This window comes from Cornus florida, unplaced genomic scaffold (assembly GCF_030987335.1).
Source record: "Cornus florida cultivar Cherokee Brave unplaced genomic scaffold, ASM3098733v1 CherokeeBrave_3.0.0_Hap2_Chr06, whole genome shotgun sequence".
Lineage (NCBI taxonomy): Eukaryota > Viridiplantae > Streptophyta > Magnoliopsida > Cornales > Cornaceae > Cornus > Cornus florida.
Window position 1 is genome coordinate 3,703,705 of NW_026775576.1, and position 144,179 is coordinate 3,847,883.

Consider the following 144,179-nt stretch of genomic DNA (forward strand, 5'->3'; position numbering starts at 1 on the left):
CTAAGATTTATATCGAGTGAATCTACAAATTGATGTAAAATATACGTACTGAATTCTGGGTTTGATGGAAAACTTTTAGGTTTACAGGATTTAGAATTTTATGTTTAGTTTTTATACTAAGAGTAGGGGTGTCTTCAGAGAAAAGGAAGGCATGAATTTAATCCTTGAAGATGAGAGAGAAAATGAGATAGAGGTAAATGCTGGAGTAAACGAATAGGAAAAGTCTAGGGTTTGGGATCCAATTACCCAACTAGAATGGGTTAAACCCCGTTGCCTTTTTAATTTTTATTATTTTAATTTTAAAATTAATGAGACATTTGTCATGTTCTCCTTGTGCCACAACAGTGGTAAGTATGAGATTCCTATGATAGGGTGGGGGTAACGGAAGAGGAGGATGAAGTGAGGTTTTTGGACAAAAGTTGGGTATGGAGATTTGATGTGAAGAGAGTGAAAAAGAGTCATGGGAGAGAGAGAGAGAGAGAATCATGGATGAACAGTGGAACGACAAGAGTTGAAGCAGCTGGATGAACAGCGAGGCTCATGGCTCAAGTCCCCGAAGAAGTTGACCTAGGGGAAGAGTAATGTTGAAGTTTCTTCGTTCTTTGATCCTCGGTCTCGCTTGATGATCTCCTCCCCTAGCCCAAGAAGAAGCATTAGCCATGGATGGATTTTTTTAGAGAAAAATGAAAGTGTACAAATAAGGTAAAAGAAGAAGAGAAGTTATCTATATTGTTCTAAAATAAAATATTTCGCTTACACACCTGGTTATTTATAGACCAACATTAAAATAGTTGAACAACCTAAGGGATAATATGTTGGGAAACCAAGCATGAAATATCCAAAGACGCATGTTTACCTGTAACTATATATATATATATATATATATATAGAAGGATTTCAGAGCCTTATACCTTATGGATTTGATAAAATCTCAAATGTCAGTCTTTAATGATAGAGATACAGAGACTCTGAATGCAAAGCTCTATATTGTTCATTTTCCTTTGTGTCATTTCTTTGCCTTCTGGAATAAATCTTATATCCCTCTGTGAAAACTGTTTTTAGCTTAGTGATAAGTGCTGAAATATGCACATTTTAGCCCTAATCTCAGGTATTTTATCTATTTTTATTTTTCCATTTTAGTCCTAATTTGTGTTTTTATCAATTTCAGTTCAATAAGGTTCAAACGGGCTAAAATCGGTTCATTAAAGTCTTTTTGGAGTCAAACAAATGCATCAAAAAAGTTCAGAAAATGTTTAGAAAAATTACCAAAAAGGGGCTTGTGATCGATCGTAAGTTAGTTGCGATCGATCGTAAGTACACGTCATCATTCAAGCAAATGCATTGGAAAAAGTTCAGAAAAATTGCCAAAAAGGGGCTTGTGATCGATCACAGGTTAGTTACGATCAATTGCAAGTACACGTCATCGTTCGCAAGCCATGTCATCGTTTGCAGCCACGTAAACGGATAAGCTCAAATAAAGCTAGCTATGTGCGAACGATCGCAGCAGAGTTGCGATTGATCGCAACACCGTGCGATCGATCGCAACTTGCCCTGACAACTTATTTTGATGCTCGGTTTTTGCCCAAACTTCACCTACCAAGGGGCTGCAAGATTACATCATTTTTGGGCATATTTCTAACCTGTTTTGCGCTCCTAGGGTCTTGTGTAAAAGGGGAATTGAACCATTTGTAAAGGTTAAGTTTTATTTTGTTAAATAGTTTTATTTTTAGAGTGAGAAAGTGAAAGATAGAGAATTACAGGGTTTGTGAGTTGAGAGGAGTGAAGGCATAAGGAAAATATCTCTAGATCTACACACTCTCTCTAGGGTTTCAGAACAAAGAAGAAGAAGATGATGATGAAACTAGGTTTGGGATTGCTCTTGAGGGCTTCTTGACCACACCTACCTCCTCCATGATTAGCTAGACTTCTCCTTAGGGCTTAGATGAGTCCTAAGCTTGTAATTTAAACCCTTGTCTTTCAATTTTTTGGGATTTATGTATTGTAACTTGTGCTATAGTCTTGTGTAATGAAACTTGGTTGTACCAATGATTTCTATGGTTAATTCTTCCTATTGATTCTCTATGTTGGTTGTATGTTGTTTTATGTGTGATTAATTTAGAATTAATCTTTACATTAGATGTTTTTTTGTAATTGTGTTTAGTAATGGCTATGGATGGTATTTATTGGATACATTTGTCAATTAGTTTGATGGATTATACTTAAACTTGATGGGTTACACTACACCTTAGTTTACTTGTTATTAGGTAGACAATTCATGCTTGAGCTTAATAGTCCAAGCTTATTATTGCAATTTGTATTATTCTCTTGATTAATGTGTGCTACAATTGTTAATTAGTTTGATGGATTATGCTTAGGCTTGATGGGTTGTACTACACTTTAGCGTAATTGTAGTTAAGTAGACAATTCGTGCTTAAATTTGAAAGTCCATGCTTATTATTGTAATTTGTAGTCGTATTTAGATTATAACAATATTTTCCCTATTAACTGAAGGCAAATGGTTTAGTGCATGAGCTTAGTGGTGATTCCTATGCCCTAAGACTCCTCTTCCTATCATTCAAAACCTATCCATTTAGTTTAATTTCTATTGCATTTAAATTAATTGAATTGTAGTTTAATCACCAAACCAAACCTCTTTTCAATCTCATTAGCACTAAAGTCAAGTTAGATTCTAGCACGTGTTCAATTGTTGAGGACAATTTCTTTTCACTATACTCAATTGTATAAGTGTTAAGTGACTTGTATAAATTTTAAAAGTTGATGCCCATTTAGCATATTTCTAAATATAAAAAAAGTACACAATTTTGTGGCAACACACGAAGGTCGCATCAAGTTTTTAGCCCTGTTTCCTAGGATTGACGGTTTTATTGGAATCGAATTAGGCATTAGTATTCATTTAATTGCATTAAATTTTTTTTTACTCTTTTTCTCATTCTCTCTTCTATATTTAATTAGGTACTTGACTACAAGGAAAATGAGCTTCAGATCACGACGTTGTTGCTTAGGACCGTTGTGAGCGTTTCTTGAAATTCTTGCACCTTAATTGTTCATTTATATATGCTTGCGAGATAGCCCTTGCCGAGGCTATCACATTGTTTATATTCTTGCCCAAGCATAGGCCCTTATCGACGCCATTACTTTAATTGCAATATCATAGGTCCTTGTCGAGGCCATTTATTTTCTTGCATTGGGATATTGAACGTGAATGGAGGAATGTTTAGATCCGAGTTATGGGGACCACTACATCCCCTCACCTTATAACCCTCCGTCATATTTTGATCCTTATGAAATTGATTCCAATGCGCTACAAAAATCATCATCTTCCTATGAACTTGATTACTCTTTTTATCCTCCTTATGATTACTATCTTCCCCACCAATTCTATAATGAACCAACTGCATTACCTTCTAAGTACTCGTCCGAATTTGAAGATAAAGTGTTAGCTCTACTTGATGTACTTAATGCGCAAACCCAACTTCTTGATTCTCAATCTCAAACCATAGCCAAGCTAGAGGCTCAAGTTGGGCAAATGACAAGTACTCTATCTTGTATAAAGGAAGAAGAGGCAAGTGAGCTAATGGCTAATCCAATAGAGCATAACATGATTCATGAGGATATTCCTTGCTTTGACCATGAATTTATTCTAGCCACCAATGCCTTAGAGAGTGAAGAGATGATGATCAAAGTAGAGTAAGAGAAAAGGGATGAGAGAGTGCGTTTCCTAATAGTCCAATTAAGTTTTTGACAGATCCCGTCTTGCTAAATAACAAAGGAAGTGATGTTTTGAATGTACTTCAAGATCAAAACAAGGATGCAAGGCCTACCATTATTTGTTTTGTTTTCAAGACCGTGAATGAAAGGAATGAAATCACATCTTCCATTTATTTTCAAGTTATTCCTTTGGGAGATGATTTCATTGTTGTGAGAGAGGAGGTAATGGGGAAAATCGATAAGAGGATAAATGCAGATGTTTTATATCCGATTTTTTATAGTTTTGACTAGAGAGTCGACCCCATGTCTTGTTAAAGATGTTAAACACTAGTTTCGTAGAGTTTCTCAGCCTTATTTCCTCCTCATTACTTTTTAGTTTTCCTTCTTGCATCGACTAGATAGTTCCATTGAGCCCTAAAATTTTCAAAGTTGCAAAATTTTTAAGTTACAAAATTTTCAAAATTTCAAAATTTCAAAGTTGGTGCCTTTTTCAAGCCTCTAGCATCATGCCCTGTGCCTTACAAAAATTTGAAAAGAGGCCCAAAAAAAGTGGCCTCAACCTATCGCAGGTTTCTTGCGATCGTTCGCAACACTGTGCGAACGATCGCACCTGCGCACCACAAAATTTGCACTGAAAGTTAGCCTCTGTTAATCGATCATAACTGAGTTGCAATCGATTGTGATTCTGTGCCTTAGAATTTTTTTTGAAAGGCCTAAAAATGAGCCTCGACTCATCATTCGTAATCAACACGATCGATCGCACTTAAAGTGCGAATGATCGTACCTGTGCATCAAATTCTGGCAAAAAATTCCACCCTTTGTTGATCGATCGCAACCTTGGTTACGATCAACCGTGATACTGTTCATAATCTTTAAAATAATAATAATAAAAAAAAAACATTTTTTTTGCATTTTTACTTACATTTTTGTTTCCTATTTGTTTCTTGCACTTTACATTTTATTTTTCTTGCATATTATTTTACCTTGCATACTTTTTTTTTTTTCATTTTATTTTATTTTAATTTATTTTTGTTTTTTGTATTCATGTTTTCATTCAAAAAAAAAATAAAATAATGTAAGCTTGTTCTCATATCTCACTTTCATATTGTTTTATATTACTTAGAGTGTATGATTTGCTTATCCTTATCCCATTGTTATATTTTATTTGAGTTTCTTAGTGTGGTTATTTCAAATAGGTTTTTGATTCCAAGTTTGGGAGAGACATCATTTAAATTAAATTATTGCCGGGCTTCATAGGCTTTGCCACTATAGTATATTTTTTCCATCTTTTCCATTGTTCTCATTGCGCATTGAGGACAATGTGCGGTTTAAGTTTGAGGGTAAGATGGTTTTGTTGCATTCTACTTAAAGTTTTGAGCTTTAATTGCATGATTGAGATTTGAGATCCATTTAGCTATAATTTTGATCTTTCGAGGCTTATGTTCCATTGAATTGAAAATTTTCATGCCTTAAGAGTTCAACACTCCTTGTATGCCTTTGGATGCCATTTAGGGGCAAATTTTTTGAATATTTTATATCATGTTTGCTTTTGTGGTCCACATCATCTTGTTTGTGAGAATGCTTTAAGAATTGATTCTAGAGTACTACATTTGCACATGCACACACTAGCATTCAAATTGTGGGGTACATGCTTAGTTGATTATTATTTTGGTTATATCCCAATTGAGCTAGTAGGCTTTGAAAGCTTTCATTTTGACAAAATGAGCTTGCATGCTAAATAAAAAACCCTTTTCATCGAGTAACCGGGATTTGTGCCTCATTACGCATTGATTCTCGTGTAAAAAGACGAAGGGCCCAAACAATCAAACATAAAAAATAAAAAAAAAGAACGCTCTCACCAAAAGAAGTGAAAAGTCGGGAGATGAAAATTGAGAGTTGTTTTGATTTATAACTTAGTTTATTTGAGCTTTTAAGTCTTTAGGGGTATTTTCACACCTAATGCCCTAAAACCGTCCGGTTTGGGAGTCATTGACCTAAAGTTTGTTACATGAATCTTCTAGAGAGCTTAAGAAATCTTTACAGTACACCATACTCTTATCTTTGATCCCATTGAGAAAAAAAAAAAAAAAAGAAAAGAAAGAAAGTTGAAAAAGATTGAATAAAAGGTTCATTTTTAGTCTTGATGATTGGTACTTGATTTGTGTGCTAGTTTGAGGCCGGTTGGGTTCATTTCATTGATTTGCCAATATAGCAACATATTTGGTGCCAGTTCACTCAAAAGGATGCTAGAATTGATTTGATTTGCATGATTATCTTACTTGATATGCGGAGGACCATATTTGCATGCTTGATGTTGGAATTTTGGAAATTGCTTAGAAATGATTGAAAATGGCATACTTGAGGTAGTTTTCTTTCAATACTTGTTTGGAAAGTGTTTGGTGCCTTTTAAGTGAGAAAGAGCTTGATGTTTGTGGGTATCATTTCTGGAAACCCTCACGAGACTTCACTCGTCCACTAGGGGTAATCTAGGGGTTCAAAAGGCTTGTTGCATATGCTAAATGGAAACCGTGATCCCTACGAAAACGGTATTATCCCTTTATCGCTTTATAGTTCGTAGTTGTATAGATGTTTCTTTCCTTTTTACTTTGTAGTTCATTGCTAAGGGACTAGCGATATCTAAGTTTGGGGGTGTGATAAGTGCTGAAGTATGCACATTTCAGCCCTAATCTTGGGTATTTTAGACCTTTCATCTATCTTTACTTTCCTGTTTTAGCCCTAATTTGTGTTTTTGTCACTTTCAGGTTAATAAGGTTCAAACAGGCTACAATTGGTTCATTAAAGTCTTTTTAGAGTTTAGCAAATCCATCGAAAAAAGTTCAGAAAAATTACCAGAAAGGGGCTTGCGATCGATCGCAGGTTAGTTATGACCGATCGCAAGTACACGTCATCGTTCGCAAGCCACATCATCGTTTGCAAGCCACGTCATCATTCGCAGCCACATCAGCGAATAAGCTCGAATAAAGCTAGCTATGTGCGAAATGATCGTAGCAGAGTTGCGATCGATCGCAACACTGTGCGATCAATCGCAACTTGTCCTGACAGCCTGTTTTAATGCTCGATTTTTACCAAAACTTCACCTACCAAGGGGCTACGTGATTGCATCATTTTTGGGCATATTTTTGACCTGTTTTGGGCTCCTAAGGTCTTGTATAAAAGGGGAATTGAACCATTTGTAAATGTTAAGTTTTATTTTGCTAGAAATGTTTTAAGGTAGCTTAGGATGCTCCTTGGGTCGTACTTTTGACATAGACGTTAGGTGGAATGAACCACAAGGATTAATTTATACAAACTTGTAAAACTTTAGGTCTATACATGTTCATTCCCTATAAGTAATACAGGTTACTCACCCCTTGCTGAATGCAACTTGTTTCAGGCAAGAAGACTTGGTTTCAGGATGCACAATATCCCCAGGTCGGTTTTGATGATTTGAAGTTCTTTTAAATGTATTCTTGTTCACATGCAAGTGTTAGTATGTTTAAGTTTTGCTTATAAAGTTGTAATACTTAGTTAGCTTCAATATGCCGTTTTTGCCTTATAATATGTAAAGTGTACTTAGATACACTATTTGGAACCTATATGATATGTATGATTTGTGGCCAAGGGCCAATTATCCTTAGTTTACATTTAAGTTCATTTAGTATTATGTTTTTGCCTTATAATGTAATTTTGTAAACCTTGAGGGTTGACATGCCTAATTTTATAAATGAATTGTAATAGGGTCATAGGCCATTGTAGCGTGTTTAAAATGCCATATTACACTTGCATGTATGTTCATATCGTCACATAGTAGAATTTAATTTAGATTGATCATGTCATGGGGGATTCAAGTAAGGCTTATGAAGTCCTTCTTCATTTTTAGGTTCTGTAGAACTTTCTGCAGAATTTCGAGTTGTTTCAGTCGACCGAAGCATCATTTCAGCCGACCGATGGCTATTGGAATAGTTGCATTTCAAATTTCAGTAGCCAAAGTTCATTTCGAGCCACAACCGGTCGACCAATTTGTCATTTCGGCCGACCGAAATGAAGGCTCATTCCTTGGCTCATTCCTTGGCTCATTTTGGCCGACTTAAGCTCCATTTCGGCCAACCGAAATGGAACTGCCTTATAGGTTTTGTTTGGTTGTTGTTTCTTCAGGCTTATACCAATTGGTTTGTTTCCACTCGACTTCGTTGATCTTATTTGAGCCATTTAATGGCATACGTGGTCTAGTTTGAACTAGATCTTGTTCCTTAATTGGTTGTCATTGGTGCCATAGGGTACCATTTGACCTTTTTATTCTAGCTTCTGCTTCTAGTTATTTCTTTGAGTTCCGTGACTTCATGGAATGTCATATTGGTGTCTTAGGAATGATTTATATTTCTAGAGACTTTGGTTCTATCTTTCGCTTCCGCATCTCAGATCTGTTACCAGGTCAACTTTTGGGTCATCACTAATGCACCGGGTTGCAAAACTTGGGCCGTCACAAGAAGAAAATTACAAAAAAAGTCTGAAAATTTTCCTTAGAGCAATCTCGATCGATCGAAGATTCATCCACAATCGATCGAAGGTTGGTGATCCTTTGAAATCACGTCAACAAAAGGATAAAACTGCCACCTCATTGTTTGAACCAATTGGCGATTGATCGCAGTGCCACGTCAATGCCAGCTAAGCAGATAAGGTTGCCAGTTGTCAAGATAAGCATGCCACGTCATTCACGATCGATCAAAGATTTTCTCGATCCATCGAAGACCCTTTCGATTGGATCAAAATCCTACTGGCAGTGAGCTGTTTAATTCCCCGAGCGCGCCCAAATTCCACTTAACTTTTGGCTGCAGGATTAGACCAATGAAATGGCTATTTTATGACTTATTGCCTACATAAAGGGGCTTGATTAGACATAGTTTCTCTCTCTAGAGATTAGGGTTTTTGGAGCAAGAAAAGAGGTAATAAAGGAACAAGAAGATGAAATCAACCATGAAGATAGCCCTTGAGGGTTACAAGACAACATCTATGAGTGGCTAGATACTCCTCTTGGGGCTTGGAAGAGCCTTAGGCTTGCCTTCTAAACTTTAGTTCTTTGACCTATTTGGGGATTTTTGTTGTAAATAATGTATTGACTTTGTGATTTAATAAATCTTGTGATTTTCATGATTCAATTCTTCTAATTAATCTTCTAATTTTATTTACATGTCTATGTGTGATGAAATGGATGGTTGTGTCTCTACATTAGATTCTATAAATTTGATGCATGTCTATGTGTGTTTGAATTGTGAATCTAGTGATGGTCATGCATAGTGCTTATTAGTTACACTTGTGATTGATTTGATGGGTTATACTTATGCTTGATGGATTGTTCTACAACCTTAATTGATTAGCTTAATTTCCTTGTCATTAGTGTAATTGTAGTGTAATTGCATTTAAATTCCTAGATAGGTAGACAATACATGCTTGTAGTTGATGATTCATGCTTATTATCACATGATGTACATTTCTCTAGATTGATGTATGCTACAATTATGGGTTTATTGAATGGTTAATGTCTTCACTTGATGGGTTATGATACACACTAGCCTAAGTAGACAATTCACACTTTTTTAGTCATCCATGCTTATTGTTTCAATTGTTAGCAGACACTTGGTTTGCAACATTTAATTTCCCCTAAATTTGTCAAAGACTAGTGGTTTAGAAGAAGAGCTTAGCGGTAATTCCAATGCCCTAAGACCTCTCTTCTATTCTTTCACCTTAGTCATAATTTAGCTTGTTTACATTGCATGTTTTCAATCCAATTGTAGTTTAATTAAACCACCCTCTCTTTGATCATTTGACCTACTAATCCGAATTTGATTCCAAAATACGCTTGCAGTATCTTGGGTTTGGAATTTAAATAGGAATTAGTACTCTTTTGATCCTTATCTTTATTTTTCTTTTTGTTTTCTGTAATATCTTAATTTTAAAAGGATAGTCTCAATATTTTATTAATTATTTTAATTGTGTTTTTAATTCTTTATTTGATTTTTTTAGCTATTTGTTTAATTGTTTATATGAATTAATTGATATGTATTTAATTGAAATACTTGTTTAGTTGATTATGTGTTTATTTGAAATACTTGTTTAGTTGAATTATATGTTAGAGGATGTGTATTTGTTTACTTAAATGTTAGGTGTTTTCTTGTAATTAATGGTTAGGAATTAAATGTTTTAATTGGTTGTTTTATTTCATTTCATTTCATTTTATTTTAATGGTTATGGATAGTAGTCATGGGCCAACCAATTGGATTCCATGGACTACTTGAATAAGGGGTTTAATAGGCCATGGATAGTGTATGTGTATATATATATATAAATAAATATACATATGTATATAAGGAAAGTCTTTTAGTGAGAATCTGATGTATTTATTTTATTTGTATAAAAAGAGTATACATAGATTATACGTAATATATATTTTAGTTACCTTTTTAGTATTTTATTTTTATTATTTTCTTTATTAATTTGAGGTGGATTGGGAAAAGGAGTAGAGTTATTTATTTAGCCTATAAATATTTAATTATAGGGTTGGAATTTATATCTCTAGTATAATCTTAGGATTATTTAAAGAACAATTAAAACTGAAATTTATAATTTAATTGATTTAGATCATAGGTTTTATAAATTATATTTTTCATAGTTGTTCTTGTTATTAGAATTGATAAATTCATGGATTGATTTGATTTCTTTATGAGTTTATACATATTTTAAATGATGTATTTTTCATATCTGAGTATTGATGGAACTTAGAAACAGTCCTTAGAATCCTTAAATAATAAAGATTGGGTTTACAGTAGAATTCTGGGATTGAATCGCGTAAACAGGGTTTGAGTTGTTGATACAGTGCTCGAGCCTTGGGGGCAAAACTCGAGCCATGGATGAAAAGCTCGAGCTTGAAAAGAAAAGTTCGAGCAATTAGGTGAAAAGCTCGAGCCTAAAGCAGGAAGCTCGAGCCTGAAACAGGATGCTCAAGCAATTAGGACAAAAGCTCGAGCCTTACCTGGGGAAGTTTCATAAACAGCGTTAAATTACTTTTAATTGAATTTGAGGAGTCCTAAATATCAAATAAGGACTAGGAATGAGTTTAAATAAATTTTAAACAAACTTAAATATATCAATACATGTTATTTGAATTCTTTGAGAAATGAATGGATTTAATCTTTATTTTGTTCTAAGAATTAAGATTAAATGTGTAGCATGAATTGTATTTGAAGAATACTTACTTGACTGAATAGTAAAATATCAGCATATTTAATATTCAATTTGTGTAGGATATGTGATGTAGGAAGTTTAAATAAAATTATAAGTCGTTCCTATTTTGTGATAACATGATATTATATTATTGTGTTTATTTATGAATTATTTGATGTATTTCTTTAATAGTTACATCAACTATTGGATTGTGTGGATGCAGTGCACCAGTATGGGATGGTGGCACTCTAGGGAAGGATTAACTTATCAGTTAAAGTCTTACCTACTTTATAAAGGAACGGATTAACTAAAATGTTAAATCTTACTTATATTTGTGTCAGGTTAACTGAACAAGTTGGATGATACATGGTGGATTACTTTAAATTGAATAGAATATTTTATATATATATATATATATATATATATATATATATATAGACATATGCCATGATATGAGTTTGAGTCTCAAGATCAGTGGATAAGGTGCGTATATTGTCAGGGATGTGTAGTTAGATATAGTGTGGTTGTGTGCCCTGGTAGGTCTAGGTACTCATGCCCACTATATATGCGTTTTGCATGTTACTTACTATTCAGGTTGAGGCAACCCTATAGTCTAGTGAGGTTCTTTTAATGTGTATATGTATTATGGACTATATAGTTATTGCATGGGTTAGTTATAGATATATAGTTTCTCTGGTCTCTGTTTGGGTTGTCGTAGAAAGAACTTGTTCATGAGCCTGACCCACTATTATTATTTTTCAGGTGTTCGTCAATTTCAGACATAGAGCTTGTTCGTGCTGAGCAGAAACAGTTCATGTCACTCTTCCGATTCTACGTAGGATTCTCTTTATGTTTTAGTTTCGGATTATGTTTAATTTCAGTTGTTTCAGTTAGGTTATCATTAGGGGTCTACTAGATGGATTCCCGAGTTGTAATGATATTAAAGGTTTTTGATATTTCATTTGGAGAATTAATTATTTATTAAGTTAAGGATTTATTATTTAGTTTCTTTTCTGTTATTTATTTATTCTTAGTTATTTCTTTTGTAATCAAGTGCTTGTTTATATTAATTGTTTGGTATCCCTCGGATCTGTGCTCAGACTTGATCATCCGTGGCTCTAGAATCAAAGGGTATCATATTTTCTTACTTGTTACTTGTTACTTGTTAATTAGGTACTTAGAGCCAAGGAAAGCGCACATTGGACCTTGAAACAAATCTTGAATCTTGAAATTGGTAGCGTTGCTTGGGAACTTTGTGAGTATATCTTGAACTCTTTTACTTAATTGAACATCGGCTCGTGTGGAGGCCAATAATTTCTTATATTGGTCAAAGCATGGGAGTATAAGAACAATGTATGTGGAGGCTTGTTGATGATTGATTGCTTGTTATAGAGGAGAAGTGTTGATAGTTGTTGATATTTGTTTTTGTTGTTGTGCATGCTTGGTAGACGATCACTTAATCCATCTCTTGTTCCGTTGAATCCTAATCTTGAGTCCGTTGTTCGTAATCCAAGGGGTACAGGTACTTCTAGTGCTATTTTTTCCATTTTTGATCCCCCTATTACATTAATGGATGATCATGTTGAGGATCTCAGTCATGTTGACAAACAAGGAATATACCACCCTAACATGGTGCAACAACCCAATGTGCAACAACATGATAATGTGCACGTTCCTTTGGGAATGCCTAGACCACCACTTATTCTTTAACCACCAATTGGGCAAGTTCCACTTAGAATGCCAAGGCCACTTTTTATGCCACCACCTCTCATAGGTCAAGTTAATCTTAGAGCTCAAGTAGAGCAATAAGCTCAAATGCTCCCATGGTTTTGAAAGATCACTATGTGCCGAATGAATATAATACGCCTACATGCATCGGGCTTCCAAATTTTAGAGCACACCATTATAAGATCAAACCTCAAACCATTCAAATGTGTTTAAATTTCTATGGGTTAAGTAATGAAGAACCCTACAAACACTTGGATGAGTTTCTTGAAATGTGTTCCACCGTGAAATACATAGACATGCTGGAAGAGGTTCTAAGGTTGAAACTCTTCCCATTCACTCTTAAAGATAAAGTCAAGTATTGGTTTGCCAACTTGAGGCCTCTTACCATAACCTCTTGGGCTGAGATGCAACAAGAGTTCTTAAAGGAGTATTACCCAACCTCTAGAACCAATGCCATGAGAACCTTAATTCGTAAATTTTCACAAGGGAATGGGGAGCTTCTACATGAAGATTGGGAAAGATTGAATGATTTGCTTAGGAAGTGTCCACACTATGACATTCCTAAATGGAAATTGGTGCAATACTTCTATGAAAGCCTATCAAAAACCTATAAGGGAATGGTAGATGCTTCAATGGTAGGGTCATACTTAGACAAGCATGGGGATGACATATGGCGATTATTTGAGAGTATGAGTGAAAATTCTATGCATAGATTGTTGTCATCTTGCAATGCCACTTTTGCAAATCAAGGGAACAATCTGTTTTCAAATAAATATAATCCGGGTTGGAGAAATCACCCGAACTTCTCTTAGAAGAACCAAGGAGATGGTGCAAACCCTCCTCAAAATCAAAGTGGTTTCTAAGTGAAGTATGTTCCCCCTCCTTTCCAAAGTCAAAATGCTCAAGGTTATCGTCCATCTTATCCATCTCAAAATATGAATCAATATTCTCATCATCAAAGTTCCAATCCTCAATGTTATTCTCAAGGTTCATCTAGAAGTTCCGCCTTTAAGGAAAAAGTTTTGTCGGCTTTGGGAAGCTTGGAGGCCAATACTTAATTGCTTCATTCCCATTCTTAATCCATTGTAAAAATAAAAACCCAAGTAAGACAAATAGCTAGCCCATTGAATGCTAAAGAGAAGGAAAAATTGCCTCTTAATTGATCGGTTGAGTCGATTACAATAATAAATCAACATTCGCAATAGCACGAATTATTGTAAAATAGGGCTATTGGTCGGGTAAGTCGAACCACTGGGACTGTGCTAATATATGGCAACCTAAGTTTCTAGAGTCTTTTTAGAATGATACGGGGTGTTCATAGAGGATTTGTTGGTTGTCACTTAAGTTATGAAATTAAGGTGCATAAATTAAAAGCTTGCAAGAATTTAAAGGAGATGAAATACAAGTAAAGAGGACTAGGGAAGTGAATCCGCCTCCATCCCTATACACATGCTAGATAAGAGCTAAATTGGGGGAAAAACAATATATACTATAGTCATGATACATAGCAACACTTGGTTGCTATAATATCCTCAAGAAGTTCATTAAATCTGAAGCAAGTATGATCCATCAAAGGTTAACATGTTTAGACTACCTAACTAAGGTGTAGCTTAACCACATTTACTTAAATGAAAGACTATCAAGCCCTAGATAAAATGATGAAGCACATGAAGGTAAGAAATAAGCATAAATCATCAAAGGTTTCACCTAAGCAATGATCTATCAAAGTCCTTATCAATATGCCATTAAACCATTTCATAACCTTACTTCCATTCTCACCATGAAAACTTAAGCAATATGATTAATATAAGACATCATCTAAAACAAGATAATCAACTTAAAGAAATCATCCATACATATATCAACATTCATTACAAGAAATGAAGTGCTCTTGGTTATGAAAAGACCACAACATTTTAATCCCCAAAATATAGCTATACTAGGACATGCTTACAAGGGAGGGGCTTCATCACCTCCCTAGAAGAAGGTTTAATTACCCATGGGAGCCTTAGAAGAAGGAAGAAGCTTGGTCTCCATCCCCATTTTCGAGCTCCTTTGTTGTAGCTTCAAGAACTCAATCTTCTCCTCCTCCTTCTCTCTCTAAAAATTTTGCCAAAAAAATGAGATATTATATATGTTATGTGGTTCCCCTCACCTTCTTGTAGACATTATCCTACCAAACCCTCACCAAACAAGGCTCAACTCCCCCCAAAAGACATCTCCAACCAACCCATAAAGATGGAAATCAGAAATGAGGGAATCAAGGTGCAAGTGGGCTGAAGTGATGGTTCCCGGAGAGCATTCCCAAAGTTCAAGCGCTCGAAATAAGCCCTTCGAGCGCTCGAAGTCAACTTGCTCAACTTTGAGATACTTTGGTAAAATGGCCATAATTTTCTGCTCCAAACTCCAAATGACGAAATGTTTGAATATTTGGAAAGCTAATTCAAAGATCTAAGTACGCTATGTTTTAATAGAAGTCCAGTTCTCAAGTTTGGTAGGTCTAAAATGAAGAGCAAAGTCAAACTTCACTGCTGCCATGCTGTTCTGCGCACCTTTGGTAAAAATGGCATAACTCTTTGTTCCGAACTCCAAATGAGGAAAACTTTATGTCTATGGAAAGCTGACTCATAGCCCTTCGTATTTCATATTTTACTAAAGACCAAATTTGCATATACAAAGGGTCATAATTAGAGGCCAAAGTATGATGGAAAATGAACAGGCGCCCGCGCTGTTACAGCCTTGCACCAATTTGCTACTTGCAACCTGAAATGATTTGGCTCGGCCCGAAGACGTGGCAATTCTTCCTAGAACTTTTTGCATAGAGCGTCATGAGTCCCATGGATCATTAATCTTGGCCAAAATGAATGTCCTTGGCAACGGAGTGCTTTAATTCTTTAAGAACTCGTCAAAGTATCTCTTTTAACTCTCTTTGGGGAACCAACCTGAAAATAAACAAAAGCATGCAAATAAAGCTAGAATATGCAATATGGTAAACTAATGGACTTAACTAATGCAAATAAGGGCATTTGAATATGCAATATTCGGCGCTTATCATTAATCCCGCGCCTAAACCACAATTTATGGTGAAGACAACTCCCTCATTGGGATGTCCCTAACATGAGCAAGTTAATGCGGTTACTTCCTTGAGGAGTAAGAGAGTGATTGACAATCAAGTTGAAGTTCCTAGTGAAGAGAGTGAATCGGTGCAACCAAGTGTTGATACCCATCCCATTTCTGATCCTATTCCTCCTTCACCTAGGCAAAATGTTCACATTAAAGAACCATCATCATCTAGTAATCTTGAAAATCCCTATGAGCCAAAGGCTCCATTCCCGGATGCTTTGAAAGCTTCCTCATTTTTGGAAAAAACAACAAGGGAAAGTTAATAAAATGATTGAAGTGTTTAGACAAGTTAAAATCAATCTTCTTCTACTTGATGCTATCCATCAAATACCAGCTTATGCAAAGTTCTTGAAGGAATTGTGCACACAAAAAAGGAAAAACAAAAGCCAAGCACACAGAAAAGTTTTGCTAACCGAGCAAGTTATTTCCATTTTGCAACACAATACTCTCCCCAAGTTCAAAGATCTCGGTTCACCTACCACTTCCTGCACCATTGGTGACCATGTCATCAATATGACTCTTTTGGATCTAGGGGCAAGTGTGAACCTTCTTCCATATTCGGTATATGTTTAATTGGGTTTAGGTGATTTAAAGCCTACGTCGGTAGTTTTGCAACTAGCCGACCGCAACATTAAAAAACCCCAGGGTATTATTGAGGATGTATTGATAAAAATTGATAAATTCTTCTTCCCGGTTGATGTCGTTGTCATAGACATGAAACCTGATAAGTGCTCAAATGTAATGTATTTTAGCACCTAAGTTAGGATATTTTAGTCCATTCATCTATCTTACTTTCCCGTTTTAGTTCTAATTTATGTTTTTATCTATTTCAAGTCAATAAGGCTCAAACAGGCTAAAATGAGCCTTTTAGCTTAGTTTTGGAGTTAAGGAGAAAATTCAGAAAAAGTCAGAAAATCTGCATTGTTGAAGTTTCGATCGATTGAAGGAAGTCCCGATCGATCGAAAGAAGTTACAATCGATCGAAAAGAAGGCGGTGCTAGCTCAATGGATAAGGTTGCCAACTGTCCAAAATATCTTGCCCCGTTAGCTTCAATCGATCGAAGCCCTGTTCGATCGATCAAACCTATTGCAGTGAGCTGTTTCAATTCCCGAGCGCGCCCGAACTACACCAACTTTTGTAGCTGCGAGTTTACACCAATCAAAGGCTTTATTTTTGACTTGTTGCCTACTCAAAGAGGCTTGTATTTAAATCAAAATTAGCCAATTTATAGAGGGTTGTTGAATTTCATATTTTACCAATTATAGAAATAGCTCTTAGATAGTTTCTCTCTATAGAACTAGGGTTTTGGAGCAAAGCAAAGAGGAAGAAGATGGTGCCTACATTGAAGAAAACCCTTGAGGGTTCCATGATGACTACTATAAGTGGCTAGATCCTTCTCTTGGGGCTAGAAATAACCCATAGGCTTGTTTCCTAAACTTAGTATTTTGTGATTTTTGGGGATTTTAGTTGTAAATGATATTTTGACCATGAATAAATATAGATCTTGTGTTTTTACCTGATTTGTATGAATTAATACTTCCAATTGATCTTTTAATTCTATTCACATGTCTATGTATGTTAGAATGAATGGTCATGTACTCATCACTAGGTTTTATGAGTTTGATGCATGTCTACGTGTGTTGGAATTATAAATCTAGTGATGGTCAAGGCATGGTGCTTAATTGATTACTCTTGTGGTTTGTTTAATGGATCATGCTTATTTCTTGATGGACTCTGATATCTCCTTAGCTTAATTAGTTTAATTTTTATGTCATTAGCATAGTTATAGTGTAATTGCTTTAATTTCCTAGATAGGTAGACAATCAATTCTTATTGTTTGTTGATCCATGCTTATGAGTGCAAGTAGTACATTTCTCTAGATTTTTTTGTGTGTATTAATTATGGTTTCATTGAATGGTTACTAGCTTGTTTGATAGGTTATGCTACTCACTCGATTGACTAGACAATTTATACTTATTTGCCATCTATGCTTAGTTTTCAATTAATGGCACACACACATTTGATTTATAATATAAAACTCCCCTTAAATTGACAATTGCTAATGTTTAGTGAAGTGAAGCTTAGCGGTGAACTCTATGCCCTAAGACCTTTCTCTAATTCTCTTTACCTTAATCTCTAGATTGATTTTAGTTTGCATCTTTTTAATTGAATCATTAGTTAATTCAACCAACCAAACCCCTATTTGATCATTCGACTTACTAATCCAACATTGATTCTGGAGTACCTTGCAAATCCCTTAGGACGATCCCTACTCACTCTTGCTACGTTAGTAGTTAGTAGTGATAGTGGCTTTTGTAAATTCAAACTTAACCACAATGACGCATCAATTTTAGCATAAGTGACGGCAATCACCAAGTTTTGGTGCCGTTGCTGGGGATTAGCAATGTCGTTGTAATGACCCGAGTTTTTATTCAACCCGGTGCGTCAATGATGACCCGAAAGTTAACTCGGTAACGGATCTGAAATACGGAAGTAAAAGATAAACCAAGGTCTCTGGGGATACAACACGTCCCTAGGACACCAATGTGACCCTTAATGAGGTCACGGAACCCAAAGAAAATGAATGCGGAAGCGACGTTTCAAAAACGGAAAAGAATGAACCTAGGGGAAAAATGGTCATTTCAAAAATGAGAGTGGGTACTACCGAGTACACTATTGGAAAGATCACAAAAAAAATAATAAACTTTGACTCAAGAATCACTTAATTCGGAATCCGGACGTAGGAGATATGGCTAACGGAAAAAAAAGGGGTCAAAAAGGTCAAAATAGTCAACCCAAGAACATCTAACTGGTTAGGAGGCAAAAATAGAGGTCACACATTCTGCCCAAGCACACGTAACCGGTTACGAGATATCCACTACTCGCACATTTGTACTAAAAATCAACAAAAACCTGGCAGCAGGGGTTTTTCGGTAAAAATTGGGTTTTTGAGGACCAAGATGACATTTTCTAGAGACACACACAGAAGAAACCCCCCTCAAAATCGAGTTTTCTATCTGGCAGCGTGGACGAAAATAAAAAAAAACATGCTATGAAATACCCAAAATTCCCCTTGATCAGAAAAGGGTAAAAACTCAAGAATATGTAACTTTAAGTTTTAATTCCATCAAGAATGGTATTGTGTACCAAAGTGAACATGTACGCATGCTTAATACGATAAAGTAGATGCGCTACAATGGCGGGAATCCATCCAGTGGACCCCTTATTAAAACCTAATAGAATCTAAAGCTAAACATAGAAAAGATTCCTACGTAGTCGGAGGAATGAATATCTGTATCTGCTCTGCACGTCCAAGCTCTAACCCTGGAATTGAAGGACACCTGGAAAATAAAGAGTGGGTCAGGCCCACATGCAAGTCATATTCTACTACGATCCAAGTAGTAATCCGATACGCAGATACATCCTAGATAGCTCAACAATGTCTATCTAGTCCATACATATATATATCCACACTAAGGGACATTCACTGGATTACAGTAGGGGTCTCAACCTGAATAGAAGGCAACATACGAAAACGCACCCAAAGGTGGGCATGAGTACCTAGACCTAACAGGGTACACCTCAACCTACTTTAACCAGCTACACATCCACTGCATATACACACCCTAACCAACAAGTCTGAGACTCAAGCTCATCTCGTGGTACCATAAACATATATATAAAGTCCATCCAAACCAGGGTATGTCATTCAAATACTTATTGAGATGACATACAATATACAAACTAGTTAGTCACTCAACTTATTCAGTTAATTTGACTTAACTACCTTCCATTAATCCAGGAAGCCATTCAACTTAGTCGCAGTTGATCTGACTCAATCACAATTTGGATTCAATATTTTTCAATCCATCATTTAATCAATTAGGGTAGGTTTAAGCATTTTGAGCTAAACCGTCCCTAGTATGTCACCGTCCCATACTGGTGCATACAATCCTCCATATCCATGTAAATTACAAAACATTATAATAAGCTAGTAATTTACAATCCAAACCATTATCCATATCATTGCAGAAAGGTATTTAAAATTTCAGTAATTTAAATCCCAGCATTAATTCATGTAATTGCACTAGAGAATTTGACATTCCAACAATTAACATCCAGAGCATGCATAGTTCAAATGTTAAAAATAAAATGATCTATCATGCATCCAATATAAGATTTATAATCTTATTATAATCCATTTTGTTGCCCAAAATTAAGCTAAGCAATTTGGTTCTTTCCATCCATTCACTACAAGAAAAGTGTGTTTTTACGACCAGTATTTACGAGGCTTACTTATTTGCCTAGTCTAAACTGCATTTGACGAGGTTCATAAGGAGTTGCTTGTAATTGTCACACGCTTTCACGAGGTTAGAAGTAGAGTCCTTATAAAACAATGCTTTCACGAGGTGTTAAAGGTGCTCGTTAATATATGCATATATTAACAAGGCATTTGTCAACTTTTACGGGATATTAGTGACTCGTTAGTGAAGGTCAACTTTAACGGGATGGAAGCGCCTCGTGAATGAAGGTTAACTTTAACGGGATGGAAGCGCCTCGTGGATGAAGGTCAACCTTAACGGGATGGAAGCGCCTCGTTAATGAAGGTCAACTTTAACGGGATATAAGCGCCTCGTTAATGAAGGAGGCTAAATAAAATTTCTCTTCCCTCCACTTTTTTCCTTTCCTCCTTTTTTTTTTTTTTTTCCCTTCCCTCCATTTTTTCCCTCCACTCATTTTTTCCCTTCCCCCTATTTTATCCCCCATTTTTGGCCCTAAACTACGTCACTTTCTTTTGGGCCAATTAATTCATTTCCCATTTCCTTTAGCCCTAATTATCTCTCTCTCCTTCAGCCGCTCTCCCTTATTTTCTTCTTTTTATTATTAGTGTTGCCCGATCTTGAATTCGTTTGGTTTTCCATCGCAGCTCTCACCTTCCATCACCGGTCATCGCAGCTCTCACCTTCCATCACCGGTCATCGCAGCTCACACCTTCCCTCACCGGTGATCGCAGCTCTCACCTTCGATCACTGGTCATCGCAGCTCTCACCTTCCATCACCGGTCATTGCTGCTCTCACCTTCCATCGCCGGTCATTGCAGCTCTCTCTCCTTCCATCAATTTTGTTGTATTCAGCTTTCTCATTCGGAATATGGATATGTAGGCGATTGTTGGCGATGACAATTTTCCCGTGGCAGGTAATAACTCTAATTATCCCTCTCTGGCCCTTTCACTATTTCAATCTAGTATTTCTCTTATCTAGTTGCAAGACTTAATCTCGGTCTAATCTATCAGACGTACCAAGCCCTAACCTCTCTCTTTCCCTTTCTCTGATTCAAGAAAACCCTAACTTGCCTCTTTCTTTCCGTTTCTCCCTCTTGCCTATACTATATTTATTAGGAGGCTCGTTGTTCTTTCTTAACAAACATTGGAGATCTTAGATGCAGCTTTGCAGCAAAAACTAGTTTACATTTATGAACTTACAAATTATAGTTCTTGTCAATTTTGATTCTAGCTGTTGTTTGTTTGCTTTTGCATAGCTATTATGTTGCGAATGGACTAGTGTCGGCAATATTTGTACGTTTGCAAGCTAAAAATAAACCAACAAAGAGGGAGAGACACAAAAAATAATAATTTTTACAATCATTTTTTTTTTTTTTCGGTCAGAGACAATTAGTAATTTAGGATTCATTTTATGAGGATGCATTAAGTCAATTTACAATTAGTGTAACATTTTTATTAAACCTTCCTTTAAGTCAAGCATAATGTTAACTTCCCAATGCTTCAAGAAATAGACAACGGATGTTACAAACTTACATCGGTAGTGAACATGCTGAAATAGTAAATGACGTTTTTTTTTTTTTTTTTTGCACTATTTAACGGAGTACAGTGTGCATGTTAGATAAAGTAAAGACCGTCTCATGAGTTATTTATTTTTTATCTGTCATCATGTACAAATATTGATGTATGAATCTAAACACTTGAAAGAGATTGTACTAGAATTATATTTGAATTAATTTACTTTTTAAAAAAATATTAGTATACAAGAAACTTATTGGACTTCAACTTTCAACTAATTCACTTCGAAATTTTTGACTTGACATAAAGAGGTGAAGGGAAGTGGACGGAGATGATAGAGATTATTACTTCTCTTGGGGTGCTTGGTGATCAGCCAACTACATTATTAAATAATGCCACCACACTAAGAATAATGTTAGGAGAAAACCTAAAATTTAAATTCATAGTTGATTTGATCATTTTGTGCATTATTTTATTTGAAGTTATACCCTTAATTAGAACAAAATGAGAAAAAATAATATAATCCCAAATAGTTAGGAACTTAGGATAAGGCTTTATTTAGTATGTGTGTACATATATATATATATATATATATGCATATATAGTTACAAATTTTTTTTTTGGGGGGTAAATAATACAGATAGATATATGGATATATAGAAAGAAAACTAACACACTCTTCTCTCCTTTAAGAACTTGAACTTTTTGCTCCTACTAAGAACTTGAACGTTGATCTCGCTACATTCTTTAATAGCGAAACAAAATTTATCTACTCTTTTGGAGATAAATCGGTACGGGGAGTAGAGCCACTACGGCAACTCCTTGTGTCGATAATACCAATATATGGGATAATTAAAATTGTACTCCTTCACTATTATTTATGAATAACATAATAATGGACTACTAGAGCGAGGTTACAGTAATCCTGCTAGCTTCATTAGAATTCTTCCCTATAATTTTTTTAATGACATTCTATATTGGGAGAGAAAGAATGAAGAACTAATTAAATTATGCCACTCAATCAAATTAAAATCCAAATCAAAACTAGCTAAATTAATAAAAACTTGTCCAGAATAACTAATATCCCATATGTAAACAGTTCCCAGGTATGATAAAAATCAATTCCTGCAACATCTGTTTTATTTTTATGCCAACGTCCTCTTCATTTACAGAAAAGAATAATGATCAAGAAAGTTGAGAGTTGGCAAGGGCTCCTGCCAAATTATTGCATCATGTGATATATATATAATATGTATTCAATTTTTAATAAAGATTTCTATGAGAAGATATGAAAGCAAGTATATGAAGCATTAAGATCAAGTTGTCTTCAGTGGTATAAAATTTTATTTATATTAATATATTAAGCTAATTGAATGGTTATGTGCTCCACCTTTTCAAATGAGAAGTTCAAGCCCGATTTCTGCCATTGTAAGGGTGATGGAACTGCCACTGGTTATAACTAATAACACTAAGGCCATTCAATATCAGTAAGAATAAACTGGTTTCTCATAAAGAAGCTTGTTGCTGCCTACACTGTTAAAATAGAATGGTCCTAATAGAGAAGCAAAAAACAGAAGGTTGGACGATTGCCTTTTCATTTGGAAATAGAAGCTTCTTCTAAACCACATCTAGAATATAATATATCTACAAATTTCCCAACAAGCAACATCCATCAAATTTTAAAGAGCTATGACAAAAACACCACTTTGTCCCAACAAATATTATAAGAAGTTCTATTCCTCTACCTACTTTAGAAAACTAAAAGACAATCACTAATCCCAACAAGATTATAGAAATTAGAAATCTCAGTTTTCAATTTGTCAGAATTAGTCGACCTCCTCCATGTTGCTCCCCTCAGCATCAGCATCAGCTTCCTCAAGAGGAGGCATATCGGTGTCGGCTTCAGCACCATCATCATCAATGCTCAACCCCAGCTTCAACATCCTTTGGATCCAATTCCCGAAGGTGTTGGGGTCATCCAAGCTGAAGCCAGAGGTAAGCATGGCAGTCTCGAAGAGCAGGAGGACCAAATCCTTGACTGACTTGTCGTTCTTATCTGCATCAGTTCTCTTCCTCAGCTCCTCCATGATGGCAATATCAGGGTTGATCTCCATCGTCTTTTTACTGGACATGTGACCAGCCATACTTGAATCTCTCAGTGCTTGAGCCTTCATGATCCTCTCCATATTGGCAGTCCATCCATACTCACCAGTAACCAAACAGCAGGGAGAATCCACCACACGATCAGAAACCACAACCTTGTCGACCTTTTCTCCTAGCACGTCCTTGATTACCTTGCACAGACCCTCAAATTTCTCTTTCAATTCTTCTTGCTTCTTCTTCTCATCTTCACTCTCATCAAGTTTCAAACCTTCCTTAGTTTCAAAAACAAGCTTCTTACCCTCAAACTCTTTCAGCTGACCAACTGCATATTCATCAATTGCGTCAACCATGTAAAGAGCCTCATAACCCTTCTTCTTCAGCTTCTCAAGGAAGGGGAAGTTCTCAACTGCCTTCTTGCTCTCTCCAGTGATATAATAGATATCACTGGCCTTCCTTCATCCTTGTGACATAATCCTTCAGGCTGGTCAGCTCATCTCCGCTCTTAGTGGAGTGGTAGCGGAGCAATTCAGCAATCTTAGTTCGGTTCTGGGAATCCTCATGAATACCAAGCTTGAGGTTCTTTGAGAATGCTTCATAGAACTTGTTGTAGTCCTCTTTGTTCTCAGCAATCTCAAAGAAGAGTTCAATGCATTTCTTGACCAGGTTTTTGCGGATAACCTTGAGAATCTTGTTCTTCTGTAGCATTTCTCTGGATATGTTTAGGGGAAGATCCTCAGAATCCACAATGCCCTTCACAAAGCCAAGGAATTCAGGGATCAACTCAAATTGAATGATTCTGCAGGTAACATTGTCACTTAAATAATATATATATATATATATATATATATATATATATATTAGATGTTATATTATACCGAAATGGTTTTTTATTAGATCGGGTCCACTATAGTCCATATTTGATTTATTTAACTAATAGATTATCATATTTGGATCATTCATGGATGATCAAATTGAATGTTCTAATGCATATCTAGTTATCGTTTATGACTTAAAATCCTATGAATTGATAGATCTAGCAAAACTAAGATCAAAACGACCCCCAAAACATGTCAAAATGGTTAAGTGCGAAAAATACCCTTAAAATATATTTCATATTCCACTTTCACTTCCTATCTTTAAAAAGTGTGTTGAAACAACTCTCAAATTAATTTTTGCAAGCCTCTAACATAAAGTAATCTTATAATGCATGTGTTGCCCTTTTAACCTTTTGAAATGTTCAAGGGCGTGTGTACTATATATATTCTCATAGTGTATTTAATCAATTTTTGAAGTTTTTCTCAGTATATATAATGTTTGTTTCTTGTGCTGAAACATTTTGGTTAGATCCTAATTACAAATAAGATAGACTTTAATAATTTTTGTTATGATATGAAATGGGATACCACTACATAATACTTTCTATAAGCATTCAAAAAAATAATTATTTTTGCCAAACACATAACAGTCCATACAAGAAAATAAGATAGATTTAACTTTTCTACTAAACCAATTCAAGTAGACATCCAAATGCTACATACAATGTACTGAACTAAGTGGCATGTAATAGAGTATGAGATGCAAATGATTTTTATCCATTCTTTCTTTCTTTCTTTTTTATTTTATTTTATTTTATTTTTCTAACAATTAAAAACACATCATGTTTAGCATTTTGTAATTGATATTTCTTTATTTATCCTGTTTCACAATGACCAAAAAAAATCAGGGAATATCAAAATTTACTTGAGAAACTAACAAAGAAATGAAAAATTATCCTGTTACCAATGAGCATAAGTTTCAACTTGTGCACAAGTATTCTGTACTCTATCATGCATTATGAATATTTAATTGATTTTTTTTTTTTCAATTGATTTTTTTTTTCTTTTCATTTCAAATACTTAAAACTTAGCATACTGATATTAAGACTTGTGTGATGCAGCTACCTGCTTGGATTTTGTACCATAGACAACGAGGTGGAGGATGTGTCTGAAAAATTGAAAGTTAAGTTGTGTCGATGATTGAAGAACAATGTGAAGATTTACTTGTTGATATGTTTTTGACAAACATTGGAATTTCTTTTGCAATTTGGCACATAGAACCATGACGAATTGTCTTTTGATATGTTTAATAGTGTATGAATTGTGAAATCTTTTGATATGTTTAATGGTATATGTTGAATTGTAAAATTGTCTTTTAATATGTTTAATGGTATATGTTGAATTGTAAAATTGTCTTTTGATATGTTTAATGATGATTAGGTAGCATTAATTGAATGTTAAATATAAATAAATAAATATGTTATTTACGTGGCTTGTGAAAAAAGCCTTTACATTATTTACATGGAGAGAATCACCCCGTAGAAAAGTTTTTTACAGTTAGCAATATGTATTAACGAGCGGCTAGCGGCACCGTAAATAAATTTTTAACGAGCGGCTAGCTGCACCGTAAATAAATTATTAACGAGCGGCTAGAGGCACCGTAAATAATTATTAACGAGCGACTAGCGGCACCGTAAATAAATTATTAACGAGCAGCTATAGGCACCGTAAATAAATTATTAACGAGCGGCTAGCGGCACCGTAAATAAATTATTAACGAGCGGCTTCTTCCAATGTAAATTATTTATTAACGAGTGGCTGGTGTCTCGTACTTTACTGTTTTACGAGCACTGCTACCCCCCGTAAAAAGTTAAGAGCATTTACAAGGGCATAATTGCGTTTTCACGAGGTGTTTGGGCGCTCGTAAAAGACATTTTTTCTTGTAGTGATTATCAATATGCTAAGTTGTATGCTTTTATACTGATTCATCCTTTAAATAATTTATAAAAATTTATTTACATATTCGTATTGTCAAATTTCCTAAGTATAAGAAGTGTATTATGCATTTTAGAACCACCCAAAGTCCATTTAACCCATTTAGATTACTTAAAATAGATTCCAAAACAATTCTGGTTAATTAAAACTAAGTTCCAGGTCGCGGCCCAACTTAGTCAGCTCCATTGCCTACTAAGCAAGCTAAGTTCCTAACTTAGTCGACTCAGTTTCCAACTGAATCGGCTAAGTTGCCAACTTAGTCGGCTCAGTCTCCAACTGAGTCGGCTAAGTTGGTGCTGATGCCGTCTTCTTCGTCCGTTCAACCTTTGTAAACCCTAAAACTCTATTGCTAAGGCCTCTAAGCTTCAACCTACGTCCCATACGTCCACACTAAATTATTTTAAGTGTTTTAACATGCAAAGATTCAATTTAAACAACAGTTCATGCATAAAGATCACAAAACTAAAGAAAACACGAACAGGTATGTATAACTCTGCAACCCTCTATTTTATTTTCATTAAGCATGCATAATTAATTTTTTTTAGCATTAATTAAACTCCTGGAATCTAGCTAGGCATGCGCAGAACATGAATTAAAGGGAAAGACCAAGAACAGAAACTTGCCTTCGAGACTTTGGTTTTAAATCTCTAACTGTCGTCTATGAATTTCCAATTTTGTTCCACGCCTCTGTTACTCTTGGCTAACCAAGAAGCAACCCCGTTCCTTCCTCCTTGAACTTCTCTGTAAGCTCTCAAGTTTTCACTATCTGTTTTCTCAAAATCTCACAACTCTCTGTATCTCTCTACTACGTGAAAAGGATTAACAAAACCATTGGCAGACATATAGTTATGTATTTATAGGTTTTATTTGAAACCCTAAATTAAATCCTAAACCAACTACAAGTCGGCTCAACGTGAAACCTAAAAGACTAAACCCTAATACTAATATACATGGAAACCAAAACACGGACCACAGTTAAATTAAAAACTATATATTTAAATAGCCTTTAAGCACATAATTAAACCAGCACTAACTAAACAAATGTCAGTTAAATAAAATTAAAAAAGAAAAAAACAAATAAATCACATAACTCCATTAAATTAACAAATAAACAATTAAACAAAAATAAATGCAATTTAAACAATTTATTAAATACAAATAAACAATTAAATAAATATTAATGCAATTTAAACAATTTATAAAATATCAAGACTATCCTTTTGAAATTAGGGGTATTGCACAATACAATACATACATAATCCTAAAACATCCCCTACCTCAATTTGAGATGAAAATCTCAAAAGCCACTAAAATGAAACCACTCCGAATTCGATGAAACTTCGGGGTTTTGTCGGGGACAACGCCGTGAAAATAACCCCCAAGGAAGCCCCATCAAAATCACAACTTGACTTCAGACCCGAACTCATGAAATGGCCAAAACGAGATTCCAATCGATAAAATCAACCAAGATGAACATAAAACACTAAGGCACTACGGCGTTTCCCTAAGGGGAAAAAGCTCAAAAGAGGAGAGAGAATGTGGCAGCCCTTGACTGCCATGGAATCCAGCTAAGAGAGGGGAGAGAGAGAGTGAAATCTGATTTTTCAATTTAAGACCCCCTATTTATACAAAAACTCAAAAAGTGTCCCGAACGGGCCCCACCGGGTCCTGAAAAGTGAAATTTGAGCAGAAGCGCTAAAATAGCAAAACTCCATGAACAAAAAAGAACCAAAATGAGAAAAGATGAACAACGGAAGAAACAGCGTAAAAAACTGAGTCCCGAGCAGAGAGATATACCCCGAACAAGTTTGACGACAACCGAGGCCAAAAACCCTGAAACTAGAGAAAAACAACCAGAAGGAAATTCTATGAGTTCACGACTCAACAAAAAGTGAAAATGAATCCCGTACGACGATCCAGGCTCAAAATAAGGCATCTACCAATAACTTTCATTAATTACAGAATGACCCCTCCAAAAAGTGAAAACTGCACTAATGGCCTAGAATGAAAATATCTTCCAAAAATATTTTCTTAAAACACCTGAAATAAAATATATTCAAAAGATATTTATGAAAAACACACTAAGAAAAGAAAATGTTCCTGAAGAACTGTGTATCCCTGCCGCTATGGACACTGGGAGTAACCAGAGTACTTTTCTGCAAAAGTGAAGATACGCATTTCGTGGAAACCACTTAGAATGAAGACACGTGAAGTCAAAGACCAACTCTGAACACAAAAGGTGTGGTTATGCCAACAAAGTGACAAACGAGGAAATGAAAAAATAGGGAAAATGACGAAAAAGTGAATAGTGTCTGAAAATTGAAAATATGGAATTGACTCGGTCTTTAAAGGAAGTGGTCAATCCAAGGAAAAGAGTCTCGGAAATCATTCTAGAGCATTAGAGATGACACTAAGTGACGAGAAATTGAACTCAGAAAGGAAAAAGAACAACGGGAAAAAAAAAAAAAAAAAAAAAATCTGTGAAAATCTGAAAAAAGGAAAGGAAGGAAAATGACCGGGTCATTACAACCTTCCCACTTTAAAGGGATTTCGTCCCCAAAATCCAGCCCCAACAAAACAAAAGGCGAAACCAGGATAATGACAGAGTACATCTCAGAATATCCCACACAACATGCTACAAAAGCAATCCCAAAACTGAAAGACATCGTTCAAACCAATGTCATTTGCACCCACGTGCTCAAGACAAGACAACCTCCCAAAAGAAAAGTGACCACAAGGCCACACGACAAGTCGAAACTCACACACAGAACCCAAGGTCAAATAAAGGAACGAAAGACGACAACCATAAACGTCCCTCCTGACAAACCATCATAAGGAACCAAAAATAACCACTAAAAGATCTCCAAAATAACCACATATCAAATTAGGGTACCGGACCAAGACAACATGGCAGTATAAATAGCGACCAGAACTCGCCCACGACGTATACAAATGTGTGGTAGCAATGACAGTGCCTAGCGCCCGCCCACACTTACTTGTCAGTGTGGAAGCATCGACGGCAACTAGCACTCGCCCATAACACACAACTTTGTACGGTAGCATGACAGTATAAGGCACTAATTCATAACCTGCCCCCTACTAGGTTTACCCATGAAACCTCTCGAAATAAATGACATCAATGTCGCAAAACGATCATGGCCAAAAACAATATAGGAACAAGGCATCTGTGAGAGTTGGAATATGGTCCAAAGACATTCCAGACCATCCCGGCCAATCCCAAACTCTGACAACAATGTCACAGGTACCGTTATGCTCAAGGCCCCAAATCCTCAATACAACAAAACCAACAACTCTAACGTCTCAAGATACTACTATCAACAACATCAATCATGAATCCAAAGCCTGACAAGCAAACCTACACCTCCAAAAATCAAAATGAACCTCACAACAAGACATTTCATTGAAAGTCTTACATATCTCCCTGAAACAGATCAATCATAAGGCCAATCACCTTAATCAAACATCAGATCCACATCCCTATCATGGATAACTAAATCCTCAAAATATAAGTCCACTAAGTGGCACACACATCAAAATCCTGACAACTAAGGTCACAGAATGAATCTCTTGAAACCGTGCTTGGCATCACCAAGCTAAATCAAATTTCCTCAAATTTCATCCAAGAACAATCACTGGAACTACGATTCCTCAAAACTATGCCTAGTCATAACTAGGATAAGAAAACTCCACAAACAAGCCAGATCTAACAACGATCCTTCAAAACTCCTTCTAAGAGTCAACCACATCTAGGTCTCCAAAACTGAAACAAGTCTCCAAAAGACATTCTCAAAAGAGCATTGAGCTCATCTCATGAATCAAACAAATCCTCAATGATATGGACATAAGTCACCATAAAATGATCTCACACCAATTAACTCACTCTGAGCACCACAACCCGTCAACAACCACGACAAAAACTCCCCAAGCGAAGACACGAAAGAAAGGGAACCTCCAGTCTTAAGAAGGACAGCACCACTACTACGTCTCTAAAATGAAAGACAACAAGGTCAAAGACTTCACCCCCTACATGGAAGTAAGTCAACCAAAATCCATCAAATCCTCACCAAGGACTCAAGACAACAATGGTGATCCTCACGGACCAGCCAACCGTAAAGCTGTGCACAACGCAACGAAGAAAAGTGACTCACTCCTTGTGAAGTCCTTAACTCAAACCAAGAAAAGAGGAGGAACCCTATTCTCCCACAAATGTCAGCACGACAAACACGTAAAGCGAGCAAAAAGGGAAAACTGAACATAGAAGTCATGCATATGACAAGGAATGCAACTACCAAAAAGTAAATCTACTCACATAGATAAAATCAAGGGTACATGCAGTACGTCTCTACGTAAGCATAAAATCATATCACTAAGGTACAGTAACAACATGGCATCTCTAAGCGTATAAAGAAGCCACGCTAATGCCACACGATAAGAAAGCAAATGTGGACACACCTCCACCTACTCATGCATCACAGTATCATAAATCATTCTACTAACATGGTAGTAAATGTAACTGTAGAAGATAAAATGATGCAACAATGAACCCTACGGACATCATGTCCTAGAGTGTTTAGGTAAAAGGAAAGACCAGTCCTAGCCATAAACTGACTCCAAAAACCAATGTCACAACAACCTATCTCAAAACCAATGTGAGCCCTTACCACAATGGTAAGACTTTTATCTATCTCCGAATCTAGAGGTGACACTACAAGTGTCACTAACAGTGTAATGGTCTCTCTACCCAAAACGTCAATCAATCGACTTGATCCCAAAAACGTCATCACGCAAGGAGAACTCAAAGAAAATGGCAACCATAGTCATACCAACAACAACCAAATCAATCACTACGGCTGATCCCCAAAACAACCATCATCATCATTGATCAAAAGGGCAACGCCAATCAAGACAAAACTAACGTGGATTCCATCCGAACTACATTTGTAGCTAGCCAGTACGGTAGCATGACAGTGCCATGCACCCGCCCACAAACTTACCCGCCCACGAAAATCGCAATCCTAGAGGAATTATCCCGAATAATCAAGGATACTAAGAGGTCCATAACCTCATCATAGCCCAAAACTAACAAATCCTGCACTACGGTAATACCTAATGACTCACCTCACGAGAGCCTAAACAAAAGGTGTCTCACCACCTACCTCAAAACTAATGCTAGGTCGATAACAACCTACACTACCACGAACTTGTGACTATAATCAACACCAACCTCAACTCGTGCCTTAATGACCAATCTCATGTCATGCCAAATATGCAACACAGTTATACATATACAAATCTAATCTAGCATACATCATATGTCATGCTCTTTACATTAGAATAAAATTATGCTATACAAACGACATGCCACATATATCATGTAAGAACATAAACATGTTATCAGTCCAAAGTATGTTATCTTGAAACATATAAATACATAGAGCATGACAACAAAAACATGATATGTACCCAAAACCCATCGTCCAATGTATTCAAACCTAGGAGCTCTGATACCACTTATAGTGACCCGAGTTTTTATTTAACCCGATGGGTTAGTGATAAACCGAGGATTGACCCTATAACGGATCCAGATGTGGAAGCAAGAAACAAGACCATAGTCTCCCAAGGCACAACACACCTCTAAGACATTAAGATGACCTTCCATCAAGTCATAGAACCCAAAGGAAGTAAATGCGGAAGCAAAAGACAAACTAAGGTCTTAAGAGATATAGATCATCTCTTAGATGCAAATGTGACCTTCCATGAAGTCACGGAAGCCAAGGAAATAACTGAAAGTGAAAAGTAGGATAAAAGGTTCAACTAGTGCCCTATGGCACCAATGACATCCAAGGGAGCAGGATCTAGTTCAAACTAGACTACGTACACCATTAAATGGCTTGAACAAGATCAACAAGGTCAAGTGGGAATGAAAGAAACCAAACAAAACTCACAAGGCAGCTCTATTTCGGTCAACCGAAATAGAGCTTCGGTCTGCCGAAGTAAGCAAGGAAAAGAGAGGAAATGAGCCCTCATTTCGATAGATCGAAATGACAAACCGGTCGACCAGTTTGTGGCTCGGGATGAAAAATGGCTATTGGAATTGACAAAGTGTTGTTCAAACCAAATTGAACAAAGGATCGGTCGACTGAAACAAGCCACCGATCGACTGAACTTGGCCTAAACATAAAAAATGGCTACTGGAATGAGTGGTTTTACTGTTCAAATGAATTAAACCAAGAATCGGTATACCGAAACAAGCCATCGGTCGACCAAAATAGGTCGAAAAACTAAAAATCAGGAATTCCTAAGGTTCATATGAATCCCCCATGGCATGATCAATTTGCATAATATGCTAATGTGTGATGATGTAAAGATACACGCAAGTGTAATATGGCATTTTAAACATGCTACAATGGCCCATGACCTTATTACAAATCATTTACACAATTTGGCATGCCAAGCCTCCAAAGTTAGGAAAATTACATTTCAAAGGCTAAACTTGAAATTTAAATACATACACTTGAACTTTAAAGTTTGTGGCCCTTGGCCTCATGGCATATATATCAAATACATTGCAAAGAGTGTACTCATGTACATATTACATGTTTAGAGTCAAATATACATATTTTGACAAATAAGACTACAAATGGCATTTCAAGCCAACCTTTACAAAAATGGAACCTTCAAGTCCATAACTCGTCCAAGCATAATGAGAATCTCAACCTTGATCCCTGTACCTAAAAAATGTCCCCACTACGTAGTTAAGTAACATAAAGTTACTCGTAGGAGATGAGCATGCAACGACCTAATGTTTTACAGTTTTATCACCTTAAGGCGAAACATGTTAAAGGGCTCATGCCACCTAACGTCTATGTTAAGGGTGAGACATATGGAGCATCCTAAGCTACCCTAGATCATTTCTAGCATAATCACATCATCCATACAATTCAAACCACATAGAAGCATGCTATACAAAGTAACAAGATATAGATTCTTAAAGTCATCAACTTGAAATCTAAAATGCAAAAACAACCAAAGTGGGTCATGCCACCTAACGTCTATGTTCCAAATGAATCTATAGGATCATTCCTAAGTCACATTTAAATAATATATCATAGATGTACTTAACAACATCAAAACCTGTAATAATTTATTAGAAATCATAAAACATGAATGTATTTAACAACATTAAAAGCATTCCATGATTCATTTAAAATCATAATGCATAAATGTACTTAACAACATTAAATCGCGAATAACCAAAACCATAAGTCACGATTAAATATTGGTTGTCAACTTGGAATTGAATACGAAAACAAATATGAAAAACTTGGACATCACATCTCGGGGTAAACCAAGATCAAAATGGTTATTCCGGACATTAACCCGCTGGAAAGACCACCTAAGTGTGCACTATCAAAATAGGGAGAACTCACACCTCATATACTAAATGGTTATTCCAGACATTGTCAACAGTAACAATGTCCCAAGACTCCAAAATAAACCAAATAAGTTCACAACTTATATACTTATTAAATAGTACACGAAACTACCTTCATGCACAATTAAATTGAAACCACAATACATGCTCTAAATCAACAACTACTATAGGATGATAATGTCGAATCTTCAGAGTGTAATTCGTTACATGCTATAACAACATCACATGTCGAATCTTCAGTGTGCGATTCGTTACACGCTATGACAATATAATTTTATATTGAAAGCATAAAGTCATGAATTCATTATAAGTCTAAAATCATGCTTTAAACATATTACCAATGTCAAACTCATGATTAAATCAATAATGCAATAGAAATGGAAATTAATTAGATGAAACAATTAATCTCCCTAAGTTTCTAATCTCAATCAAATAGTCTCTAATTAATGCATGTTAAACAACATAGCATGGTCATTACATATACGAATTCAAAAACTTAATTAGGCCATTTGAACAACAAAATAGAATTTAATTAAATCATGATAATCAATTCCTTAAATTCTAAAACAACATCAAATGGTCCCAAATTAACATATGCTAATATACAAGCCCTAGTCATTACAAATATCAAGTTAAAAACTTAATTAGGCCAATGGAACCATTAAATGGATTTTAATTAAAATCTCTAGATTTTCATACTTATCTAAATGATCTCAAATTAAAGTATATTAAAGAACATACCAAGACTTAATTTAAAAGCATTTCACAACTTAATTTCATGCAAGGTACGACCATGATAATTAATCTTTCACAAAAGAAAAATATTAAATAAAAGTTGCAATTCTTTTCCAAATAATCCAAATTTAATATATGTTAACAACCATACCAAAGCATTATTTTCTAGCATGCCATATTTTAATTCTAAGTTGCATATCATTATGAGAATTAAATCTTAATCATAGAAAATATTTAAATTAAATTCTAGATTATGGGCAAAAGCATGCACACAAGTTGTATAATCATGAGAAATACTCAATACAACACATACATAATCTTAAAACATCCCTTACCTCAATTTGAGATGAAAATCTCAAAAGCCACCAAAATGAAACCGCTCCAAATTCGACAAAACTTCATGGTTTTGTCGGGGACAATGTCGTGAACATAACCTCCAAGGAAGCCCCATCAAAATCATAACTTGACTTCAAATCCAAACTCAAGAAATGGCCAAAATGAGATTCTAATTGGTGGAATCGAAGTACTGGCCAAGACGAACATAAAACACTAAGGCACTACGACGTTTCACTAAGGGGAAAAAGCTTAAAAGAGGAGAGAGAAGGTGGCAGCCCTTGACTGCCATGGAATCTGGCCAAGAGAGGGGAGAGAGACAGTGAAATCTGATTTTTCAATTTAAGACCCCCTATTTATAGAAAAACTCAAAAAGTGTCCCGAACGAGCCCCGCCGGGTCCGGAAATTGAAATTTGAGCAGACGCGCTTAAACGGCAAAACTCCGTGAACAAAAAAGAACTAAAATGAGAAAAGATGAATAACGGAAGAAACAGCATCAAAAACTGAGTCCCGAGCAGAGAGATTTTTCCCGAACAAGTTTGGCGGCAACTGGGGCCAAAAACCCTGAAACTGGAGAAAAACAACCAGAAGGAAATTCTATGAGTACATGACTCAACGAAAAGTGAAAATGAATCCTTTAAGAGGATCCAGGCTCAAAACAAGGCATTTAGTAATAACTTTCATTAATTGCATAATGGCCCCTCCAAAAAGTGAAAACTGCACTAATGACCCAGAATGAAAATATCTTCCAAAAATATTTTCTTAAAAACCCCAAAAATAAAATATATTCAAAAGATATTTATGAAAAACACACTAAGAAAAGAAAATGTTCCTGAAGAACTGTGTATCCCTACCGCTATGGACACTGGGAGTAACCAGAGTATTTTTCTGCAAAAGTGAAGATACGTATTTCGTGGAAACCACTTAGAATGAAGACACGTGAAGTCAAAAACTAACTCCGAATACAAAAGTGTGGTTATGCCAACAAAGTGACAAACGGAGAAAAGACAAAATAGGGACAAGAACGAAAAAGTGAATAGTGTCCAAAAAGTGAAAATATGGAAATGACTCGGTCCTTAAAGGAATAATCCAAGGAAAAGAGTCTCAAAAATCATTCCAGAGCACTAGAGATGACACTAAGCGACGAGAAACCGAACTCAGAAAGGAAAAAGAACAACGGGGAAATATATATATATATCCGTGAAAATCTGAGAAAAGGAAAGGAAGGAAAATGACCGGGTCATTACAGAAATGTTATTCCAAACTGTTTTATCTCGGCTATACAAATTAGAAAGTTGTTGAAGAAAGGTTGTCAGGGTTACTTGGCTTACGTGGTTCACATTGAAATTAGGAATGTGAAACTAGAAAATGTACCAGTTGTAAGGAAATTGACAGATGCGTTACTAGAATAATTATCGGGGTTTCCAGTGGACAGAGAGGTAGATTTTACTATTGAGTTGGTATCGGGAACAGCTCCAATTTATGTTACTCCATATCGAATGGCGCTAACACAACTAAAATAATTAAAAATACAGTTGCAAGACAAGGACTTCATTCGACCTAGTATTTCACCGTGGGGTGCACTGGTGTTATTTGTTACGAAGAAGGATGGTACTATGCGGTTGTGTATTAACTATAGACAGTTAAATAAAGTAACCATCAGAAACAAGTATCCATTGCCACAAATTGATGGCCTGTTTGATCAATTGTAAGGGGCAAAGGTTTTTTCTAAGATTGACTTGAGGTCAGGATATCACCAGTTGAAGGTAAAGGATAATGATATTTCTAAAACTGCTTTTCGGACTCGGTACGCTCATTATGAGTTTTTGGTAACGCCTTTTGGGTTAACCAATACTCCAATGGTGTTTATAGATTTAATGAATAGAATATTTCATCCGTATGTTGACTCTTTTGTTATTGTCTTCATCGATGATATTTTGATATATTCTCAGAATGTGGATGAACATGAAAAGCATTTGAGAATTGTGCTATAGATTTTACGGGAGAAACAACTTTTTGCTAAGTTCATTAAATATGAGTTTTGGCTTAATAAAGTTGTATTTTTGGGGTATGTGGTATCTGGGGATGGTATTTATGTTAATCTGTCAAAGGTAGAAGTAGTGGTGAGATGGGAAAGGCCTACTAATGTGACAGAAGTTAGAAGTTTTATGGGATTCGCAGGTTATTATAAAAGGTTCATTCAAGGGTTTCTAATATTGCATTGCCATTAATGAAGCTGACCCGAAAGATTGAGTATTATATTTATACGAATGACTGTTGCAAACAATATCAAACAACTCTTCCCCAAACAAATAGTGCTAAGCAATATTTAAAAAATATTGAAGAATGTTTCCATACTGCAAATAAATCTCTTGAAGGGAAATTAATGGCTAACCTCACTACTATGCATTTTGATGGTACTCGTAGTATGAATGAGCCTATTCTTGAAATGACTAATCTTGTTGCAAAATTGAAAACTTTAGGGATGAATGTGGATGAGAGTTTTCTCGTTCAATTTATTCTCAATGCCTTACTTACTCAGTATGAGCCATTTCAAATTCACTATAACACTATTAAGGACAAGTGAAATGTAAATGAATTGGCCAGTATGTTAGTTCAAGAGGAAGAAAGGCTTAAGTAACAAGGTAATCATAATGTTCATCTCATGACTCAAGAAGCTAGAAAGAAATTTGAGAAAAGGCCTGGAAAGGGCATTAAGTGAGCAACACCCCAAATAAAGGATTTTGATCAAGCTACTCAAAAGAAGGAATGCAAGAATGATAGGTATCATTTTTGTAATAAGTCTGGACACTTTCAGAAAGATTGTATGAAACGTAAAGAATAGTTCGAAAAGAAGGGTAAGCCTTTGGCTTTTGTATGTTTTGAATCAAACTTAATTGAAGTTCCTTCTAGTACTTGGTGGGTTGATTCGGGTTCTAATGTTTATATTTCTAATACGATGCAAGGACTCCTTATAACCCAAACCACAAATCCAAATGATGATTTCTTGTTCACAAGAAATGGGGAGAAAATTCCAGTTGAAGCCATTAGGACATTTCGTTTAGCTTTAGATAGTGGATTTTATTTAGATTTGTTTAAAACTCTTTATGTTCCTTCAATTTCCTTTAATTTGATTTCTATATCCAAACTTGATATTGATGGTTTTTCTTTTAAATTTGGTAATGAATGTTTCAGTTTGTTAAAAAAATCCCAATTTGTTGGTTCTAATATTCTTGTTGATGGTTTATACAAGATAAAGCTTGATGATTTATTTTTTGAAACACTTTTCACCTTGTATCATAATGTTGGAACCAAAGGTAGCTCAATTAATGAAAATTTATCTTTCTTATGGCATAAAAAATTGGGTTATATATCTAGTGAAAGGTTTAAAAGATTAGTAAAAGATGGAATTCTTTGGAATCTAGATTTTACTGATTTTATTTTATGTGTGGATTATATTAAAGGTAAACAAACCAAACACACAAAGAAAGGAGCCACAAGAAGTATAGAGCTTCTTGAAATTATTCATACAGACATTTGTGGACCTTTTGATATTCCATCTTTTGGTAGAAAATTTTTTTATCACCTTTACAGATGATTTTTCATGTTATTGATATATTTATTTGTTACATGAAAAATCTCAAGCAGTGAATACTCTTGAAGTATACATAAATAAGGTTGAAAGGCAACTAGATAAAAAAGGGAAAATAGTAAGGTCAGATAGAGGTGGTGAATATTATGGAAAGTATGATGAAACGGGTCAATGCCCTGTACCGTCTGCTGAACTCCTTGAAAAGCTTGGCATTTGTGCTTAATACACTATGCCAGGCATGCCATAGCAGAACGGTGTAGTTGAAAGGCGTAATCGTACTCTTATGGAAATGGTTAGGAGTAAATTAAGTAATTCCTCGTTACCCATATCATTGTAGATGTAAACTCTTAGAACTGTTATATATGTATTAAAGAGGGTTCCTAGTAAGGCAGTTTCAAAAACTCCATTTGAACTATGGATAGCAAGGAAACCTAGTTTAAAGCACCTGCATATTTGGGGTTTCCCAGCGGAAGCTAGGATTTATAATCCATATGAAAAGAAATTGAATTTTAGAACAGTTAGTGGGTACTTTATTGGTTACCCAGAAAAATCTAGAGGGTACAGGTTTTACTGTCCTATACATAATACAAGAATTATTGAAACCAGTAATGCCAGATTCATTGAGGATAGTGAAATTAGTAGGAGTGATAGAATAAGAAAGTGATAATTCAAGAAGTTAGGATACAAATCCCTTTACCCACAACTTCTAGAGAAATAATTGGTTCTCCAGTTATTGAACTGCATAACAACGAATAACAATTAAATGATCAACAACTCCATAATGAAACTGTCACCAATGAACGGGTTATAGAAAAACCACAAGGAATAACATTAAGACGGTATTAAAGAGAAAAGAGACTTGTTATTCCAAATGATTATGTGGTATATCTACATGAATTTGATTTTGATAGAGGGATATGTAAGGATCTAGTTACATATTCATAAGCCATTAACACTAATAATTGTACTAATTGGATAAATGTTATGAATGAAGAATTAAAGTCAATGGAACAAAATAAAGTTTGGGAACTCATTGAATTGCCTGACGGATTTAAACAAGTTAGGTGTAAATGGGTCTTTAAGACCAAATGCGACTCTAATGACAATATTAAACGATATAAAGCCAGACTTGTAGCCAAGGGCTTCACTCAGAAAGGAGACATTAATTATAAAGAAACCTTCTCTCCTGTATCTACGAAGGATTCCTTTAGAATTATCATGGCGCTTGTAACTCATTATGATTTAGAGTTACATCAAATGGATATGAAACAGCTTTCCAAAATGGGAGTTTAAAAGAGGAAGTCTATATGGATCAACCTGAAGGCTTCACATTAGAGGGTAAAGAACATATGGTCAGTAAACTTAAGAAGTCAATATATAGACTTAAACAAGCTTCTTGAAAATGGTATATTAAAATTTATGATACTATTACTTCTTTTGGTTTTAATGAAAATACTGTTGATCGGTGTATATATCAGAAGGTTAGTGGGAGTAAGTTTATATTTCTGATTCTATATGTTGATGATATTTTGCTTGCTAGTAGTGATCTTGGTTTATTGCATGAAACTAAAAATTATCTCTCTAAGAATTTTGAGATAAAAGATATGGGTGAGGCATCCTACGTGATAGGAGTAGAAATAATCCGTGACAGGTCATGTGGATTGTTGGGATTGTCTCATAAAACATATATTGAGAGAATTCTAGAGAGATTCGATATGGAATATTGTTTAGCTAGTATTGTTCCAATACAAAAAGAAGATAAATTTAGTTTGATGCAATACCCAAAGAATGAATTAAAACATAAAGAAATGCAAAATATTCCTTATGCATCTATTGTGGGAAGTTTGATATGCACAGGTTTGCATTCGACCAAATATTAGTTTTGCAGTTGGAATGCTAGGCAAATACCAAAGCAATCGAGGAATGCATCACTAGAAAGTTGCAAAGAAAGTTACGAGATACTTACAAGGAACAAAGAATTATATGCTCACATTTTGAAGGACCAGTAATTTAGAGGTTATTGGTTACTCGGACTCAGATTTTGCTGGATGTGTGGATAGTAGAAGATCCACTTTTGGTTATTTGTTCCTTTTAGCTGGTGGGGCAATATCATGGAAAAACGCAAAACAATCTATTATTGCTTCATCTACTATGGAGGCTGAGTTTATAGCATGCTTTGAAGCTACAAATCATGGTTTGTGGTTGCGAAACTTTATTTCGGGATTTGGTGCTATTAATTCAATTTCCAGACCCGCTGAAAATTTATTGTGATAATAGCACAGCTGTTTTCTTTACTAGCGTTAAGCATATAAAGCTGAAATATCTTACCGTTAAAGAAGAAGTTCAGAAACAACGAGTGTTTATTGAAAATATAAGCACGTAACTTATAGTTGCAGATCCATTAACAAAAGGATTACGACCCAAGACATTCATAGGGCATACTGAAAGAATGGGTCTTGAATGTAATCAGAGTTAATTATTATTTTTGTTGTCGATTGCTTAACAATGCTTATATATAGTTGACATTTTGAGCTCTTAAAATGTGTTTATGATATTTTCTATTAATTTATGTACGTACATGCATGTATTACATTAAATGATGAAAACAGGAATAGTCTTAGAAAAGACATTATTGCTAGACCTTTATTGATACTTCTTACTCATAGACTACGCTAAATGGGTTACTAGTGTTGTGGTACATGGAAGGGACTGTGTCATTTAATGACATACAACCGCCAGGACTTACATTGGTAGTTTTTTTACCATAGTATTTATGATGACCAACTTAATAACTTAATCTGATTTATGGTGCCCACTAATGACTATTTTACTAAACCACTACAGAAGTACTTATCATATGTGCCAAGTGGGAGAATATAAGATTATTTATTTAATTATAGTTCACATGATTTGGACATGTGACATATTACTTGGTGGCTAAGTAAATAGATATCAATTAATATTATTTACTTTTGGTCAACTTATAATTACCTTTTTGGTAATTACTTATTGGAGAAGTGTTTTCTTTACTTTGGTAGAAAGTGGAATTAGGGCTACTAATAAGGAAAATTGGTCCTCTCTTTGCCTTTATAAAAGTGCATATATTTCATCAATTATTTACACGAATGAAACAACACGTACAAAATTTTATATGTGCAAAAGGCCAAGAGAGAGAAATCAATTTCCACACTTTACCTATCGATCAGAGTTGCAGCTTAATTCGTTGTTAAATGATTTGGATGTTGGACTTAATCTTAACAAGGTTTGATATCATGAATCGAGGTATGTATATCTAACTATATATATTTATGCGATATAAGGATGTGAAATTAATTAAAATTCTAAGATCTAAGGATTTATGATTATTTGTGGTTAATGTCTAACAAAATTTATTTAGAGATCACAGTCAGAGCCAATAACCCTTCCAAGCATGTGTTTGCTACTTCTGTAAGGCGTTGTGCACATAACCCTATCGTAGCAATAGTATCAGCAGCAAATATCCTGTATTGATCTCTAATATAATCCCAGCAATGAACTAAAAGAAAAGCATCAAGTCATTCACATCAATCCCAAGGAGATACATAATTGTAACTGACTGAAGTGAAAGTTGGACTAGAATTGTGAGATCCCTAATCAGATAATGAATGGAACTTAGTTGGATATATCATGCTTTAGGACACCATCAACAACAAGATGTGAAGGAAATTAGCACCACTTCTAGTAGGCAGGGCCAAATAATTGAATAAGTAACTAGAACGCTGTTGAGAGGGAATGTTAATTCCCAACACGTACACATAAGAGTCACAGAGTAATTTACAGAACAAAAAGAACTTGCCTTGTCATTGAACACACAACTGGCACTTTACTTAATTCCCAGATCCCAAATAAACAACATTTGAGGCGAAGGAATAAAAATAAATGTTCTCAAAAACGTTTGATGACTATAGTCTCTATACTTAACTAGAAACTTATTTGGATAAGAAAAAGAAAATGTCCCCATTAAAAGCAATTACTTTGTCATGGCAGGTGATGGAAGATAAAATAACCACACAAAAAAAGGAAAAAGGAAAAATAAGATACCTGGAATTCTTGAAAAATGGACAAGAATGAATTTGTGGCAATGGAAGAAAGAATTTTGAGTTTCATAGCTTTTATATGATTTGAATTTGAAGAACATATAAAGAAGTCCTCGAAGTATGGAGCAAAGAGAAAAGGCATTGCTTTTGCAAATACTCGAATGTTGCAAAGAACCTGCATAGGTAAATATATATATATATATAAAAGTAAATACACCAAAACCAATATTATTGGTATTAAAAACACAAATATGCGTAACCTGTATCACCCAAGAACATTCCTTGTCAATGGTCAATGGTAATACAGAACCTTGAAAAATTGTAGTTGGTATAATGCAAACCATTTGCAAAGCATAGGAATTAAAATAGAACTTACTATAGGCAATATCTGACTGAATGCAGATCACAGCCATATAATGCAAACCATCTGAGTATATTCTATCGGCAATATCGGACCCATATAATCCATTATAATCCAAATAAGTCATAACATGTACAAAAAAGGGCCTGGCTTGGATTGGATCAAGGGTTAAACCTAGTCCATTTCATGCCTACTCATATCCAAATCCAACTGGATCCATAATGTATTCTTCTTGACGCATTTTAAAATTATGACTTAAAATTAAAATCCAAACCTAATACAATGGATTTTGGCTCGAATCTTAAATCAAACGCGGCCCACTTAATGCCCAATAGCCAATACTAATTCTAGTGATACCATGATCCATACCAATACATAAAGTGAAAAAGTCCAAAAACACTCTCATTATTTAAATTAAAAAATAAAGCAATGAAGTAACAATGAGAAACATAAATACGAATTACTGAAAAAAATAACCAAAAACGTGTATGCGAGTGTGTGTACCTTTGTCTTTTTATTAAAAAAATACAAAGTGGTGCTAAGCCACTTAGCCCATGCTTGTCAGCATGCTGTTTAAAAGGCTTTTTAAAAAGTCAAAGAGCTTGCATAGAAATTGAATCACCAAGACATATGTAATGACTTGGATTTTCACGGATATTTTTTTTTCGTTGTCTTTTCTTTCTAAGTTCAGTTCCTCTTTGCTTAGTGTCGTCTCGAGTGCTCTGGAGTGATTTCCGAGACTCTTTTCTGTGGATTGACAACTTCCTTTAAGGACCGAGTCGTTTCCACAATTTTCATTTTTCGACACTATTCACTTTTCGTCATTTTTCCTATTTCGTCCTTTTCCCTATTTTGTCTTTTCCCCATTTGACACTTTATTGGCGTAACCACACTTCTTGTATTCGGAGTTGGTTTTCGACCTCATGTATCTCCATCTTGAGTGGTTTTCACGAAATACGTATCTTTACTTTTGCAAGAAAGTACTCTGGTTGCTCCCGGTGTCCATAGGAGTATGGATGCAAAGTTTTTTGAAATTATTTTCTTTTCTTGGGATATTTTTCGTAAATATCTTTTGAAGATATTATATTTTAGGTGTTTTTAAGAAAATATTTTTGGAATATATTTTCATTCTCGGCCATTAGTGCAGTTTTCACTTTTTTGAGGGGCCATTGTGCAATTAATGAAAGTTATTTCTAAATGCCTTGTTTTGAGCTTGGATCCTCGTACGGGATTCATTTTCACTTTTCGTCGAGTCGTGTACTCTTAGAAATTCCTTCTGGTCATTGTTTTCCAGTTTCAGGGTTTCTGGCCCAAGTTAGCGCCAAACTTGTTTGGGACATAGCTTTCTGCTCGGGACTCAGTTTTTGACACCGTTTCTTCCGTTGTTCATATTTTCTCATTTTTGAATCTTTTTGGTTCACAGAGTTTTGTCATTTGAGTGCGTCTGCTCAAATTTCACTTTTTCGGACCCGGCGGAGCCCGTTCGGGGCACTTTTTGAGATTTCTATAAAAGGGGGTGAGATATTTTATTTTTTTATCTTCCCCACTCTCTTGCACGACCTGAAGCTTCCATGGCAGACCAAGGGAGGCTGCCATCTTCTCTCTCCTCTTTTAAGCTTCATTCCTTCGTCAGAACATAGAAGGGCCTTTGCGTTTAGTGTTCGTGTTGACTGCACGCTTCTTTCACCCTTATTAGAACCCATTTCTGACAATTCTTTGAGTTTGGGTTTGAAGTCAAGTTTTGATTTTGATGGGGCTTCCTTGGGGGTTATGTGTACGGTGTAGTCCCCGACAAAACCTAGAAGTTTCGTCGGATTCAGAGCGGTTTTCATTTGGTGGCTTTTGATATTTTCATCTCAAATTGAGGTAGGGGATATTCTAGGCTTTTGTGTGTGTTGTATTGAGTGTTTAGTATAATTATACAACTTAATTGCATGCCTTGTATCAATTCTAGAAAATTAGTATTAATTATTTCTTTGTATGAAATTTAATTCACAAGGATGTGTATAACCTAGAATGAAATTGTGGCATGCTAGAAAATCATTTTTAATATGTTTGTTATCATATATTAAATTGGGATTAATTGAATAAGAATTGCACTTTTTATTTAATATTTATCTTTGGTGAAAGATTAAATCCCATGGCCAAACCTAGCATAAAATTGACTTGTGATATGCTTTTAAATTCTGTTTTGGCATGTTGTTTAACATACTTTAATTTGAGAGCATTTGGACAAGTATGAAAATCTAGAGATTTTAATTAAAATGATTAATTAAAATCTAATTAAGGGTTCCATTGGCCTAATTAAGTGTTAAACTTGATATTTGTGATAACTATGACTTATGTTCTAGCATATGTTAATTTGGAACTATTTGATGTTGTTTTAGAAGTTAGGGATTTGATTATCATGATTTAATTAAATTTCACTTTATTGTTCTTATGGCCTAATCGAGTTTTGATGTGGTGTATGTAATGACCATGCTATATTGTTTATCATGTATTAATTGGAGGCCATTTGATTGAGATTTGAAACCTAGGGAATTTAATTAGTTTATTGATTAAATTCCGTTTCTATTGTATTATTGATTAACTCATGTATTTGACATTGATAGCATGTTTAAAGCATGACTTTTGACTTATAATGGATTTATGAGTTATGTTTCAATATTAGATTATATTGTTATAGCGCGTAACGAATCGTGCTCTGAAGATTCGACATGTGATGTTATTATAGTGCGTAACGAGTCGCGCTCTGAAGATTCGACATTGTCATCCAATAGTTGTTGTGGATTTAGAGCATGCATTGTGTTGTTACAACCTACTTGTGCATGAAGGTAGTTTCGTGTACTATTTAATACGTATATAAGTTGTTAACTTATTTATTTTGGAGTTACTTGGGACATTGTTAAGCTATGATGGCTAAGGTTTGGCTCTAGTATGGGGATAAGTGTCCTCTAAGTCAAAAGTTTGCGCGTTGGGTAGGCTGCCTAGGGGTTAGTAGCTCCAAATTAGCCCTATAAAGTTCGCACGTTGGGTAGGCTGCATGGGGGTTAGTAGCTCCAAATTAGCCCTATAAAGTTTGCGCGTTGGGTAGGCTGCCTGGGGGTTAGTAGCTCCAAATTTGCCTTGTCTCAGCAGAAATCCGAGCTGTGATGTCCAAGTCTTCCACTATTTGATTTCGCATTCAATTCCAAGTTGACAACCAATGTTCAATTGTGACTTGTGGTTTTGGTAATTGGCGATTTGATGTTGTTAAGTACATCCATACTAAATTGATATATTTAGTTAATTTCACACTTTTAGATTGCTAGTTGATAACCTAGAGAATCTATGTCTTGACGTGTGGTATTAGATATTCTAATTATGCTAAATTATTAGATTTAGCTGATGTTGCATTTTAGACTTCAAGTTGATAACCTTGAGAACCACTATGTTGTTGCTTTGTGTAAGTATGTTCCTATGTTGTTGCTTTGTGTAAGCATGACCCTATGTTGTTAAAATTGCATAAATGAGGTGATTGATGCTAGAAATGATCTTAGGTAGCTAGGATGCTCCCTGAGTCTCACCTTAACGTAAACGTTAGGTGGAATGAACCACAATAATTAAATCATGTAACTTGTAAAACTTTAGGTCGATGTATGCTCATTTCCTACGAGTAGCTTTATGTTACTCACCCCTACGATACTGGGGCATATTTCAGGTACATGATACAAGATTAGAGATTGCAATTGCTTGAGTGATTTGCTGAGTTGAGCTTCTTTAGAAGCATTCTTGTTCACATGCAGTGTTAGCATGTTCATGATTTGTCTATGAAATGTAATTTTTCTAACTTGGAGGTTTGACATGTCAAATGTTGTAAATGTATTGTAATGAGGCCATAGGCCATTGTAGCACATTTATTTTATCATATGACATATACTTGCATGCTCACTTTGGCAAACAATACCTTCGTTGATGAAACAAAAACTCTAAGTAGCATTTTTAGGGAGTTTTACCCTATTTTGTTTCAAGGGCATTTTGGGTATTTCATAATGTTTTTTTTTTTCATTTTCCCCTACATTTCACGTAGAAAACTCAATTTTGAGGGGGGTTTCTTCTTTGTGTTTTTCCAAAAAACATCATCTTGGCCCTCAAAAATCAATTTTTTTCCAAAAAAATCCTTGCTGCCAGGTTTTGCAAATTTTTAGTATAAATGTAGTTGGTAGTATTCATCGACTTTTTTTGAAAATCGTCACGACCGATCCAAAACTTCCGGAGGTCCTGTGGGTGTATTTTAAGATTGCATTTTCAATTTAGGCAATTTAAAAACCTCCCGAAGCCCTATTTCCAAAACTTGGGCAGTAGCTCGGATTAGTTTTTTTCCTCTTGACCTGATTTTCTTTGGGGCATTCTGAGCATTTTACAATACTTTTTTTTTTTTTTTTTTTTTTTTTTTTTTTTTTTTTTTTGTTTCTGTCCAAGATTGGGGTAGGAAACTTGATTTTAGGGGGGGTTTCTTCTTTGAGTTTTTCCAAAAAAGCCCGTTTAGATGCCCACTTTTTTCTCTCAGTTGCAGCAATGGTGGGTTGTCCTCGTCGGGCCGCCACGACATCATTTTTGTTTTTGACCTTTCTCCCCCGTCCAAACTCCAAATTGAGTAAAAAAATTTTTGAACTTGACTAATTTGACATTGTATTTCCAGCGGTGTGCTCGATAGGACCTGAATCCACTTTTTGCAAAATGACCATTTTGCCCCTAGGTTCTTTTTGTCCGTTTTTGAAACGACACTTCTGCGTTTGTTTCCTTTGGGTTCCGTGACCTAATTGAGGGTCACATTGGTGTCTTAGAGACGTATTGTATCTCTAGAGACCGTTGCTTCACCTTTTGCTTCCTCATTTCGGATCCATTATCGGGTCATCTTTTGGTCATCACTAACGCACCGGGTTTACAAAACTTGGGCCATCACAACATATGTACAAGTTGCATGCACTTATCAAATGTGTAAGAGGGAAGCATAAAAATTGTAGATTAAGGACGCCAAAATGAACAATTTAAAAATAAATAAATAAAAGAATTTTTGGAGTAAGCTTAGAAAGTAGTTCCATAGAAAGCCAACGGACTATTTCTAAGTAATTTCCAATTATTTAAAATTTGCGTTGATTCGCTGAAGTTTTCTTAGGTAGAATATTAATATATATATTAAGTAGAAATATAATGGCTAATAAGTAATATTCACTTAGCAAGTTTATAATTCTATTTTCCAGTTAATGTTTTTAGTAAAGGGGAGTAAAGAAAGGAACCCTCAATAATATAAAATCTTAAAAAATAAATGAGAGGGATGACTCCAAAGAAATAGATGGAAGTATTAAAAGTATTGGAGCTTTGTTTGATACTTTGATGTGAATCTAAAGAACATATGAAGAAATCTTCAGAGTGTAAAGTATTAACAACCATCTACTCTATAAGCTTAAGCTGTTAGAAAGGGAGTAACTTTAATATTTATATCCACCAACACATCCCCTCACGTGTGACCTTCTTTTGGTCCTATACATGCTTTTAAACTTTAATTATCAGGGTGATAGTGAAGTTTGAACTCGAGACCTTTGAATCTGATACATTAATAGTTAATTTCATGTATGTGAGTTAAAAAAACCCCAAGCATTAAGTTCCTCTAAAACCTATCTAACCAAGCAAACTTGTTTTATACATAGACAGTGTTAAGGCTATACAAAAAAAATAAATTCAACCCTCTCTGATAATGTAACGCCCCAAATCCAGGGGTCCGAATAGCTATCCGGGACCTTACCCAAACCCAAGGTCATTTAAGGGCACAAAGATCCTGTTCAAGGTCAATACATGATACATCTGTCATCCCAAGGCTTCTACATGTCAGGTTAAGGCTATACAAAAAAAAAAATATGAAAAAGAAAAGAAAAGAAAAGAATGTAGCTACAAAAGATGACAAAACAGTCCACTCATCCATCTAAACTTGTGGAGGAGCATCATCCACCACCGCTTCCTTCCAGTGACCTGAAAATATTAATGAAGGGGTGAGCACAACGGCTCAGTAGGAGGTGCCTCAGACACACCGATCTTAATGACCTCGTGAAAACAAAAAAAAACATAGAGAATAAGAGTACGGGATTATGCTAGTTTAGAAGGGAAACATAGCAATAACACAGGTAATCCAACCATATATACACAATGCCATGCCAATGGGATGCAATGATATGCAAATGTCGCTCCCCATTTCCAAAAATTTTCTGTTTTTCCATTCCAAAAACCGTTAATGTAACCCGACCCATAACAGCTCTGTAGCGCCACGAGAGAAGGATTGGCTAACTATCCCTAACCACAAGGCAACTCCAGAGCGTCATTTGGGGCCTAAGTAGCTCAGCCACACTAAGGTCCCTCCTTAGTTCCCTCTAGATCACATTAACGCCATGTGCTAGTAGGTAGCTCCTAGGCGCCCGGGTTTTCGCAAACCATATTTTCAAAACTTTTCCCCAAATCAATTTTCTTTTCTTTTCAAAACAACTTTTCCCCTTTCTTTCCCAATGCCATGCATGAATGATTCATGCCTTTTAATGCCATGTCAAGTATACAATTTCACACATTTCATCCATGTCATACTAGCATGCTTTGGAAAAAATTTAGAACATTAAATTTCACATAATCAACCTCACAATCAAAGTATATAAACATTTTAGGCATATGGCAATTTAAATATAGCATACTCTTTCATAAAATATAAACATGTTAAGCATATCATTATTCAAATCAAGCATGTATTTTTCACCACAATTCAAGTAAGCATGTATATCAATTCACTTATCACATAATTACCAATAGCACATTTCACGTATATAAACACTAATTAGCACAATTAAAATATACAAATTAAGCACGCTTTTGACCAAATTAAAAAGGAATAATTCACCAAAATCGAATAAACGGGCCCAATTTTTACTCAAATCCCTGCCTCAAGAAAATAGCAAAAGCCCCAATTTTTACTCAAATCCCGAAATCCAAAGGTGGCCCAAATCGAACTTTTCTCTGATTAAATCGAAGCTCTAATCGTGCTCGTTAACTTTATCCTCAGTGGCAAAGTCAAATTCTCAGTAGAAGAGAGTATATCTTAGCTTTTGTGTGGCAAAAGAAAAAAAGAAAATAAAAAATAGAGAGAGAGAGAAAGAGAGCAACGCAGAAAAGAAGAAGGAGACCATTCCTTCTTCTTTTTTGCGTTGCTCTCTTTCACCATTTGGTCATTAGTTATGACTAAAATAATGGTGGGTCCCACGGGCTTAAAATATCTCCCTTTATCTTATATATATATATATATACATACACTAAACACACCACAACAACACATTTAAACACATAGCCACATAAAAATGCATCAAATAAATATGTATGAAATGCAACGACCCCGAAAAATAATCCCCATGCACAACAAATCCAAGTGCGAGTTCCGCCCGAGACCTCCCGGCCCGAAAAACTGAAAAATGTCAAAATGTCCAACAATGCATTTCTAATAGTCCCAAATCAAAAAAATGCCTCAACCAACTCTCGAACCCACTCGACACACCCCACGGTGCCGAACACACAAAACGAGGTAATAAAAAAATTTTAAAAATTGAAAAATTCTTGAAAAATGGAAAATAAAAAAATGGGAAATATTACAATCTCTCCAACTTACAAGGATTTCATCTCCAAAATCAAGCCACCTCATTGGCAAAGGATAATAGGATACCTTGAGTAGAGTATGTCGCCAAGTACCCTACACCACACATCACTCTGTGGAAGCAAGACTATATGAAGCTTACGTTCCAATGTCATTCGCGATCCGACGCTTATGACCCAACGGGTCCTTGCATTACTGATGACTACCAGTCACCCGCATGCCTCATTCCCAAGACACTAACTGGACACAACAGTACACACTGAACTAGACGAAAAGCTCTCCATCGTCATTTATCCAAATTAAGGACATCATACATTTATTCAAGGAATCTAACAAACACACAAACACATGTCCTCAATTCCAACACTATGACTTCACCTAGATCAAATAAATCAAAACCATTAGAACCACTGTTCCCTCAACATAATCACCAGTCAATAATGTATCCCCAAATGACGATCCTTATCAACCAATCATAAACTCACCTATCTTTAAAGGAGCTCACACAACCCAAATCATCACATTAATCAACTATCTATCTGATATACATTAGATCAAAGACACCATTCAACTTACGATCAAGATTGATCCAAAATCTTAAAACCATGTCAGCATAAACCTCATAAGACCTTTCACCGTAAAACTATTGGATCCCTTACCAGGTAGATCCAACCCGCAACACTCTACACAGTCAACGTAAAACATCTTAAATGCTCACAAGGATATCGGTTGTGAAACCATTCAACACCCCAACGCATGAGCTTGACTCAAAGTCCCTAAGATACATATGAAATCATCCCCGACAAACATTAACCATGCCATACATCACATTGTCACACAGTCCTACAACACTTTGCAAATTGCAAAATTAAGAACTCATCATACATCATTGACTCCCAATATTGAGGATAAACTTTAACTTATGGCCATACAATAAGGAATCAACCACAACTACATCCACAAGCGTGCAAACAAACACCCAATACACAAGTCTCCAAAATATCATTTAAAGTTGAAATAGTCAAACCACTCAAGCTCATTGGACACATAGTTTTGAACCAAATACACTACTACTCACGATAATTCATATCAATTCATAGAAGTAACATCATTCTCCAGAAAAATCCATTCTACACGAACTCATATCCAAATAACATATCTGACTCTAATTTACACGACACACTGCGTCCTGCCCTAATCACCATCCATCAATCACATGAAGCGATCATTGACCTTTGACCCGACATTTTGTTATTGGCGGAACTGACTCAAGAAGAATGGTTGGCCAAGCCATTCCTTTACAGCAGTCCATCCCTAACATCCACGTCGTTCTTGTCTTTAGGTCAGAACTCCAATCATCACTCTCTCACACAACTCATACATACTACGCTTGCAATTCTGCTAATCCTCAAGCTCTTAAGGCCTACAATAAACACGAGGTGTCACAACCCAATGACTACATACACAGGCTCTCAAAACCATACCTGACAACACAACCATCCTACTAGGAAGTTCATCTATGTGAATCATTAAGAGTAAGGACAACTACCACATCCATTTCATAAACTAAAGGACCACTCGTACCTAGCCACCTATACAACCAGACTTCAAGAAAACCTCATGCCTCGTCAACGACTCACAACCTAGACACGAACAGTTCGAAGTTCAGAACAACCGCCACAATAAGGACTTCACTTCCCTTTACGGAAGTACGTCAACCGATCAAATCAAATCCTCACCAGAGGCTCTCAGTAAGCAGGGGACTCTATAGAAGTCCGTTTCATTTGCTAGCACGCACAACTCCTAGCACGCACAACTCCTATATGGAGGAACGAAACCCGCAACAACAACATCCATGTCAAGGTAAAATCAAATGAAAAAAGAAAATAAATCCCACACTCTTATAGAAATTGGTTACCTGAACCTGAGTGTATCCAAGGCTCTACCACATAATACCCATCATGTGTTCAACCGTGGACATCCGTCCTCATGTAAAGTGAAAGTAAAGCACTCTCAAATGAGAAATATAAAGAACTCACGACACGTACACGGAACCCACAACGTATGGAACTATGACTTGCTGATACATGATCTCGTCCCAAACCAACAACCTTATCTCACCTATGCCTATTGAGAATGCCTAAAAAAACCCAGCACCATAGTACTGTGCATGAAATACTAAAAGTGCCAATGTAGGAATAACTGAACCCCACACATGCAACATACACATCGAGTGCTAGAACACCATGTGCCAATAAAATAAAATAATGTAGAATGGAATAAAATAAATGCTCCCACGTAAAGACATTAATGCACACAACAAAACGATGGTAAGGATTAACCAATACTACTCGGGATATCGTATCCTACTCAATCTAAAAAGAAGTTCTCCTTAGAACAACAACCTTATCACGTAAGAACGATGACCTACCGTCAACCCACACTACTACAACTCCCCAAGGTAACCTCAACATCTACATGGTGCACAACATTACGACATTCATCACCATAAACTACCAACTCAACATAATAAGTGGTGCACTTATGTGGCAGGACCATCCTAACCAAGTCCAAGTGAAAATGACAAGTTACAAATGTCACCATAAATGTTAAACCACCTCACAAAATCCACTATGGATGACAGCTAATCTCCACCTCCTACTCGAACACTGGTCACACCCTATACCGACTTACTTCTCAAGACAAGAACTGTAACGACCCGTTTTTCTTTTTCCTCCTTTTCCTTTTTCGGCGATTTTCTTTTTTCGTCTTTTTCCTACTTTTGTCTTTTCCTTATTTCGTCTTTTTCCCGTTTATCGTTTTTCCTTGCAAAACCTCACTTGTTGTGCACGGATTCGATTCCGATTTTGCATCCATTCATGATATTTGATTTCCATGACATTTATATTTTTACTTTTGTAAAAAATACATTTTAGTTGCTTACTTTTTCATAAATGGCATGGATGCATACTTTCTTGTAATTATTCTTTATTTTTGTGGTTTTTGTGTAATTACATAAAGCAATTATTTTTTGTCTTAGGGACCTTTTTGTAATTTAATTTGTAAGATATTTTGAAAAAGGACTTTTTTGCAATTTTTAGAAAATGTGACAAGTGTCACATTCTCATGGTGCCACTTGTTGGCATTGGGGTGGAGTGACTTGGGAGCATAATCTCTTGACACTTGGAGGGTGGAGATTCACCCACTTGTTGGCCTAGGATTGGTGCACTTGTTGGCTTAGATGGTTGACAAGTGTAGACTTAGGATTCAGCTTAGGAAGGAGCCATTGATTTGTGACATGTGTAGGCTCACAATTAAGTCTTGCATTATGTACATGTGAGAGGTAGTGTAAGAGCACATAGTGAGTGGAGGAATACTAGATCCTCTACTCACCATTTTCATCTTGATCTTTTTCATTTTACTTCCTCTCAAAACCCTAATCTAGCCACCATTGGAGAAAAGCTTGGTTAATAGCTTTGACTTCATTTTTGGCCTCCTTCCATTCACCCTAGACTTAAAACCTTGGAACACAAAAGTTTCCCCTCACTCTCCTTTTCATTAACCCTAAACTTGTTTTCCATTTTGAACTTGGTAGCTTAGATTATAGAGATTCAATTATCTATTGAGGTAGGGGTGGTAGTATGTTTATATTTTAAGTGTTTTATAATCATTGGGGTTTAATATATATTGTATACATACTTTTAATATGATAATTTTGCATATTATAGGAAACCCTCACTTCTTGACTTAGGGTTTATTGATTTAAGCATGTATGATATGAATAAACAATGTGTAGAAGGATTATATAATTTAGTAGTATGCTAAATTCTAGTATTTTCACATGTGTAGTGATATAGAACTCTTGTAGAATTATTAATGTTATATACAATTCCTATTGACTTGAATTGCTATATTTATGGTGATGATAATTCTATGATCTTGTTGATGACAATTGTGATTATTTTAGAAGCTTAATACTATAATGTTGTAATCTAGTATATATAGCTTATTGTTGAGGTATGATTTAAATTGATAGGTTGGTGGTATTGTATTGTATAAAATATCATGATGAGGACTTGCCATTTGGTATGCCATTTTAGACTTGGAACCCTAAGACATGATTTGTGTGGTTTCAAAATACTTATGCATGGAAGGTGGTTTATATGCCTTAATTATAGTGTTTGAGTTTTGAACTTGATTGTGATTTTGGATTATCTTGGGACATTGTTATAAGTGATATGGCTAGAGTTTGACTCTAGTGCGGGAGGTATGAGTTCTCCCCAATTGAGATAGTGCGCACTAGGGTGGTCTTCCCAGCAGGTTAATTCTTGGAATAACCATTTTGATCTTGGTTTAGTCCAAGACGTGATGTCAAAGTATTCCACTAATTAATTTCGCATTCTTTTCCCAAGTTGACAACTGATGTTTAATTGTGACTTGTGATTTTGGTTATTGGTGAATTAATGTTGTTAAGTACATTGATATTGTTATTATGTTATGATGGAATCATTACATTAGCTTAAGGTGATCCCTTAGAATACCTTGAACATAGACGTTAAGTGGAATGCTCCCTTGTATTCGTCTATACTGATCTTGCAATGATATTAAAACTTTAGGATATACGCATATGCTTCTTCCTACGAGTAACTTGATTACTCACCTTAGTGGTTTGGGTTGTTTTTCAGGTAAGAAGACTATGTTCTTGGATGCTCATCATCCTTAGTGGCTTATGAGCAATTTGGAACATTTTTGTTTATTGACATACAAGTGTTTAGCATACTTTACTTTTGAAGTTATATTTTGTATACCATGGATGTATGGTATTTTAGAAGCTAATGTGGCTACTTTTATATGTAATGATACCTAAGTACTTACTTTTGATATTACAAGCATGGATGTAATGAGGCCAATGGCCAAGCATGTTCATTTTAGTACTTGTATTCATTTAGTATCAACTTTTGCTTCAAAAAGATATTTAGCCAACTTTGGTGGTTTGACATATGAATTTCTCATACTTAGCATGTATGAGGCCATGAGCTATTGTTTTACATTCAATATTGCATATAAAGCTTGTTGACATGTTCACATACTCAATCTCATTCAAAAATCAGTTTTAAACTTTCATTTTGAACCAAATCATCATGGGATTCAAAGCATAGGTTGAACCCTAACACCTTTGGCATATAGTAGGTCATATAGCAGCATTTTGAGGTGTTCTGGTTGACTAAAACTCTATTTCGGTTGACCGATAGATTTTGGTAGCTTCATTGTACAGTAATTCATCAATTACAGTAGCCATTTTCAGTTTTCAGGGCCATTTTGGTCGATTGATGGCCTATTTCGGTCGACCGATGGTTCAATTTGGTCTACCGAACCAAACTCATTTTAAAAATTAGGATTCTAGTAAGTATTTGTGAGTTTCAATCGACCAAAACTCTATTTCGGTCGACCAAAATAGCTTTAACATGCACAGCTTCTCTGTTGTGTTTCAGCACTGAAGTTCCAACTTTAAAAGGTCATAACTCATTCATTCCTAATCCAAATAGGGTGATTCTTGAGCCTAAACTCAAGGATTTTGAGTTAGATTTCCAATGGTACCAATTCAATTCTGAGATTCCAATCATAGTGGGAGTTATTCATGTTTTAGTGAGGTAGTATCAGTTTTCACTTTAACCGGGAAAGGGGCATTTTGTGGGATTTTTGTCCAAAGTTCTTAGAACCTCTTGGAATGTTGTGAAATGATCAGATTAGGTTGTATTCACCTTATTTGACTTGTTTAGAGTCAATTTTCTCCTTTTATTTGTGAATTGACCATTTTGCCCTTCACTATCGGATTTTGCCCGTTTTGACTCTAGTTTCATCTTTTACTCTCTTTAACTTCCGTGACCTCATGGAATGTCACATTGATGTCTTAGAGATGGTTTATATCTCAAAGGACTATGGTTTCATCTTTTACTTTCGCATTTCAAATCCGTTATCAGGTTAACTTTTGTGTCATCACTAACTCACCGAGTTGAAAAACTTAGGCAGTCACAAGAACCTCACGTCCTAACACCTCCATCATCTTCTTTTCTAGAATAATTGCAAAAACTCTAATATCCTATAAACAATGAGTTTCTACTCGCAAACTAAATCCTCAATGCAAAACTTCACATTCCTATACCTCTATTAACATCTCTCCCGAAATGACTGCACAACCCTCTCACTTCATGAAAAGAACAAATCACTATTAGTCAACATCTCTTTTAATCATTCAAGATGATACTAACTCAACATGAGAGTACGGACCTCTCTCGATTCACCACACCAAGGTCAACAACCCACTACGAGGATAAAATCCTACGTGGCAATACTACGCTAACAACCCTGAGAAGAAAACAACGTCCTGACCAATGGTTAACTACTCAAACCATATCCCAATGTCTACTCTAAAATAATGATTACATACTGGACACTCGAGTCATACTATTTAAACAATATACTCAACCAAACAGAAGAACCCATATCGTTAATGATCCCATCACTATCTCTTCCCGATTAATCACTTCGAATATCGTCCATTACAATGGAATGTCCACATCAATTTCATTTGGCTTATCCGCTCGTAGTTCACCTAGTGTGGTAGCCCCCTAGTGCCACCTGCACACGCTTACGCATATCCATTTACTAGGCCACAAAATAAATAAATCAATTAGGATAGGCCACCAAGCCAAGAGGTCACTCCTCATCTTATCTCAATACAATCTATGGATTAACACTATGTGATCATTATAAAACATCACCTCACCTGGCTCCCATTCCTAGAGCATGAAGAAAAAGATCTAACTCATCTCTCTTATAGCATACTTAAAGTTAAACTTAACCCAAAACCTCCTATCTTCCGAGATAAAAATCTAAGGGAAGCGTTGTGTTCTAATTCTGACACGGCCATGAGTAGTAGAAACCTACACTCCTCAACCATACACTATTCTCGACAATCAATAGCGTGCCACAAGTACCATATACCTATGTTACCCGGACTCGAGTATGGGTGTTGGACACGGGTACTTGTCTAGAGGTCGAATCCATCTATCTATCAAATTATCGGAAATTGGGACATAAATTTAAATTGTCCAAAAATCAGACACAGACACTTGGACACTACATGCAAATTTTTCTCACAACGTTAAAATGCACATTATACTTTTTTCTTATTCCATAGTTTGAAAAGAGAATGAATTTGTAAGTTAACTGTGAAACTAACTAGGTAAATAGGTTAAAAAAAATTTTGAGATCCTTTAAAAAGTAAAAGTAGTATATATAATATATATAGATGGTGGGTGATGCGTCTCTTAGTGCGCATCAATAATAAACCACTACACTAGAGCACAAATTCCTAAGAAATCGGCTAAGTAGGGGTATCAATCCACGAAGATTACAAAACTTATGGCAATCAAGTTTCAAAGATTAATTTCTTACTTGTTAATGTCACAAAACATGGTTGATTTGTTTGTTTGTTTGTCATTTACATAAGATTAAAATAAATTAAATTGAATTTAAAGAATAATAAAAGGGAGGCTAGGGAATTGAGTTCACCATGACCGCGTAATCATGCATGCTCATAAGTAACTTGGGGATACAATTACGTGTGATATGAAAAGTGTAGAAATATAAAAGAACTACAACAATTGTCAAGAAAATCATGTAATTTAAGACTATACATAACCCATCTGCGGTTGGCATGGCTCATCCACCTAAATTAGGGTGTGGTATAAGCCATCTTCCCTAGGCATAGCCTATCAAAATCTTAACATTACAAGTTTAGTACATGAAATCAATCCTCTGGCATAGACTATCTTTGGTTGGCATAGACCATCTACCTAACTACTTTAATCTAAGGGTATAGCATGGTCCATCTTCCCTTGGCATAACCTATCTAAATTTTTGTATAACATGCCAATAATCCCATTTCATGAATATAAATCTTCATTGTCACATATGAAAATACTAATTGTATAAGCATATAATCATGCTTTCGAAGACAATTACTTAATCGAGGCTACCTCAATCCTCTAGAAGGGGATTTAGCTCATCCTGGTGGTGGTAGGAACTTCGATGGTTGAAGAGGAAGACTTTACCTTCGTTATCGGGTCAGTTTTCGGGTTTCTCGCTGATGCACTGGGTTTTGTAAATTCGGGCCGTCACACCAACCATATGGACAAAGTGCTCTAAGTGTTGTGTGCATGGTAAGGCATTTAAATTTTTTTTTTTTTTTTTTACCTAAACAATTTTAGATTCATTATGCAATGATTTCCTTATTGTTCTAGGCAAAGTGTCATAAGACTCAGAAATCCTAATCCTCTTCTTCTTTAAATTTAAACTTTCTATATTTTTCGATTTCCTCCCAAGTTCAATTTTTCTTTTCTGACACTTATACTTGATATACCCTTTTTCTCCATAAAAATGACATGTTGAAATAAATTTAGGAGAACTAGAGATAACACAAGGTTTGGTTTCAACTTTCACAAAAATATCATTATATTTTTTAAAATACAAATCCTTTGAAGTTGATACCAATTCTTTATAACTACTAATATTCTCAACTATTTTCAACTTATCAATTTTGCAAGTGTCACTATCAACTTTCTGAAAAGACTGTTTTGATTTAACAAATTCACTACTCAAATTATCAATTTTAAGTTCAAGTGATTTATTAAACAAATTTACCTCCTTAAGTTCCTTTTCCAGAAAAACAATCTTATAAAGAAGATTCAAATTTTATGGCCAATTTCTTCCAAATTTTTATTAGAGACAAAAACTTCAAACTTATATCTTTATCAAGTTCCGCAAGATTCAATTTATCTAACAAACTTTCAAAATCCTTTTTAAACTTATACCATTCAATTTGCATGCTTATGACAGAATAAAAAAAGGAGGTAAAGACAACACATCAACAAAAGATGAATTTTCAGACATGATGCAAAAATCAACACTAAATCAACAAATATGATCTACTCAGTATATCGAGTATCCCACTTTGATACTAATTGTGAAAACAGTGTTAACGCAGGGTGCGAAAGCTATTAGTTGATTTTAATTGTGATTAACTCCTTTAATGACCTAGATCTGATTATTAGGTCAACTTGCTCAATTTATAATTGATTAAATTATCTGATCAATTAATTATCAACAATCATAAATATAAATACCGAAAAGTAAAGTAAGGTTAGAGAGATTGCATCAGGATTTTTAGCGAGGAAATCTCAGTTGATAAAATATGTCAACTGTTTGGATGGGAAAAACCTCATGGACTATGCAGTCCAAAGTAAACCGATCCACTATATTTGAGTCAAAGTACACTGAACTTTGACTCTGGCTCACACCCTATGATTCTACCAAACGCCAATTGTTGACAATTCTCTGGCTTTGTGATATCCCATCCAACAGCAACTTAACCTCAAGCTTATGCTTGATATCTATAGAAGAGTAGCAGGTAGATTAGACAACACTCCTTGAATGCTTCAACCCTTTCAAAGTGTGATCGCTTTTACTTCTGTTCTTCAAGATCTGAACTTGATGTAGAAGAATTAAAACCTGCTTTTTCTCGGAATCCCTGAATCTTCAATATAGCTCCAATTCCGATGAGATAGAGAACAACACTACTAATCACTCATGACCATATGTGTGTACTCTCAAAAATACATTTAGAATAATAAGATTAGATTTTCTAAATTTTCTCTCTCTAAAGGCTTTTCTCAAAATATAGAATTGATGTTCTTTAAAGCTATGAATAAACCTAGATGACTATCAAGGTTTATATAGAGTTTAGAATGTCCTAATCCCTCTAAAAATATAGAAAATTTTGTGCATAGGACTTGGAAAGAAGTTAGGATGAAAAAAGAAACAATTAGGAAAAGAAAACTGAAATTCTGATGCTGCCAGGACTTTTTTGAACCAATTCAAGGATGCTGAACCGGTTCAAGGAGGCTAGAGAATTTTTTTGAAGAGCCCCTTTGAATCTTGAACCAATTTAATGGTGCTAAACCGGTTCAAGATGGCCAGTCCTGAAGTTTTCTCTATTCTGCTGATGTTGAACCTGTTCCTTAAATCTTGAACCAGTTCAAGATGGACAAAATGTATTTCTTCCCAGAAAAACTTCTAAACTCTTTCTAAGTGTTCTCACTACCTCTCAAAACTTCCTAAAGACTTGTTCTCATTATCCTGGAGTGTAGTATATCATGAACACTTGAAATTCTTCAAATCTGCATCCAATCTTCAATCTTTGAAATTTTGAACCGAAAAATTAAAACTTGATCGAACTTGTTTTGACAATGAAATTAGCCAATTACAAAATATATATCTCACAGTCTCCACCCATAAAGAGTTGAAAATAGGGATAGACAAGGATATTTTGATATCCCTGAATTTGTATTATAGGGTCTCCACCCACAAAGGGTTGAAAATGACTGATAAAGGGAACATGAGCATTATGGTGCTTATAGTTGAGTATTATAGGGTCTCCACCCAGTTTTGTGATTCAAGTAAATCAAATGTAGCCCATGGTGTGTGTCCTAGAGTTATGCTATTGTTGGAGGGAGGATTGAAGATGAAGGTTATTGGATCCTAAGATGAAATTTTATTTATTTAGAAGATGTTTCCAAATTACCTATTGTGATCCCTTTAGTGCACAGCTAGGTGAGTTCCCAGGAAGAATGGGCAAAATCATTACAATCTTGCTTAAAGACCTAATCCCCTCTAGACGACATAATCGCCTATTTGTGTCGACACTGTTCTAGACGTTGTATGATCAAGACATACATCAGTGGTGACAATGGTCCTAAGCTGGTGTAAACCTTTCATGTTTGAGATGAAATGATTCCGCATAATTTGGGTTTTCTATTTAAAGATATAATTAAATAACGTTTCCAAATTATCAATCAATGTTCCAATGACATATAACCAGTAAGCTCCCAGGAAGATGAAGGGGTCACATCGATCCCACTTAAAAACCATAAACCTTGGGCCAATAAACCCATTGACAGAGTTTTGCTATATATTGTATTGTCATTAGACTCATTGATGGACAACGGTTATCCATTCATGCTGGGTATCTCCAAATAAGGGACAATTTTGAGAACTTATGTGCTCTCTGAATGTGTGCATGTGTGTATATGTTTGTGCTTGTGCTTGTTTTTGGAAAATGATAATGGTTTGTTTTAGAGATTGATTTGATTGTTGGTTTAGATTAATTGGTTGATTTAGATTGGAAATGAATGTGTCCGGTACGTTTTAGTTAGTGCGACTTGAACTTGAAATGGTCATTTTATTTTACAGATTATTTTATTGACTTGAAAAATGTGTACTTCACTTGAAGGGGTATTTGGTAACCCAAATAGAGCCAAAATGGTCACTTTGTTTTGAAAAATGTTTTTGTACCAAAAGTGGCCGACAATGACCACTTAATTTGGTAAGAAAATGATTTTTGGTGCCAAAAAACAAAAAATGGTCACTTACTTAAAAGTGGATTTTTGAAGTAACAAAAGTGACAAAAAATGACCACTCTCACATGAAAATGGTTTTCGACGCCAAAAAGGGAAAAAATGACCACTTACTTAAAAGTGGGTTTTTAAACGACCAAAATGACCATTTTAGCTAAAACAGGTTTTTAAAGTGTCGAAAACCAACAAAAATGATCTTTTTAAAATGAAATTACCATTTTCAAGTTGAAGCTAGGTTTGATGTCAAAAAAGGTCAGAAGTGACCAAGATGGTGGTTTTGTAAAGAAAAGGGTAGAAAATGTCTAGCTTGATGGTTAATGCATGTGTAAGGTGTAAAAATGCCATCGGTGGTGGTTCCAAATCCAGTAAAGCTACTGGTACATCCCGTGAAGGGTTAACACTTTGGTTAGCCTCTGAGAGGTCATAGTAACCTCACAAGAACCACCTTTTACGTGTATAAGGCCGATTATAGCAATGGTAAGGCAAGAATGTCATCTCGTTGGTATAAAACACGCATGTGCTCTTGTGTGTGTTTATTTCACATTAAAACTAAGTAAAGAACTTAAAGAATGTAAATATGGACAAAATAAGCAAATATAGAAGCAAAGAGAGCAAATGATGAACAAATATATGAAAAGTAAGCAAAATAGATGGAAAAAGAGAAAAGGAAGATATTTTTACCACACTTTGCTCAAGCTTGCTCCTTTGGTTGTGTTTTTTACTCCTTCCGTCAAGCTTTTGATAATCAATGGACCTTTCTCTCAAAGTGTATAGAGAGAGAGGAAGAAGATGAAAAGAGGTGTGTGGTTGTGTTATAGAGATTTGGTGCATGTTCTTAGTGTTTGTGTGTGTGTATATATCTAGAAAGGGGATTTCTAGAGAGAGATATAGAGTTTTCCATAACGTAAAAACTTTTCTAAATTGTGAACCCTTAAAAATGAAGAAATGTAGGTCTATTTATAGACAAATGAGGGACTAAACTCTAATTTTCAAAGGGCTAAAAAGCAATCTGAAGACGGCTAAAATGCAATTTCCTTGGACCAAAGTGTAATTTTCAAAAGAGTGCATAAAGATCCCAAGGTGGAGAGCTATTTTAGGAAAATGAGGGACTAGTGGAGGGAGGAGTGTGATACCCCTCAATTCTAGAGCCATAGGTGATCAAGTCCGAGCACAGATCCGAGGGATACCAAACAATTAAGTATGTAAATGAATACATAATACAAAGGAAATAACTAAGAATAAATAAAATAGCAGAAAAAGAAAACTAAATAATAAATCCTCCAAATGAATTATCCAAAACCTTAAATTATTATTACAACTCGGGAATCCATCTAGTGGACCCCTAATGATATTCCAACTGAAACAACTTAAAATAATCAAAATCTGAAACTAAAACTAAAACATAAAGAGAGTCTTACATAAAACCGGAAGAATGATGTGGACTGTCTTTGCTCAGCAACAAACTCTATGTCTGGAATTGACGATCACCTAAAAAATAATAATAGTGGGTTAGGACCACGAAGAAGTTCTTTCTACGACAACCTAAACAGAAACCAGAGAAACTATACATCTATAGCCAACCCACGTAATAGCTAAGTAGTTCGTATATATATATATAGATACACACTAAAGGAACCTTACTAAACTATAAAGTTGTCTCAACATGAATAGTAGGCAACATGCAAAACGCACATAAAGTGAGCATAAGTACCTAGACCTACCAGGGAAACAACTACACTATATCTAGCTACACATCCCTTGCAATATACGCCACCCTAACCATGATCATGAGACTCAAGCTCATATCATGGCATATGTCTATATATATATATATTTTTATATATCCAATCTAAATTAATCCACTATGTATCATCCAATTGGTTCAGTTGACCTGACACAAATATAAGTAGGACTTAATATTTTAGTTAATCCGTTCCCTTATAAAATAGGTAGGACTTAACTAATAAGTTAATCAATCCCTAGAGTGCCACCATCCCATACTGGTGCACTAAATCCACACAATCCAAGTGTTGATGTAACAATTTCAGAAGTACATCAAATAATCCAGAGTTAAATATAATAATATTATATCATGCTATCACAAAAAAAGAACAGCTTATAATTTATTTAAATTTTCTACTTCATACATCCTACACATACTGAATCTTAATCAGATTGACATTTTACTACACAATCACTTAAGCATTCTCCATATACCATTCATGCTATACATTTAATCTTAACTGTTAAAACCAATTAAAGGTTAAGTCCATTCATTCCTCAAAGAATCAAATAGCATGTGTTAATAAATTTTAGTTTGTTTAAAATTTATTTAATCTCATTCCTAGTCCTTATTTGATTTTTAGGACCCCTCAATTCCAATATAAAAATAATACAACGCTGTTTCTGAGACTTCTCCAGGTAAGGCTCGAGCCTTTATCCCAATTACTCGAGCACCCTGTTTCAGGCTCGAGCATCCTACTTCAGGCTCGAGCTTTTCACCCAATTGCTCAAGCTTTCCTTCTTAGGCTTAAGCTTTACAACCAATTGCTTGAGCTTTTCCTTCTCAGGCTCGAGCTTTTCATCGAAGGCTCGAGCTTTGCCCCCAAGGCTCGAGCACTGTAACAGCGGTCCGAGCACTGTTATGCGAATCAACCCAGAACTTCAGTGCGCATTCATTCTTTATTTGTTTCAGGAATCCTAGGCATGTTTCTACGTTCCATTAATATACAAATATGAACATACATTATGTACAACATGTAACAAAATATAAATTAATCCAATCAAATTATAAATTTATTAATTTATACACAAGAACAACCATGAACAAAATAATTTATAAAACCTAGTTCTAGATTAATTAAAACATGAATTCTAATTTCAATTATTCTTTAAACATCCCTAAAGTTATACTAGAGATATATAGATTACAGATTTAAGAGAGAAGCGTAGAACAAAGAACTTGCCTTTAGGATTTGATAAAACTCTAGCATCCTTCTTCTTCTTCCTCTTCCTCCTTCCTCCTTCTCTCTCTCTCTAAAATATACGTGATATAATTCTAACCCCTTTTTCCAACCCTATAGTTATATATTTATAGGCTACATATAAACCATATTCCTTTTTCCCAATCCACATCCAATTAATAAAGAAAAATAAAATTAAAACACTGAAAAGGTAACTAAAAAAATATAAGTTACGTATAATCTATGTATATTATTTTTATCTAAACAAAATGAAAACATTAGATTATCTCCAAAGGACTTTCCTTAAATAACATATACATACATATTCACTATCCATGGGTAATTATCCGTACCCAATAAACCCCTTATCCAAGTAGTCCATGGAACCCAATTGGTTGGCCCATGACTACTATCCATAACCATAAAAATTTAAAATGAAAAAGAAATAAAATAAATAAAAAAATAAATAAATAAAACAACCATTTTATTACAAGAAAATGCCTAACATTTAAGAACACAAATACACATTAACTAACACATAATTCAACTGAACAGGTATTTCAAATAAATACATAATCAATTAATTCATATAAACAATTAACAAATAGCCAAGAAATCAATTAAAGAATTAAAAACACAATTAAAACAATTAATAAAATACCAAGACTATACTTTTAAAATTAGGGGTATTACAAGGAGATTCAATTTGGGAAAAGCAGCAAATTGGCGTGTGAATTCACTGCCAATTTTCTATATTATTTCCACTTTTTGACTTTTCTCTCTCCTATAAATTCCCTAATTTACCCTTTCTTTTCCAGAAATTACATTTTGATGCCATTTTTAAATTTATGATCACTTTCAGGGATTTTTGACTTCATAGTGACCTCATACATCTGATGTGCACATATTTTTTTCCTGTAGTGAAATCCGGAATCTCCTACACAGTGCTGATATGGCAATTTTGCCCATGGCAGTTGAAATTAGGTTAAAGTGGCCCCGGACCAGAACATAGCTAATATTATAATGGTTTCTAAGGTTTTTGGACCTTTAGAATCTAATGTTGATATTGGTTTGTCCATATGACTTTTCGTTGGAAAAGTCAAACCTTGGAGTTGACCGTTTAGTCTCTACCGTAGAGACTTGGTCAAAGGTGGACCTGGGCTGGAAGGTACACAATATTACTATGATTTTTAAGGTTTTTGGAACTTTTAAGCATAATGGTAAGGTTTGTGGGTGAGTTTGACCATCGGCGTGAAAAGTCAAACTTGGGGTTAACCACTTGGGCCTTGCCGAAGGTTTTGGTCAAAGTGAGTGATAGAGAAGGGTAGAGACCTCAAGGAGAGATGTCTTTGGATGTGATGGTGAAGTCCCTTTTTCGTTCTAAAAATTAGATCACGGGTAGAGGTGGCAAATTACAACATGACACGACAACACGACACGAGTTAAAAGGGTTTGGGTTTGGCATAAACGGGTTTGGGTCATAAAAAGGTCAACACGATTAACCCATTTACTTAACCGTGTGGGATTAGGGTTGAGGAGTTCAACCTGTGTAGCTCATTTATGACCCATTTAACTCAACATGTTATAATCGTAAATATGACCTATGTAATATGTTACCTATTTAAACCCAATTACTATGGATAGTTAAGTCATTTCAACATAAACCTTGTCTATGCCTTATGATATTTGGGTTAATTGTGACAATTTATTTCTATTATTTAGTATTTAGTCAAATATTAAATGTCTCATTTTGATAAACAGGTTATTAAATGAGTTAATACGTTTATCTATTTAATAAACGGGCTGGGTTAGTGTTAAGGGTTTTTGACACGGTTATTAAATGGGTTGGGTTTGGGTTTACCTATTTAGTATAATACCCTTACATTGACACAACACGATTATGACCCGCGAACACGAATTGCCACCCCTAGGTTGCAATGTAAAATCCCAATTTTGCCCTTTTCGGGGAATTGGTGATCAGGTGCCGGGAAGTCTAATATCCTAAGTATGATGGTTAAGTCTAATATCTAATCAGACAATCGGATTCTTTGTTTTTGATTTTCTATCATAAGCAAGCCCTATTGAAAAATGGTCTCGGGAGATAGAAACGTCGTTCCTTCTTATAGTCTGGGTCGTTGGTATACTAAAAGGGGAGGTCAAAAGTGAGGTGTCTACAAGTAATATTTCTACAGCTCTACCTATGGAATAATTATTTGCTCCCCTTTTTTTAATTGCAATTTCAACTCATATTACCATACGTATCATAGTATAGCCATATTACTTGAGTCAAAACTAGGAAGGTAGTGACCATAACGTGATTTATGTTCTTTAACTTCTTGTCTTTATATAGCTATTACTCAGATAAAAGTTCAATTTTGATTGTTATTGAAAAAAAGAAAAAAAGAAAAAATAAAAGAGATGATTTACTTGGTCTATTTATGTTGAGGGCAGGCAACATGTTTATTGTGTTTCTATAACTAGGTTATATAATGGAATGATCATTTGGAAAGTGGGCTCATGATATGCTTGAACTTAAAATGGGATTGAGCAAAGATGTGGCAAATCGGTTATAGGACCATTACATTTTATAAATGAAATATATGTATACTACTCTGTTTGTCTCAAAAAACGTTTCATACTTTTTTTTGGTCAGTCCCAAAATAATTGTCGACTTTTCTTTTTCAAACAATATAATTAATATCTTTCTATATATGTCCTTTGAGTTTAAAATTTTAAACTTTAATTTTTAAAACTTAAAAGGGCAAGTTAGTAACTTTTCAGGGAGACAATGCATGTCACACATGTCCCCTTAAAAATTACTACTCTCCAAAAACAACACTTAAATTGTGAAGGAGGGAGTACTATATTGATGGTCCAATACTCTTATAAAATAAAAAATAAGAGATATATATATATATATATATATATATATATATATATTGTATTGTAAGAATTTGTATAATATAATAACAATAACACCAATGACAATAATAAATATTTCATTTACTCATGGGATAGCAAATGAAATGAAAGTATTCATAGAAGTCTCTAATAAAAAATTTCTTTAGTAAACTAGCTTAGTGGAGACTCATTTCTTAAATTAGCCAAGCTTGAACAATAGTAAGTTTGACTCCTGAGAATGTGTTTTAACAAGTTACATATCTATTAATGAAAAATGCAAAATAATAAAAATGTATCAGTAACAAAAGAAAATAAAAAGATAGAAAAATACTCCGTAATATAGTTCTATATGCCTCAGTCACAAATCATTTTTTTTCTTTTAAATTAGCTAAGCTTGAACAATAGGGAGTTCACAAATTGAGCTCGAGTCAACTTATGAACAAATCTTTTCATTTCAGAATTGAACTTACTGTGAGCCTAACAACCCCAACTAAGCCCAAACATATAGGAAAAATGCCCACACAATCTCAAATTCTACTAGATTCAATTTATTTGCAATCATCCTTTTATTTTTACATAGAAGAAAAAGAAAAACATAAACTATCACTTATTTTTGAAGAGCTTCTAATGTGAAAAGAGACAAGATTGTTTGGGATCCTTCCATGCGAGCATCTAATCAATGGTTTGTTTTTATGACACGGTTGAAAATTTTGTCTCATATATGAAGGGCATGTTTGGTGTTTTGAAAGTTTCATTAAATCATTGAGTTTGATTAAATCCATGGAATAGCTTCCCGTGATTTGAAAAAAAAAAAAAAAATACTATTCTAAGAGCCAAAGATCTTTTTTCTAAAAAAAATAAAAAATCTAACCAAACGCTGTGCAAAACATTCTTTTAAGTCTAAAAGATCAAATAATATTCGAAAAACCAATCCAAACGGACACTTACTATTCAATGTCTGGACATCTCGTAAAAGTATGTGCAACGTTGCTTTAAAACATTGCGTCAAGCAGGGGAAAATGATTGAAGATGGCTAATATCTGACAAAGTTAATTAGAAGGTTAACAAATATAAAAGGCCAGTATTGAGAGTAATATAATATCCATCCCAATTGTTCCAAGGCAAAAGTGCACAATCCAACCTCACGTTCAATATATGGTTGAAATGGCAATCGCTAAAAGTTACTGTCTTTTCAAGTATTTTGAATACACATCTATTTGTGAAGAGTTGCACATAATAATGAATAAACACATTTATTCTTAAAATAAGTGTATGCTCAATGCTGACTTTTGAATTCAAAAATAGGATACTTGTAACATAATTATTATTATTCTTCTCTGCTCAATTATATTCTTTCAGTCAAGTTATAAACAGCTTCAAGGAGTGTTCAAAGGGAATACTTCAGTATTGTTAACTGCAAATCCCGACTTTGTTGTATCATGGAAATATTTTGCTAAGGAACCCGATAGCAAAATCAATTAGAATAAAGGCAAATAGCACCTCAAGGAAAGAGACTATTGTGAGTCGTACGCAGCGTAATATATTTTGGAAAGTATTAGATTTTGTAAAACAAATCAGTACCGTTATTAACTTTACTTATTCTAGCAATTAATCACATGCCAATAAAATAAAATAAAGTATAAAGTTAGAGATGACACCAGGATTTTAGCTAGGAAACCCAGTTAATAAAATACGTCAACTGTTATGGGAAAAGCCTCGTGGACTTGTGCAGTCCAAAGTAAACCAATCCATTGTGCTTGAAACAAAGTATACCGATGGCTCACACCCAATTGTTCTACCCAACACCAACTGCTGACGATCCTATGGCTTTACAACTCCCCATTCAATAGCAACTTGACCTCAGGCTTACACTCGATATTCGTAGAAGAGTAGCAGGTAGATCAGAAAGCACTCCACGGATGCTCCAACCCTTTCAAAGTGTGATTGCGTTTACTTTTCTTCTTCAATCGTCTGAATGATAGATTTTCTTCGTCTGATGATGTTAATACGACTATATGATCATGATCAGGATTTGAACACTACAACTCCAAACTCACTATGTGATTAAGTGTATGTGTTCTAGAAAGATATCAGAAAAATCAATTCTGATTTTCTGCAAAAATAATCTTCCTAAGGCTTTGAATAGTATCTGAATAATAATGTAAAAGCCATAATTAAACCAATATATATGACATGGTTTATATAGAGTATTGAATGACCTAGTCCCTCTGAAAAATAAGGTAAAATTCGTGCATAGGATTCGGTACAATTCTAGACTGACTGGGAAACAATTCAGAATAAGGAAACTGAAGTCGTATAGCAAACAGGACTTCTTGAACCGGTTCAAAGAGGCTGAACTGGTTCAAGTTTAGCAGAGACTTTTTGAAGCCAAACTTGAGCATCTTAAACCGGTTCAAGGTTGGCAGACTTGAATTTTTGGTTCCTTCAGCCTATATTCATTCTACGGTAAGTTCCGACCAAAATGGTAGGTGTAGAATGTGTCCAACTTTGTTTAGAATCCTTCCTAAAGTGGTGTTCTTACCTTGTTCTTCAAAAATCTTCGACTATGGTAAGTTTGAACGCCTTCCCAGTTCTGTAGTCCTGTCGAACTTGATAACTTATAGAACAAGTAATTTGAATTACAACTCAACTTGGACTAGTTATGTCTACGATAATTGCCAAAAATAAATTAATATTTCATAATGTCCCCATTTGGCAATTTCGTGACAAAACCCTAAAAATTATATTTGCAATCCACCCAAAGCAGAAAAGTAAATTACATTCATTGTTAAAAGGCAAAAATTAGACATATGACATATGACCACCATTCTTCTTGGATACAAGACTTGACCTGATTCCTGCACACTATCAAGCAATAACTACCAGTGAAGTTTAATAAATAAAAATTTATAAAAACTCCTCCTTAAGTATATATCCAAAAAAAAAAAAAATTTGAGTATCTATTATCTGTTCTCTCCCCCTTAATATCATACTGTGTTATCTCCCCTTTTTTTGTAACAAATTGACAAAGGACAGTAGATATACATGAAAAAGCATATTCCAAATAAGCATATTGAAAGCATATTCCAGGAATATCCAAAAATAAAGATAAGATGTGTAATAATTAAACAAAACATGATGTCATAATGTATGAGAAAATAACATAAAAAGCAACATCATTTTCCTTCAACCACTTAGAAACAATAAACATCATCTTTAGTCTTCACCACTCTCCTCCTCATCCTCATCTGTATACTCATCCCCTTCCTTATCTTCTTCCTCATCTTTAGCTCTCAGAGATGGATTTAGAGGTATAGGCCTGTAGACATCCTCATCTGGAACTCCTGATGGCTGTCCTCTCAGCTAAGTCATCCGTAGTTTGAGATCTCGGATCTCAACCATCATCCTATTAAACAACGCATTCTTGTGAAATTTCCTTTTGGAGGAAATAGCTGAATAATCTCTGAAATCTGTGATGACCCTTCATCAACAGTTCTCCTAGCTCTTCTAGCATTCTCCCGAGTAGTCTTTGACTTGTTTAAAGCACGAGGATCCAATTCAGTCATGATAGGCTTATGGTAAGCCCTTGGAGGAATCTACAGATTCTTCTGTTTAAGAATTTCCATGATAATCATTGGAAACAGAGAAGAATACTTGCGAGAATTTTTCTTATAATGAGGTATCATAAGCTGCATAATAGATTCTGTAAGCAGTATAGTCTCATTATTAGCAAGAAAATAAAGCACTTGTGCTTGCTCAAGAGGTAGTTCATCCTTCTTTCCAAGTAGCCCAGATTAGCCATAGCAAACAAGTTGAAGAAAGTAGCTTTATCTGTCAGAAATCGAGCTGGAATACTATCTTGGTTCAAATTTAAGTTTGGCACACATATCTTTGGAACATTCTGGGAAACAGCAGAACCCATGACTATTAAAGGTAAAGTATGTCCACACAAATGCCGACTGTCTTGAATACAAAGGATAGTCTCAATATCCTCATTTTCGACAATATAATCAACTCCAAATAGGGAGACAGCGAAGTAAGTGTCATGAACTTCACATATATTAGCATAGAAATAGCTAATCATATCGGAACAATAAATGCCTTTGCTAAGCTTAGTGAAGTAAAGCCAATTATTCAATTTGATGTAGTTCACTAGCTTACACCTTACTGTGTCTTAGAGTTTCTGAAGATTAACATTACTCTCTGTCTTTATTGGACCATCCCGGTAAACAGTGAGATACACCTTCCAAGCTTCTTCATTGTAAAAATGGGACTCATCAAATTCAATCTTATAAGTGCTAGAAACTAATGGATATCTCATTGGAGCCATGCTAGGAGCTTGTGAACCACTTTGAGGTTCTTGGATGGAGATGCCGGTTCGGGACCTTTTTGGTGGTCTTGATTTGCATTTCCTTTTCCTTTTGCTTCTTTAGACAATTTAGGAGCCATATTCTTTAGAAAATTCTTCACTTTGAAACTTGTAACTCTTTTAGGAATTTTATCAAACACTTGGTGTGCAACCTCAAAAGTGTTGATAGAATAGCTTGATGTTTTCTTCAATTTACCCAAAAATCAATCAACAGTTGGAAACATGTATTCCCCAAGCATAATGAAGCTTCAATTGCTTCAATCAACCAACAACTTAACCAATCCTCTAAGATTTTAATCCCAAACTCCACAAAACCCATTGAAACCCATTTTTTTTTTTTTTAATTTCAATTTTTCACATAATTTCTTCAATCTTTGATTTCAATCTCCAATGCATGTAATGCTCAATATTATTGCATGGAATGATGCCAAAGATGTAATATGATGTGTATGGATATATATATGTGTGAGTTGTGAATTGATATGGAGTAAGGGAGGGCAAGAAAGATGAAGAGACTTTGCAAAAATGAGGCCTGGATTAGTTTTAAAACACAAACCCGAGCCCTTGAACCGGTTCAGTCCTCTTAAACCGGTTTAAGAAGGGTAGTGCACTTTGGTGCACAAATATTGAACTAGTTCAGCCCCATTAAACCGGTTCAAGAGGGATAGTGCACATTTGTGCACAAGGGTTGAACCGGTTCAGCCTCATTGAACCGGTTCAAGACCCCCAGTCTTGAATCCCTAAAGAATTTTGGAAAAACTTTTCAAATCTTTTCAGAATTTTTTTTTTAGACAAATCAGTGATTAAAACTATCAGCAAAAACAAACTAAAAACCTAAAAATCAAAATCTTTTTGAATTTTCCAATTTTTTTCAATTTTTTTTTATGTTTTTATTTATTTTTTTTATTTATTAAAACTAAAAACTAAATCACCAATCATTAAAATCATCTAATCAACACACAATTCAAAACCCTTTTAAAGAATTTTAAAAATATCTTAGAGAACAAATATTTGACCCTACAGATTCTTCAAATAATTTGAAATCTCAGAAAGTAATTGTAACGACCCTAAATTGAATACCGAAAATAATAAAAAATTTAAAAAAATTTCCGGCATGACCTCCGCTAAAAATGGTCTTACAACAACCTGTTCAAATGAAAAAAAAATAACGGCCTTTCAAGACCTATCCAACCTGCCCCAACACACAATACAAAAGAAATATAATGCATTTCCCAATACCACAACATCGACAACCTTCACTAATTAGCCCATCATCGTCATCTCCTTCAACTTAAGCATTTACATGGTCTCGGTTTACAACAAAAATAAATTAAGTATCTTAGTTATGTTACAGGGCCATGATTTGCAAAAATAAATGCTCTTTTACATAGTTTGAGACAATACAAAAAAAATGGGCTAAAATACAAAAGATAACAAAACAAAACTCCTAATCTTCTTCAAGCTTGCGGGGGATTGTCATCCACCACTTCTTTTCTGAACCCTGAAAAATGTTAAATAATAGGGGTAGGCAAAATTGCTCATTAGGTAGTGCCTAAGGCACACCTCTTGAGACCCCGTGAATCCACACAATGAATAGGAATAAGGAAATTGGGATCATACCATGCTAGGAGTAAAAATATAACTACAATACCACATCATTAATCCAACACCACAAATAAATATGCCATCCACTAAAATGTCGTACCATGCAATGTCATTCCCATTTTCCCAAAACCATTTCCATTATCATTTCCAAACCGTTAGTGAACCCGTCCCATGGCAACTCCATGGCGGCACAAGAGGAGGATTGGTCACTGTCCCTAACCCATGGCAACTCCATGGCGTCATTTGGGGCCCAGGTAACTCAACCACACTAGGGCGGTCTCCCTAGTCCCCTCTAGGCCTCACTAACGCCGCGGTCCCTAGGCAACTCCTAGGCGGCCGGGTTTTTCAAAAAATCCTTTTCAAAATTCTTTCCCAAACTCTATTTCATTTCTTTCAAATCAATTTTTCCCATTCTATCCCAATGAATGCACATATGTCTTATGTATTTTAATGATGTATCAATAAAGAAAATTTTATTTCGTACAAGTCAAATATGTACACTATACACGCCTCATAGAAGATTCATAAAATGTCTATACCATACTTGTAAATTACCAAATTCAACACTTAAGACACAATAGGCATGGAATTTATCATTTAGGCATGCTTTATAGAAATCTTTAAAATTTAACATCATGCTTCTAAGTTATAATTTCAGCACATAAATTACAATAGGCATGAAATAAAGTCATTGAAACATATTTTCTCATACCACATGAACACACACATATAATCATATCTTTCATGCATATAACAATTAGAATCATTTTAAAGAAATCAACACAAATAGAGTAATTTAAACATCAAACAAGAAGAATAATTCATAAAGGTGCAAGAATGTATGAATTAGGAACCTCTACCTCAATTATATGCAAAACCCCCAAATTCAACCTCAAACCCTCAAAATGGGTCTCAATTTTCGGACTCCCTAGAATGACCAAAAGCTGAAATTACTGGTATAGATTGGAAGATCTCGTCGTGGGCTTCAATTTGCCGTAAACGGCACTTCAAAACACTAAGAAATGAGGGAGAAATCAAGCCTTGAATTTGTAAACTATAAAAAAAGGCAAAGAGACTGCCAAGAGAAAGACACAGATAGAGACGGGAGAGAAGGAATGAGATTACAGAGAGTTAAGAAAAACGTGGTCGTATGACCACTTAAACATTAGTGGGTCCCACCTATTTTTTTTTTTTCTTTTCTCTCTCTTTTTTTTTTTTTTTTTTTTTTTTTTTTTTTTTTTCTCTGTTTTGTTTTTTTGTCTCTCTATATATATTACAAATATATATATATAGGAGAAACACAACCATTACATTCTCTCCAATTTTAAAAGATTTTGTCCCCGAAATCAAGACATACCTAAGGAAGAAAACAACGTTGGGTACTTGGAGCGAACCTCTTATTCGAGCTCCCAAGTAGCCTCCTTGACTCCGTGGTGTCTTAAAAGAACTTTCACCATTGGTTTCGTATTGTTCCTCAACACCTTCTGTTATGTGTCAAGGATCTGAATTGGTCCCTCCTCGTAGTAAACATCCTCATCAATGTCCATATCAACCCAACTCAAAATGTGAGATGGATCCGGCTCATACTTCCATAACATCGATACATAGAAGACATTGTGGACTCTGTCCATCTGTGGTGGCAAAGCAAGTCTGTAGGCAACCTCTCCTATATAGTCCAAAATCTCAAAAGGTCCAATGAATCGTGACGATAACTTGCCACTCTTCCCGAGCCTCAACAACCCCTTCTGTGGAGAAACCAGAAGAAAAACATAGTCTCCTACCTCAAAGGATAACGGCCATCTTCGCTTATCGGCATAGCTCTTCTGCCAACTCTGAGCTGTAAGTAGCCTTTGTCTAATCAGTTTAATCTTCTCAGTAGTCTCGAGTACTATGTCGGGTCCTAAGGCGGCTGTCTCACCTAGCTCAGTCCAACAAACTGGAGACCTACAAGGTCTACCATACAACACCTCAAATAGAGCCATCTGGATACTCGCCTGATAATTGTTGTTATAAGCAAACTCAATACGTGGAAGGTGATCCTCCCAACTACCTCCCAAATCAAGCACACATGCCCGAAGCATATCCTCCAAGATCTGGATAGTACGCTCCGACTGGCCGTTTGTTTATGGATGGAATGCCATACTAAGATGCAACGCTGAACCAAACGCTGCTTGAAGTCCTTCTCAGAAATTCGAAATGAACTTGGCATCCCTATCTGAGACAATGGTTACTGGAACTCCATGCAACCTTACAATCTCCTTCACATAAAGTACACCAAGCTTCTCTGCATCATCTGTTACCTTAATACGCAAAAAGTGAGCCGTCTTGGTCAACCTATTAATGATGACCCATACGGCTTCATTGCCCCTCCGTGACCGTGGAAGACCTGTCACAAAATCCATAGCAATATGTTCCCATTTCCACTACGTTACAGGCAATGGTTGCAACAAACCAGCCGGTCTCTGATGCTCGGCCTTCACCTGCTGACAGGTAAGGCACTTAGCCACAAACTGAACAACATCTTTCTTTATCCCGTTCCACCAATACTGACGTGTCAAATTATGATACATCTTGGTACCACCTGGATGAACCGCAAAGCAGGAAGTGTGAAACTCTCGTAAGACGTCCTCGCGACAACCTGTGGGAACTACTAATAAATCCCTGAACCACAGACCCCCATCTGCATGCAAGGCCCAATCTTTCACTGTCTCACCACTGGAGATCAAAGCATGAATCGCATCTAAATCCAGGTCCTGTCTCTGTGACTCAATCACTCGTACAACAAGAGTAGGCTGAGCCACAAACTAAACAAGAATGCTGGCTCACTGTTAACATCGTTATTAAAATAATACAATCCCGTTTCTGCTAGATATTCAAGCATCTTCCATTTTCGAATGGCCAAACTAGCCAAAGTTCCATGAGATTTTTGGCTTAAGGCATTTGCTACCACATTTGCCTTGCCCGGATAATACTGCAAGTCAAAATTATAGCCCTCCAAGAACTCAATCCATCTTCTCTGTTTGTTGTTCAAGTCCTTTTGGGAGAAAAGGTACTTGAGACTTTTATAATCCGAGTATACCTCGAATCTCTCACCATACAAGTAATGTCTCTAACACTTCAAGGCAAATATAACTGCCACTAACTCCAAATTATGAGTAGGGTAGTTAAGCTCATGAGCCTTCAACTGTCGAGAACCATAAGCCACTACTCTACCATCCTGCATCAACACACATCCCAAACCATCACGTGAAGCATCACAATAAATTACATTACCTAAGCCACGCTTAGGTATCACCAACACTGGAGCTATAGTCAATCTTGTCTTTAACTCTTGAAAGGATGACTCACAGGCTTCATTCCACGTAAACTTGATTCCTTTCCTAGTCAAACGGGTCATAGGAGCTGCCAAACGGGAGAAATCCTTCACAAATCTCTAATAGTAACCCACTAGGCCAAGGAAACTCCGAATCTCAAAAACATTCTTGGGTTGCTCCCAAGTCAAAATGGCTTCAACCTTTGATGGATCCATCGACACTCCACCTTCTGAAACAACATGCCTTAAAAATTTCACCTCTTGTAGCCAAAACTCACATTTCTCATATTTGGCATACAATCGGTGCTCCCGCAAAATCTGTAAAATAATACTCAAATGGATCTCGTGCTCCTCCCAAGATCATGAATACACGAGAATGTCATCCATGAAAACTACCACAAACTGGTCCAAGTAATCATGAAAGACACGGTTCATCAAGTCCATGAATGCCGCTGGTGCATTAGTCAAGCCAAAAGGCATAACAAGGAACTCATAATGTCCATACCGTGTACGGAATGCTATCTTTGGGATATCCGCATCCCTGACCCGTAACTGATAGTAGCCTAACCTCAAGTCAATCTTCGAAAAACAATTGGCTCCTCTCAACTGATCAAACAAATCATCTATCCTTGGCAAGGGATACTTGTTCTTGATGGTGACATGATTCAACTTCCGGTAATCAATGTACAACCTCAAGGAATCATCTTTTTTCTTAGTGAATAAGACCGGTGCGCCCCACGGCGACACACTCGGTCGAATGAAACCTTTCATCCTCAAATCATCAAGTTGCCTTTTTAATTCTTCCAATTCAATTGGTGCCATACAATACGGTGCCATAGAAATTGGCACGGTACCTGGCTTCAAATCAATAGAGAACTCCACTTCTCGGTGTGGAGGCAACTCTGCCAAATCCTTCGGAAACATATCTAGAAAATCATGAACAACCGTAGGATAATCCTTTTTCACAACATCATCTTCTTCGACTATAAGGCTAGCCAAGAAGTAATTACCATGACTCTGTCTACGAACTCCATAAAACGATGAAAGGTGAGAATCATTCCGATCTCCCATGAAAAAGAAACAGTCTCCCTCGGGAGTGCAAACTGTGACTCTACCTCTAAAACAGTCGATCATGGCACGAAAGGAAGCTAACCAATCCATCCCGAGAATGACATCAAAGCTAGTCATCTCCAGGAGGATAAGATCAAACACAAAAGTCCATCCGGCTATCACAATGGAACAATCCCGCATAACTCGACTCAAAGACACTGAAACCCCAATTGGCGTATCAACACACAACACCCGATCCATGAAACTGACCTCTAACCCCAATGCAAGTGCAAATGATGATGATATAAAGGAATGAGATACACCAGAGTCAAACAAAACATGGGCCCAAGAACCAAACACTGGAAATATACCTCGGAGAACTAACGATCCAGGAGATGCATCAGTCGGTGCAAGTGCAAAGACACGTCCCTGTGATACCTGTGCCTGAGAACTGCCAACCTGAACACCTGAATACTGCATTGATATACTAGGAGTATCCCTCCTAACTGACCGTGAACCCTGAGAGGACATGGCAGGTTGTGATGGTGGTGATCAGAAACCTGATTGAGACTGTGACGGCCTCTGCTGTGACCTTCTGCCACTACTGGTGCCTGCTCCCTGATTAGGACAATTCTTAACCTTATGGCCCTATTGGCCACAACCAAAACAAGCCCCAGAATTAACCGATGTCTGTGGACACTCTGACTTATAGTGGCCCAACTGATTACAACGATAACAAATGACACCACTCCTGGCAGACCCTGCTGGTATAGGAGTGGTAGGAGCAGATCGTGCTGACTGCTGCCCCTAAAACTAAGATGAACCACCCCTATTCCTCTTCCCTGAAGGTCCCTCTAAAAATGTTCTGCATTTCTCTTTTGTTTCCACTGCTCCCTTCTTGCATCCTTATCTTTAATATCAGCCTCAAGCATCAAGGCCCTCTCTACTGCCTCAGAATAAACATTGATAAACTGTGCCATTATCAATGACCTCATTCTATCATTAAGACCGAAAACAAATTTCCGAGTCTTATCAACTTCATCTCTTACCATTTCCGGAGCGAAGCGAGAAAGTGAAGTGAACCTGTTCTCATACTCCGTCACTGACATATTGCCTTAAATAAGGCAAAGAAACTGGTCTTTCAACTCCGATCTTTTAGAAAGCAGAAAATACTTCTCGTAAAATAGTTCCTTGAACTTGTCCCAACTCATCTCTTCTATTTTATGCTGATTCATAACCGTCTTCCACCAAAGTTTGGCATCTTTAGCAAACTTGTAAATTGCTAGGATGATCTTCAGGTGATCCTCTATCACATCCATTAAGGTCAACTATGTCTCAACTTGATCCATGTAGTCGTCTGCTACCATTGGATCCGCACCGCCCTCAAACATAACCGGTATCAGCTGAGAAAACCCCTTAATGATCTAGAGAAGCTTCTGAGCTGGCGTCTCCTCAACTTGAACTGTAGGTTGTGGTGCGACTGCGACTGAGTAGCAATCGTTGACCTCATGGCAATTTGCAACAAACGATTCAACTCCAGTGCCACAGAACCTTCACCCACTTCTACGGGTGCTTCAACATTATCCCTAATGAGCATTGAAAAATGCATATTTAAACCCCTTAAACTTAGGCATTCTAGTACTTTTATCTATCTTACTTTACCGTTTTAGATTGATTTCGTATTATTTCCATTTTCAGGCACTTATCCCAAAAATAAGCTAACTCAGCCAAATAAGAGCTTAATTGAACCAATTCTGGGATTAAACAAAGAAAGGAGCAAAGTGGAGAAAGAAAGAAGCAAATGAAGCCAAAGGTGGGAAGCACAAAGTTCGATCAATCCAACTTCAAGGTTCGATCGATCGAACACTGATCGATCTCAGTACTTCAAGATAGATCCAAACCTTAACCTAAAGTAAAAAGTCCAAAGTTTGATCGATCCAACACCACCCTTTGATCGATCGAACACTTTTGTCCTTATTCAAATGATTTATCTTATCCACAGCTGTACCACCCACTAACCACTTTTCTCCTTTTCCCAAAAATATCTCCCAAAATATCTCGAATTTGTCTTTTCCCAAAAAGCTTAACCAGTTGGATTGATCCAACCTTAGTTTGATAGATCTCAGCCAAGTTCGATCGATCCAAGTCCAAGGTTCGATCGATCAAACTTCCTCCAGTGCGAAAAAGTTAAAAAGCCAGCTTATTCAATCCGTCCTCTATCCAATCATTAGAGAATATTCTTTGCACGACCCCAGCTTATTTTGTGTGTCACTTAACCTACCTATAAAAGGAATATGATGCACTTTTTAAGGGGAGGAGACTTAGCATTTGGTAGAGACAACTTTAGAGGCTATTTTTAGTATAGAAGAAAAGAGAAGGAGGCTAGAGACACCATTGGAGACTCTTCATCATCTAAGGAGCAGATTTTTTCCATAAAGTTGGCCTTTGAGGGTTGGAGGAGCATCACCATGAGTGGCTAGACATCCTCTTGGGGCTAGAGTTAGCCCAAAGCATGTTTTCTATATCTTAAACTTGTGTATTTTTTAGGGATTAGTGTTGTAATTAATGTTTTGACACTTTGATATATATAGATCTTGATTGTTCAATGATTTATGTGGTTAAATGCTTTCAATTGATCATTTTATTCTATCCATATGTCTATGTATGCTAGAATAGATGTTCATGTGCTTGTCTCTAGATTTTGTGTTATTCATGCATGTCTATGTGTATTGATGCTATAGATTTAGGGATTGTCAAAACATAGTGCTTAAAGGAATGCTCTTGTGATTTTATTGATGGTTCGTACTTATTCGTTGATGGATTGTGCCTCTCCTATAGTTTATTTTCATGCTAGTAATGTAGATGTAGTATAGTTGTAGTGTAGTGTTAAGTGGGAGGACAATCTATGCTTGTTGTTTAATGATCCAAGCTTTTGAATGCAAGTAGCATATGTCTCTAACCTTGTGTTGTATTTGGATTGTGAGCTTAATGAAAGGATTAATGACTTGTTTTGATCTATTGTGCCTTTCACATGTTGTTTATACAATATATGCTTCATTGCTTAGATATATTATGCCTTTCACATGATGTTTAGACAATACATGCTTAACTAGTCATCCTTACTTGTTGAATCAATCAAACACGCACACACACCAATATTGCAACACACCATTTGCCCTCATTAGTCACTTGTCAATGGTATAAAAATGCATTGCTTGGTGGTGATCTCTAAATCCCAAGATTCTTCTCTCTCTTATTTACTCTTAGTTGCATTCTTTTGTTATCACTTAGTTTAATTTAGTTACTCTCTAGTCTAATCAACCAACCAACCAATTGTTTGATCACTCGACCTACTAGCCCTAATAACGATTCCACAACCTTGTTCGACCCTCACAATCCTTTGGGACGATCCCTACTCGCCCTAGCTATATTTATAATTAAAGGTAGTAGTGGCTTCTATAAATGTAAAACTCTTGGCCCTCGCCTTAAATTCACCCTCTCGTAAGCTTGACGGTAGTGCGGTAGACCGGTTAATCCCTCCTTATGGGGACAACTCTCGAGGGAATCAAGTCCCTAAGAAGTGTGTCCTCATCATTTAGCTCCTCTGGATTGGAGCTGGAGCTCTCACCAACATCACCCCTAGTCGGTCTAGGGCCAACTTTCCTGGTTTCCTCACGCCGTGACACCGTACTAAAAAAACAAATAAAACGATTCAATAACGATAACACTAAGGTCTAACCGTGAACAACTCAACATAAAAGGATGCTATACTAACACTTAGCATGTAAGACTAGGCTATGAATACATTAATATAAGCATATAAGCACGTAAGCATGTAAACAAGTAAACGGTTAAGCATGCTTTTGCACATAGCAAAACACTTTACCAATTAATCACATAAACTATGCAAATGACTTCACATGCAATCCCTATGTAGGCCTCTACCCATCGTCTTAATGGTTTTCGGACCAAGGCTTTGATACCAAATTTGTAACTACCCTAAACTGAATACCGAAAATAATAAAAATTTAAAAAAAAAAATTCGGCATAACCTTTGCTAAAAATGGTCCTACAACAACCTGTTCAAATGAAAAAAAAAACAACGGCCTTTCAAGACCTATCCAACCTGCCCCAACACACAATACAAAAGAAATATAATGCATTCCCCAATACCACAATATCAACAACCTTCCCTAATTAGCCCATCATCGTCATCTCCTTCAACTTAAGCATTTACATGGTCTTGGTTTACAACAAAAATAAATCAAGTATCTTAGTTATGTTATAGGGCCATGATTTGCAAAAATAAATGCTCTTTTACATAGTTTGAGACAATACAAAAAAATGGGCTAAGATACAAAAGATAACAAAATACAACTCCTAATCTTCTTCAAGCGTACGGGGGATTGTCATCCGCCACTTCTTTTCCAAACCCTGAAAAATGTTAAATAATAGGGGTGAGCAAAATTGCTCAGTAGGTAGTGCCCAAGGCACACCTATTGAGACCCCGTGAATCCGCACAATGAATAGGAATAAGGAAATTGGGATCATACCATGCCAAGAGTAAAAATATAACTACGATACCACATCATTAATCCAACACCACAAATAAATATGCCATGCACTAAAATGTTATACCATGCAATGTCACTCTCCATTTTCCCAAAACCATTTCCATTATCATTTCCAAACCGTTAGTGAACCCGTCCTATGGCAACTCTATGGCGGCACGAGAGGAGGATTGGTCACTGACCCTGATCCATGGCAACTCCATGGCATCATTTGGGGCCCAGGTAACTCAACCACACTAGGGCGGTCTCCTTAGTCCCCTCTAGGCCTCACTGACACCGTGGTCCCTAGGCAACTCCTAGGCGGCTGGGTTTTTCACAAAAACCCTTTCCAGAATTCTTTCCCAAACTCTATTTCCTTTCTTTCAAATCAATTTTTCCCATTTTATCCCAATGAATGCACATATGTCTTATGCATTTTAATGACATACCAATAAAGAAATTTTTATTTCTTACATGTCAAATATGTACACTATACACGCCTCATAGAAGATTCATAAAATGTCTATATCATGCTTCTAAATTATCAAATTCAACACTTAATACACAATAGGCATGGAATTTATCATTTAGGTATGCTTTATAGAAATCTTTAAAATTTAACATCATGCTTCTAAGTTACAATTTTAGCACATAAATTACAATAGGCATGAAATAAACTCATTGAAACATATTTTCTCATACCACATGAACACACACATATAATCATATCTTTCATGAATATAACAATTAGAATCATTTTAAATAAATCAACACACATATAGCAATTTAAACATCAAACAAGAAGAATAATTCATAAAGGTGTAAGAATGTATGAATTAGGAACCCCAATCTCAATTATATGCAAAACACCCAAATTCCACCTCAAACCCTCAAAATGGGTCTCAATTTTCAGACTCCCTAGAATGGCCAAAAGCTGAAATTTTTGGTATGGATTTGAAGATCTCATCGTGGGCTTCAATTTGCCGTAAACGGCACTTCAAAACACTAAAAAATGAGGGAGAAATCAAGCCTTAAATTTGTAAACTACAAAAAAAGGCAAAGAGACTGCCGAGAGAAAGACATAGACAGAGACAGAAGAGGAGGAATGAGATTACAGAGAGCTAAGAAAAACGTGGTCTTATGACCACTTAAACATTAGTGGGTCCCACCTATTTTTTTATTTTTTATTTTTTTATTTTTTGCTTTTCTCTGTTTTGTTTTTTTTGTCTTTTCTCTGTTTTGTTTTTTTTTGTCTATCTCTATATATATAAGCACACCATAATTACATATATATATATAAGAGAAAGACAACCATTACAGTAATCATAATATAAAATCAAACTTGCAAATTTACTGAAAAATTTAGAAATTAATCTAGCAAGTTCATGTGTGTGTGTGAAATCTAATCTAATCCATCTTCAGTTGAATTTCAACAGATCATTGTCTAAACCTTATTGATCGAAAAGCATCAAGATAAAATTGTTTTGAGTAAGTTTTCTAAGTAAGGTGGCTTTCACTCTAAAGAGTAGTCAGCAATTCCCCAACTCAACTTATCTCCACTTTTAGCTTCAATTCACAGTTTAATGGGAGCTTTTGATCAAATCTCAATAGGTAGCATTTTCCTTAGCACAGTATTCAGCAAATTTTTCTTTTCAGGCTGAATTTTATTTTATTTTTAATGTTTTTTAAGCTCCTAATTTTGTTTTTAGACAATAACCTTTATAACTTTTGTGAACAATAAACCTTAATCAACCGATTAATAGATTTTCAACCAAATTTGTTAAAGATGGACTAGTGCACAAAAGTCTATGAACTTAAGAGATTCAAATCTAAAAATCCCCTAATCGATGCAAATCATTTTTCATTGTATAGATTACAGGCCAAGAATCTATGTTTATTCAAATTATCATGTGTCACAATTTGCATTTAAAAATAGATCATACATTCTTCAAAAGACTCTTCACATGCATATCAAGCAAAATTATGATCAGAAATTCTCAACCCTAACCAAACCCTAACAAGTGATCCAATGACAACATAATATTATTTTAAACACAGGCCATGATCACTATATTTTATAGGACTTAGTTTGAAGATGAAGTCCTCGTGGAAACTTGTTCCAAGGACTTAATATGCACATAATTGATCAAATTAGACTTTTTGATCCACACAGTTCTCATTCTCACTTCCTGAAATTCTTTTTCATTCTTTACCTCTTTCTTAGGCAAAATTTCAGTTCTAGAAACCTTAGGTGTCAATTTCTTTTTCCCTTTAGAATGCACCTTATTCTTAGCATGAGAATTTTAAGAATCAATTTTAGAAAAATATTTCTTTTTCCTGTAAAGGCATGAGTTATACTTATGTCCATTCTTTCCACAAAAAGTACAATGCAACAATTTAGGCACATAAGTCATTTCAGAATGTGATGCATCAGGCAAACATGGTTTTGGACTAATAGCAGGTTTAACAAAATTTGTTTTCCCTTAATTACTATAAGAACCTTTAACAAATCCTAACCTTGTTTTATCATTCACATCCTTACCTATGTTGTTTATCTTATTTAAACCGTTTTGACTCATATTAAATCCTTTCAGTTTATCTTGTTCAGATTTCAATTCAATTTCAAGATAATTACTTGTCAAGTCAAGACATTCCTTTAATGAGTTAGCAACACTTACCTTATCCTCAAGAATGATAATCTGCTTCTCAAGCTCAATGATGACAGAATTGCTTTCCATCGCCTTCCTTTTTCCTTCATCAATCTGTTTCTTTAGATCTTCATTCTCTCATTTTGCTTGGATAAGCTCTTTTGCTAACTTATTGATTGCCTGTTTGGTCTCCATAGCTTCTTTGACCATCTTCTTCAGTCTTTCATTGTCCTGTTTAGCCTCTTCAACCTGTTTATCATGAACTTCATTGGCTTCGTTATCTAAACTGTCAGAGTCAGATAAATGAACGATATGAGGACCCTATCAAGAAAAGCGATATAAGAAATGTAACGACCCGGTCATTTGCCTTCTTTTCCTTTTTCCTGAAATTTTACAAATGAATTTTTTTCGTTTAATTTTCTTTTCTGAGCTCTATTTCGTGTCGCTTAGTGTCATCTCGAGTGCTCAGAATTGGTTTCTGAGACTCTTTCATGTGAATTGACAACTTCCTTTGAGTACCGAGTCATTTTCGTATTTTTCGTTTTTGGATACTATGTGCTATTTCGTCCTTTTCCCTATTCTATCTTTTCCCCATTTGTCACATTGTTGGCACAACCTCACTTCTCATGCTTGGAGTTGGTTTTTGACTTCACGTGCCTTCATCTTGAGTGGTTTTCTCGAAATACGTATCTTTACTTTTGCAAGAAAGTACTCTGGTTGCTCCCGGTGTCCATAGGGGCATGGATGCAAAGTTCTTTGAAATTATTTTCTTTTCTTGGGGTGTTTTTCCTAAATATCTTTTGAAGATATTTTATTTCAGGGGTTTTTAAGAAAATATTTTAGGAAGATAATTTCATTCTGGTTCATAAGTGCAGTTTTCACTTTTTGGAGGGGCCATTGTGCAATTAATGAAAGTTATTGCAAAATGTCTTGTTTTGAGCTTGGATCCTCGTACAGGATTCATTTTCACATTTTGTCGAGTTGTGTACTCTTGGAATTTCCTCCTGGTCGATGTTTTCCAGTTTTAGGGTTTTTGGCCCCAGTTTGCGCCAAACTTGTTTTGGGCATAACTTTTTGCTCAGGACTTGGTTTTTGACGCCGTTTCTTCCATTGTTCATATTTTATTATTTTGAATCTTTTTTATTCACAAAGTTTTGCCATTTGAGCGCGTCTGCTCAAATTTATCTTTTTCAGACCCAGCGGGGCCCGTTTGGGGCACTTTTTGAGATTTCTATAAAAGGGGGGTGAGATATTTCATTTTTCATCTTCTCCCCTCTTCATGCATGACCTAGAGCTCCCATGGCAGCCCAAGGGGTGCTGCCATCTTCTCTTTCCTCTTTTGGTTCACTTTTCCTTAACGGAAAGTCTTCGGCCTTAACGTTTGTTGTTCCCCTCGCCGTGCTCTACCTTTCCCCCTATTAGAATTCAGTTTTGACCATTTCTTGATTTTGGTTTTGGAGGTCAAGTTATGATTTTGATGGGGCTTTGATGGGGGTTATGTTCACGGCGTTGTCCCCGACAAAACCTAGTAGTTTCGTCGGATTCGGAGCCGTTCCATTTTGATGGCTTTTGAGATTTTCATCTCAAATTGAGGTAGGGGATGTTCTAGGTTTAAATTCTTGTTATATAGTATGCTTGTGATGCTTATACTACTTGTTTGCATGATTAAATATAAAAGATATAGATTTTATTATTAATTTTTCTTGTACAGGATCTAATTTTCCTGGTTGCTCATGACTTGGTTTAAACATGTAGCATGATTTTATATTGCCCCTTGATATGCTCGTTGTCGTGTATTAAAATTGGAATATTTGAATAAGTATTAAAGATTTTATTTAATATTTATCTTAGGTGAAAGATTAATTCACATGGCCTTAACTAGGTTGAAATCAATATGTGTTAGCATATTAAATTAGGCCTTAGCATGCTCTTCAACATAGTTGAATTTGAAAGTAATTGGAGGTGTTTTGAAAATTAGTAATTATTAATTAATTTGATTAATTAATTTGCCCCGAGTGCACTATTCACTCTATTTAAATTCCGACTTGATATTCTTGATTTACATGCCATATAACTTCACATATATTTGATTTAGAATATTCGGTTAGGTTTTGAAACCTTTTATTTAATTAAATTCCATGTTTAAGATTTAATCCTCATGGTGATATGCAACTTGGAATTGTATTGTGGCATGCTAGAAAATTAATTTTAGGTTTAGTTGTTCACATATATTAAATTGGGATTAATTGCATGAGAATTGCAACTTTTAATTTATATTTAACTTTAGTAAAAGTTTAATTTGCATGGTCGTAAATTGCATGAAATAAGCTTGTAATGTGATATTACATTAGTCATTGGCATGTTCTCTAAGATTTGTTAAATTGAGAGCATTTGGTTAAGTTTGAAAATCTAGAAATTTTAATTAAAAGAATTAATTAAAATCTATTTTGCGGTCCCATTAGCTTAATTAAGCTTTTAACTTGATATTTGTATTGGCCATGACTTGTTTACTAGTATATATTAATTTGAGACTATCTGAAGTTGTTTTAGAACCTTGGGATTTAAATTAGCATGATTTAATTAAGTTCTACTTTATTGTTCTAACAACCTAATTGAGTTTAGAATGGATATAGGTGATGATCTTGCCATGTCCTTTAACATGTGTTAAATTGAGGTTAATTGGAATTGAATCGGAATTTATAGAATTTAATTGTGTTTACATATTTAAATTCTATCAATTTGCTCAATGACCTAGTTGTGTTTTAGAAGTGGTTCTATATTCAAATCATGGACTTAGACTTGTTGTATATTCATTTGGTTATGTTTTGAACATTGGATAACATAATTGCTATGTTTGTATTCATGAGAATATGTTTTCCTTATTGAATATATTGTTGCCTTGTGTAATGATTTGCATACTTTGTGTTTAACATCATTCATGCATAGCGTGTAACGAATTGCACATTGAAGATTCGACATTCATCACATCATATTAGTTGTGGACTTAGAGCATGTATTGTATAGGTTTTCAAATCTGGTTGTGCTTGGTAGATAGTTGATTATCTTGCATATTCCTGTTGATATATGTGTTGTCGCACAACTTGTTGATTTTGGAAACTTGGGGATGTCGTTATTTGGCTATGGCTAGGACTTGGTTCTAGTACGGGGGATAGTCCCTCTATATATAGTCTAGTGCGCATATAGGGAGGTTACCCATGGGCTAGTAACCCTAATGTAACTATGTTGTCGGTCTAATCCGGCTTGACGTCCGAGTATCCACTTTGTTTGACTTCGCATTTCATATTCAAGTTGATAACTAGATGATGTTGTAACTTGTTGTTTCTTATTTGTCGTTTCATTTTAAGTTAGAGGATATTAATTTTGCGAAATTGTGCTTTATGCGTTGTATTTGAAGTTCCAATATTGGTTAAATTGCATTGATATTGAAAATCATGTTTTAACATTCTAATAAAGCTTAGGATTGATCCTATTGATTCATTTATAACATAGACGTTAGGTGGCATGAACCACTACTGTTATTTTGTGCTTTAAATTCTAAGTTGATGGCTTTGAGAACTTAAACCTTGTTGCATTGTATAACATGCTCTTTTGTTGTTGAATTGCATGGATAATGTGATTCTTATTAACTTGTATTCAAATATGCTTTTGTCATGTTATATGGATTACTTTAGACCTAGTTCAATTGTATTGAAAATGTAATTCATGTTAATCTATGCTCAAGCATTCTTCTTGTCGTGTTTTTTGGATTATCCCAACCATGATTCATTTCATACACGTATGTATATCATGATTCTTGTTGCTTAGACTCTAAGGTAGCTTAGGATGCTCCCCGAGTCTCACTTGGACATAGACGTTAGGTGGCATGAGCCCCTTTAACATGTTTCACCTTAAGGTGATAAATTTGTAAAATGCTAGGTCGATGCATGCTCATCTCCTACGAGTAGCTTTATGTTACTCACCCTTACGATACTGGGGCATATTTCAGGTACGAAGACTTGGTTCGTGAAGCCTAGCATTCCTTGGATGTCGTGTAGCTTTCAAGTTTCCATTTCATGCAAATGTTAGCATGAAATATCATTTTGTAGACTTATATGTCAAAATATGTATATTTGATTCCATGTATGTAATGTGTACTTAAGTACACTTCTTTCAATGTATTTGATATGTATGAGATGAGGCCAGAGGCCAATGACATGTATATTGTATTCTGTGCAACTTTTTAACTTCATGAAATGTTATGAAAACCTTGAAAAATCGCAAGTCATTGCTTCACCATGGTTGCATCGGGTGTGGGAATTCCATTTTCATTCTTTCATAGGGTCTTATTAATCGTGTATGAAGTGTGGCCAAGGGCCAAACGGTCATTTGACCCCGTTTTGTATTTTTGGATTCCGAGTTTTCATTCTAAGTTCCATTTTTGCCTTTTTGCCCGTTGGGGGGTCGGATTTTGTATCAGTGGTATATTTAAGTCGTGGACCATTGTAGGACGTCCAAATAGGTAAGTTACGTTTGCGTGCATGGTTGTTTCCGGGCAAAACCTTATCGTCTGTGTTTTGAGCCTCTTGTGAATTCATTTCGCATTTTTTTTGCATATTCTGATCTAGGGGCATTATGGACCTTTCAAGGTGGTTTTATTTTCTTCTTTCAATATGGTTGAATATAAAACATGATTTTAGGGGGGGTTTATTTTTCGTGTTTTTCCAGAAAATGTCAACTTGGCATCCGAAATCGCATCCAAAGTTCAGCTCTCAGTTTTTAAATTTAGCAGCTTTTTGGACCCTCTGGACCAGTTTTCTTGGGAGGGCATTTTGGGCATTTCCCAGTGAGTTTTTTTCGATTTTCCTCATGAGTCACTTAGAAAACTCGATTTTGAGGGAGGTTTCTTCTTTGTGTTTTTGCAAAAAAATTCATCTAGGCCTCCAAATTCAGCCTCTGATCTGGATTTTTCTGGAAAATAACCCCATAGCAGCTTTTGGGCTGTTGCTGCCAGCCATGGTGCACTCAACGTGCACGCGGCATGCATGGGCGCGTGCATGGGCGTGCTCATGGGGCTGTCATGACCCCTCATCGGGCCGCCGCGACTTCAATGTTCTTTTGGGCTTTTCTCCTTCGTCCGGACTCCGATTTAAGTGAATTCTTTTTTGAACTTGACTAATTTTTCGCTTTCTTTCCAACGGTGAGCTCAGTTGCACCCAGTTCTTCCTGAATAATTACCAATTTACCCTTTTTTCCTTTAGTGCTTGTTTTTTCTTCGTCATGCCGTTTCTCCTTCGTCCGGACTCCGAATCATGCGATTCTTGAGTCCATCTTGATTAGTTTTTCGTTGTCCTTCCAGCGGCGTGCTCGGTGGCACCCGAATCTATAGTTTTTAGAAATGACCATTTTGCCCTTGGAGGCATATTCTGTCTTTTTCTGATCATTCGTTCCCGCATTAGTTCTTATTGAGTTCCACGATCTCATGGAAGGTCACTTTGACTTCTTAGAGTCTTGTTTTCTATTTTCGTTTCTGCATTCGGATCCATTATCGGGTCAACCTTCGGTTCATCACAGGAAACGCTGGCCTAAAAACCAGGGTCGTCACAAGAAAAATCATTAGTATCATCTTGAGGAGAATCACTATCACTCAAAGTAGAATTCTCAACCATAGAAACTTTCATTGCTTTTCCTTTATTCTTATCTATTTGTTCTTTCCTAGGACTAGGACAAGCATTGGATATGTGACCTTTGCCACCACAATTCTAGCAAGTAAATTCAGTTTCTTATGATTCTTCTACTTTCTTTTCATTAAACCTAAATTTTGACGTTTTGTCAAAATTTTGAGGATTAGTCATGTTGCTATTCCTTCTCATTTGTTATCCTTTGCAAAATCTGACTGAATTGCCTAGACAAGAATGTAATATCATCCTCAGAGTCATCATTCATAGAATACTCAACCTGTGTAGTTTTTAAAGCAAGATTTTTCTCCTTCTAACTTAAATCAAAATTCTACATCTCAAAAGTTCTTAATGAACCTACCAACTCATCTACATGACATGTAGTCAAATCCCAATGTTTAAAGATGTTTTCAACCATAATCTGGAATCTTTTAGGTAAAGACCTTAAGATTTTTTCACAGATTTTTTTATCACTAACTATTTTCCTTAAGTGACGCAGTTCAAAAAATATTTCAAGAAGATTAGAATAAAAATCAGAAAAGGATTCGTCTTCATTTATCATAATGTAGCCAAATTTATGAGAAATCAACTGAATTTTGGACAACGTTACTTTCGAAGTTCCTTCATGAATAACCTGCAAAATATCCCAAGCTTCTTTAGCAGTTTTACAATCAGAAATTCTAGCATATTCAGATGGAACAACAGAATTAATAATTGAATATAAAGTTTTACCATTAGCATCATTACGCTCAGTTTCAATAACAGTAAAAGCAAAAATATCTTTTAACTCTTTAACTATTCTATCATCCACAGTTACATCTACTATAAGAGGTGTATAGCCAGATTCAACTATCGCCCAAGTTTTACTACCTAAATTTTGTAAATAGGCTCTCATCTTTGATTTCCAAAAATTACAATTATCTCTTTCAAATAAAGGACCATGTTGATTAGAACTGCTTTCTTTCAATGCATAAGACATGTTTAAAACAATTTTTGAAAACAAAACTAAACTTTCCAACAAGGATTAACTCAATGTGTAGAGATTGGCTCTGATACCAAATTGTGAGTCGTACGCAATGAAATATATTTTGGAAAGTATTAGATTTTGCAAAATAGATCAGTGTCGTTACTAACTTTACTTATTCTAACAATTAATCACATGCAGATAAAATAAAGCAAAGTACAAAGTTAGAGATGACACCAGGATTTTAGCGAGGAAACCCCAGCTGATAAAATATATCAACTGTTATGGGAAAAATCTCGTGGACTTGTGCAATCCAAAGTAAACCAATCCACTATGCTTGAAACAAAGTATACTGAACTTTGACACTGGCTCACACCCTATTGTTCTACCCAACACCAACTGTTGACGATCCTATAGCTATGCGACTCCCCATCCAATAACAAGTTGACCTCAGGCTTACACTCGATATTCGTAGAAGAGTAACAGGTAGATCAGACAACACTCCGTGAATGCTCTAACCCTTTCAAAGTGTGATTGCATTTACTTCTGTTCTTTAATCGTCTAAATGATATAGAAGAAGATCTGCTTCGTCTGATCGATGTTAATACGACTGTATGATCACGATCAGGATTTGAACACCACAACTCTAAACTCACTATGTGATTAAGTGTATGTGTTCTAGAAATATATCAGAAAAATCAACTTTGATTTTCTGCAAAAATAATCTTCCTAAAGCTTTGAATAGTATCTGAATAATAATATAAAAGCCGTAATTAAACCAATGTATATGACATGGTTTATATAGAGTATTGAATGACCTAATCCCTTTGAAAAATAAGGTAAAATTCGTGCATAGGATTTGGTACAATTCTAGACCGACTGGGAAACAATTCAGAATAAGGAAACTGAAGTTGTATAGCAAACAGGACTTCTTGAACTGGTTCAAAGAGATTGAACCGGTTCAAGTTTGGCAGAGACTTTTTGAAGCCAAACTTGAGCATCTTGAATAGGTTCAAGGTTGGCAGACCTGGATTTTTTGTTCCTTCAGCCTATATTCATTTTACGGTAAGTTTTGACCAAAATGGTAAGTGTAGAATGTGTCCAACCTTGTTTAGAATTCTTCCTAAAGTGGTGTTCTTACCTTGTTCTTAAAAAATCTTCAAGTATGGTAAGTTTGAACGCCTTCCTAGTTCTGTAGTCCCTGTCGAACTTGATAACTTGTAGAAAAAGTAATTTGAATTACAACTCAACTTGGACTAGTTATGTCTATGATAATTGCCAAAAATAAATTAATATCTCACAACTATATACCCGTAAAGTCACAAATCATTTATTCTGTCTTTTCTACTTTAAAATACTGAGCAACTTACCCCATGGAGACTTAGGGCAAACATAACCAATATCACCAAGGACAATTAGTTGAAGGAGAAGATGTTCTCCAATGGATCAAAGAATGACCTCGTGTACACCATACATTATGCAGTAATGGACACATTGGAGAGGAGAGAGCAAAAAGACTTTTCTACCTTTTATATTTCCAATGCAGTACATAAAAAAAAGGTCACTGTAAAGTTCAATCAGCTAGGAGCACTGCACAAAAGCCAGGGGGTATTGCATAATTGACCATTACACATACAACCACCAAAACCAGACGAGGAAAATTCAGAAATACAATAGATTCAGTTTTCATTACTGATGTGGACTTCGATCTTCCAAAAATGATGTCAAACATTCAGGATGAACGTGAAAAAGATGCTGGGGAAGATGGAGAGAGATCTTGTGATGACTGACATGAGTCTGGACTTTGTAATGTGGTTTTCGATGGTGATGCCTGAACTTCTGTTGTCTCTGAACTGGAAAATCAAAATTAGTAAAAACATTATTGTGGTAGCTAATATACTAGGTTCACAACCACGTAGAAGTTTATATATTCCATGAGATACATGACAACATTTTAAGAAATAAAAGACCATTGATATTCACTCTAACCAATGTAGCCAACAAATTATCACCAGCCATAAACAAACTAATTGACAGGATGAAGACCTTAGAGCTCATAAAGAACATAACAACTGCTTCAAGAATAATAACTTTATAAATAAAATTTAAAAATAAATAAAAAACATTATTATTTTTCAATTGCAACCACAAAGGGGCTTAACTGTGCCAGTAGTCCAAACGTATTTGTCCCATCTACTATGTAGCAATTTCTCTACAAATATTTTAACCAACTGTCAAAATTAAAGAGAGAAATAGAAAATGAAGCACATAAGGATACATGCATGAAGCCGAAAGGGCTACATCATCTATATTATTCTCTCTTAAGATTGTTTACAATGAGCACCTCTATTTATAGGTGAAAGAACAAAGTGATAGGTATGGAGAATAAATTAATGGAGGATTCATAAAATCAATCCCATAAATCACTCCAATCAAATTTTATCATAGAGTAAAATCACTCCCACAATATTCTCAGAGCAATATTCTGTGAAGTAATTTAAAGTTCCTATAATAATATTCTCTAACACCCTCCCTCAAGTTGGTACATGGAGATTTTAACTCAAGTGTCCAACTTGAAACTAAGTATGAAGTTGTTGAGAGTTCGAAACGAGTTGCTAAGATCCAAGACAAGTGATCCGAAGATCCGAGACGAGTTGATCTGTAGATCCGAGATGAGTAGAGTATAGAAAATGAAGCACACAAGGGCTACATCATCTTTATTATATTCTCTAAGGATACACGCACAAAGCCGAAAGGGCTATATCATCTTTATTATATTCTCTCTAAAGATTGTTTACAATGAGCACCTCTATTTATCGGTGAAAGAAAAATGCGATAAATATGAAAAATACATTAATGAAAAATTCATAAAATCAATCCCATAAATCACTCCAATTATATTTTATTATAGACTAAATCACTCTCACAATATTCTCAGAGCAATATTCTGTAGAGTAATTTAAGGTTCCTATAATAATATTCTCTAACACCAAGAAATAAGAAAATAATCATTGATGTAGCATTAAGCCTGAGCAGAGCGCCTTCAGGTGAATCAGGTTCCCCATGGTGAAGGTGGGAACTGCATAAACCATAGTACCATGAAGTCCTTTATAGTACTCTGAGAGAAGAAATAACAATGATGTTATAGCAAAATTTCCTTGCTTGTTTTTTGCGCATCTCTTCCTTGATTCACTTTTACATTGTTAACGTGAACGTCATAAATAGCTAAAGTTCATAATCATCACCTTATAAAAATAATTAAGTTAAGCCATAAAGATCCATCCCATTGACATAAGTATTTTAGTTTCCACAAAACTTGATCATTTTCAAGATAAAATTATTGTTACTCTTTTATTAATAAAAAGAAAAAAAAGTACTCCCTCCGTCCCAAAAAGAGTATCTTTTGGGAACCGTGACTCTTTAATTTATAAGAGTGGAAGAAATACTCTTTTTGTGACAGCGGAGTACATCACTAAGCCTGATAGTGTGTCCTCTCCCAAGTGATTGGGAGTTATCTCCTCTATGTCAAGGCTGAGAGATATCATGAATGCCCTTTATAAAGGATCAACTTCTTGTTTCAATTCATGATGATAGGGGGTATAGAACACAAAGGTCGCCAGATGTGAAAATACCAATAAACAAATCAATAATATGCTAGAAGCTCAATCAATTTACCACCAACATTTTAAGCCTACACTCAAATCATTTAGTGTTATGAACCATTGGAATGGTTTCTTGTAACTACTATCATAAGCTCATTCTCAAAATTTGGACAAGTTTGAAGGCAATGGTCATCAGCACTGAATGTTCATGTTTTTCAATGCCTTTATTGATATTATTTTTATGGTCATAAGATTTTAATGATTTTACAATGTTGCAAGTCAATTCACTTGGAATAACATTAATGGTTTTCAGGTATTGTATGCTAGTAATTTGGTGAAGGCATAATTTCCTACTAGCTAGAGTAGTGTATTAGGTGAAGATGCTTGCACTATTGCATAAAGGTTTTGTTGGTGTTAACACATATCAGGAGTGAACATGTGTCACTAGATTCATTAGGTACAACATTACTGGTTTTCAGGTATCACATGTTAGTTATCTAGTGCCAAAGGAATATGATGGAATTGACAGTGGGATTCTGACTGTAAGAGATAAGTGTTTTTGGTAGACTCACCTGTGTCATTGCATGAAGTTGTTGGAGTTGACATGTATCACGACAAAGAACATATGTCATGCCACATATATGGTGGGCTCGCTAAAGATGTGCTGGAAGCACATGTTGATCGCTGTTGTAAATTATATATATAGATTGACTCGGTGATTGTGACAGATTTATTAGGTCTTCATTATAGGCTTATGTTTAGGTTTTTGTTTAGGGATTTGATGTTTATTCTCGATTTCATTTTTATTCTCTTTTTATATTTATAATTTTCCACTTGTATATAATGATAGTTAGGCTCTCAAATTGAGTACGCCAATTTTACCAAATCACTTTTTTGCATCAGAGCCTCAAACCTACACCTTTCCTATCTCCCTCTTTTACCGCCTTTTTCTTATTTCTCCCTCTATCTCGTCACAGCCCCTTCTCTCTTTCTTTTTATCGCAGACTCTCTCTCTTCTTCAGGCCGTTGTTGTGACAGTCCTAGGGGAGATGATCTCCCCTAGGTTCGACCCTGTAGGGGTATCCCCTTAGTGTTTTTCATGCACTAAGGGTCAGAAGACGTGTTTGAAATTTTTTGGGGTTTTCGGATCGGTCCGCCATGTCTCTAGCTTCTTAGTTTGATCAAAATCAAGTTTATTCCTCCTTTATTTGAAATTATTGGTGATCTGTTGAATTGTTCTATTTAATATTATGGCTAATTCAAGTAATAATAAGGAAACTCTCTCTTCGCCGCAACACACACCAGCTTAACGAGTTACTAGTGTGTTGTTGAATGGCCATAATTTTGCATCATGGGCTCATTCCCTCTGCCTTTATGTTGGTGGAAAAGGCAAATCATGGTGGCTTTTAGGTACTGAAAAGATGCCAGATATTAAAGATCCTAAATATACTCAGTGGGATATGAACAATTGCACCATTTTAGAAAGGCTGTTTAATTCTATGAAGGAATGAATTTATACTATATTCATGTTTTATGACTCTGTTCATGACTTGTGGACTACTTTGAATCAAATGTATGCTCATTCTAGGAATGATGCTCGTATTTTTTAGTTATACCATGATATTGTTAAGGCCTCGCAGGAAGGCTTGAATTTATCTGTAACTGAATACTTTGGGATTTGAGATCTCGATGGGAAGAACTGGATCAATAAGAACCTCTGAGTGAATTTCCTCTTGAGGCAGCCTCTCTTCTTGTTCAACGTCTTGGCCGCCAGCAAACCTATCAAATTTTAATAGAATTACGCCCAGAATTTGAACAACTTAAGTCTCAGATCTTGAATGCATCACCAATGCCAACCCTATTAGAAGCCTTTGCTATTGTTGATGGTGAAGAATGCAGACACCGTTTAATTCAGCCCTCACTTGTTCCTCTACCAATGTCTAAGCTTGTTGGGGATAGTATGGCTTTTGCAGCGAACTCTGGATCACGTATGACTGGAGGTCAGATTATTTGTCACCGTTGTGGAGGGGTTGAACATATTAAGGCTTGCTACTTCAAACTTCATCGTGAACTGAAGCAGAAATTTGTTAGGAACCGTTCATATGGAATTGGTTCTTCTCGTACTGTTGTTGTTGCAAAGACTCCTCTATTATTAGTGGACCTACTGTATTTCTTGGCCTGAGCCAGCTTCAGTCCTAAATTGGGCGAATCCAGGACCAGCTTGGCTCCCTTGCTTCTAGAGTTGGTACTCCTCCGGCTGCTCCCACTGCCATTATTGCTACATGTACTAGTATTGTATTTCATGTTAAGGTCAAGTAGCGTACTTGGGCTCTGGATTCTGGGGCCAATGATCATATGAATGGTGAGTTATCAATTTTTTTTTTTCTAATGTCATACCTGTTACCCAATTGTGTATCTTACGGATGGCTCTACATCTTACGTTCACTATAAGGGTGATGTTTGTCTGTCTCCTGATATTACTCCTTCATCTATTCTTCATATACCTAAATTTTCCTTTAACCTTTTATCTGTTAGTCGGCTTGCAAAAACCTCCAATGTACAGTTATATTCTAACTAGATCATTGTCGTTTGCAGGACCTTCGTTCGAAGAGGATTTTTGGCAAGGGTTATAAGCGTGATGGGCTTTACTATTTTGAAGAACCACCAAGAATGGGTCTTCAAGCTTCTGTCCTATCTGCTTATAGTTCTTATGATGTTTCTTTTCGCACTTTTAGTCTATGGCATGCCCGTTTAGGGCATGTAAACTTTTAGTATGTTTGTTGTTTCCTTCGTTAAATAAAGCATGTAAGGACCACAAGTTTCAATGTGAAGTTTGTGAGCTTTCTAAACGTACTAGAACTAGCAATATTTCTCATATGAGTCATGCTCCTATTATGTTTGATCTTATCCACTATGATGTTTGGAGGCCTTTCCCAGTCACTGCTTTCTCTGGGCATTGATATTATGTGACATTTATTGATGATTATTCTCGTTGTACTTGGGTTTATTTATTGAAAAAGAAATCTGAAGTGCTTCTTTTATTTACCCAGTTTCTTCAAATGATCAAAACCCAATATAACACTGTTGTCCGTAATATTCATTCTGATAATAGGCGTGAATATGTTTCAAATAAGTTCCGGACTGAACTTAATGAAAAGGGGATTTTACATGAACTCACTTGCCCTGCACTCCTGAACAAAATGGCGTGGCTGAACGCAAAAACCATTATCTGATGTCTATGGTCCAATGTCTTTTGAGTGGTATACATGTGCCAAAATTCTATTGGCATATGGTTGTTTTTACAACTGCTTTTTTGATTAATCATACTCCCAATCAAGTTTTGGGCAGCAAGGCCCCACTTTAAATTTTCCATCCTGATTATACCTTGTTTCACCTTTTGCCTCGTGTTTTTGGCTATATTTATTTTTGTCATAACCATAGTCCTTCTCGTCATAAACTTGATGATAAATCGATTAGGTGTATTTTCTTGGGGTATTCTGCTATGTCAAAGGGCTATCGTTGTTATGATCCTGTGGCCAAACATATGTACCATTCTGTTAATGTGACATTTTATAAAATGGTTCCTTTTTATAGTACTAATTTTGTGATACTAGATTCTCTCCCTTATAGTTTAGAGAAGGAGATCTCTTATATTGCCCGTCCTGTTCCTATATTTTAAGATCACGTTGTCCTGGAATCTCCTTCTCCACCCATGTAGGGTTCCCCTCTGCCTTTCCAAGTCTACTCTCATCGCCATCACACTCAACCTCCCCTACTAGAATTATCTTTCAAATTGGGTCTAGGTAACTCTCCTTCCCTCGTGGCTCCTACCATTCACGAGCATGTATCCCGTTATCCTACCCATGTTCGTCACCCTCCTAATTGGTATGGTTTCTCTAGTAACACTAATCACCCTATTTCCCAGTATGTCTCATATGATGGTCTTTCAGGGGCATAAATATCCTTCTTGAGCAAGATTGGGTCCATTTCTATTCCTTGATCAGTGTCAGAGGCCCTCCAGGATCCCAATTAGGTGTTTACTATGACAGCAGAAATGGATGCTTTAGAGCGTGATAATACATGGGAGCTTGTTGCTTTACCTACTGGGGAGAAAATGGTTGGCTGCAAATGGATCTTTAATATGAAGTACTTAACAGATAGTTCTACTGATCGGTATAAGGCTCGGTTGGTGGCTAAAGGCTTCACTCAAATTCTGGGTAAAGACTTTGGTGCTACCTTTGCTCTTGTTGCAAAGTTGATGTCTGTGCGACTGCTTGTCTCGTTAGCTAGTGCCCATTCTTGGCCTCTATATTAGTTAGATGTCAATAATGCATTTCTTAATGGAGACTTACTTGAGACTATATATATAGATCCACCACCTAGATTTCAGGCTGAGGGGGAGTACGCTGGGAAGTATCTCGATTGCGGAAGTCTTTCTATGGTCTGAAGCAATCTCCTAGAGCATGGTTCAGTCATTTTAGTGATGTTGTTCTATCCATGGGCTTTGTGCGCTGCCACTCAGACTATACTTGCTTTATTCGACGTCACTATGTTGGTCGCTGCATCATGTTATTAGTATATGTGGATGATATCATTATCACAGGCGATAATGCTTCAGAGATTGCTCAGGCAAAACTTCATCTTCAAAAGTCCTTTGATATGAAGGACTTAAGTCATCTTCGATATTTTCTTGGAATTGAGGTTGCTAGATCCCATCGTGGAATTTCCTTATCTCAAAGGAAATATGTTTTGGATCTTCTTCAAAATACTGGCATGCTTGGGTGTCGACCCGCTTGCACTCCTATAGACCTTAATCTCAAACTCTATTGAGTCAGGGGAATTACTTCCAGATCCATCCGTGTATCAACGTTTGGTAGGTCATCTTATCTACTTAACTAACACAAGGCCCGATTTAACCTTTGTTGTTAGTGCGGTTGGTCAATTTATGCATGCCCCTCACACAGCTCATATGGATGCAGTCTACCATATTTTAAGGTATCTTAAGTCGTGCCCTAGCCTTGGTCTATTCTATGCCTCAGGAAATTAGTCCGGACTCTCATGCTTTACTGATGCAGACTATGCTGGATGTAAGATAGATAGACGGTCTACCTCTGGATTCTGTACTTTCTATGGTAATTATCTCATATCATAGAAGAGTAAGAAGTAAGCTATTATCTACAGATCTTCTGTTGAAGCTGAGTACTGAGCTATGGCTCAAGGTACTTGTGAGCTCCTTTGGCTTCAATCAATTTTGGGAGAGTTGGGTCTTGTAAAGAAAAGTTCTTCAAGGTTTTTTTGTGACAATAAATCAGCCATTATGCTTGCTTCTGATTCTATGTTACATGAAAGGTCGAAACATATTGAGATAGACATTCACTTCATTCGAGAGAAGGTTCGATCAGGTATTAATAATCCTATTTTTGTTCCCTCTTCAGAATAGACTGCAAATGTGTTCATAAAGCCTGTTGGGCCTTCTCTTCTTTAGTCTTCCATAGTCAAGCTAGGCTTGGTTAACATATTTGCTCCAGCTTGAGGGGGAGTGTAGGAAATCATATTTATAAATTAACTCAATTATTGTGGCAGATTTCTTGGGTCTTCATTATAGACTTATATTTAGGCTTTTGTTTAGGGATTTGATTTTTATTCTCTTTCCATATTTGTAATTTTCCACTTGTATATAATGATAGCCAGGCTCTCAAATTGAGTACGCCAATTTTACCAAATCACTTTTATCGCCATTGGTACAGATGAAAATCATTGGTCTAACTCATTGATAGCCTACAAGTTGACAGGGTTGGAAGTTCATGACCATGTCTTGGTCTTTTTCTCTCAGTTGCCACTATGCCTAAATTTTAACACTTCAAGTGTACCAGGATCATGTATCTGGGCTACACTAGAATTATGAGCCCACAACATTGGCCTATTAGTGACACAACCCAACCCCAAGCAAATGAGCAACAAGTTAAAGAGGCTCTTCCTAAACAAGGATGCAAAAGTATAGCCGGTTAAGGCCAAAAGAGAGTTGGGCTCCCTTGAAAAAGTTAGTTATTATTACTATCCTTATGAGCATGCAAAAATTTCTCAAGATTGTTACCAGTGGAAATTGTAGGACCCTCTCAGTTGGTAAATCAGCAGGTAACAAATTGTTTTTTCAAGACTGTTGTGGTATTAACATTTCCATGTAATGTTGTACTTGTGAGCGTATGGATATTAGTGTTGTACTTGTGTCAAAACATATTGGTTCCATGATTAAGTGGAATGTGCATTTGTTACACCTTATGCAAACTGAAAGAAGAAATACAAAACTTTGTAGCAGAAAAAGAAAAAAGCAAAGTAGCTCATATTGCTCTAACAATTATATCTCAACCCATGATAAATTGATTTAAGTTGTATCTATCACATAGCCATTTTAATGTAAATTTAGTCTTTTCTATATCTATGAAGCATGGACAAGGATAGGTGAGACGGATAAATGACATGGAAATATTAATAAAGCAAATTTCGAGAAGATAGGATACTAATAGGGAGGGCTATAATAACAAACAAAATTGATATAAACGATAAAAAATTATTTCTCATCAATATACTTATTACAAGTTTCTTATTTATGATATTGAAATTCAAACAACAAACTTGGATTTATGCTGCATAGAGTTATGTTGAAGGCTATGAAAATTGGGGAAATAGCAGAGCAAGCAAAACACAAGGGAAAAGGAAATTGAAATTAGGAAATGCACCAAGAAAGAAATCAAGTAAGCTTACACTCATCGTGTAAGCTTCTCCGAATCGTCCACAACATTACTTAATGCGTGGAGAGACATCTTCTTTACCTGCACCAAGCAAAAATGCATAGCAGGTATAAGATTATCACAATGCATATGCCAAAAGCTATTCAAGAAGTGAAGTGGCCAGCATTTAAAAGTTACAATGGCCTTTGACCTGTATACAAGGCAATTAAGGACATTGCTCCAAAAGATGCACAAAATTCATTCTTGGTTGGATAAGTAACAAACAAAGGATTTGGTTCAAAGCTTACCCCAACAAACAAGTTATAGACCGTATTGACCTAATGTAACAACCATCTATTACAAATTGCAATGTCCTCATTTAGAAAGAATCTTTTAATCAAATTAAAATGCAAATTTGCCATTGTAGCACCTACTTTATGCAAGCATAAAATTTTAAGGCAGCAATGCAAGAAAATAGCTATTGTAGAATTGGGACACAGAAGGTTAATCCTGTATGCTACAATATATGGAAAGAGGTAGCAAACAGCAGTTGAGAAGCCTGTAACTCAGGTATCTTGAGAGGAGCACTAAGGATTTTAAGGTTGGGAAGTTTGATGAATGCTTTAGGCAAGCAGATGAGTAATGTAAAGCACAATTTATGGAGACAGCCTGTGTTAGTTGATGATGGTCAAGAACAAGGTAAAGCACTTAACTTAGAAGCTATAAGTAATTCTAAGTGTCACAATAGGATTTCACAAATTAAGAAACTGCAACTATTAAAATATGTTTGCAGATCACTGATCCATGCAAATTCATTTCCCATTAGCCGGAACCTTATCCAGATCCCTTCTAGCAAAATTCACTTATTAGCCAAATGCTTCTCAAATTTTGCTTACTTGTTATACTTAAAAATTAAAAAGAATGTCAATATTTATATGTCAAATTCGAGCAAAACCTTAGCTGAGGAAACATTAATGTTCCCATGACTTCACGACCAACTTACTGGCTAGATGTGGCCAGTCTTGAGAATTCTTTATATGATGTATTGGGGAAAAAAATTACAATCAAGATCCACCAAACCTCTAGATGTGTCACGTTGTCCAATCCACCCCATGGAGGAAAAAGAAAGGTAGTAGAAATATAAAACCTTTAAGCAAGTATAACATTAGTCAGGAAACAAGACAATGTACCTCTAGTTTGTCTTCCTTGGCTCTATGATTCTCAGGAAGAATACTAAATTCCTCAATCAAACGAATGCACTCACCGATGTTTTCAGGTGAAACAAAGTCAAGAGCAACCTTAATACATGACTGCAGAGGACATAAAGAAGAAAGTTTTAAAAAGAGTCATACAAATAAGATCACGGAATGACAAAATCCAAAAGAAAATAAATTACCTCTCATCCCCCCCTCCCCTCCCAAGAGAGAGGAAAAGGGGGAAAAAAGAAGAAGAATAGATGTAACTCATAGAGAACAATTCCAGTACACATTGCCAAAATTTCCCTAAAATGAAATCTAACTATGAATTGTTCTACAATTTTGTTTAATTAGATCATCAAATTTACATATTCATTTCCCAAGAAAATCTTTAAATGTCAAAGAAAATACACCAGAAACAAGGAAAAACTTGTCCAATTTCCTAACACAAATCCTCTCCCTTCTATTAGAAACCTTGGAGGTTATAAGAAACCAAGTTCAAGAAAGCCCAGCAAAATTAACATAAATCAATTGGTGTCTGGTAGGCTACGGAATATATAAAAAGCTTGTGTATGTAACCATGCATGCATGTATACTTTTCCTTGTTCCTTCCTGATTTAAGCAGTTTTGTTTTTTTTTTTTTTCGGAGAATGATTTAAACAGTTTTCAGCTCATAAAATGGATTGATTTTCTTTTCCTACATCACATATTTACATCAATTCCTTTGCTGCATAGCCTGCATGTAAAATTAACAATTGAATACTATAGTGGTAATATCATATGGACAACCAGGTTCAATAAAAAGTTCTGGTGAAAGAAAGTTCTAGTGAAAGTTACAGAGTGCTAGGGCACAATGACCAACTCCACACCCTCAAAGATTCTTATATTTCTTATTTTTCAATGAAAAAAAAAAAAAGTAGTTTTAAAAAAATACTATCCCCAATATGAAACCTTTTGACAGTCAATGACTAGATACCTACTTAGCAAGAGTAAATATGTATTTAGAGATGAAGATTTATGTGCCAGTAAGAATTGACATATAAGCATCAGGACAGGATAATTTGATGATGCATGCTCATGACTTCAAACATATTTACCACATATAGTTATGTAAGGTTGGGATTCAATTTGTAAGTAAACTATTGAACACAATGATAATTGATTGCCTCTAGGTTTTGTAACAAAATTGAATAATGCTCTTCTAAGTATATTTTTTGAAGTAAACGACATACAACTCTTTTCTAGGCACAAAATTTGTGGAGAAAACCATGCAGTTGCTGTGGTAACAAATATCTCATATGCTAAATGTTAGAGGAATTTAAGAAATAGCATTCAAGTAAAGGCAAACACTGTGAAGAATAATGACGACAAGAAGCAATAGAAACACTGGCATGATAATCCATGCCTAAGAAAGCACAAAAGATTCTGGTTTTATGTATAGTGTGATTATAAAAGCAAACATTATTGCGATCTTTTGCAGAATTTTTCTTTGTCGATTGATTCAACTAAAACATATTCAACTCATTAAATGCTTAGTTCTTGCTGATATAGCTACAGGGTATATAGGGATTTTGTCAGAAGACTCGAAATGGAGAGGCATCTAAATGCTCTCATTTAGGAAATCGTGAAACAAGCCAGGGAGCATAAAACTGAGAAGGTTCTAAAAGTTTTGTGTTCTGGAAAGACTCCTTTAAATTGAATAAATGTTTAAAAAAGTCACCTTGATGGCATATTTACATGCTTGAAAGAGCCACTTGGGGTCAAAATGTATAAATACGTTCAAGAAAAGGCCAATACTTATAGTCTCCGAATCCTAGACAAAGGTTTCATGGACTAATGCATGAACAAAAAAAAAATCTATGACCGGCCTACCTTAAGATTTCTAACTTGATGAGGACATCCTGCAGGTATAAAGACAGCCTCTCCAAGTTCTTGCACAAATGTCCAAGGTTCAACTCCTGTATTAAGCATTCAAGTGAATTATTGCTCAAATAATGGTGAAAAGAAACAAAGCACAAAAGCCAACCAAGTTTTGATGAACAACAACTAACCGAATTCCTCTTTGAGCTTCCTTTTATGATACAAATTGAGGTAGAAAGTCTGATCATGAATAGGGTCAACCACCTATAAATTAGATAAATATAAATTATGATGCAAAACTTTTATAAACTATCACCATTTCATTGAAAGATAGAACTACAATGATTAAAATTAGAATCAAACTACTCAAACTGATAACAGATTAATGACTATGAAATAAAATAAACCACCACTAGAACACTTTACAGTGGCGATTGTATAATACAGAAGTTTACAATTACAGAGAAAATACAAAATGCATACTTTTTGAAGAAATAAGTCCCTTCTATTGAAGAAGAAACAAAAAAGGCTACAGATGAGGCATCCCCAGGGCCAATTACAAGAAAATAACTTAGACAAGATTAACACAGATGTGATAAGGATATCTAAAACAATAGAAGGAAAGGCAGGAAGCATATATGATGCACCCTCTAATTAATTAATGGGATGTTGCAGGCAATGGGAATTTAACCTTGTGGAAATAATAAACATGAGTCATATGACCAATTTAAGGTAAAAGGAAAAGCGAAAACTAAGTTTACAAGAACTAATTTCCTCTAATTAATTAATTATATATATATATATATATATATATATATATATTGAAGTTATGCTTAAGTTTTCTTCGTGTAACACAACATGGTCTGAGTAAGTTGGACAGTAAAGAAGCCAAACTGCCATCTTTACATTTGTGATTATTTATTATTTAATTCGGAGGCTATTTATTATTTAATTGGAGTTCAATTAATTTCTTTTAGTGGAGTAAAACTTAATTAATGAATTAATTTAATTGGGTTCATAGACCAGGCCAATTATTAATTCATTGTAGCCAATAAAATAATAAGCCCAGAGGATTCTCACTCATAGCCTAACTTGATATTGGAATCCTATTAGATTTGAGATATGTGAATTAGAGATTGAGAATGATTTATTATTTACTTTCCTTATCTTTATTTTGCCTATATATACATTGGTCTAGGTATATTTTAGGAGAGATTTTTAGAGAAGATAATAAAATATTTTCTCTCTCTAGATTTTTAGGGTTAGTGTTCTCATCTAATGGAGGCTCCCACAAGCCTATTTTTCCAAACTCATTCATGGAGGCATATGAGTGATTCCTAAAGCCAAGAACATTATCAAGAAGATAGAGATCCAAGGAGAAGGCATCTAGCAAAGAAATCTATAATAAGTGAGAACATTCACTTTAGAGGAGAGATCTAAAGTTTACTAAAACCTTAATCTAAGTATTCAATCTATTAATTGAATGATACATCATATTTTATTTTTGCGTAAAACTTGTCTCTATGTGATGAATCAAGATCTATGTATGAAAATCCCTCAAAAAGTTTTTAAAACTTCTGTTTCCCCAATAGTGGTATCAGAGCATGGTTTGATTTACTATTTGAGATCATATTTTTTATGAAAATCATCATTCATATATCCAAATTATATATGCACATATATATATTAATTGATGTATGTTGTTGTATGATTTAATATCTTGATATATATTGATACATAATGATGACGTATATATAATTGTGAATGGATGATGATGTATTTTTGGGCCGTAGATGAAGCTTATAGATTTAATGCAATTTTATCTTTGGATGAATGTAATTAAAACTATGATTTAGCCATTTGAAAGTTCAATGATGTAATTTTATTTTTTTCATTGTATTTCAAATTGTAAAATTTATTTAAAGCCATGTAATCTTTATCAAAGGATACTATGAAACTTCAAGTAGGTCCAAGAGGGTTAAATTAGGCTTCAAGAATTTTTTGGGATTTTTTAGAAATTTTTCAGAATTTTTCTGGAATTTTTAGGGCCTAATTTAATTTTCTGGGATTTTTTTTTTATTTTTTATTTTTTTTCGGCAGCCGGAGTATTACCGGCGGCAAGGGCAGCGCTGGAAAGGAGGATGGTTGTTTTGCGGTGCACCATCTTTTGGCGCAACCGGATCCACAACCGTCAGATAAAAGAGTGGAGGTAACGAACATGTGACGGCCCAAGTTTTTCAACCTAGTGTGTCAATGATGAACCAAAAAAATGACCCGATAATAGATCCGAAGTGCGAAAGCGAAAGATGCAAAAGTGACCTCTAGAGATATGCATCATCCCTAAGGCACCAAAATAACTTCACATGAAGCCATGAAATTCAAATAAGCCAAGCAAATGAAGTAAGAATGGCTAACCTGAAAGGAAATGAACCAAAGGCAAAATGGTCATTCCACACTGAAATGAGTTCTACCGTGCACACCATTGGAAAGACAACGAAAAATGAACGAAGTTAGATTTAAGAATCGCCTGATTCTGAGTCCGAACGGAAAAGATATGAAATTAAAATAAAGTGGCCTTCTCCGTTTAGGAGTTACCACAAACCTATCTTACTAAAACTGGAATAACTCACAGTACAGATGGATTTTTGATATGTGGTTAGTACCATTGGAAAGCCAACTTCAAGCTCTTGAAGTTAGACTCAAGAATCATCCAATTTGGATCCGAAATGAAAGAGTTATGGCCCTTTGAAGTCAATGCAACAAAGCTCTCCAAGGAAACTGAGAAGAAAAATGTTCTAGGGAAGATCGGTCGACTGAACCCCATCATCGGTCAGCCGAAACAATGAATTTCCTTAAAAAGTCTACTAGAATGGAGTCTCAAGATGTGTTAGCCCATCGACGATTGCTCGTCAGCCGATCGACGCCTTTGCTGCAGCAAAACAAAAGCTATTGCAGAGTGTGAAAAACTCACCCGGTCCAACCTTGATGCATTGTAAGTATTCCATTTGATCCGAAACAAGTTTTAACGTGTTTCCTAGCCTCATTTAAGCATGAACTACATGCAAAACCAAAGAGAAGCTCGCAACTTATATAATGCATGAATTTTTGTATAAAAATCCATAAATCATTCTAAAAATAGGTCAAAAGTTGCAACTTAAGAGTTTTATGAAATATGATCGTGCACGCATACGTAAAATGACATTTTAGATGCGCTACAATGACCTACGGCCTCAAAATGACCTGAATGCAAAATATGAACCCTCAAACCTCAATCTTTCATAAAAATTGCCTTAAAAGATGAAATACCACCCCATGGCATGTAAATGAAAATGAATTGGTGTTTGGCCCTTGGCCACACCTCATACATATCAAAAGAATACTACCGGATGAATTTCATTCATAAAGCACTCTCCGGTGCAAAATAACATACTAAAACACATGTTTTTTTCATATATTCCCATTAAAGGTAAAATACAACATCCATGACATATATGTAACTCTAAACGAAGTTTGGCCCTTGGCCTCATGTCATATACATAAAATAAGAATCAAAGAGTGTGCTTAGGCACACACATTACAAGTTTAGAATCAAATATATACATTTGACAAATAAGGCTACAAATGATATTTCAAACCAACATTCACAAAAATGGAAATCTTCAAGTCCACAAACCATCAAAGCATAATGAGAATCTAAACCTTGATTCCTGTACCTGAAAAATGTTCCCATTACGTGGGTGAGTAACATAAAGCTACTCGTAGGAGATGAGCATGCATCGACCTAACATTTTTGTAATGACCCGGTCATTTTCCTTCCTTTCCTTTTCTCAGATTTTCACGGATATTTTTTTTTCCGTTGTTCTTTTCCTTTCTGAGTTCAGTTTTTCATCACTTAGTGTCATCTCGAGTGCTCTCGAATGATTTCCGAGGCTCTTTTCTTTGGATTGACAACATCCTTTAAGGACCGAGTCATTTCTACATTTTTCGTTTTTCGACACTATTCACTTTTCGTCCTTTTCCCTATTTCGTCTTTTTCCCTATTTTGTCTTTTCCCTATTTGTTACTTTTTTGCACAACCTCACTTTTCATGCTCGGAGTTGGTTTTAGACTTCACGTACCTTCATCCTAAGTGGTTTTCACGAAATACGTATCTTTACTTTTGTAAGAAAGTACTCTAGTTGCTCCCGGCGTCTGTAGGGGCATAAACGCACAATTTTTCAGAATCTTTTTCTTTTCTTAGGGTATTTTTCATAAATATCTTTTGAAGATATTTTATTTCAGGGGTTTTTAAGAAAATATTTTTAGAAGATATTTTCATTCTGGGTCATTAGTGCAGTTTTCCCTATTTGGAGGGGCCATTGTGCAATTAGCGAAAGTTGTTGCAAAAATACCTCGTCTGGAGCCTGAATCCTCGTACGGGATTCATTTTCACATTTTGTCGAATCGTGTACTCTTAGAATTCTGTTCTGGTCGTTTTTCTCCAGTTTCAGAGTTTTTGACCCCGGTTGTCGCCGAACTTGTTCGGGGCATATATCTCTGCTCAGGGCTTGGTTTTAGACACCATTTCTTCCATTGTTCATGTTTTCTCATTTTGAATCTTTTTTGTTCATGGAGTTTTTCCGTTTGAGTGTGTCTGCTCAAATTCCACTTTTCCGGACCCGGCGGGGCCCTTTCAGGGCACTTTTTGAGATTTCCTATAAATAGGGGATTATAAAATTGAAAAGTCACTTTCTCCTCCCTTCATGCACAACTTGAATCTACCAGGCAGCCCAAGGGGGGCTGCCACCCTTCTCCTTTCATTTAAACCTCATTCCCTTTGTTAGAAAGTCATAGTGCCTTTGCGTTTTGTGTTTATGTTGACTACGCGTTTCTTTCCCCCTTATTAGAACACGTTTTTGGCCAAATTTTGAGTTCGGGTTTGAGGTCAAGTTAGGATTTTGGTAGGTCCTCTTTGGAGTTTAATGGTCACGGCGTTGTCCCCAACCAAACCCCGAAGTATTGTCTGATTCGGAGCCGTTTCATTTTGGTGGCTTTTGAAATTTTCATCTCAAATTGAGGTAGAGGATGTTTTAAGATTATGTATGTGTTGTATTGAGTGTTTCCCATGATATACAACTTGTTTGCATGCCTTGTATCAAATTTAAAAAATTAGTAATATTTATTTCTTTGTATGAAATTTAATTTACAAGGATGTATATAGCTTAGAATTGAATTGTGGCATGATGATAAATTATGCTTTGATATGTTTATTAACATATATTAAATTGGGATTATTTGAATAAGAATTGCACTTTTTATTTAATAATTATCTTTTGTGAAAGTTTAATTATCATGGACGTACCTTGCATGAAATGAACTTGTAATATGCTTTTAAATTAAGTCTTGGCATGTTCCTTAACATATCACTAGGGCTTGTATACTAGCATATGTTAATTTGGGACCATTTGATGTTGTTTTAGAATTTAGAGATTTAATTATCATGTTTTAATTAAATTCCATCCTATTGATCCAATGACCTAAGTAAGCTTTTGATTTAGTTCATGTAATGAATAAGTTATGTTGTTTAACATGTGTTAATTAGGGTTCAATTGATTGAGCTATGAAACTTAGAGAAATTAATTAGGTTATATAATTAATTTTCATTTCTATTGCATTATTGATTAAATCATGTGTTTAACATTGATATTTTGTTTGAAGCATGATTTTAGACTTGTAATGGACTTATGCGATTATGTTTCAATATTGAATTATATTGTTATAGCGTGTAACGAATCGCATACTGAAGATTTGACATTGTCATCCTATAGTAGTTATGGATTTAGGGTATGTATTGTGTGGTTTCAACTTACTTGTGCATGGAATGTACTTTCGTGCTGATATATATATTTCGTATATAAGTTGTTAACTTATTTATTTTAGAGTCTTGGGACATTATTACTATGATATGGCTAGAGTTTGGCTTTAGTGCGGGAGATATGAGTTCTCCCCATTGAGATAGTGCACACTAGGGTGGTCTTCCCTATGGGTTAATGCTCGGAATAACCAATTTGTTCTTGGTTTAGTCCGAGACGTGATGTCTAAGTCTTCCACTATTTGTTTTTGCATTCAATTCCTAGTTGACAACCAATGTTTAATTGTGACTTGTGGTTTTGGTTATTGGCGATTTAATGTCGTTAAGTACATTTACGCATTATGATTTTGAATGAATCGTAGCATGTTTTTAATGTTGTTAAATACATTCATGTTTCATGATTTTTAATGAATCATTATAAATTTTGATGTAGTTAAGCACATCTATGCTATATTGTTCAAATGTGATTTAGGAATGATCCTATAGATTCATTGGAACATAGACGCTAGGTGGCATAACTCACTTTAGTCGTTTACACACTTTTAGATTTCAAGCTGATTACTTTGAGGATCTATGTCTTGACGTGTGGTACTAGAAACTCTAATTTATGCTAAATGGTTATATTTAGTTGTTTACACATTTTAGATTTCAAGTTGATGATTTTGAGAATCTATATTTTGTCGCTTTGTATAGCATGCTCCTATGTTGTTTGAATTGCATGAATGAAGTGATTTATGCTAGAAATGTTCTAAGGTAGCTTAGGATGCTCCCTGAGTCTCATCTTGACATAGACGTTAGGTAGCATGAGCCCCTTTAACATGTTTCACCTTAAAGTGATAAAATTATAAAATGTAGGACGATGTATGCTCATTTCCTACGAGTAGCTTTATGTTGCTCACTCCAAAGTTACTGGGGCATATTTCAGGTACAGGAATCAAGGTTGAGATTTTCATTATGCTTGGGCGATTAGTGGACTTGAAGGTTCCATTTTGTGAAGGTTGGCTTGAAATGCCATTTGTAGCCTTATTTGTTAAATATGTATATTTGATTCTAAATTTGTAATGTGTGCCTAAGCACACTTTTTGATTCTCATTTTATGTATATGATATAAGGCCAAGGGCCAAATTTCATTTGAAGTCCATGTTTATTCATAATGGTTGTATTTTGCCTTTAAGGAGAATATATGAAAAAACATGCGTTTTAGTATGTTATTTTGCACCGGAGTGTGTTTTATGTATGAAATTCATTATCTAGCATTCATTTAATATGTATGAGGTGTGGCCAAGGGCCAAACATCATTTTGTTTTCACTTTTGCATTTTAGTCTCATACATTGCATTTGGGCTAAAATAGTAGAATCCGAGACTTTAAGGGTTCATTTTCAAATCGGGTGGTGCAAACTGTGTTCCGACACCTCCACTAGGTCTCATTAATCATGTATGAAGTGTGGCCAAGGGCCAAACGGTAATTTGAAATCATTTATAAATTTTCCATTTCATGTGCATTTTCGCCCTTTTGGCCGTTGGGGGGTCAAAATTTGCATCGGTCGTATTTTTAAGCCATGGACCATTGTAGCACATCCTAATAAGTAAGTTACGTTTGTATGCATGGTCATTTCCAGGCAAGCCTTCTTCTTTGGTAAAATGAGCCTCCTATGGACTCATTTTGAAACTTTGTTGCATAATATGATCTAGGTGCATTCTAAACTTTTCACATTAGTTTTATTTTCTTCTTTTGCTATGGTCGCTTAGAAAATGTGATTTTAGGGGGGGTTTCTATTTCGTATTCTTCTAGAAAATGTCATCTTGGCATCGAAAACCCATCGCAAAGTTCAACATTAAATTTTGCATTTAGCAGCTTTTTGATCCTCATGATCAGATTTTTTGGAGGGGCATTTTGGACATTTTACAGCATGTTTTTTTCATTTTCTCTCACATTTCCGGGTTCAAAATTTGATTTCGGGAAGGGTTTCTTCTTTGTGTTTTTCCAGAAAATATCATCTTGACCCTCAAATATCCACATCTTTCCGAAAAATCCTTGCTGCCAGGTTTTTGCTGAATTTTTAGTACAAGTGTGCTTGGTACTATTTATCGACTTTTTTTTTAAAAAATGTGTCGACTAATCCGAAACTTCCGGGGGTCTTGTGGATGTATTTTAAGGTTGCATTTTCAATTTAGGCAATTTAAAAACCTTCCGAAGCCCCATTTCCTTTCCTTGGGCAGTAGCTCGGAAAGGATTTGCACTTCTTGACTTGATTTTCTTGGGGGCATTTTGGGCATTTTTCATTGCATTTTTTTGGTTTTCGTCTGCAAAGTTGGGTAGAAAACGTGATTTTGGGGGGGGGGGGGGGAGGGGGTTTCTTCTTCATGTTTTTCAAGAAAAAATCGTTTAAAGATCCGTTTCAAGCCTCAGTTCTGAAAAAATCAGAAATTACCCTTACTGCCAGCTGTGCCATACTCATGGGCGCCAGTGGCCGCCACGTCATCGTTTTTGTTTTTGATCTTTCTCCCTTGTTCGGACTCCAAATCAAGTGAGCTTTTTTTTTAAATTGACTAATTTTTTGTCGTCTATCCAACGGTGTACTCAGTTGCACCCAGATTGTGACGGCCTTGGTTTTTAGGCCAGTGCATCAGTGATGAACCGAAACGATGATCCGATAACGGATCCGAAATGTGGAAGCAAAAATAGAAAACAAGACTCTAAGAAGTCAAAGTGACCTCCCATAAGGTCATGGAACTCAATGAGAACTGATGCGGAAGCAAAAGATCAAAAATATGACAAATAAGCCCCCAGGGGCAAAATAGTCATTTTTAAAAGTATGGATTCCTGTGCCACCGAGCATACCAATGGAAAGAGAACAAAAAACTAACCAAGATACACTCAAGAGTCACATGATTCGGGGTCCAGTTGAAGAAGATATGAAACTCTAAAGTTTCATAAGATCAAACTTTTAGGTTTTTAAAACTAGTGCGGCAATGGTACTTTACAAGGGGTAAACTGGTCTTTTCAAAAAAAAACCAAATACAACTGAGAGTACCATTAGATAGACAAGGAAAAACTAATATATCTATACTCAAGAATCTCTTGATTCGGAGTCCGGATGAAGAAGATATGAAACGTCAAAGTTACAAAAAACTAGACTTTTAGGTTTCAAATCAATGTGGCAAGGTACTTGATGAGGGGTAAAATGGTCCTTTCAGAGAGAATTGAATGCAACCGTACATACCGTTGGATAGACAAGCAAAAGTTAATAAACTTAGACTCAAAAATCACTTGATTTGGAGTCCGGATGATGAAGATATGAAGCCTCAAAGTTTCAAAAAAAATCAACTTATTTTTCGGGTAAGAAATCTAGGCAGGAATAGTGTTTTATAGCAAGCAACATTTGATTTTTTTTCCCGAACTGAGGCTAAGAACGGACCCTTAAACGAGTTTTTCTGGAAAAACACAAAGAAGAAACCCCTCTTAAAATCACGTTTTCTACACGACAGCGCAGAAGAAACCAAAAAAAATATGATGTAAAGTCCCTAAAATGCCCCTTGAACAGCATAGGTCAAGATGGACCCAAAAAGCTGCTACACGAATTTTTTTCAGAATCTGCCCACAACTGAGAGCGAAAACGGATTACCAAACGAATTTTTCTGGAAAAACACAAAGAAGAAACCCCCCCTAAAATTGAGTTTTCTACCCGATTTTGCAGGAGAAAATGAAAAAAACTTACTGTAAGATGCCCAAAATGCCCCTCCAAGAATTCTGGTCATTGAAGGCCAAAAAGCTGCTAAGTGCAAGATTGAATACTGAACTTTGCGATGGATTTCCGATGCCAAGCCAACATTTTCTGGAAAAACACGAACAAAAAACCCCCCCTAAAATCACGTTTTCTAAGCGAACATGTAAAGATCGGAAATTATTTCCCAAAGGAAAACCCTAAAGTGCCCCTAAACCAGATTATGCAACAAAATTTGAAAAATGATTCCATAGGAGGCTCATTTCACCAAAGAAGAAGGTTTCCCTGGAAACGACCATGCACGCAAACGTAACTTACCTATTAGGATGTGCTACAATAGTCCACGGTTTAAAAATACCACCGATGCAAATTTTGACCCCCCAACGGCCAAAAAGGCAAAAATGAACTAGAAATGGGAAATTTGAAAACTAAAATTAGGAAATGGTTTCTGACCATTTGGCCCTTGGCCACACTTCATACAAGATAAATGAGACCTAGTGGAGGTGCCGGAACACACTTTGCACCACCCGATTTGAAAATGAACCGTTAAAGGCTCGATCTCTACTATTTTAGACCAAAATGCAATATGTGAATTGAAATACAAAAATGAAAACTAAATGGTGTTTGGCCCTTGGCCACACCTCAGATATGGCAAATGAATGTTAAATGATGAATTACATACACAATGCACACACCGGTGTGAAAATGACATATTGAAACCCAAGTTTTCATGTTTTTCTCATTAAAGGCAAAATTCTACATTTTTTAATATACATGAATTACAATGAAAAGAGTGTGCTTATGCACACTTTACATATATGGAATCAAAGAAGACAAGTTTTATCAAAATAAATGAAAGTAAACATGATATGCTAACATATGCATATTCAATGTCATCAAAAATACTTCAAGACTTCTAGCATGTCTAAGAGAGTTGTGTATTCCATTACAAAACTTCTCTACCTGCAAAACACCCAGTAACTTTGGGGTGAATAAACAAGACTAACAGGTTTATTCATAGGGGATGAGCATGCATCGACTCGATTTCTTTAGAGATTTTTAGGACTAATATGATATAATTCAAAAGGAATCATGCCACCTAACGTCTATGTCAAAGTGAGACTCAGGGATCATCCTAAGCTACCATGGAGTATAAGCAACAAGAATCATGATATATATACATATATGAAACAAGTCAGAGTTGGGATAATCCAAGAACACGATAAGAAGGATGCTAGAATACAAGGATCACATTATCAAATGCAATTAACATGATTAGGAGTGATACATGAAATCAAGAATAAGGCATAATATCTATGCAATTAACAAGATTAGAGCATTCCAATTAACACGATAAAAGGAATACAAGAAATCAATGACAAGGAATAGTATCTATGCAACTAAACAAGGATGGAACATTCCATGAAACACGAAAAGAGTTATATCAAGAGTAAGGCATAATATCTATGCATTTAAACAAGGATAGAATCTTCTATACAACATGAAAAGAGTCTTAAATCTTCAAGGAATACAACACTTGAAATTTAAGGAGTTAAATCACGAATGAAGTATAAAATCTATGCAATGAGACAAGTTTGGAGCATTTCACATACACGACAAGTTTAAACCTTCAAGGAATAACAACTTGAAATTTAAAGAGCGAAATCAACCAATGTGGAAACTCGGATATCGCCCGGATTAAAACGGTACTCTTGAGATCACTTTAGGACTACTAACCCATGGGTACCTTTTCCCTAGTGTGCACTATAGTTTAGAGGGACAATCCCCCGTACTAGAACCAAGTCCTAGCCATGTCAATTCTTAATTGATATCCCAAGTTCTAAAATCAACAAGTTGTGCAAGTCAAGATTGTATCAAAATACAAGAAATGCAATAACCACATATCATAAACAACTAAGATTTTGGAACACACAAGTTATGCCCTAAGTTCTTAACTTTGATGGCATGTGAAATGTCAAGAAATCAATGTGTGCATTTGTATAGACCACAACCAAGATAAATAGCACATGGAATCCATCGAAGCAAATATACCATAAGTATAAGATACATGATTCAATTGTATATTAAACAACATATGTGTGAATAAACCATTCCGAAACAAATGAGCATGTTCATTAAGCACATTAATGAAACCAAGATACAAGAAGTCCAGATACATGATATCAAGGCATGATTAACTCGAGGGAGACATAAAATGAAATTTAATCTACTTAAGGGATTAAATTATCAAGGTTACATAGCCAGTCCAAATGTTCTATGAACAGGTTATGTCAAGAATCATGTCAATGCCAAGTTCAATGTCAAGTTTCAAGTTCATTTCATACACGACACAACCATGTGAGTCATGTTCCATACAAGGGAAACAAATAAATGTAAGTTTCAAAACTTGTCTGATTATGCTTAAAGTAATGCACGTGAAGGAACTTATCAAGAAAATCATGAATACAAGGTTAGAAATTTAATCAAGTGCATAGAACCATTAAATGGATTTTAATTATTTCATTTAATTAAAATCTCTAGATTTTGAAAGTCATCCAAATGACCTCAATTTAATATATGTTATACAACATGTCATAACTTGATTTAAGAACACGATACAAGTACATTTCATGCAAGGTACGACCACGAGTATTAAACTTTAATACTAGAAAAATAATAATTGACAGGTTTCAAAACCTAATCAAATATTCTAGATTTAATATTGTGAAACTATATGACATGCATATCAAGAATTTCAAGTCGGAAATCCAATGGGATGAATAGTACACTTGGAGCAATTTAATTAATCTAATTAATTAAATATTACTAGATTTCAAAACTTCTTCGATTACTCTCAAATTAATCTATGTTGAAGAGCATGCTAAAGCCTAATAGAATATGCTATCACATGTTGATTTAAAGCTAGATAAGGCCACATGATTTAATATTTTATTCAAGATAAATATTAAATAAAATCTTCATTACTTTCCAAATAATCTAGATTTAATATATGTCAATCTACATATCAAGGGGTAATATTCTATCATGCCACATGATTAAACAAAGTTATGGACAACCGGGAAAATAAAATCCTTCACAAGAAAAATAAATAATAAAATCTCTAGATTTTGTGATTCAAGCATTTAATCAAGTTGTATAAGCATCACAAGCATGTAATATAGCAAGAAACTAAATTATAACACCCCCTAACTCAATTTGAGATGAAAATCCCAAATCCCCACCGGAAGAAAAGTGTTCCGAATCCGCCAAAATTGAAGGGTTTTGACAGGGACAACACGATCTAGATGAATCCGAAGGAAGCCCCATGAAAATCACAACTTGACTTCAAATCCAAACTCAAAAAGTGGTCGGAAATGAATTCTAATAGGGGGGAATGGTAGAACACGTCGAGGGGAACAAAAACAGTGAAGGCCGAAGACTTTTCACTTAGGAAAAGTAAATCAAAGGAGGAGAGAGAAGGTGTTAGCTCCATGGGTATCCATGGCTACTTTAGGTCATGCAAGGAGAGTGAGGAAGATGAAAAATAAAATATTTCACCCCCCTTTTAAAGAAATCTCAAAAAGTGCCCCGAACGGGCTCTGCTGGGTCCGGAAAAGTGAAATTTGAGCAAACACGCTTAAATGGCCAAACTTCATGAACCAAAAAGATTCAAAATGAGAAAATATGAATAATGGAAGAAACGGCGTCAAAAACTGAGTCCCGAGCAGAAAGTTATGCCGTGAACAAGTTCGGCAGTAATCGGGTCCAAAAACTCTAAAACTGGAGAAAAATAACCGAAAGGAATTTCCAAGAGTCCATGACTCGATGAAATGTGAAAATGAATCCTGTACGAGATTCCAAGCTCCAGACGAGGCATTTTGCAATAACTTTCGTTAATTGCACAATGGCCCTACAAAAAGGGTTAACTGCGAAACTGCCCCAGAATGAAAATATCTTCAAAAGATATTTTCTTAGATACCCCTAAAATAAAATATCTTCAAAAGATATTTATGAAAAAACCCCATGAAATGAAAAAGATTCTGAAGAATTGTGCATCCATGCCCCTATGGATACCGGGAGTAACCAGAGTACTTTCTTGCAAAAGTAAAGATACATATTTTAAGGAAACCACTCAAGATGAAGGCATGTGAAGTCAAAAACCAACTCCAAGCATGAGAAGTGAGGTTGTGCCAACAATGTGACAAACGGGGAAAAGACATAATAGGGAAAAGCACGAAAGGCGCATAGTGTCGAAAAACAAAAAATGCGAAAATGTCTCGGTCCTCAAAGGAAGTTGTCAATCCATGGAAAAGAGTCTCAGGAACCAATTCCGAGCACTCAAGATGACACTAAGTGACACGAAACAGAACTTAGAAAAGAAAATTAAACGAAAAAAAATTCATTCGTAAAATTTCAGGAAAAAGGAAAGGGAGGCAAATGACCGGGTCGTTACACAGATCTTCCTGGATAATTACCAAGTTACCCTTTTTGCCTTAAGTGCTCGTTTTTCTTCGTCTTGCCGTTTCTCCTTCGTCCAGACTCCGAATCATGCAATTCTTGAGTCCATCTTAATTAATTTTTTATTGTCTTCCTGGCGGTGTGCTTGGTGGAACTTGAATTCATATTTTTTCAGAAATAACCATTTTGCCCTTGGGGCTATTTTTGTCCGATTTTCTTATAATTTCGCTTCCGCTACTTTCTTTTGAGTTCCGTGACTTCACGGGAAGTCATGGATGTGTCTCAGAAATAATATATATTCTAGGGACATCATTTCCATGTAAAATGACTATTCTGCCCTTGGGCGCTTATTTGTCATATTTTCGATCTTTTGCTTCCGCATCAGTTCTCATTGAGTTCCACGACCTCATGGAAGGTCACTTTGACTTCTTAGAGTCTTTTTTTTTTTTTTTTTTTTTTTTGCTTTCGCATTTTGGATCCGTTATCAGATCATCCTTTCAGTTCATCACTGACGCACTGGCCTAAAAACCAGGGCCATCACAATTTTACAATTTTATCACCTTAAGGTGATACATGTCAAAGGGGCTTATGCTACCTAACGTTTATTTTAAGGTGAGACTCAGGGAGCATCCTAAGCTACCTTAGAACATTTCAAGCATAAATCACATCATTCATGTAATTCAAATAACATAGGAGCATGTTATACAAGATAACAAGACATAGATTCTCAAAGTTATCAACTTGAAATCTAAAATGCGAAAACAATTAAAGTGGGTCATGCCACCTAATGTCTATATTCCAAATGAATCTATAGGATCATTCCTAAGCTACATTTGAACATTTATATCATAGATGTACTTAACAACATCAAAGTTCGCAATACATCATTATAAAATATAAAGCATAAGTGTGCTTAACAACATTTAAACCTGCGATGATTCATTAAAAATCATAATACAGAATGTACTTAATAATATTAAATCGCCAATAACCAAAACCACAAGTCACAATTAAACATTGGTTGTCAACTTGGAATTGAATGCAAAATCAAATAGTGGAATACTTGGACACCATGCCTTGGATAAATGCCAAGACCTACAGTTATTCCGGGCATTAACCCGCTGGAAATACCACCCTAAGTGCGCACTATAAATGGGGAAAACTCATACCTCCCGCACTAGAGCCAAACTCTAGCCATGTCTCAATAACAAATGTCCCAAGTGACTCCAAAATAAATAAGTTCAAAACTTATATACGAAATATATATATAGCACGAAACTATATTCCAAGCATAAGTAGGTTAAAACCACACAATACATGCTCTAAATCCACAACTACTATAGGATGACAATGTCGAATCTTTAGAGTGCGATTCGTTACACGCTATAATAACATCACATGTCGAATCTTCAGTGTGCGATTCGTTACATGCTATAACAATATGATTAAATATTGGAAGTATAAACTGAAGAATCTAATACAAGTCTAAAATCATGATTTAAACATATAACCAATATCAAACACATGATTAAATTAATAATGCATTAGAAATGGAAATTAATTACATAACCTAATTAATTTCTCTAAGTTTTAATTCTTAACCAAATGATCCCTAATTAACACATGTTATATAACATAACTTGATCATTACATATATCAATTCAAAAACTTAATTAGGCCATTGGAACCATTAAAATAGACTTTAATCAATCATTTTAATTAAAATCTCTAGATTTTCATACTTATCCAAATGCTCTCAAATTAAGGTATGTTAAAGAACATGCCAAGACTTAATTTAAAAGCATATTACAAGTTCATTTCATGCAAGGTACGCCCATGAGAATTAAACTTTAACTAAGGATAACTATTAAATAAAAAGTGTAATACCTATTCAAATAATTCCAATTTAATATATGTTAACAAACATATCAAAGCCAAACTTTCTAGCATACCATAATTTAATTCTAAGTTATATATCATCATGAGAATTAAATTTTAACCATAGAAATTAATTAAATTAAATTCTATGACTTAAACCAAATCATGCATACAAGTTATAAAAGCTTCTAAAATGATCAACACAACATGAATAGAAACCTAAGACACCCTCTACCACAATTTGAGATGAAAATCTCAAAAGCCACCAAAATGAAACGGCTCCAAATTCGACGATACTTCGAGGTTTCGTCGGGGACAACACGTTGAACAAGAACCCCAAGGAAGCCCCAGCAAAATCATGACTTGACATCAAACCCAAACTCAAGAAATGGCCAAAACGAGATTCCAATCCGTGGAATCGAAGGCCTCGCCAAGACGAACATAAAACACTAAGACACTATGACGTTTCACTAAGGAGAAGAAGCTCAAAAGAGGAGAGAGAAGGTGGCAGCCATAGCTGCCATGGAATCTGGCCAAGTGAGGGGAGAGTGAAAGTGAAATCTAATTTTCCACTTAAAGACCCCCTATTTATAGAAAAACTCAAAAAGTGCCCCGAACGGGCCCCGCCGAGTCTAGAAAAGTGGAATTTGAGTAGACACGCTCAAACGAGAAAACTCCATGAACAAAAAAGAACCATATTGAGAAAAGATGAACAACAAAAGAAATGGCGTTAAAAATCGAGTCCCGAGCAGAGAGATATGCCTCGAACAAGTTTAGTGGCAACTAATGCCAAAAACCCTGAAACTGGAGAAAAATGACCAGAAGGAAATTCTATGAGTACAAGACTCAACAAAAAGTGAAAATGAATCCCGTACAATGATCCCGACTCACAACAAGGCATTTAGCAATAACTTTCATTAATTGCACAACTGCCCCTCCAAAAAGTGAAAACTGCACAACTGGCCCAAAATGAAAATATCTTCCAAAAATATTTATTAGAAACCCCTAAAATAAAATATCTTGAAAAGATATTTACAAAAAACACCCCAAGAAAAGAGAATGTTCCTGAAGAACTGTGCATCTATGCCCTTATGGACACCTAGAGCAACCAGAGTACTTTTATGAAAAAGTAAAGATACGTATTTCGTAGAAACGACTTAGAATGAAGATCCATGAAGTCAAAAACCAACTCCGAATACAAAAAGTGTGGTTATGCCAACAAAGTGACAAACGAGGAAAAGACAAAATAGGGAAAAGGATGAAAAGTGAATAGTGTCAAAAAAAATAAAAATGTGGAAATGACGCGGTCCTCAAAGGAAGTTGTCAATCTAAGGAAAAGAGTCTCAAAAATCATTCCAGAGCACCCAAGACGACACTAAGTGACAAGAAACTGAACTCAGAAAAAGAAAGATCAACGGAAAAAAATATATATATATATCCGTGAAAATCTGAGAAAAATAAAAGGAAGGAAAATGACAGGGTCATTACAACCTACCCTCCTTAAAGGGATTTCGTCCCCAAAATCAGGAACAGACAAAAGAGAACCGAACAAGATCAAAGCAAGATCAAACCAAAGGACAAACCATAAGGTGCGAAAAGACAACTTCAAAAGCCTGAAGGTCTTCCGAAGGAACACAAAAACCAAGAAATAAGTGACACTTCCCAAACAAATCGGCATATTAACTCAATGACAATCACCGAGAGAATCCCAAGACAACGACGAGTCAAATCAAGACAGATGGCTAAAAATGATATGGTAGTAAGAACAATGACCAAAACCCGCCCACACTTACTCGTCAGTAAGGTAGTATGACAGTATAAGGCACTAATTCATAACATGCCCTTATCAAATCAACCAGAAAGAAACTTTTCGATACAGATGACATCAATGTTGAAAATGATCATTACCAAAAGCACTACGGGAACCAACAATCTGCGAGAGTTGGGGTAGTTAATCTCAAAACTCCAACAACAGTGTCATTGGCATTGTTACGCTTAAGGCCTTAAATCACAAACGCTATCGTAACAACGACTCCCATATCTGAAAATACAACAACAACAACAGCAATCCCGAATCCACCGCTTAACAAGTCTGTGCCCTCAAGCCAATGGATTGGACCCACAAAACCAAAAACCTATGCACCGATCTGAAGTAGACCTACCGTAAGGCTACATACAGAAAACAAAATGCAGGGTCAACATCCTTATAGTGGACAACAAAAATCTTAAAACACGAGTCTACCACGTAGTTCACACATCACTATCCCAATAACCAAGGTCACAAAACCCCAACATATATGCAGGGAAGATGAAACAGTATAAACCAAATACTCACGTAATGTATACTCATAAAAATTAAATGACATAAATCAAATAATATCATAGTACTAAGCACAGTACATATAAGGTAAACTAAATAAACCTCCTATGACATAGGGTTCAAACAAAAAGCGACGTGCTATATACCACCAACGGTACAAACATGGTAAACAGATACAGTATGAGCAAACGTATCATCTACATCCTCATACAACGATCACATATCTATAAATCCTAAACATGTTTCCAAGGCTTGCCCAAGAATAATGGGGCTTATTAATCATGTTTTAAGTGTGGCTAAGGGCTAAACGGTAATTTGAAATCATTTGTTAATTTTGGTTTTCAAATTTTCCATTTCTTGTTCATTTTTGCCTTTTTGGCCGTCGGGGGGGTCAGATTTTGCATCGGCGGTATTTTTAAGCCGTGGATCATTGTAGCACGTCTAAATATGTAAGTTACATTTACGTGCATGATCCTTTTCAAGAAAAACCCTTTCCTTTGTGATTTGAGCCTCCTATAGACTCATTTTACAATTTTCTTGCATAATCTAATTTTAGGGCATTCTGGGGTTTTCCTTCGAGAAATAAATTCCGGTCTTTATAAGATAACTTAGAAAACATGATTTTAGGGGGGCTTTTTTCTTCGTTTTTTTCCAGAAAATGTCGTCCTGGTACCGAAAATCCATTACAAAGTTCAGCTTTCAGTTTTACATTTAGCAGCTTTATGACCCTTATGACCAGATTTCATGGAGGGCATTTTGGCCATTTTACAGCAAGTTTTTTTCATTTTCTCCTACATTATTGGGTAGAAAATTTGATTTCGGGAGGGGTTTCTTTTTCATATTTTTCCAGAAAAATTCATCTTCTCGCTCGTTTCAGCTCTCAGATTAGGACAGTCACTGTAGCAACTTTTGCCCTCTTGTCCTTTTATGATCTAGGGGTATTTTGGGGATTTCACAATAAGTTTTTTTTTTTTTTTTTTGTTTCTGTCTGCTCTGTAGGGTAGGAAACTCGATTTTAGGGGGGGTTTATTCTTCGCGTTTTTCTAGAAAAACTCGTTTCGACCTCTATTTCAAGCCTCAGTTCTGGAAACTCATTTTTTTTTTTTTCTTGTTGTCAGCATGTGCATGCCCTTGGGCGCTACATGGGGCGCCGGAATGGGCGCCGGGCACGCATGGGGCTGCCATGGCCTTCGTCAGGCCGTCACAACATCTCAACTTCAAACACTCGTTTCTCCCTCGTCTGGACTCCAAATCGAGTGAATTTTTTTTGAACTTGACTAATTTTTTGCTGTCTTCCCAATGGTGTGCTCGGTTGCGCCAGGATCTTCTTGGATAATTACTAGTTTACCCTTTTAGCCTTAAGTGCTCGTTTTTCTTTGTCTTGCTGTTTCTCTTTCGTCTAGACTCCAAATCATGCAATTCTTGAGTCCATCTTGGTTAGTTTTTTGTTGTCTTTCCAATGGTGTGCTTTTGTGCATATTCCCAAACATGAGAGGTTTAAGCTTGATGTGAAGACCCGACAACGCATCTTTCTAGGCTATGGCCTGGATGAGTTTGGCTACAGGTTATACGATCTAGTTGATAAGAAACTAGTGAGAAGTAGAGATCTTGTGTTTATGGAAGATCAAATCATACAAGATATTGAGAAAACAGAAAAAGCAGTGCGTCCGTATGAAGATGGTTTGATTGACTTGGATCCAATTTCTTCGACAGATGTTTCGGCACATGTTAAACATGATACTCAGGATGACCAGTAGGTTCCAGGTGACAATGATGCTCTTTTACAGATTGAGATTGATTAGTTGCCAATACTAGAGACACCACCTGATGTTCCACTCAGGAAGTCTATTAGAAATCGACACCTTTCCACTCGGTATTCTACAGATGAGTATGTGTTACTGACTGACGGGGGAGAACCTGAGTGTTACGTAGAGCCATAGAAGATGAACATAAGACATAATGGGTTGATGCAATATAAGATGAGATACAGTTATTACATGATAATCACACCTTTTAGCTTATGAATTTTCCTAAAGGAAAAAGAGCTTTGAAGAACAGGTGGATTTACAAGGTGAAGCAAGAAGAACACACTTCACGGCCATGATACAAAGCTAGACTAGTTGTTAAAGGATTCAGTCAGAGAAAAGGCATTAATTTTGATGAGATTTTCACCCCAGTTGTGAAAATGTCTTCCATACGTGTGGTTCTTGGCTTAGCAGCTAGCCTAGACTTAGAGAGTGAGCAAATGGATATGAAAACTGCCTTCCTTCATGGTGACTTGGAGGAGGAGATTTATATGGAGCAGCCATAGGGTTTCAGGGTGAGAGGAAAAGAGGATTATGTGTGTCAGCTAAAGAAAAGTCTTTATGGTTTGAAGCAAGCATCTAGACCATGGTATAAGAAGTTTGAGTCAGTTATGGGGAAGCAAGGTTACAGGAAGACTACTTTTGACCATTGTGTATTTGTGCAGAAATTCTCTGATGATGATTTTTTTATTTTATTATTATATGTTGATGACATGTTGATTGTTGGCAAGAATCTTTCAAGAATTGACAAGTTGAAAAGGCAGCTAAGTCAATCCTTTGCTATGAAGAACTTGGGGCAAACAAAACAAATTCTTGGTATTCGTATTTGTCGAGACAAAAAAGAGGAAGCTGTATATGTCACAGAAGCAATACATTGGAAAGGTGCTTGAAAGGTTCAAAATGAATAATGCTAAAGTGGTAAGTTCTCCCGTTGTTACTCACTTTAAGTTAAGCACCAAGCAAAGCCCTTCCACAGATAAAGAAAAGGAAGATATGGAAAGAGTTCCATATACCTCAGTAGTAGGAAGCTTGATGTATGCAATGGTTTGCACAAGGCCAGACATAGCCCATGTAGTTGGTGTTGTTAGTCGATTTCTTTCAAATCTAGGAAGAGAGCATTGGAAGCAGTAAAATGGATTATGAGGTATCTTCGAGGCACTTCCAAGTTCAGACTAAGTTTTGGAAGTGGCAAACCAGTGCTAGTTGGCTATGCAGATGCAGATATGGCAGCAGATGTGGATACCCACAAGTCTACTTCAAGATATTTGATCACTTTTTCAGGTGGGGCTGTTTCTTGGCAGTCGAGGTTGCAAAAATGTGTTGCACTTTCTACAACAAAGGCAGAGTTTATTACAGCAACAGAAGCTTGTAAAGAGTTACTATGGATGAAAAAGTTTTTGAGAGATCTTGGTTTTAAGCAACAAAAATATGTCTTGTTTTGTGATAATCAGAGTGCTATTCACCTTGCTAAGAATTCTACTTTTCATACCAGATCGATGCATATTGATGTGAAATACCATTGGATCAGAGATGCTTTGAATAACATGTGACGACCCTGGTTTTTTAGGCCAGCGTGTCCTGTGATGAACCATAAGGATGATCTGATAACGGATCCGAATGCGGAAGCAAAAACAGAAAACAAGACTCTAAGAAGTCATAGTGACCTTCCATGAGGTCGTGGAACTCAACAAGAACTGATGTGGAAGCAAAAGATTGAAAATATGACAAATAAGCCCCCAGGGGCTAAACAGTCATTTCTAAAAATTATAGATTCGGGTGCCACTAAGCACACCTCTGGAAGGACAACGAAAAACTAATCAAGATGGACTCAAGAATCGCATGATTCGGAGTCCGAACGAAGGAGAAACGGCATGACGAAGAAAAACGAGCACTTAAAGCAAAAGGGTAAATTGGTAATTATCCAGGAAGAACCAGGTGCAATCGAGCAAACCGTTGGAAAGACAGTGAAAAATTAGTCAAGTTTAAAAAAAAATTCACTTGAATCGGAGTCCGAACGAAGGAGAAAAGCCCAAAAGAAGAATTGACATCGCGGCGGCCTGACGAGGGGCCATGGCGCACACGGCGCCCATGTGCGAGCCCACCGGCGTGCATGCCGGTGCCCAAAGACATGGCTGGTGGCAGCCCTTGGCTGCTGCTACATTTTTTTTTTTGATCTGCCCAGAACTGAGGCTTGAAACGGAGGTCAAGACGAGTTTTTCTGGAAAAACACGAAGAAGAAACCCCCCCTAAAATCGAGTTTTCTACCTGGTAAAGTGAACGGAATCGATAAAAACGCACTCTGAAATCCCCAAAATGCCCCTAGATCAGAACTGCAAAAGAGGGTCATAAAGCTGCTAAATCAAAACTGGAAGCTGAAACTTCACGAGGGATTTCCGGTACCAAGACGACATTTTCTGGAAAAACACGAAGAAGAAACCCCCCCTAAAATCATGTTTTCTAAGCGACCATGTCAAAAGAAGAAAATAAAACTGAGGTGAAAGGTCCATAATGCCCCTAGATCAGAATATGCAAAAAAATGCAAAATGAATTCATAAGAGGCTCAAAACACAAACGATGAGGTTTTGCCCAGAAACGACTATGCACACAAACGTAACTTATCTATTTAGACGTGCTACAATGGTCCATGGCTTAAAAATATAGCCGATGCAAAATCCGACCCCCCCCCCCCCCCCCACGGGCAAAAAGGCAAAAATGGACTTGGAATGGAAAACATGGAATCCAAAAATGCAAAACGGGATCAAATGACCGCTTGGCCCTTGACCACACTTCATACAAGATTAATAAGACCCTATAAAAGAATGAAAATGGAATTCCCACACCCGATGCAACCGTGGTGAAGCAATGACTTACGATTTTTCAAGTTTTTCATAACACTTCATGAAGTTAAAAAGCTGCATAGAATACAATATACATGTCATTGGCCTCCGGCCTCATCTCATACATATCAAATACATTGAAAGGAGTGTACTTAAGTACACATTACATATATGGAATCAAACATACATATTTTGACATATAAGTCTACAAAATGACATTTCATGCTAACATTTGCATGAAATGGAAACTCGAAAGCTACTCGACATCCAAGGAATGCTAGGCTTCACGAACCAAGTCTTCGTACCTGAAATATGCCCCAGTATCGTAGGGGTGAGTAACATAAAGCTACTCGTAGGAGATGAGCATGCATCGACCTAGCATTTTACAAATTTATCACCTTAAGGTGAAACATGTTAAAGGGGTTCATGCCACCTAACGTCTATATTGAAATGAGACTTGGGGAGCATCCTAAGCTACCTTAGAGTCTAAGCAACAAGAATCATGATATACATACGTGTATGAAACGAATCATGGTTGGGATAATCCAAAGAACACGACAAGAAGAATGCTTGAGCATAGATTAACATGAATTACATTTTCAATACAATTGAACTAGGTCTAGACTTTGAATACAAGTTAACAAGAATCACATTATCCATGCAATTCAACAACAAAAGAGCATATTATACAATGCAACAAGGTTTAAGTTCTCAAAGCCATCAACTTAGAATCTAAAGCACAAAATAACAGTACTGGTTCATGCCACCTAACGTCTATGTTATAAATGAATCAGTAGGATCAATCCTAAGCTTTATTAGAACGTTAAAACACGATTTTCAATATCGATGCAATTTAACCAACATTGGAACTTCTAATACAACGCATAAAGCATAATTTTGCAAAGTTAACATCCTGTAATTTAAAATGGAACGACAAATAAGAAACAACAAGTTACAACATCATCTAGTTATCAACTTGAAAATGAAATGCGAAATCAAACAAAGTGGATACTCGGACGTCACGCCGGATCAGACCGACAACATAGTTACTTTAGGGTTACTAGCCAATGGGTAACCTCCCTATGTGCGCACTAGACCATATAGAGGGACTATCCCCCGTACTAGAACCACGTCCTAGCCATAGTCAAACAACGACATCCCCAAGTTTCCAAAATCAACAAGTTGTGCAACAACGCATATATCAACAGGAATATGCAAGATAATCAACTATCTACTAAGCACAACCTAATTTGGAAACCTATACAATACATGCTCTAAATCCACAACTAATATGACATGATGAATGTCGAACTTTCAGTGTGCGATTCGTTACACGCTATGCATAAAAGATGTTAAACACAAAGTGTGCAAATCATTACACAAGGCAACAATATATTCAATAAGGAAAACATATTATCACGAATACAAACATAGCAACTATGTTATCCAATGTTCAAAACATAACCAAATGAATATACAACAAGTCTAAGTCCATGATTTGAATATAGAAACCACTTCTAAAACACAACTAGATCATGGAGCAAATTGATAGAATTTAAATAGATAAACACAATTAAATTCTCTAGATTTCGATTTAATTCCAAATAACCTCAATTTAGTACATGTTAAAGGACATGGCATGGTCATCACCTATATCTATTCTAGAACTTAATTAGGTTGTTGAAACAACAAAGTAGAACTTTAATTAAATCATGCTAATTTAATTACCAAGGTTCTAAAACAACCTCTAATAGTCCCAAATTAATATATACTAGTAAACAAGTCATAGCCAATACAAATATCAAGTTAAAACCTTAATTAAGCTAATGGGACCATAAAATAGATTTTAATTAATTCTTTTAATTAAAATCTCTAGATTTTTAAACTTAACCAAATGCTCTCAATTTAACATATCTTAAAGAATATGCCAAGGACTAATGTAATATCACATTACACGTTTATTTCATTCAATTTAAGACCATGTGACTTAACCTTTCACCAAAGTTAAATATAAATTAAAAGTTGCAATTCTCATGCAATTAATCCCAATTTAATACATGTGAACAACCACACCAAAGCTTAATTTTCTAGCATGCCACAATTCAATTCCAAGTTGTATATCACCATGAGGATTAAATTTTAAACAAGGAAATTAATTAAATGAAAGGTTTCAAAACCTTACCAAATATTCTAAGTCAAATATATGTGAAGCTATATGGCATGTAGATCAAGAATATCAAGTCGGAATTCGAATGGAGTGAATAGTGCACTCGGGGTAAATTAATTAATCAAATTAATTAATAATTACTAATTTTCAAAACACCTCCAATTACTTTCAAATTCAACTATATTGTAGAGCATGCTAAGGCCTAATATAATATGCTAACACATATTCATTTCAAGCTAGTTAAGACCATGTGAATTAATCTTTCACCTAAGATAAATATTAAATAAAATCTTTAATACTTATTCAAATGTTCCAATTTTAATACACGACAATGAGCATATCAAGGGGCAATATAAAATCATGGTACATGTTTAAACCAAGTCATGAGCAACTAGGAAAATTAGATCCCGTACAAGAAAAATAAATAATAAAATCTCTAGATTTTATATTTAATCATGCCAACAAGTTGTATAAGCATCATAAGCATGCTATATAACAAGAATTTAAACCTAGAACATCTCCTACCTCAATTTGAGATGAAAATCCCAAAGGCCCACCAAAATAAAAGTGCTTCGAATTCGACGATACCGAGAGGTTTTGTCGGGGACAACACCGTGAACAAGAATCCGTAAGAAGCCCCATGAAAATCATAACTTGACCTCAAAACCAAACTCAAGAAATGGTAAAACTGGATTCTAATAAGGGGGAAAGGTAGAGCACGGCGAGGGGAACAACAAACGTTAAGGCCGAAGACTTTCCATCAAGGAAAAGTGAACCAAAAGAGGAGAGAGAAGATGGCAGCACCCCTTGGGCTGCCATGGGAGCTCCAGGTCGTGCATGAAGAGGGGAGAAGATGAAAAATGAAATATCTCACCCCCCTTTTATAAAAATCTCAAAAAGTGCCTCGAACGGGCCCTGCCGGGTCCGAAAAAGTAAAATTTGAGTAGACGTGCTCAAATGGAAAAACTTTGTGAATGAAAAAGATTCAAAATAATAAAATATAAACAATGGAAGAAACGGCGTCAAAAATCGAGTCCCGAGCAGAAAGTTATGCCCAAAACAAGTTTGGCGAAAACCGGAGCCAAAAACCCTGAAACTGGAAAACATCGACCAGGAGGAAATTCCAAGACTACACAACTCGACGAAATGTGAAAATGAATCCCATACGAGGATCCAGGCTCAAAACAAGACATTTTGCAAAAACTTTCATTAATTGCACAATGGCCCCTCCAAAAAGTGAAAACTGCACTTATGGCCCAGAATGAAAATATCTTCCAAAAATATTTTCTTAAAAACTCCTGAAATAAAATATCTTCAAAAGATATTTACAAAAAATACCCCAAGAAAAGAAAATAATTTCAAAGAATTTTGCATCCATGCCCCTATGGACACCGGGAGCAATCAAAGTACTTTCTTGCAAAAGTAAAGTACATATTTCGTAGAAACCACTCAAGATGAAGGGAAGTCAAAAACCAACTCTGAACACAAGAAGTGTGGTTACGCCAACAAAGTGTCAAACGGGGAAAAGACAAAATAGGGAAAATGACGAAAAGTGAATAGTGTCGAAAAATGAAAAATGTGAAAATGACTCGGTCCTCAAAGGAAGTTGTCAATCCACGGAAAAGAGTCTCAGAAACCAATTTCGAGCACTCGAGATGACACTAAGCGACACGAAACAGAGCCCAGAAAAGAAAATTAAACGAAAAAAATTCATTCGTAAAATTTCAGGAAAAAGGAAAGGAGGCAAATGACCGGGTCATTACATAACAAGTTGTTGGAACTTGAAAAGATTCATACAGATCGCAATGGCTTAGACATGTTAATTAAGGCTTTGGTAAGGGAGAAACTTGAGATTTGCCGCTTAATCGCAATGGCTCAGACATGTGCCTATATATGGGCTTCATACCCACATGGGCTTCACTTGGGCCTCCTCAAATTAGGAGGGAACCCAACCCAATAGTTCATACCTCGAATCTCAGCCTCAATCTTCTTTTCCCTCGTTTTGTCATGATCGAATTGTTTCAGGAATGGATAGAGTGCATGTGCAAGATATTTTAAGTGCTGAATCTTTCCATCCTTACTTTCTGGCGACCCTGAATATTTGTTATCCTGCGTTAAATTATGAGAAATGCACCAGATGTCAAAAGCTATAACATAATGTAGTTAACGCAGAGGTGAAAAGACTAAATACCATAGCTGCCATTACCAGCCTTGATTATATCATTTCTACGTAAACAAGCTTTGTAGTTGCAGTTGTAGTTGCAGTTGCAATTCCCACGATAGTATGGGCAAGTCTCTACTATTGCTTCCTCTGATAGTCTCGGGTACCTAAATTTTAGAATTAAAAGAGGGGGAAAATGTGCTAATGCATTGCTTAATGAGCACTAAGTGTTTGGTACACATTTATTGTGAGAAATATAGTTTACATGGCTTTAAAAAATAGAAAAGAAAAAATCAATAACAAATGAAGTTAAATACAATTGGAAAAATGTTCCTTGACGTCCACATCCTGTGAATTACTTAGGCTTCGTTTGGATTAAGGGATTTAGAGGGATTTGGAGAGAAAAGAAAGGAAAGGATAGTGATTAGTATATTTGGATGGGAAGAATATAAGAGAAAAGAAAGTATTTGGAGGAATTTGGAGGGATCAAATTCCTCATTTGGAATCCCTTCAAAATTGACAAGATTTGGAGGGATTTGGAGAGAAATGGATCTAATGACAAAAATAGCCTTGAGAGAAGGGGCAAGCTTGAGAGTTGAGAGAAAGGAGGCCTACTGAAGGTTTGAGAACGGCGACCGAATTGAATATATATATATATATATATGTATCATTTCAATCAATCGTTGAAAAAATATAAAAACAACTGAAATTCAACACATATAAAGCTTCAATAATGAATTGAAACAGTGAGGAATGGAACTAAACTCACTCTTGATCTCGTATGGGCCACAATTGGGAGATGAAGATTTGAGCGCGGAATTGACAGTGGTTTTAGAGTCGATCGGAGAATCTGAAGAGTCGAAGGTGATAGAAGAATCCAGAGAGCCATGAGCGATTATCCAATTCGCTTCAGATCTCCATGAATTGACGTCAGATATTTCCATTGTTTCTACTCTCTCTCTCTCTCTCTCTCTCTCTCTCTCTTTCTCTGTCTTTTGAATTTCGATTGGTTCAAGTAGGAGTGTTGTGACTTCTGAATTTTCTTCTTATGATAGAGGGCTTGAGTTAGGCTTCGTTTGAATTTTATTTTAATATCTTGTGATATATATATATATATATATTTCTAATAATAATAATAGAAAAACACGTTTGGAAGATTGAACTTCCATTTTGTAGTTTGCAGTTGCAGAGAGAGAGAGAGGCTGAGAACGAGAATAGAGATGGAAGCCATTGGGGAGGCTGAAATGATTTGCCATATTTAGGTAAGATGAAATTAGGGTTTACAAAGGGAAAAGAAAAAAAGGGTAAGATGGTAAATTATTCATTCCTTTCTTTTCTTTTCTATCCATCCAAACAAAAATATTACCCATTCCTTTCTTTTATTTCCTACCTATCCAAATATGAATATTATTATATCTATCATTTCCTTCCTTTTCTTTTCTCTCATAATCCTTCCTTTCTTTTCTCTCATGTGTATCCAAACGAAGCCTTAAGCAATAGATCAATAAAGTCTAAAAAAAATAAAAATAAAACATATGATAGTCAAATTACTAGGAAGAATAACAATCACTACATCCATTAACTGATCACACCTCATTGTTTTAACAAGAGAAGAGGGAAAAAAATAAAAGTAAGATGCAGCCTGAAAGCCACCTAAATATACATAAATATCAACTAGGGAAAAAATGTATAAATACATAAATATATATAAAAATTAGCAATCAATAAATGAACTCATACGTTATAAAAATTCTTGGCAACAACCATAGTACTCATTGAACAACAATGTATCATTTAGGAACCTCAATTATATCAAAATAAGGTTTATAACAAATTAGTTGATTGGATGAATCTTAAATTCATTTCATTATGGGAATAGAACAAATTATTGAGGGAGAAAAGTAACATTTCTTTTGACATGTACTATAATTTAGATATGTTTTGCTTTCAAATGTTACCATCTGTGTATGCATAGAACACAAAAACATTTGCGACAGCCCTTGCGGCACCGCACCACCTTTTCCTTATCACTCATTTAGCATTGATGGCACATATTACAGTCATCTCCACTCGGCTGTAATATATATATATATATATATATATATATATATATATATATAAAGATTGTGTCAGCTTTGGTTATAAATTTTTTTTTTGAAATGTTGGGAGAAAAATGGAAGAGGAAAAGGAAAAGAAAGTTAGAAAGAAAATAAAGCTTACATGGGTAACAAAATGCTTTCTCCTCGAATCGATAGCCTTCTCTCCAAGCCCCACGACCTTATTTTACCTATCCACTGACAATGACTCAATTTTGACTCTCTTTTTGCCTCTTTTTTCCAAATTGGCCATTCTTGTTTTCTTCTTGTTATCAGACGAATGGTTTTTTTTTTATTTTTTGTTCCTCTTTTCCTTCAATGTTTACCTTATCTTCCTCGTCCACGATTTTCTGACTACGCTTTGTTTGTTGGAAATTTATATATATATATATCATAAAAATATTAAGTTTGAGTGTGTGAGTTTCATATTTTCTATTGATCGGACGGAGATAAATACACAGGTTCATGAAGAAGAAGTGCAACTTTCATGAACGCACAGATTTGATATCTGGGCTTAGTTGAATCCCAGAGATAGTGTTGCCATTTGTCTTCCGTTACACGTGGGAGAGACTTCAACTATCTTCAAAAAGCGATTACACGCCTCTAAGCCTCGATACTCACCGTTTTAATATATTGGTTCCAACAATTTGAAGATAGTTTTCTCTCCAATGGATTCATTTTCATTGTTGTCCAACACTGATTATTTGGTTTCTCAACCGAATATTGAGGCTTTTGATGGTATATATATATATATATATACATCAACGGCGGAAAAAAAAAAAAAAATTTATTTTTCCTTCAACAATTGAAAATCGTTTATGTCATGACTAAGCCATGTCAAGGAATACAACGACCAAATAAGTAAATCTACTCACATAGATAAAGTCAAGAGTACATGTTGCATGTCTCCACGTAACACAAAAGTATGTCATTAAAGCATAGTAACAACATGGCATCTCTAAACCTATATGTAAGGTATGCTAATGTCACACAACAAGAAGATAAATGTGGATAGACCTCCACCTACTCATGCATCACAATAACATAAATCATACTACTAACATGATAGTAAACGAAATTGCAGAAGATAAAATGATGCAACAATGAACCCTATGGACATCATGTCCTAGAGTGTCTAGGTAAAAGGAAAACAGGTCCTAGCCATAATCTGACTCCAAAAACCAATGTGACAACAATCTGTCTCAAAACAAACGTAAGCCCTCACCACAATGGTAAGACTCTAACAATCCATCTCCAAATCTAAAGGTGACACTATGAGTGACATTAACAATGCAATGCTCTCACCAAGCCAAAACATTGATCAATCGACTCGACCACAAAAACGTCATCATGCAAGGAGAACTCAAAGAAAATGGCAACTATAGCCATACCATCAACAACCAAATCAATCTCAAGAATCGTCCCTAAAACGACCATCAATCATTGACCAAAAGGACTACGCCTTCCATCTGAACTGCACTCGTAGCTAGCCAGTATGGTAGCATGACAGTGCCACGCCCTCGCCCACAAACGTACCCGCCCACGAAAATTCCAATCTCAGAGGAACCTTCCAAAACAACCAAGGATCCTAAGAGGTTCATAACCTCATCATAGCTCAAAACCAACAAATCCAGCCCTACAGCTACGCTCAATGACTCAACTCACGAGAGCCTAAAAAAAAAGGGTGTCTCTCCACCTACCTCAAAACTGATGCTAGATCAATAACGACCTAAACTACAATGAAACTATGACTACAATCACCATCAATCTTAACTTGTGCCTCAATGACCAATCCCGTGTCATGCCAAATATGCAAAACAGTTATGTATATATAAATCTAACCTAGCATACATCATATGTCATGCTCTTTACATTGGAATACAATCATACTAAACAAACGGCATACCACATGTAGCACGTAAGTACATAAACATGTTATCAAACCAAAACATGTTATCATGAAGCATATAAACACGTAAAACAAAGCACCAAAATGTGATATGCACCCAAACCCGTCGTCCCGAGGTATTCAAACCTGGGAGCTCTGATACCACCTGTAATGACTCGAGTTTTGATTTAACCCGGTACTACAGTGATGAACCGAAGGTTGACCCGTTAACAGATCCAAATGCGGAAGCAAAGAATGAAACCGCGATCTCCCAAGGCACAACACACCCTTGAGACCCTAAGATAACCTTCCATGAGGTCATGAAACCTGAAGGAACAAAGTGCCGAAGCAAAACAAAGACAAGGGTATGAAAACCCTACCGAAGGAAGGACCAAGGGTAAAATGGTCATTTTACCCTAAGAGGAAGGAATTTGACTTTCAACAAGTCAACTTAGATTAAAAACATCTAAAACAACCTTTGGCAACTTCACATGAAGTCCCAAGGCCAAAGGAAGAGAAATCTCAAAAGAACCCTATCCCGGTTCGAACTAAATCCGACACCCTCTCACTAAAATGAGGATATCTTGAACTAGGAAAATAATCTGAAGTTGAAATTGGTACCATTGGAAAGCTTACTTTGACGCGGTCAGTTTATGTGATGGCACAAGTTTTGTAAACCCAGTGCGTCAGTGATGACCAAAAGATGACCCGATAACGGATCCGAAATGCGGAAGCGAAAGGTGAAACAACGGTCTCTAGAGATACAATGCGTCTCTAAGACACCAATGTGACCCTCAATGAGGTCATGGAACCTAAAGAAAAATAAATACGGAAGTGTCATTTCAAAAACGGACAAAAAGGAACCTAAGGGCAAAATGGTCATTTTGCAAAATTAGTGGATTCAAGTGCTATTGAGCACACCACTGGGAAGACAATGAAAAACTAATCATGATGGACTCAAGAATTTCATTATTCGGATTTCGGACGAAGGAGAAACGACAAAACAAAGAAAAACGAGCAATAAAGCTAAAAGGGTAAACTGGTAATTATCCAGAAATATTTGGGTGAAACCGAGCACACCGTTGGATAGACAATGAAAAATTAATCACTTTAAAAAAAAATTCACTTAACTTGGAGTCCGGATGAGGGAGAAAGGTCAAAAACAAAATCGACGTCGCGGCGGCCCGACGAAGACCGTGACAGCTACAGTGCCGTCAACCCACTACTACTGCAACTGAGAGTAAAAACGGGCATCTAAACGGACTTTTCTGGAAAAACTCAAAGAAGAAACCCCCCCTAAAATCAAGTTTCTTACCCCGATCACTGACGGAAACAAAAAAAAAATGCATTATAAAATGCCCAGAATGCCCCCAAGAAAATTTGGTGAAGGGGGTAAAAATTTCTCCGAGCTACTGCCCAAAGAAAGGAAATAGGGCTTCGGGAGGTTTTTAAATTGCCTAAATTGAAAATACAATTGTAAAATACACCCACAAGACCCCCGGAAGTTTCGGATCGATCGTCATACTTTTAAAAAAAAGTCGATGAATAGTACCAAGTACATTTGCACTAAAAATTTGCAAAACCTGGCAGCAAGGATTTTTAGGACAAATATGGATTTTTGAGGGCCAAAATAGCATTTTCTGGAAAAATACAAAGAAGAAACCCCCGCTCAAAATTGAGTTTTCTATGTGACACACATGGAAAAATGAAAAAAACGCATTGTGAAATATCCAAAATGCCCCTGGAACAGAATAGGGTAAAACTTTCTAAAAATGCTACTTAGAGTTTTTGTTTCATCAAGGATGGTGTTGTTTGCCAAAGTGAGTATGCAAGTGCATTGTGACGACCCTGATTTTTAGGCCAACGTGTCCTGTGATGAACCGAAGATTGACCCGATAACGGATCCGATATGCGGAAGCAAAAACAGAAAACAAGACTCTAAGAAATCAAAATGACCTTCCATGAGGTCGTGGAACTCAATGAGAACTGACGCGGAAGCAAAAGACTAAAAATATGACAAATAAGCCCCCAGGGGCAAAATAGTTATTTCTGAAAACTGTGGACTTTGGTGCCACCGAGCACACCACTGGAAGGACAACAAAAAACTAATCAAAATGGACTCAAGAATCACTTGATTCGGAGTTCGGATGAGGAAAATATGAAACTCCAAAGTTTCATAAAAATCACATTTTTGGGTTTGAAATCAATGCAGCAAGGGTACTTCGCAAGGGGTAAAAAGGTCTTTTTAGAAAAAATTGGATGCAACTGAGCATACCGTTAGATAGACCGGGAAAATTTAATGAATCTACACTCAAGAATCACTTGATTCGGAGTCCGGACGAAGAAGATATGAAATGTCAAAGTTTCATAAAAACCAACTTTTGGGTTTAAAATCAGTGCGGCAAGGGTACTTTACAAGGGGTAAAATGGTCTTTTAAGATATAATTTGATGCAATCGTGCATACCGTTATATAGACCAGCAAAAACTAATAAACTTAGACTCAAAAATCACTTGATTTGGAGTCGGGATGAAGAAGATATGAAGCCTCAAAGTTTCAAAAAAACAATTTTTTGCGTTCAAATCTGGGCAGGACCTGCCCAGATTTTTGGACTTAAAATGTGGTTTTGAGGGCTTAAACCACATTTTTTAGCAAAAAGGTGTGAACAAATCCCCCCCCCCCCCCCCTCCCCACCCCAAAATCATGTTTTCTACATGACCATGTCAAGAGAAGATTTTATTTTACAAGTGAAATACCTGAAATGCCCCTTAGATCAGCACTTTTTCCAGAAAAACCTGGAACGACCAGATTTTCCAGATCTGCGAGTTGTTTTCGGCATCAAGATGATTTTTTTTTTTGTAAAAACATGAAGAAGAAACCCTCCCTAAAATCACGTTTTCTACCCGGTTCGTGAACGAAAATGAAAAATAGACACTATGAAGTACCCAGAATGCCCCTAGATCAGAAAAGGGCAAGAGGATTAAAAAGCTGCTATATGCATAACAGAAAACTGAACTTTGCGATCGATTTCCAGCACCAAGACGACCTTTTCTGGAAAAACACAAAAAAGAAACCCCCCCTAAAATCACGTTTTCTAAGCGAACATGTCGAAAGAAGAAAATAAAACTGAGGTGAAAGGTCCATAATGCCCCTAGATCAGAATATGCAAAAAAAAATACGAAATGAATTCACAAGAGGCTCAAAGCACAAACGATAAGGTTTTGCCTAGAAACGACCATGCACGCAAACGTAACTTACCTATTTGGACATGCTACAATGGTCCACGACTTAAAAATACCACCGATACAAAATCCGACCCCCCAACGGGCAAAAAGGCAAAAATGGAACTTGGAATGAAAACTCGGAATCCAAAAATACAAAACGGGAACTGTTTGGCCCTTGGCCACACTTCAAACATGATTTATAAGACCCTATGAAAGAATGAAAATGGAATTCCCACACCCAATGCAACTATGGTGAACCAATGACTTGCGATTTTTCAAGGTTTTCATAGCTTTTCAAGAAATCAAAAGATACATATGATACAATATAATGGTCATTGGCCTCCGGCCTCATCTCATACATATCAAATACATTGAAAGGAGTGTACTTAAGTACACATTACATACATGGAATCAAATATACATATTTTGAAATATAAGTCTACAAAATGACATTTCATGCTAACATTTGCATGAAATGGAAACTTGAAAGCTACACGACATCCAAAGAATGCTAGGCGTCACGAACCAAGTCTTCGTACCTGAAATATGCCCTAGTATTGTAGGGGTGAGTAACATAAAGCTACTCGTAGAAGATGAGCATGCATCGACCTAGCATTTTACAAATTTATCACCTTATGGTGAAACATGTTAAAGGGGCTCATGCCACCTAACGTCTATGTCCAAGTGAGACTCGAGGAGCATCCTAAGCTACCTTAGAGTCTAAGCAACAAGAATCATGATATACATACATGTATGAAACGAATCATGGTTGGGATAATCCAAAGAACACGACAAGAAGAATGCTTGAGCATAGATTAACATGAACTGCATTTTCAATACAATTGAACTAGGTCTAGAGTAATCTATACAACATGATAAAAGCATATTTGAATACAAGTTAACAAGAATCACATTATCCATACAATTCAGCAACAAAAGAGCATGTTATACAATGCAACAAGGTTTAAGTTCTCAAAGCCATCAACTTAGAATCTAAAGCACAAAATAACAGTAGAGGTTCATGCCACCTAACGTCTATGTTATAAATGAATCAATAAGATCAATCCTAAGCTTTATTAGAACGTCAAAACACGATTTTCAATATCGATGCAATTTAACCAACATTGGAACTTCCAATACAATGCATAAAGCACAATTTCGCAAAGTTAACATCCTGTAACTTAAAATGGAACGACAAATAAGAAACAACAAGTTACAACATCATCTAGTTATCAACTTGAAAATGAAATGCGAAATCAAACAAAGTGGATACTCGGATGTCACGCCGGATCAGATCGACAACATAGTTACTTTAGGGTTACTAGCCCATGGGTAACCTCCCTATGTGCGCACTAGACTATATAGAGGGACTATCCCCCGTACTAGAGCCACGTCCTAGCCATAGTCAAACAACGACATCCCCAAGTTTCCAAAATCAACAAGTTGTGCAACAACGCATATATCAACAGGAATATGCAAGATAATCAACTATCTACCAAGCACAACCAAATTTGGAAACCTATACAATATATGCTCTAAGTCCACAACTAATATGATATGATGAATGTCGAATCTTCAGTGTGCGATTCTTTACACGCTATGCATGAATGATGTTAAATATGAAATGTACAAATCATTACACAAGGTAACAATATATTCAATAAGGAAAACATATTCTCATGAGTATAAACATAGCAACTATGTTTTCCAATGCTCAAAACATAACCAAATGAATATACAACAAGTCTAAGTCCATGATTTGAATATAGAAACCACTTCTAAAACACAACTAGATCATGGAGCAAATTGAAAGAATTTAAATAGATAAACACAATTAAATTCTCTAGATTCCGATTCAATTCCAAATAATCTCAATTTAATAAATGTTAAAGGACATGGTATGGTTATCACCTATATCTATTCTAAAACTCAATTAGGTTGTTGGAACAACAAAGTAGAACTTTAATTAAATCATGCTAATTTAATTACCAAGGTTCTAAAACAACTTCTAATAGTCCCAAATTAATATATACTACTAAACAAGTCATGGCCAATACAAATATCAAGTTAAAACCTTAATTAAGCTAATGGGACCACAAAATAGATTTTAATTAATTCTTTTAATTAAAATCTCTTGATTTTCAAACTTAACCAAATGCTCTTAAATTAACCTATGTTGGAAAGCATGCCAAAAACTAATGTAATATCACATTATAAGTTTATTTTATTCAATTTAAGACCATGTGAATTAAACTTTCACTAAAGTTAAATATAAATCAAAAGTTCCAATTCTCATGCAATTAATCTCAATTTAATATATGTGAACAACTATACCTAAGCTTAATTTTTTAGCATGCGACAATACAATTCCAAGTTGTATATCACCATGAGGATTAAATCTTAAACATGGAATTTAATTAAATAAAAGGTTTCAAAACCTCACCGAATATTCTAAATCAAATATATGTGAAGCTATATGGCATGTAGATCAAGAATATCAAGTCAGAATTCGAATGGAGTGAATAGTGCACTCGGGGCAAATTAATTAATCAAATTAATTAATAATTACTAATTTTCAAAACAGCTCCAATTACTTTCAATTTCAACTATGTTGAAGAGCATGCTAAGGCCTAATGTAATATGCTAACACATATTAATTTCAAGCTAGTTAAGGCCATGTGAATTAATCTTTCACCCAAGATAAATATTAAATAAAATCTTTAATACTTATTCAAATGTTCCAATTTTAATACACGACAATGAGCATATCAAGGGGCAATATAAAATCATGCTACATGTTTAAACCAAGTCATGAGTAACCGGGAAAATTAGATCCCGTACAAGAAAAATAAATAATAAAATCTCTAGATTTTATATTTAATCATGCAAACAAGTAGTATAAGCATCACAAACATGCTATATAACAAGAATTTAAACCTAGAACATCTCCTACCTCAATTTGAGATGAAAATCCCAAAGGCCCACCAAAATAAAAGTGCTCCGAATTCGACGATACCGAGAGGTTTTGTCAGGGACAACACCGTGAACAAGAATCCGCAAGAAGCCCCATGAAAATCATAACTTGACCTCAAAACCAAACTCAAGAAATGGTCAAAACTGAATTCTAATAAGGGGGAAAGGTAGAGCACGGCGAGGGGAACAACAAACGTTAAGGCCGAAGACTTTCCATCAAAGAAAAGTGAACCAAAAGAGGAGAGAGAAGATGGCAGCATCCCTTGGGCTGCCATGGGAGCTCCAGGTCGTGCATGAAGAGGGGAGAAGATGAAAAATGAAATATCTCACCCCCCTTTTATAGAAATCTCAAAAAGTGCCCCGAACGGGCCCCGCCGGGTCCGAAAAAGTAAAATTTGAGCAGACGTGCTCAAATGGCAAAACTTTGTGAACAAAAAAGATTCAAAATGATAAAATATGAATAACAGAAGAAACGGCGTCAAAAACTAAGTCCCGAGCAGAAAGTTATGCCCAAAACAAGTTTGGCGAAAACCGGGGCCAGAAACCCTGAAACTGGAAAACATCGACCAGGAGGAAATTTCAAGAGTATACAACTCGACGAAATGTGAAAATGAATCCCGTACGAGGATCCAGGCTCAATACAAGACATTTTGCAATAACTTTCATTAATTGTACAATGGCCCCTCCAAAAAGTGAAAACTGCACTTATGGCCCAGAATGAAAATATCTTCCAAAAATATTTTCTTAAAAACCCCTGAAATAAAATATCTTCAAAAGATATTTACAAAAAACACCCCAAGAAAAGAAAATAATTTCAAACAACTTTGCATCCATGCCCCTATGGACACCGGGAGCAACCAGAGTACTTTCTTGCAAAAGTGAAGATACGTATTTCGAAGAAACCACTCAAGATGAAGGCACGTGAAGTCAAAAACCAACTCCGAGCATGAGAAGTGAGGTTGTGCCAAAAACTGACAAACAGAGATAAGACGAAATAGGGAAAATGACAGAATAGGGAAAAGACGAAATACCGCATAGTGTCTGAAAAACGAAAAATGCGAAAATGACTTGGTCCTCAAGGGAAGTTGTCAATTCACATGAAAGAGTCTCAGAAACCAATTCTGAGCACTCGAGATGACACTAAGCGACACGAAACAGAGCTCAGAAA

At 35.7% G+C, this 144,179-nt stretch overlaps 1 pseudogene; it reads right to left on the reverse strand.

Moving 5' to 3' along the window:
• Nucleotides 1-23,423: 23,423 nt before the first annotated feature.
• LOC132313799 (heat shock protein 82-like) lies at nucleotides 23,424-79,514 on the reverse strand (annotated as a pseudogene).
• Nucleotides 79,515-144,179: the final 64,665 nt, after the last annotated feature.